At 60.4% G+C, this 131,375-nt stretch overlaps 15 protein-coding genes across 20 annotated transcripts in view; 10 read left to right on the top strand and 5 right to left on the bottom strand.

Annotated features, from left to right (window-relative positions):
* Nucleotides 1-8,483, top strand: part of TMEM132A (transmembrane protein 132A) — a 12,068-nt gene extending 3,585 nt beyond the window's left edge. The window contains 4 exon segments of the mRNA XM_061479237.1: nucleotides 945-1,147; nucleotides 4,884-5,178; nucleotides 6,806-6,997; nucleotides 7,380-8,483. Of these exon segments, the coding sequence (XP_061335221.1) occupies nucleotides 945-1,147; nucleotides 4,884-5,178; nucleotides 6,806-6,997; nucleotides 7,380-8,450 (1,761 nt within the window). The 3' untranslated portion in view covers nucleotides 8,451-8,483.
* Nucleotides 8,484-11,689: 3,206 nt separating this feature from the next.
* On the top strand, nucleotides 11,690-18,810 carry CD6 (CD6 molecule). The gene is made up of 10 exons (XM_061479269.1): nucleotides 11,690-12,053; nucleotides 12,334-12,393; nucleotides 12,487-12,795; nucleotides 12,992-13,291; nucleotides 13,418-13,483; nucleotides 13,580-13,720; nucleotides 13,832-14,125; nucleotides 14,454-14,534; nucleotides 17,629-17,796; nucleotides 18,511-18,810. Exons 1-10 carry the CDS (start codon nucleotides 11,690-11,692, stop codon nucleotides 18,771-18,773), a joined length of 2,046 nt encoding a protein of 681 aa, XP_061335253.1. The 3' UTR covers nucleotides 18,774-18,810.
* A 4,015-nt stretch (nucleotides 18,811-22,825) lies between these two features.
* CD5 (CD5 molecule) lies at nucleotides 22,826-31,536 on the top strand. The gene is made up of 10 exons (XM_061479249.1): nucleotides 22,826-22,884; nucleotides 23,517-23,555; nucleotides 25,132-25,425; nucleotides 25,713-25,766; nucleotides 25,936-26,244; nucleotides 26,955-27,236; nucleotides 27,377-27,508; nucleotides 27,849-27,902; nucleotides 31,184-31,306; nucleotides 31,408-31,536. Exons 1-10 carry the CDS (start codon nucleotides 22,845-22,847, stop codon nucleotides 31,491-31,493), a joined length of 1,413 nt encoding a protein of 470 aa, XP_061335233.1. The 5' UTR covers nucleotides 22,826-22,844; the 3' UTR covers nucleotides 31,494-31,536.
* A 2,661-nt stretch (nucleotides 31,537-34,197) lies between these two features.
* Nucleotides 34,198-36,713, bottom strand: VPS37C (VPS37C subunit of ESCRT-I). Its single transcript, XM_061479248.1, has 4 exons — nucleotides 36,578-36,713; nucleotides 35,859-36,030; nucleotides 35,411-35,493; nucleotides 34,198-34,901 (listed from the first exon to the last, which is right to left on the bottom strand). Exons 1-4 carry the CDS (start codon nucleotides 36,668-36,670, stop codon nucleotides 34,212-34,214), a joined length of 1,038 nt encoding a protein of 345 aa, XP_061335232.1. The 5' UTR covers nucleotides 36,671-36,713; the 3' UTR covers nucleotides 34,198-34,211.
* A 12,354-nt stretch (nucleotides 36,714-49,067) lies between these two features.
* LOC133282890 (pepsin A-like) lies at nucleotides 49,068-52,784 on the top strand. The gene is made up of 9 exons (XM_061479251.1): nucleotides 49,068-49,691; nucleotides 49,904-50,051; nucleotides 50,965-51,082; nucleotides 51,284-51,402; nucleotides 51,495-51,694; nucleotides 51,881-51,997; nucleotides 52,108-52,246; nucleotides 52,369-52,461; nucleotides 52,551-52,784. Exons 1-9 carry the CDS (start codon nucleotides 49,636-49,638, stop codon nucleotides 52,698-52,700), a joined length of 1,140 nt encoding a protein of 379 aa, XP_061335235.1. The 5' UTR covers nucleotides 49,068-49,635; the 3' UTR covers nucleotides 52,701-52,784.
* A 572-nt stretch (nucleotides 52,785-53,356) lies between these two features.
* VWCE (von Willebrand factor C and EGF domains) lies at nucleotides 53,357-65,064 on the bottom strand. Of its 2 annotated transcripts, XM_061479241.1 has the most exons (20): nucleotides 64,928-65,064; nucleotides 63,316-63,410; nucleotides 62,478-62,567; nucleotides 62,201-62,329; nucleotides 61,992-62,108; nucleotides 61,372-61,488; nucleotides 61,049-61,177; nucleotides 60,643-60,959; nucleotides 60,461-60,557; nucleotides 60,304-60,386; nucleotides 59,223-59,310; nucleotides 58,999-59,084; nucleotides 57,370-57,487; nucleotides 56,022-56,107; nucleotides 55,769-55,865; nucleotides 55,368-55,450; nucleotides 55,149-55,239; nucleotides 54,949-55,031; nucleotides 54,779-54,854; nucleotides 53,357-54,648 (listed from the first exon to the last, which is right to left on the bottom strand). In XM_061479241.1, the coding sequence occupies exons 1-20, from the start codon at nucleotides 65,035-65,037 to the stop codon at nucleotides 54,245-54,247; spliced, it is 2,496 nt and encodes an 831-aa protein (XP_061335225.1). In that variant the 5' UTR covers nucleotides 65,038-65,064; the 3' UTR covers nucleotides 53,357-54,244. The 2 variants fall into 2 exon arrangements, with proteins under 2 accessions (XP_061335225.1, XP_061335224.1); XM_061479240.1 differs by having other exon boundaries at nucleotides 55,769-56,107; nucleotides 64,928-65,041.
* Nucleotides 65,065-67,117: 2,053 nt separating this feature from the next.
* DDB1 (damage specific DNA binding protein 1) lies at nucleotides 67,118-85,294 on the bottom strand. The gene is made up of 27 exons (XM_061479297.1): nucleotides 85,203-85,294; nucleotides 83,517-83,665; nucleotides 83,288-83,404; nucleotides 81,044-81,265; nucleotides 78,457-78,571; nucleotides 78,248-78,345; nucleotides 76,591-76,749; nucleotides 76,170-76,253; nucleotides 75,911-76,027; nucleotides 75,460-75,562; nucleotides 75,229-75,304; nucleotides 74,498-74,606; nucleotides 74,138-74,316; nucleotides 73,888-74,051; nucleotides 73,703-73,810; nucleotides 72,831-73,038; nucleotides 71,982-72,077; nucleotides 71,666-71,777; nucleotides 71,019-71,142; nucleotides 70,207-70,371; nucleotides 69,746-69,840; nucleotides 69,439-69,609; nucleotides 68,580-68,689; nucleotides 68,258-68,427; nucleotides 67,890-67,992; nucleotides 67,453-67,576; nucleotides 67,118-67,286 (listed from the first exon to the last, which is right to left on the bottom strand). Exons 1-27 carry the CDS (start codon nucleotides 85,261-85,263, stop codon nucleotides 67,203-67,205), a joined length of 3,423 nt encoding a protein of 1,140 aa, XP_061335281.1. The 5' UTR covers nucleotides 85,264-85,294; the 3' UTR covers nucleotides 67,118-67,202.
* Nucleotides 81,279-91,919, top strand: TKFC (triokinase and FMN cyclase). 2 transcript variants are annotated; one of them, XM_061479300.1, is made up of 18 exons: nucleotides 81,279-81,282; nucleotides 87,537-87,565; nucleotides 87,645-87,834; nucleotides 87,903-88,013; nucleotides 88,346-88,527; nucleotides 88,603-88,681; nucleotides 88,771-88,860; nucleotides 88,963-88,997; nucleotides 89,094-89,178; nucleotides 89,265-89,354; nucleotides 89,440-89,556; nucleotides 89,673-89,792; nucleotides 89,903-90,040; nucleotides 90,569-90,675; nucleotides 90,755-90,858; nucleotides 90,941-90,974; nucleotides 91,522-91,611; nucleotides 91,713-91,919. In XM_061479300.1, the coding sequence occupies exons 2-18, from the start codon at nucleotides 87,560-87,562 to the stop codon at nucleotides 91,863-91,865; spliced, it is 1,731 nt and encodes a 576-aa protein (XP_061335284.1). In that variant the 5' UTR covers nucleotides 81,279-81,282; nucleotides 87,537-87,559; the 3' UTR covers nucleotides 91,866-91,919. The 2 variants fall into 2 exon arrangements, with proteins under 2 accessions (XP_061335284.1, XP_061335283.1); XM_061479299.1 differs by lacking the exon at nucleotides 81,279-81,282 and having other exon boundaries at nucleotides 87,242-87,565.
* Nucleotides 91,920-92,091: 172 nt separating this feature from the next.
* On the bottom strand, nucleotides 92,092-97,467 carry LOC133282909 (uncharacterized). Its single transcript, XM_061479268.1, has 7 exons — nucleotides 97,413-97,467; nucleotides 95,614-95,819; nucleotides 95,340-95,548; nucleotides 93,447-93,601; nucleotides 93,103-93,255; nucleotides 92,201-93,002; nucleotides 92,092-92,124 (listed from the first exon to the last, which is right to left on the bottom strand). Exons 1-7 carry the CDS (start codon nucleotides 97,442-97,444, stop codon nucleotides 92,092-92,094), a joined length of 1,590 nt encoding a protein of 529 aa, XP_061335252.1. The 5' UTR covers nucleotides 97,445-97,467.
* A 60-nt stretch (nucleotides 97,468-97,527) lies between these two features.
* Nucleotides 97,528-100,774, top strand: TMEM138 (transmembrane protein 138). Its single transcript, XM_061479211.1, has 5 exons — nucleotides 97,528-97,629; nucleotides 98,824-99,059; nucleotides 99,139-99,310; nucleotides 100,435-100,510; nucleotides 100,610-100,774. Exons 2-5 carry the CDS (start codon nucleotides 98,932-98,934, stop codon nucleotides 100,720-100,722), a joined length of 489 nt encoding a protein of 162 aa, XP_061335195.1. The 5' UTR covers nucleotides 97,528-97,629; nucleotides 98,824-98,931; the 3' UTR covers nucleotides 100,723-100,774.
* Nucleotides 100,775-101,203: 429 nt separating this feature from the next.
* On the top strand, nucleotides 101,204-102,628 carry TMEM216 (transmembrane protein 216). 3 transcript variants are annotated; one of them, XM_061479229.1, is made up of 5 exons: nucleotides 101,204-101,331; nucleotides 101,442-101,543; nucleotides 101,652-101,744; nucleotides 102,103-102,304; nucleotides 102,395-102,628. In XM_061479229.1, exons 1-5 carry the CDS (start codon nucleotides 101,319-101,321, stop codon nucleotides 102,408-102,410), a joined length of 426 nt encoding a protein of 141 aa, XP_061335213.1. In that variant the 5' UTR covers nucleotides 101,204-101,318; the 3' UTR covers nucleotides 102,411-102,628. The 3 variants fall into 3 exon arrangements, with proteins under 3 accessions (XP_061335213.1, XP_061335214.1, XP_061335212.1); XM_061479228.1 differs by having other exon boundaries at nucleotides 101,268-101,331; nucleotides 101,425-101,543; XM_061479230.1 differs by lacking the exon at nucleotides 101,652-101,744 and having other exon boundaries at nucleotides 101,217-101,331; nucleotides 101,425-101,543.
* A 1,965-nt stretch (nucleotides 102,629-104,593) lies between these two features.
* Nucleotides 104,594-115,428, bottom strand: CPSF7 (cleavage and polyadenylation specific factor 7). 2 transcript variants are annotated; one of them, XM_061479245.1, is made up of 10 exons: nucleotides 115,378-115,428; nucleotides 114,496-114,609; nucleotides 109,278-109,499; nucleotides 108,731-108,834; nucleotides 108,403-108,548; nucleotides 106,626-107,034; nucleotides 106,429-106,547; nucleotides 106,146-106,314; nucleotides 105,438-105,611; nucleotides 104,594-104,722 (listed from the first exon to the last, which is right to left on the bottom strand). In XM_061479245.1, the coding sequence occupies exons 2-9, from the start codon at nucleotides 114,547-114,549 to the stop codon at nucleotides 105,443-105,445; spliced, it is 1,392 nt and encodes a 463-aa protein (XP_061335229.1). In that variant the 5' UTR covers nucleotides 114,550-114,609; nucleotides 115,378-115,428; the 3' UTR covers nucleotides 104,594-104,722; nucleotides 105,438-105,442. The 2 variants fall into 2 exon arrangements, with proteins under 2 accessions (XP_061335229.1, XP_061335230.1); XM_061479246.1 differs by lacking the exon at nucleotides 115,378-115,428 and adding an exon at nucleotides 115,146-115,177.
* Nucleotides 115,429-115,519: 91 nt separating this feature from the next.
* Nucleotides 115,520-119,406, top strand: SDHAF2 (succinate dehydrogenase complex assembly factor 2). Its single transcript, XM_061479219.1, has 4 exons — nucleotides 115,520-115,534; nucleotides 117,593-117,816; nucleotides 118,939-119,048; nucleotides 119,167-119,406. The coding sequence occupies exons 1-4, from the start codon at nucleotides 115,520-115,522 to the stop codon at nucleotides 119,304-119,306; spliced, it is 489 nt and encodes a 162-aa protein (XP_061335203.1). The 3' UTR covers nucleotides 119,307-119,406.
* A 334-nt stretch (nucleotides 119,407-119,740) lies between these two features.
* Nucleotides 119,741-123,980, top strand: SAXO4 (stabilizer of axonemal microtubules 4). Its single transcript, XM_061479232.1, has 8 exons — nucleotides 119,741-119,885; nucleotides 119,966-120,074; nucleotides 120,171-120,397; nucleotides 122,902-123,011; nucleotides 123,098-123,148; nucleotides 123,233-123,319; nucleotides 123,396-123,660; nucleotides 123,751-123,980. The coding sequence occupies exons 1-8, from the start codon at nucleotides 119,741-119,743 to the stop codon at nucleotides 123,870-123,872; spliced, it is 1,116 nt and encodes a 371-aa protein (XP_061335216.1). The 3' UTR covers nucleotides 123,873-123,980.
* Nucleotides 123,981-125,558: 1,578 nt separating this feature from the next.
* On the top strand, nucleotides 125,559-126,571 carry LRRC10B (leucine rich repeat containing 10B). Its single transcript, XM_061479276.1, has one exon. The coding sequence runs from the start codon at nucleotides 125,559-125,561 to the stop codon at nucleotides 126,417-126,419; it is 861 nt and encodes a 286-aa protein (XP_061335260.1). The 3' UTR covers nucleotides 126,420-126,571.
* Nucleotides 126,572-131,375: the final 4,804 nt, after the last annotated feature.

Raw genomic sequence — 131,375 nt, 5'->3', positions numbered from 1 at the left:
CCCCTATACTCCCTATACCATCTATACCTCCCTATACACCCCTATATCCCCCTATACCCCCCTGTACCTCCTACACTGCCTAAAGCCCCTATACCCCCCAATACTCCCTATACCCCCTATACGCCCCTATACCCTCTATACCTCCTATATCCCCCTATACCCCTATACCTCCTATACCCCCTATACCCCCTACACCCCCTATACACACCTATACCCCCTTATACCCCCTATACCGCCCTATACCCCTTATACCCCTATGCCCCATATACCCCGTATAACCCCCTATACACCCTATAACCCCTATACCTCCTATACCCCCCATGCCCCCTATACCCCCTATACCCCCATACCACCTATACCACCTATAACCCCCTATCCCCCCTATACCCCTATATCCCCCACACCCCCCATACTCCCTATAACCCATCCCCCCTATACCCCCTATCCACCCATCCCCTCTATACCCTGTATACCCCCCATAACCCCCTATAACCCCCTATCTCCCCTATACCCCCTATCCCCCCCATCCCCCCTATCACCCTATACCCCCCTATAACCCCCTATCTCCCCTATAACCCCTATCCCCCCATCCCCCTATCCCCCCTATCACCCCATACCCCCCTATAACCCCCTATCACCCCTATACCCCCTATCCCCCCTATCACCCTATACCCCCCTATAATCCCCTATCCCCCCTATACCCCCTATCCCCCCCATCCCCCTATACCCCCTATACCCCCTATAACCCCGTATCCCCCCTATACCCCCTACCCCCCCATCCCCCCTATAACCCCCTATCCCCGCTATACCCCCTATAACCCCCTATCCTCCCCTATCCTCCCCTAAACCCCCTATATCCCCTATACCCCTATCCCCCTATACCCCCCATACCCCCCATACCCCCTATCCCCCCTATCCCCCCCTATCTCCCCTCCACGGCCCAGGTCTCCGCCGGCTGCTCTGCGGTGTTCGTGGGGGGCCAGGAGAGCCGTGGGGCGCAGGGGGCGCGGGTGGATTTCTGGTGCCGGCGCCTGCACGCGGCGCTGAGCTTCACCGTGTGGGCCCCACTGCTGCCGCTGCGCCTGCACCTGGGGGACACGGCCCTGGAGCAGCTGCGGGGCTGGCGCCTGCCCCCCGGCACCGAGAGGTGAGCGATGGGGATGGGGATGGGGGGTGCGGAGCCCCCGGGGGGGTCAGAGAGTGAGGGGCTGCCCCACTGAGAGCGGTGGGGTGAGTGCGTGAGGGGCTGCCCCACTGAGAGCGGTGGGGTCAGAGCGTGAGGGGCTGCCCCACTGAGAGCGGTGGGGTCAGAGCGTGAGGGGCTGCCCCACTGAGAGCGGTGGGGTGAGTGCGTGAGGGGCTGCCCCACTGAGAGCGGTGGGGTCAGAGCGTGAGGGGCTGCCCCACTGAGAGCGGTGGGGTGAGTGCGTGAGGGGCTGCCCCACTGAGAGCGGTGGGGTCAGTGCATGAGGGGCTGCCCCACTGAGAGCGGTGGGGTGAGTGCGTGAGGGGCTGCCCCACTGAGAGCGGTGGGGTCAGTGCGTGAGGGGCTGCCCCACTGAGAGCGGTGGGGTGAGTGTGTGAGGGGCTGCCCCACTGAGAGCGGTGGGGTCAGAGCATGAGGGCCGCTCTGCTGAGCCCTGTGTGCTTGTGACCCGTGTCTGCCCCACTGAGCCCCCATAGCCCTGTGCAGCCCTGCCCTCCTGAGCCCTAACCACACTCATGACACGTGTCCCTGCCCCATTAAACCCCATGGGGCTGGGCACCCCTGCCCCACTGAGCCCTCACGCACTCACTACACATCCCCCATGGCCGCCCCTTCCCATCCCCACGTGCCGGTACCACCTGTGTCCCCCCATCCCCATCCCCTGCTCCCCCCATGTCCCATCCCCATATCCCAGTACCCCCCATCCCCACCCCTGTCCCTGTGTCCCATCTCCATGTCCCCGTATCTGCCATGTCCCATCCCCATGCCCTGGTACCACCCAATCCCATCCCCATCCCCGTGTCCTGGTGCCCCCATGTCCCATCCCCATACCCGTGTCCCAGTGTTCCTGCATCCCATCCCCATCCCCATCCCTATCCCAATCCCCATCCCCATCCCCATGTCCTGTCCCCATCCCCATGCCCATAACTCATCCCCATATCCTGGTACCACCCAATCCCATCCCCATCCCCGTGTCCCAGTGTCCTGGTGCCCCCATGTCCCATCCCCATCCCCATGTCCCAGTGTCCCTGCGTCCCATCCCTATCCCCATCCCCATCCCTATCCCCATCCCCTCCCCATCCCCATGTCCCGTCCCCATCCCCATGCCCATAACTCATCCCCATATCCTGGTACCACCCAATCCCATCCCCATCCCCGTGTCCCAGTGTCCTGGTGCCCCCATGTCCCATCCCCATCCCCGTGTCCCAGTGTTCCTGCATCCCATCCCCATCCCCATCCCTATCCCAATCCCCATCCCCATGTCCCGTCCCCATCCCCATGCCCATAACTCATCCCCATATCCTGGTACCACCCAATCCCATCCCCATCCCCGTGTCCCAGTGTCCTGGTGCCCCAATGTCCCATCCCCATCCCCGTGTCCTGGTGCCCCCATGTCCCATCCCCATACCCGTGTCCCAGTGTTCCTGCATCCCGTCCCCATCCCCATCCCCATCCCTATCCCCATCCCCATCCCTATCCCCATCCCCTCCCCATCCCCATGTCCCGTCCCCATCCCCATGCCCATAACTCATCCCCATATCCTGGTACCACCCAATCCCATCCCCATCCCCGTGTCCCAGTGTCCTGGTGCCCCCATGTCCCATCCCCATTCCCGTGTCCCAGTGTCCCTGCGTCCCATCCCTATCCCCATCCCTGTGTCCCATCCCCATGTCCCATCCCCATAACTCATCCCCATACCCTGCTACCACCCAATCCCATCCCCACCCCCGTATCCCTGTGCCCCCATATCCCATCCCCATGTCCTGGTGCCCCCATGTCCCATCCCCATCCCTATGTCCCAGTGTCCCCATGTCCCATCCCTATCCCCATCGCCCTCCCCATCCCCATGTCCCATCCCCATCCCCGTGTCCCGGTGTCCCCATATCCCCATCCCCGTGTCCCATCCCCATCCCCATCCCTATCCCCATCCCCATCCCCATCCCCATGTCCTGTCCCCATCCCCATGCCCATAACTCATCCCCATAACCTGGTACCACCCAATCCCATCCCTATCCCCGTGTCCCAGTGTCCCATCCCCATTCCCGTGTCCCAGTGTCCCTTCGTCCCATCCCTATCCCCATCTCCATCCCTGTGTCCCATCCCCATGTCCCAATGTCCCATCCCCATCCCCATGTTCCCTGATATCACCCAATCCCATCCCCGTGTCCCAATGTCCCATCCCCATTCCCGTGTCCCAGTGTCCCTTCGTCCCATCCCTATCCCCATCTCCATCCCTGTGTCCCATCCCCATGTCCCATCCCCATAACTCATCCCCATACCCTGCTACCACCCAATCCCATCCCCACCCCCGTATCCCTGTGCCCCCATATCCCATCCCCATGTCCTGGTGCCCCCATGTCCCATCCCCATCCCTATGTCCCAGTGTCCCCATGTCCCCTCCCTATCCCCATCGCCCTCCCCATCCCCATGTCCCATCCCCATCCCCGTGTCCCGGTGTCCCCATATCCCCATCCCCACCCTCATGTCCCATCCCCATCCCCATCCCCCTGTCCCGGTGCCCCCATATCCCCATCCCCATCCCCATGTCCCATCCCCATCCCCGTGTCCCATCCCCACGCCCTGGTACCACCCAATCCCCCCCCCCCCCCCCCCTTCCCCCGTGTCCCGGTGTCCCCATGTCCCATCACTATCCCCATCCCCATCCCCGTGTCCCAGTGCCCCCATATCCCCATCCCCATGTCCCATCCCCATCCCCGTGACTCATCCCCATGCTCTGGTACCACCCATCCCCATCCCTGTGTCCTGGTGTCCCCATGTCCCATCCCCATGTCCCATCCCCATCCCCACTCCCTGGTACCACCCAATCCTATCCCCGTCCCCGTGTCCCGGTGTCCCCATATCCCCATCCCCATCCCCATGTCCCATCCCCATCCCCACCCCCATGTCCCATCCCCATCCTTATCCCCATCCCCATCCCCATGTCCCATCCCCATCCCCATCCCCACTCCCTGGTACCACCCAATCCCATCCCCATCCCCGTGTCCCCATGTCCCATCCCCATCTCCACTCCCTGGTACCACCCATCCCCATCCCCGTGTCCCATCCCATCCCCATCCCCACTCCCTGGTACCACCCAATCCCATCCCCATCCCCATGTCCCATCCCCATCCCCACCCCCATGTCCCATCCCCATCCTTATCCCCATCCCCATCCCCATGTCCCATCCCCATCCCCACTCCCTGGTACCACCCAATCCCATCCCCATCCCCGTGTCCCGGTGTCCCCATGTCCCATCCCCATCCCCACTCCCTGGTACCACCCAATCCCATCCCCATCCCCGTGTCCCGGTGTCCCCATGTCCCATCCCCATCCCCACTCCCTGGTACCACCCAATCCCATCCCCATCCCCGTGTCCCGGTGTCCCATCCCCATCCCCATCCCCACTCCCTGGTACCCCCCAATCCCATCCCCATCCCCGTGTCCCATCCCCATCCCCACTCCCTGGTACCCCCCAATCCCATCCCCATCCCCGTGTCCCATCCCCATCCCCACTCCCTGGTACCCCCCAATCCCATCCCCATCCCCGTGTCCCATCCCCATCCCCACTCCCTGGTACCCCCCAATCCCATCCCCATCCCCATGTCCCATCCCCATCCCCACTCCCTGGTACCCCCCAATCCCCCCGCCCCGTTCCCACCTCCCGGTGCCCCCGCAGCGCTCCGGAGGAGGCCTGGCCCGGGCCCGGTGCCGGTGCCGGTGCCCGGGATGGGGTCGGCCGGGGCCGCGGCTGCCGCCCTCAGTTCCAGCGCACGGCGCTGCGGGTCCTGGCTCGCTTCGCGGCGCGGCCGCTGGCCGGGGGCCGGCCCCTCGCCTTCCTGCCCGGCCCCGCCTGGCTCCTCGATGTCACCCCCTTGGTGGCCGCACGCACCCGCGTCCAGGACCCCCGAGTGGCCGCGCTGGAGCCGGGACCCGTCGTGGTGGGGCTGGAGCCAGGGGTCACCTCGGTGGAGGTAGGGATGGGGATGGGGGGGGGACAGGGATGGAGCTGAGGGGCCTGGAGGGAGCTGGGGGGGAGCAGTGGGGTCCTGGAGGGAGATAGGGGGGGCCTAGGGAGAGATTGGGGGGTCCTAGGGAGAGATAGGGGGGGCCTAGGGAGAGATAGGGGGGTTCTGGAGGGTCCTGGAGGGAGATAGGGGGGTTCTTAGGGGTGCAGTGGGGTCCTGGAAGGAGATAGGGGAGTCCTAGGGAGAGATTGGAGGGTTCTGAGGGGTCCTGGAGGGAGATAGGGGGGGCCTAGGGAGACATAGGGGGGTCCTAGGGAGCCCTGGAGGGAGATAGGGGGGTCCTGGGGGATCCTGGAGGGAGATAGGGGGGTCCTAGGGAGAGATAGGAGGGTTCTGGAGGGTCCTGGAGGGAGATGGGGGCGTCCTAGGGAGAGATAGGGGGGTCCTAAGGAGAGATTGGAGGGTCCTGGGGGGGTCCTGGAGGGAGATAAGGGGGTTCTTAGGGGTGCAGTGTGGTCCTGGAGGGAGATAGGGGGGTCCTAGGGAGAGATAGGGGGGTTCTGGGGGGTCCTGGAGGGAGATAGGGGGGTCCTGGAGGGAGCCCTGGAGGGAGATAGGGGGTTCCTGGGGGATCCGGGAGGGAGATAGGGGGGTCCTAGGGAGAAATAGGAGGGTTCTGGAGGGTCCTGGAGGGAGATGAGGGGGTCCTAGGGAGAGATAGGGGGGTCCTAGGGAGAGATAGTGGGGTTCTGGGGGGTCCTGGAGGGAGATAGGGGGGTTCTTAGGGGTGCAGTGGGGTCCTGGAGGGAGATAGGGGGGTCCTAGGGAGAGATTGGAGGGTCCTGGGGGGTCCTGGAGGGAGATAGGTGGGGCCTAGGGAGAGATTGGAGGGTTCTGGGGGGTCCTGGAGGGAGATAGGGGGGTCTTAGGGAGAGATAGGGGGGTCCTAGGGGGTCCTGGAGGGAGATAGGGGGGTTCTGGGGGGAAATAGGGGGTGCTGAGAAGTGCTGGGGGAAGCTGTGAGGGTGCAGGGGTGTCCTTGGGGAAGCTGACATCGCGTAAAGGGTCCTGGAGGGAGATAAAGGGGTTCCAGGAGGGGTTGGAGGGGAGGGAGGAATGGATGGAGGGGATGGAGGGAGGGATGGAGGAAGGGATGGAGGGAGGGATGGAGGGGACGGAGGGAGGGATGGAGGGGACGGAGGGAGGGATGGAGGAAGGGATGGAGGGAGGGATGGAGGAAGGGATGGAGGGAGGGATGGAGGGGATGGAGGGAGGGATGGAGGGGACGGAGGGAGGGATGGAGGGGATGGAGGGAGGGATGGAGGGAGGGATGCAGAGGTTGGAGGGAGGGATGCAGAGGATGGAGGGAGGGATGGAGGAAGGGATGGAGGGAGGGATGGAGGGAGGAATGGAGGGGATGGAGGGAGGGATGGAGGGGATGGAGGGAGGGATGGAGGGGATGGAGGGAGGGATGGAGGGAGGAATGGAGGGGATGGAGGGAGGGATGGAGGGGATGGAGGGAGGGGCTGGGCAGAGGGAACTGGAGGGGCTGAGGACCAGGCCATGGGTGTCAGAGGCTGGAGGTGTGATCTGGGGGCTCACAGTGTCCCATTCCCCCCCTCCCACGGCCCAGGTCCGCTCCCCGCTGTCGGACTCCATCCTGGGGGAGCAGACGCTGGTGGTGTCGGAGGAGAAGGTGACGGTGACGGAGCTCCGGGCCCAGCTCGTGTCGGGGCTGTCCCTGGCGGTGCGGGCAGAGCCGGGGCACCGCGGGCTGGTGACCGCCAGTGCCATGGGCACAGGGACCCTGCGGGTGCCCAAGCAGGTGAGAGCTGGGCTGGGGGTGAACCGGGGCTGTGCAGCTCCGGGGGGGGGGACCTGAGAGCAGCTCCAGTGCCTAAAGGGGAAAGGTGGAGAGGGGCTTGGGGCAAGGGATGTAGGGACAGGCCAAGGGGAATGGCTTGAACCTGCCCGAGGGGAGACTGAGATGAGCTCTGAGGCAGAAGCTCTTCCCTGGGAGGGTGCTGAGGCGCTGGCACAGGGTGCCCAGAGAAGCTGTGGCTGCCCCATCCCTGGCAGCGCTCAAGGACCATGGGGCTTGGAGCCCCCTGCTCCGATGGAAGGGGTTGGGGTTGGGGCTGGATGAGCTTTAAGCTCCCTTCATCCCAACCCCTCCCACTCCTCCCGGTGCCATCCCACCCTTGCAGGAGGCGACGCTCTCGGTCTGGTTGTCCTTCTCCGACCACACTCTGGCCCCGCTGGAGCTCTATGGGTGGCAGGACACGGCTTTGACCGTAACCTCGCTCGACCCCACCGTGGCCACCGTCGGGGGCTCCCCGGGTGTCCCCACCGCGCACCCATGGGTGGTGGCCGAGGGCCCGGGGCGCGGGGCGCTGCTGCAGCTCAGCCTGCACCCTCCGGACGCCTGCCGCCGGGGCCGGCACCGAGCCGCCGCGCTGGCCACCGGCACCGCCTGGCTCGAGGTGCTGGGGGGCCACCCCGCTGCCACCCCCGCTCCCCACCATGGGCCCAGCTCCCCCTTCCAAAGGGCGGAAGGGGCCATGTCGGGAGAGGCGGTGACGGCGGCCGGCGAGCCCCGGAGGAGGGATGCAGTGGGAGCGGGACCGGCCGACACCAAGCTCCAAGGGGGGGGGTCTTCCTCGGAGGAAGAGGAGGATGGGTACGGCCGTGACCGCGCTGGGGAGGAGGAGGAGGAGGAGATGGTGAAGGCTCCCGAGCGCGTAACCGACCTGGAGATCGGCATGTACGTCCTGCTGGGGGTCTTCTGCTTGGCCATCTTCATCTTCCTCATCAACTGCATCTTCTTCGTGCTGCGCTACCAGCAGAAGGAGCTCCCCGACGCCGCCGCCCCCTCGGCCCCGCAGCCCCACAACTGGGTCTGGTTGGGCACCGACCAGGAGGAGCTGAGCCGGCAGCTGGACCGGCGGCAGCCCGAGCCCCCGGTCCCCGACGAGGCCACCGATGGGCGCTGCTGCTGCGGCTCCGAAGCGGGGGGTACCCCCAGCCCCCCAACCCCGACGGGTGCTCCCCAGCCCCATAGGGAAGGTGGAGCCCCAAGGGGTGGCCGGAGGAAGAGGGTGGAATTTGTCACCTTCTCCCCGGCGCGGGCCCCCGAGGAACCCCCCGAGCCCGTCCCCAACGTCCAGTCCATCCTGGTGGCCAGCGAGGACGACATCCGCTGGGTGTGCGAGGACATGGGGCTGCGGGACCCCGAGGAGCTCCGCAGCTACATGGAGAGGATCCGGGGCAGCTCCTGACCACGGCGGGGGGCAGCTCCCAGTGTTCCCCCCCACCCCTCCTCCTCTTCCTCCCCAGCCCCGGGCAAGGCAGTAAGGGACCGACCTCCTCCTTGTGCCGCTATAGGGACACACACGCATGGGCTCGGGGTCCGCTCCGTGGTGCTGGTGCTGGGGTCTTCACCCAGGTCCTTGGGGTCTGTGGCCATCACGCCGGTGAAGGGGGGTGTCCTTACTGCTTAGGGTCTCATTGTGCCCTTGTGTTCATAGTGATGCCGATGATGCTGGGTCCTGTGGTGGGTCCCACGCCGCCGGGTTTGTACGAGTGATGTTTTGTACCTGTCCCATGTGCTGGGGGGGGGGAAAGGGGGGGGTGTTATTTATGGAGGGGGGTTCACCCCGACCTTGCGACAGGCAATAAAGTGTTGGAGAGGACACGAGCAGCTCCCGGGCTCCGCGGCGCCAGCCGCATCCTGACCGCAGGGATGCAGGTCGTGGCATGGCTCCAAAGCCTCGTGCTGCCTGCGGTCCAGGAGGGTGACCTTGGCGAATGGGGGTCTCCTGCCTTCCTCCCCCTCCTCTTCCTCCCATCCAGCTTATCCCTGCCTGCTCCTGGGGTTGTCCCGAGCTCCAGCAAAGCACCCCCCCCCCCCTCCAATGACAATGGGTTCCAGCCCATTCCCAGCCCCAAGACACCCCCAGATCACCCTTGGAGTCACCCTGCTCCTGCTAGGATCCCCATCCTTCCCCTTCCCGCTGCCCCACATGGGGCTCAAACCATCCCCCCCGCTCCCCATGGGGACCACAGGGATGCGGCTCCCAGCCAGCACCGTGGTGATGGGCAGCAGAGCCCAGACCCATAGGAGGCACAGGCTGGGGCCCACAGACCCATAGGAGCCCAGGCAGGCATCGGCCTCCGATGGGTGAGCAGGAGGCCCCTGGGAGGAAGAGGCAGGCATGGGGTGCACAGGTACCCCGCAAAGGGGAAGGGGCTGCCCAAGGTTGGATGTGATGCTGCCTGCTCCAAGGCCTCCATCACCAGCACGGCCTTGCAAGGGGCCTGCCCCCCATCAGCCCTATTAAGAACCAAAGGGCTTGGTGCTGGCTCCTCACCCCACCAAGTGTCCAAATCAGAGCCCTGTGCTCCGGTCCCTCCCCACCTCCCGGTTCCTCATGCCTGCTCCATGCATGGCCCAGGACTGCAGGTCCCCATCAGCCAACGTGGCTTCTCCTTGCTGGGGGCTTTCCTTCTGCTTCCTCCATGCCTGGGGGCTCTGCTCACCCTCACTGTGGTCCTCAGCACCAAAGCTGGGGGCTCTGCTGCTGTCGGGGCGTCTGAGCCCCACGTGCACCCATCAGCACCCATCGGGGTCAGCACAAAGCCCAAACAACCCTCCCCTGGGGTTCCCTAGGGTTGGAAGGGAGCTTCAGGCTCATCCAGTGCCATTGCAGGGACCCCTTCCACTGGAGCCCCTGTGTCCAACCTGGCCTTGAGCACTGATGGGGCAGCCACAGCTTCTCTGGGCACCCCGTGCTAGGGAAGAGCCCTTCAGGATGGGACCCAGTCTGGTCACAGCACCCAGCTCCCTGCTGCCGACCCCCTTCCTCCAGTGCTAACTGGTGGCACGTCCTCATGGTCACCATGGGCTGTCCCCTGCGGGTCCTCCATGCCGTGGGATGGATCTGGATGCATCCCACCTCACAAGCATCCTCCTGCCCACATCCCGCCCCAGAGGAGGAGGAAGGAGCCCCGCGCTCTGCTCCATCACCCCATAGAGGTCCTGGCACCTGGGGGAGCCTGAGCCCCACCGTGTGATGCTGTCCCAGCCCCGTGATGGCAAAGATCCACATCCTGCAGGGGCTGAGCATGGTCCTGGTGCCTCCCGTCGCCCCGAGGGATGCTGCAGGTGCGTGGCATGGACCTCGCCTCCCCCAGACCCCCCATTTCCTCCCTCTGAACGTGCAGGATGGAGCCACCCCATCGAGCTCCTCCGCCCCACGGCGCTGAGCTGGCTTCCTGCACCCCCAACCACAGGCAGGGAGCAGAGAGCAGTGGGTACCGCGCTGGGGCACATCCACACCATGGCCCTGAGCTGCTAGAAAGGGACAGGACCACGCGCCCCACAGCCCCCCCCCCCCCCCCCCCGACCGCTATGGGGCTGCCCCACATTGCCTGAGGAGGATGGAGAGGATCTGCCTCGTCGTGGCAGCTCTTTCTGCTGCGGCGTCTGGACAAGGTACATCAGCATCCTCATCCCTTCCCTTCCCATCCCTTGCTGCGTGCCAGGGCAAGGCGTGCTGGTCACCTCCTTGGCTGGGTGCTGCTGGGGCAGCGGGTGCTGTGGTGTGGACAGGGAGGGTGCTCTCTAAAGGCCAGGTTTTCTCCTTCCCGAGGCGCTTGCCGTGCTCATCCCACCCTCACTGGGTGGGAGTAAGGAATATGGGGCTGGGAAGCCCTCGGCTCCATCCCCCCTGCAGCCCCGCAGGGACAAGGCGATGCTCTCCTGCTGCCGGCAGCACCAAAAGCCCTTCTGGGGTCAGCAGCATCACCCAGGGATGGCTTTGGGGGTGATGCCGCTTGCTCCCCACTGTCCCCAGTGGGGCTTTAGGGTGGTTTCACATCCACGAGGGTGCCAGGAGCAGCCTCAGATCCACGGGGAACGGTCACCATCGCCCCCGCTTCCGCTAACGGCTCCTTCCCATGCCTTCAACACGATGCTCTGGGCTGGAGCACGGCGCCAGCAGCACCAGGAGCCCATGGAGCAGCTCATCCCAAGCTCCTACGTTCATCCCTATCCTTCTCCTTTAACATTAAGCCAAAGCCTAAAAGGGGGGGGTTCCCATGGAGACACCCACCCAACGCATCCCCCTAAACACCTATGGGTGCCTCTCGCAGTGATGGATGAGCACAGGTGGGAACGGGCTCCAGCAGTGACCCATGGCCAAGGACTGGGCTCCATCAGCACGCCGGGAGGACACAGCAGTGGCAAAAAGTGCCCTTTTTTGGTCAAAACTCGTTGGGGCACCGAGCAAGCCATGGTTTTGGCGGTGGTGAGGCTGAAAGCACCTCAGCTTCAACCATGGGGGTGCATCCTTCATCCCAAAGGAGCAACGGCTGGGGTTTTCCAGGGATAACCATGGAAAAGCGGCTTGGCTGCAGGCGTGCGCTGAGGGGAAGGGATGGGAAAGCGGGGACAAGGAGGATGGGATCGAGCCTAAAGTGGCACCGTGGTGGCAGCAGCATCCACGCACCTGCAGTGATGGCTCAGAGGGGCTGGGTTGGGGATACAGGGGGATACAGGCGGATACAGGTGGATACAGGTGGATACAGGGGGATACAGGCGGATACAGGCGGATACAGGCGGATACAGGGGGATACAGGTGGATACAGGCGGATACAGGCGGATACAGGCGGATACAGGTGGATACAGGCGGATACAGGCGGATACAGGCGGATACAGGTGGATACAGGGGGATACAGGCGGATACAGGCGGATACAGGCGGATACAGGCAGATACAGGCAGATACAGGCAGCAAGAACCCCTCTCCATCAGCAGGAGCAGCGAGCTGGGCAGCGGCAGCATCCCGGGATCGTGGTACCCAACGCTTCGGCTTCTCCACCCGTGAGTCCTGCCCCCAAACCACCGCCTTTAGGGCCAGATCCTGCCTCCCCCATCCTGTGAGCGGATCCCGCACCAGGATTGGGCCCTGGGGGGGCCGTTCCCATCCCAAGGCTGATGTAAGGCCCATTGGGATCGAGGTTGAGGGGTGCAAGAAGGGGCCGTCCATTTTGTGAGGCTGGGGAAGCCATTTTGAGCATCCTTCCCCATCAGAGCATCACTTCACGGGCGCTCATTCCTACCCCCCTTCTGACCCCCATCCTCTTTGCCTTCCTCCTCGCAGCCCCCACGGATCCAACAGCACCTCCCAGCACCCCAGCGGGCACCGCCTCGGTGGCGCCAGGTGAGCAGGGCAGGACCAGCGTCCCATTGGGATGCCGGCCCTGCTGCTCCCTATGGGGACCACCGTGGCCGCCCTCATCCCGTGCCTCCGCAGGTGCCGGTGCGTTGCGGCTGGTGGGGGGCCGGAGCCGGTGCGAGGGCCGGGTTGAGCTGGAAGAGGAAGGAGCGTGGGGCACGGTGTGCGACGACGGCTGGGACCTGGCCGACGCCGACGTCGTGTGCCGGCAGCTGCGGTGCGGCCGTGCCGTGAGCGCCCACGGCGGTGCCGCCTACGGCCGCGGCAACGGCTCCATCCTCCGGGATGAGATGGGCTGCGAGGGCCACGAGGAGCACCTCTGGCAATGCCCGGCGGAGCGGGAGCACGACTGCAGCCATAAGGAGGATGCCGCCGTGGTGTGCTCAGGTGGGACGGGCTGCGCCGGGGACACCGCGGTAACGGGTGCGTTGGAAGGGCCCTTAAAGCTCCCCCGGGTCAAGCAGCGAAACCTTCTTCCCCCGGAGCATCTCCCATCCATCCCAACCCCTTCCCCGCTCCGCGATTGCTGCCCCCGAAGCCGCAGGGACGCATCGGCGCGTCCCAGCTCCCCGTATCCCTGCAGAGCATCACCGGTGGCGGCTGTCGGGGGGCCGGGACGGCTGCGCTGGCCGGCTGGAGGTGCTCTTCCAGGGTACGTGGAGCACGGTGTGCGACAGCGCCTGGTACGAGCTGGAGAGCAGGGTGCTGTGCCGCTCGCTGGGCTGCGGGGCCCCGCTCCGGACCCTCTCCTATGGGCACACGCTGCCGGCGAGGATGTTCTACAAGTGCGAGAGCCTCCAGCCCTCGCTGGCCTATTGCCACTGGGTGTTCAATAAATCATCCCCTTGCTACCAGTCCCGGGCGGCCGGCGTGGTCTGCAACGGTACGGCTCCCCATCCGTCTGCCCTTGGTGCCTCGGTGGGTATCGGGGCAGCTGAGCCGCTGGGACCCCCAGGGATGAGCTTCTTTGTGTGTGTGTGTCCCCCACATCCTTCTCCCCTCCTTCCAGGCTCTTTGGGTTTGCAGACCCCGACCCCGATGGCAACGGGGACCCCGAACACCACGGTCCTGAGAGGTGGGTGCCCTGCAGAGGAAAAAGGGGGGGGGGATCCGGGTGTCCCCCATCCCCGCGGGAAGGGGCATCCCGAGCTGTGCCCGTTCTCTATCCCAGCCGATGGAGGTCCCTCGGATGCAGGATCGGGGTCCCCCCTGCCCGCGCCCCTCCTCATCCCCTGCTTGGTGCTGGCAGCGCTGCTCCTGCTCACCGTGCTGGCCTTCACCGCCGCCCTGCTGAGGGTGAGGAAGAGGAGCGGTAAGGACCCCCCCCAGGGGCAGGGCAGGCTCTGCCCATGGATGGGGCCACACTTCCAGCCCATCCACGGCCCGTGGAGCCGCTGAGCATCACATCCCCCTTGTCCCACAGCCCACACCGTGGCCTCCCTCGGGCTCTCTGGACCAGTCCTGGTGACCCACAGCGCCCAGCACCCCACTGTGTCCTCCGGGACCTCCAATGACTACAGGGAGATGCCCCCGAGCGTTCCCAAAGGCCCGGGTACGTCTCTGCCCCCCTTTGCCCTATGGGCAGTGCCTGCCCCAGCCCCATCTCAGCCCTGCATCCCGCTGCTCACAGCCCTGCCCGAGGACTCCGACTCTGATTCCGACTACGAGCACTACGACTTCAGCAGCAAACCCCCCGTGGCCCTGTCCACCTTCCACAGTGAGCATCGCACCCGCCACGGGACCCCCATCCATGGGGCGGCCCCATTGATGGCCCCTCCATCCCCCCCCATCCATGGGGCGGCCCCATTGATGGCCCCTCCATCCCCCCCCATCCATGGGGCGGCCCCATTGATGGCCCCTCCATCCCCCCCCATCCATGGGGTGGCCCCATTGATGGCCCCTCCATCCCCCCCCATCCATGGGGTGGCCCCATTGATGGCCCCTCCATCCCCCCCCATCCATGGGGTGGCCCCATTGATGGCCCCTCCATCCCCCCCCATCCATGGGGTGGCCCCATTGATGGCCCCTCCATCCCTTCCCCACAGATTCCCTGCGGCGGCAGCCCCGGGAGCAGCTCCTCCTGCTGATGCCCAACAGGGATGGGATGGAGCCGTTCCCTGAGGAGGGTACGAGGTGATGGGGGTTGATCCTATATGAGGTGATGGGGGTTGATCCTATATGAGGTGATGGGGTTCATCCTATATGAGGTGATGGGGGTTCATCCCATATGAGGTGATGGGGGTTCATCCTATATGAGGTGATGGGGGTTCATCCTATATGAGGTGATGGGGGTTCATCCTGTATGAGGTGATGGGGGTTCATCCTATATGAGGTGATGGGGGTTCATCCTATATGAGGTGATGGGGGTTGATCCTATATGAGGTGATGGGGTTCATCCTATATGAGGTGATGGGGGTTGATCCTATATGAGGTGATGGGGGTTCATCCCATATGAGGTGATGGGAGTTCATCCTATATGAGGTGATGGGGGTTCATCCTATATGAGGTGATGGGGTTCATCCCATATGAGGTGATGGGGGTTCATCCTATATGAGGTGATGGGGGTTCATCCTATATGAGGTGATGGGGTTCATCCCATATGAGGTGATGGGGTTCATCCTATATGAGGTGATGGGGGTTCATCCTATATGAGGTGATGGGGGTTCATCCCATATGAGGTGATGGGGGTTGATCCTATATGAGGTGATGGGGGTTCATCCTATATGAGGTGATGGGGGTTGATCCTATATGAGGTGATGGGGGTTCATCCCATATCAGGTGATGGGGGTTCATCCTATATGAGGTGATGGGGGTTCATCCTATATGAGGTGATGGGGGTTCATCCCATATGAGGTGATGGGGTTCATCCCATATGAGGTGATGGGGGTTCATCCTATATGAGGTGATGGGGTTCATCCCATATGAGGTGATGGGGGTTCATCCCATATGAGGTGATGGGGGTTGATCCTATATGAGGTGATGGGGGTTCATCCCATATGAGGTGATGGGGGTTCATCCTATATGAGGTGATGGGGGTTCATCCTATATGAGGTGATGGGGGTTGATCCTATATGAGGTGATGGGGGTTCATCCCATATCAGGTGATGGGGGTTCATCCTATATGAGGTGATGGGGGTTCATCCTATATGAGGTGATGGGGGTTCATCCTATATGAGGTGATGGGGGCTCATCCCATATGAGGTGGTGGGGGTTCATCCCATATGAGGTGATGGGTGCTCACCCCATATGACATGATGGGTGCTCACCCCATATGACATGATGGGTGCTCACCCCGTATAACGTGATGGGTGCTCGCCCCATATAACGTGATGGGTGCTCACCCCTATAACGTGATGGGTGCTCACCCCATATAACGTGATGGGTGCTCACCCCATATGACGTGATGGGTGCTCACCCCATATGACGTGATGGGTGCTCACCACATATAACATGATGGGTGCTCACCCCATATGACGTGATGGGTGCTCACCCCATAGAACGTGATGGGACTCACCCCATATAACGTGATGGGTGCTCACCACATATAACGTGATGGGTGCTCACCCCATATGACATGATGGGTGCTCACCCCATATAATGTGATGGGTGCTCACCCCATATAACATGATGGGTGCTCACCCCATAGAACATGATGGGTGCTCACCCCATAGAACGTGATGGGTGCTCACCCCATATAACGTGATGGGTGCTCACCCCATATAACGTGATGGGTGCTCACCCCATATAACGTGATGGGTGCTCACCCCATATAACATGATGGGTGCTCACCCCATATAACGTGATGGGTGCTCACCACATATAACGTGATGGGTGCTCACCACATATAACGTGATGGGTGCTCACCACATATAACGTGATGGGTGCTCACCCCATATAACATGATGGGTGCTCGCCCCATATAACGTGATGGGTGCTCACCACATATAACGTGATGGGTGCTCACCCCATATAACATGATGGGTGCTCACCCCATATAACGTGATGGGTGCTCACCCCATATAACATGATGGGTGCTCACCCCATATAACGTGATGGGTGCTCACCACATATAACGTGATGGGTGCTCACCCCTATAACGTGATGGGTGCTCACCACATATAACGTGATGGGTGCTCACCACATATAACGTGATGGGTGCTCACCCCATATAACATGATGGGTGCTCGCCCCATATGACGTGATGGGTGCTCACCCCATATAACATGATGGGTGCTCACCCCATATGACGTGATGGGTGCTCACCACATATAACGTGATGGGTGCTCACCCCATATGACGTGATGGGTGCTCACCCCATATAACATGATGGGTGCTCACCCCATATGACGTGATGGGTGCTCACCACATATAACGTGATGGGTGCTCGCCCCATATGACGTGATGGGTGCTCACCACATATGACGTGATGGGTGCTCACCCCATATAACGTGATGGGTGCTCACCCCATATAACGTGATGGGTGCTCACCCCATATAACGTGATGGGTGCTCACCACATATAACGTGATGGGTGCTCACCACATATAACGTGATGGGTGCTCACCCCATATAACATGATGGGTGCTCGCCCCATATGACGTGATGGGTGCTCGCCCCATATGACGTGATGGGTGCTCACCACATATAACGTGATGGGTGCTCACCCCATATGACGTGATGGGTGCTCACCCCATAGAACGTGATGGGACTCACCCCATATAACGTGATGGGTGCTCACCCCATATGACGTGATGGGTGCTCACCCCATAGAACGTGATGGGTGCTCACCCCATATAACGTGATGGGTGCTCACCCCATATGACGTGATGGGTGCTCACCCCATAGAACGTGATGGGACTCACCCCATATAACGTGATGGGTGCTCACCCCATATAACGTGATGGGTGCTCACCCCATATGACATGATGGGTGCTCACCCCATATAATGTGATGGGTGCTCACCCCATATAACATGATGGGTGCTCACCCCGTATAACGTGATGGGTGCTCGCCCCATATAACGTGATGGGTGCTCACCACATATAACGTGATGGGTGCTCACCCCATATGACGTGATGGGTGCTCACCCCATATAACATGATGGGTGCTCACCCCATATGACGTGATGGGTGCTCACCACATATAACATGATGGGTGCTCGCCCCATATGACGTGATGGGTGCCACCCGCAGTGCGGGGCTGATATCCCTGTGTCCCACAGCACCGGCCAGGCCGGGATCCACATCCCATGGCAGCACCTCCACCTCTTCATCCGCCTCCATGGCGCCCTATTGCAACGCCACCGTGTCCCCATCGCTCTGCACGGGGCACCCTGACAGCGGCACCCACCAGCACGTGGCACCCACTGCCCATGGCTGCACCGGCTCCGGTGGGTGCTGCCGGAGGGATGCGTGGCCATGGGGACCCCAAGGGATTGGGATGGGAGCAGAGATGGGAACGGCCCCGGGGAGGGGAATTGGAGTGAGGGGCCCATAAGGATGGAAGGAGATGGAAGCAGGGATGGAGAGGCCTCAGGAGATGGGAGTAGGAATAGGAATAGGGATGGAGATAGGCCTTGGAATGGAGTAGGGGACTCCAAGGATGGGAGCAGGGATGGGGATGGAAGCAGGGATGGAGGGACCCTATAGGATGGAAGCAGGGATGGAGGGACCCCAGGGGACGGGAGCAGGGATGGAGGGACCCCAGGGGACGGGAGCAGGGATGAAGAGAGCCCAAAGATGGAAGCAGGGATGGAGAGACCCTATAGGATGGGAGCAGGGATGGGGACAGCCATGGAGAGGGGAATTGGGGTGAAGGGGCCCCAAGGATGGGAGCAGCGATGGGGGCGGGAGCAGAGATGGAGAGATCCCAGGGGATGGGAATAGGGATGGGGACAGCTCTGGGGAGAGGAATTGGGGTCGGGGGTCCCCAGGGATGGGGATGGAAGCGGAGATGGGAGTAGGGATGGGGACAGCCCTGGGGAGGGGAAATTGGTGTGGGGGCACCCGAAGGATGGGAGAGGGATGGGGATGGGCGCAGGGATGAAGAGACCCCATGGGATGGAGCAGGGGTGGCGGGTACCAATCTGACCCCATCTCCACAGCGCCCCATGTGCCCCCCCCAGCACTGCCCCATAGGGGATGTGAGGGGGTCCCCGTGTCCACAGCAGCCCCCGAGCCCAACGACAGCTCCAGCACCTCCTCGGGGGAGTGGTCCGAGAGCCAGGGCATGGAGACACCGGGGGGCCCGGCCCCATGGATGGGGGGGGACCCAGCCCCATGGTACGGGGGGGACCCAGCCCCATGGATGGAGGGGGACCCCTCCGAGGGCAGTGACTATGATGACATCCAGGGCTCCTTGTACTGAGGGGCCCAATGGGGGCCCTGGCACTGCTGGGTCTCCTCCATCCCTGTCCCCCATGCTGGGGTCAGGATGCGCTGTGATGGGCTGTGTGCTCCCATTAAAAGCTTTTCCCACTGGATCACCGCGTCCCTTGGTCATGGAGGTCACCGGCCCCATAGGGAGGCTGGGCCCCCAATGGTTCCCAGTTGGGGGTAAGTGACCCAAAGTCTCTCCATCTCTTCCTGTGGTCGCAGCCATGGTGAGGAGCATCACCCGTGGGTCTGGAGCCAGACCAGATCCATGGCATGATCCAGCCCCATAGCGTTGGGGTGGCCACCAGCGCAAGGGGAACGTGAAGTGGTGGTGTCCCACAGTGTTCCCAGCACTCCAAGGTGACACAGTGATGGATATGGAGGTTACTGGTCCATGGTCCTCCCCATCCATTTCCATCACCTCCATCACCTCCATCTCCATCATTTCCCACTGGGCCCATAAATGTGGCTGGGGGACTCAAAGGATGCTGGCACCAGGGTCCAAACCCGAGCACACCGGATGGTGCTGGAGGTAAGGTGGTGCTGGGGGGCCTGGACCCTTCTGACCCCCGTATGGGGCTGGGAGAGAGACACCGAGGTGAGACAGAGCCCACATCCAGCCCAGGGTGGGTTTACCCCCCTCACCCAGGGCTCAGGAGGTGGGATATGGGTCCCAAGGCATGGGTCCTCGCATCCAGCATCCCCCGTGCTGGGGTGAAAGCTGCAGCATCCCCTGGTCCAGCCAAGCCCTGGTGGGATGCAGAGCAAGGGAACACCACCCGGAGCCAGGCACGGCCTGGGGACAGGGACACTGTGCTCTGGGGGCTGCACGAGCCACAGTCACTGTGGTGGGGGCCCCATGGGCCATGCAGCCCACAGGGATGCTCCCCACCGCTCCATCACCTCCGTCTCCATAATCTCTATTGCCATCACCTCCACGTCCATTGTTTCCATCATTTCCACCGTCGCCATCATTTCCATTCCCGTCATCTCCATCCCCTCCATCTCCACCATTTCCATCTACCCTCTCCATCTCCATCATCTCCACCATTTCCATCTCTATTATTTCCATGTCCACCATTTCTACCTCCATCACCTCCATCTCCACCACCTCCATCTACCACCTCCATCACCTCCATCTCCATCACCTCCATCTCCACCATTCCCATCTATCACCTCCATCCCCTCCATCTCCACCATTCCCATCTATCACCTCCATCACCTCCATCTCCATCTCCATCACCTCCATCTCCACCATTTCCATCTATCACCTCCATCACCTCCATCTCCACCATCTCCGTCTACCACCTCCATCACCTCCATCTCCATCACCTCCATCTCCACCACCTCCATCTCCACCATTTCCATCTATCACCTCCATCTCCATCATTTCCACCCCCATCACCTCCACCTCCACCATTCCCATCTATCACCTCCATCACCTCCATCACCTCCACCTTCATCACCTCCATCTCCACCATTTCCATCTATCACCTCCATCACCTCCATCTCCATCTCCATCATTTCCACCCCCATCACCTCCATCTCCACCATTTCCATCTATCACCTCCATCACCTCCATCACCTCCAACACCTCCATCTCCATCATTTCCATCTATCACCTCCATCACCTCCACCTCCACCCCCTCCATCTCCACCATTCCCATCTATCACCTCCATCCCCTCCACCTCCACCATTCCCATCTCTCCCCTCCACCACCTCCTCCCCAGGACGAGGTGGAGCTGCAGCAGAGCTCACCCTCTCAGCCCTGCCCCATGGAAACTGCCACCCCACCACATCCTCCAGCTCCTCACCGAGGCGAGAGGCTCCCGACAAAGGGGCTGCACCGCAACAACGGCGCCGGAAGCACCAGAATAGCACCAGAACCCCACACAAAGGGATAGGAGCGAGGAGATGGGGGCCGGCAGCCAGCGGGGACAGGGGGTGCCCCACTCCCTCACTGCTGTGCCCTGGTGATGCCACCTTCGCGCTCGGTGCTCCCCATCCCGCCCTGGGGGATGCTGATGCTCCCATGTAGGGTACCAGCGCCCTTGGGGGTACCGATGCGCAAGGAGGGGGCACCCCGATTCCCACGGGGAACGTGCCCCCTCCAGGTACATGGGGACCACGGGGAAGCCGCTGCTCCTGCATCGGGCTCTTCCCACCGCAGCAGCGTGCTGGAGCCCGCAAGCCCCTTCCTGCCCCCCCCAAGGGCACCTCCTGCCTCTGCAAAGGGAGCGAGCGAGCGCATCCCATCGCTCCCCCTTCCACCAGCACCTCCGGGACATGCTGCAAGCACCCTTAGGTGTCCCAGCACCCGGATGGTGCTGAGCTGCCTCGCACCGCCGGCAGCGGGGAGGGATGCTCTAACCCTGGCGGCAGCATCCCGCCGGCTCCAGAGGTGCTGGAGGGGGGGGTCAGGGAGCCTTGGATAACACACGGGAGGTGGAGCTTCCTCATCCTGCCTCGCCCAGGGTGGATCACGGACCCCAGGTCGGTTTGGGGTGATGGGGCTCAGCTCCTGCCCGTAGGACGGAGCCCTATGGAAAGGGTTAACCCAGGAGCAAGCCTTGCATCCCTATCCCGAAGCGTTGCCCAAGCCATGGAGGCTGCAAGGGGGCGGGATCCAGTGGGGTTATCCCCGGGGCTGCTGGAGATGGGATGCTCGTGGCGCTGGCATCACCCCGCACGCATCGCTGCCTGCACCCAGCACCCGCAGGCACTGCAGCACCCAATGAGCTTCCTCTTGTGTCATGGAAAACCTTCAGCCCAAAGGGCAGGAAACTCCCAGGGGAACCAGAGCATCCGGATGGCCACGGAGGGGATGGGAGCTCTCATAACCCCACTGCGCCGCTTGGGAAGCTCATTGCCCCCCCCCCCCCCCAGGGCCCAATCCTGTCGCTGTGTCGATGGGAGCAGCGCGCGTGACCTGGCTTCACCGGGATTCAATAGCACTGGATCAATGCCCTGACCCTTCCTGCTGTGCCCCACATGTGCCCTTGCGGGGAGACAGCAATGGGGAGAAGAGGGGATGTGCCCTGGGGAAAGCCTTCCCCATCCACAGCACGGGGTTAGGGTGCTTTGGGTGCTGCTGGGGTCTGCTGTGGCTTGGAGGGGTGCGGGATGGGATCAGAGAACCATGGGATGGGTTGGGATGGAGGGAGCTTAAAGCGCATCCGGTTCCAAGCCCAAGCCCTTCCACTGGAGCAGCTTGCTCCAAGCCCCCCCTGTGTCCAGCCTGGCCTTGGGATGGGGCAGCCACAGCTTCTCAGCACCCTCATAGTGAAGAATTCCTTCCTTACATCCAATCTGGATCCCCTCTGGTTCAGCTGGAACCCATCACCCCTCGTCCCATCACTCCCATCCCTGATGGAGCCCATCCCCAGCATCCCTGCATCCCCTTCAGACACTGGAAGCTGCTCTGAGCTCCCCACACAGCCCCAGTGGTGTCAGCCTGGCTCCGGTCGGGGGAGCTGCCCCATGGTGCCGTGCTGTGCCATGGGTGCCCTGCAGCACCCCATCTGCAGCACCCCCCAACCAGGGCACGTTTCCTGTCCTGCTGCCTCTCACCTCCCTTGGTGACTGCAGACGGTGGTGATGGGGATGCTGCAGCCAGCAGGAGGAGGAGGAGGAGGAGGAGGAAGCACCAACAGAGCCTGCTTTGGCCTCAGGTCTCCCATCGGAGCCGGTGCTCGGGGTCATGGTTACACTGGTTTCCCCACACAATCCAGTGCGTTTGCTCCCCAAACACCTTACTGGGAGCTCCTCCTCCCATCTCTGCCCCCCCCCAATCCCCCCAATCCCCTTTGGACGCCCCACGCTGCCCCCATCCCTGCCTCCATCCCTGCCCCATGTGCTCTGCAGAGATTGCGGGAGCCCAGGAAGGGGACGAGCACCGAGCCCCCCATCTCCCCCCCCCTCCTTTATAGGATGTGGGGAGGCAGCTGCCAGGTTGAGGCTTCAAACAAGGCCAGAAGTGACGCAGAAAACCACAGAGGGAGGAAAACAGCCTCTGCCTGCCCGCCCCGGCCCCACTGCAGCACCCCGGGGCCGGCCGTGCCGATGGCATCCCGGAGCCTGCTGCTCCTCCTGGGAATGTGGGGTGAGTGCCGGGGCGATGGGGCTCGGCGGGATGGGGGGTGCCCAGTGAGCACCCAGCCCTTGGGGTGATTTAAAGCACATGGGGACCCCCCGACCCCCTCGGTTTTCCTGCTGTTGGGAATAATCTGGGGGGCTCAGGCTTGTGGGCTCTTATGGGGGTCGCTGGTGATCATTTGGGGGTAAACCCAAAGCATGGGGGGCTCTGGACAGGCAAGGGTCCTAGGGGGGGGGGGCAGGGTGCACCAGTGGGTGCTGGGGGCATCCATCCATCCTTCCGTCCTCATTCCCAGCTCATTCCATCCCCGGCTGAGCCAGGAGATGCTCTCCTATGGCCAAGGACTAACCCAGCATGATCCGAGCTCCCCACTCACTCCCATACACTAGGGTATGGGGACAGGAGGGTCCCCCCAGCTGGGTATGAACAGGGAGCTCCTGGCCACCATCACCAGCTTCTACCCACCAGCAGCAACCTTACATGGGCACAAGGCTGATCTGAGCCCCCAGAACGGCCTTTTCTCCCCCAAAACAACCACTGAGAGGCCGAAAGCTGGGAGCTGCTGCCCCAGGTGGGTAGATCCCACGTGCCCTGGGGCAAGGAGCTGGACTGATGCTCTATCCCCATCTTCCTTGCAGCCATCACCAGCCATGGAGGAGCTGTGCCGAGCACTGGAGGTAAGAGCAGGGATGGGGACCACGCTATGGCTCCGTTAGCATCCCTTTGGGCATGGCTCCATCAGCATCCCTTCAACCATGGCTCTGTTAGCATCCCTTTGTCCATGGCTCCATCAGCATCCCTTTGTCCATGGCTCCGTTAGCATCCCTTTGGGCATGGCTCCATCAGCATCCCTTTGTCCATGGCTCTGTTAGCATCCCTTTGGGCATGGCTCCATCAGCATCCCTTTGTCCATGGCTCCGTTAGCATCCCTTTGGGCATGGCTCCATCAGCATCCCTTTGTCCATGGCTCCGTTAGCATCCCTTTGGGCATGGCTCCATCAGCATCCCTTTGTCCATGGCTCCGTTAGCATCCCTTTGGGCATGGCTCCATCAGCATCCCTTTGTCCATGGCTCCGTTAGCATCCCTTTGGGCATGGCTCCATCAGCATCCCTTTGTCCATGGATCCGTTAGCATCCCTTTGGGCATGGCTCCATCAGCATCCCTTTTGCCATGGATCCGTTAACATCCCTTTGACCACAGCTCCATCAGCATCCCTTCGACCGTGGGTCCATTAGCATCCCTATGACCATGGCTCCATCAGCATCCCTTTGGCCATGGATCCGTTAACATCCCTTTGACCACAGCTCCATCAGCATCCCTTTGACCACAGCTCCATCAGCATCCCTTTGGCCATGGCTCCGTTAGCATCCCTTTGACCATGGCTCCATCAGCATCCCTTTGTCCATGGCTCCATCAGCATCCCTTTAACCATAGCTCCATCAGCATCCCTTTGACCATGGGTCCATCAGGATCCCTTTGACCATGACTCCGTTAGCATCCCTTTGACCACAGCTTTATCAGCATCCCTTTGTCCATGGCTCCATCAGCATCCCTTTGGCCATAGCTCCATCAGCATCCCTTTGACCACAGCTCCATCAGCATCCCTTTGACCATAGCTCCATCAGCATTCCTTTGACCATGGCTCCATCAGCATCCCTTCGACCATGATTCCGTTAGCATCCCTTTGACCACAGCTCCATCAGCATCCCTTTGGCCATGGCTCCATCAGCATCCCTTTGGCCATGGCTCCATCAGCATCCCTTTGACCATGGCTCCATCAGCATCCCTTTGGCCATGGCTCCATCAGCATCCCTTTGACCATGGCTCCATCAGCATCCCTTTGGCCATGGCTCCTTCAGCATCCCTTTGTCCATGGCTCCATCAGCATCCCTTTGACCATGACTCCGTTAGCATCCCTTTGACCACAGCTTCATCAGCATCCCTTCGACCACAGGTCCGTTAGCATCCCTTTGTTCATGGCTCCCTTAGCATCCCTTTGTCCATGGCTCCATCAGCATCCCTTTGTCCATGGCTCCATCAGCATCCCTTTGACCATAGCTCCATCAGCATTCCTTTGACCATAGCTCCATCAGCATCCCTTTGGCCATGGCTCTGTTAGCATCCCTTTGGCCATGGCTCCGTTAGCATCCCTTTGGCCATGGCCTTCCGCAAGAAGCCCTGGTGGGGACATGCCCACGGAAAACACGCTGTGGACGGAAGGAAATCCCCTTCCACCCTTGGCTTCCCCACAGAACCCAGGCTGCGGCTCACGGGCGGCGGGTGCCGCTGCTCCGGGATGCTGGAAGTCAATTGGGACGGCAAATGGAGCCGCGTGTGCCAGGACGTTGTGATTGGAGCCAGTGCTGATGGCATGTGCCGGAGCCTGGGCTGTGGTCCCCCCATCACCGGGCCCCTCCGGCTTGCGCCCAGCACCGGGAAGGAGCCACCCTTGGGTCCGCTGCGGTGCCCGGTGCTGGTGGATGCTCCAATGGGATGCGTTTGGGAGCCGGCAAACTGCACGGAGCACGCGGTCCTCACCTGCAGCGGTGAGTACGGATCCCAGCCCTGCTCACCAACATCCCCATGGGCCTGGCCCCTCTCTTCACCATACAATCATGGGATGGGTTGGGATGAAGGGAGCTTAAAGCTGATCCAGTTCCAACCCCAACCCCTTCCACTGGAGCAGGGTGCTCCGAGCCCCTGTGTCCATCCTGGCCTCGGGATGGGGCAGCCACAGCTTCCTTCCTTACATCCAGTCTGGATCCGCCCTGTTTCAATCCGAACCCATCACCCCTGCTCCTACCCCTCCGTAACCACCTTGTTCTTGCTTCAGAGCCAGCAAAAACCACCCCGGCGCCTCCTCCAGCCACCACACCGGAGCCCACCGGTAAGGCCCCAGCCTTGCTATGATGGAATGGGTTGAAAGAAGCAATGCCCAACCCGGACCCCCTTTGTTGATTGCTTCTCCCCATTAACAGCGTTTGGGGCCAAAAAGTGATGTTTTGGGGGACTTCCTGCTCTATAACACAATGACCCCCCCCCCCCATTCCTCCCAGGGCCCCCCCGGCTGCGCCTGGTGGATGGTGATACCGGTTGCTCGGGCTTCCTGGAGCTGCACAAGGCAGGGATGTGGGGCTCGGTGGCCACGGACCGGAGCATCCCGGTGGCGTTGGCGGCCCGCGTGTGCGGGGCCCTGGGCTGCGGGAGCGCCTTGGAGGGCTCCGTTCCCCCACGGCCGCGGTGGGGCAGCCCCCTACCGGTGCGCTGGGAGGTGATGGAGCCCTGCGGGAGCCTCCGCCTCCTCGAGTGCTTCAACGGGAGCAGCGGCCGGAGGGGAGCGGAGCCCGCGTTCATCCGGTGCTCAGGTGAGGACCATCGGGGCTTGGCTACGGGGGTGCTGGGGTGGGTGCTGGGGTGCTGGGGGCAGCTCCCACCGCGTTCACCCCACACATCGCGTTCCTCTCCTGCATGCGAGGGTAAAACAGGGGTGCCCCCAGGGCAGCTCGAAGTAGGGGGGGTGGCCGCCTAGAAGGGAATGATCCCAAGGTCCTTGCCGACCCGAAGCGTTCCGGGATATCCCTGTGGAGCTGCTTGGGGCTGGCGCCCTGGGAAGGAGAGCCGTGAGGAGGGGGCTGGCTCCCCATCGTGGATTCATGGAATGGGTCGGGATGAAGGGAGCTTCAAGCTCATCCAGCTCCAACCCCAAGCCCTTCCCACTGGGGCAGCTTGCTCCAAGCGCCTGTGGCCTTGAGCACTGCCAGGGATGGGGCAGCCACGGCTTCTCTGGGGCCGCAGCCCCCTCCCAGAGCAGGATTCCTTCCCAAAGCGTTCCCACCATCTGCCCGTGCTCGGAATCCCTCCCGTGGGATTCAGGGATGAGCCGCAGCAGCCGGCAGAGCCACGGGCACAGCTCCCAGCTCCTTCTCCCTGCAGCACAAAGGGGAAGCGGTGATGCCAGGAGCCCATCCCAGGGGATGGAGGCTCACACGCGGGCGGGATTCCAAGCCCTGGCAGCCGGTTCCAACGCCTCCCCATGGATCTGATCCCTCTTCCCCCCCCCCCCCCCCCCTTTCAGACTCCCAACCCAAGGCCCTGCGGAGGCTGGCATCCGGCCCCACACCATGCGAAGGGGACATCGAGGTCTTCCATAGGGACCAGTGGCGGGTGCTGTGCGACAGCAGGACCCTGCGGGCACAGTGGGGCAGGGAGCTGTGCCAGGAGCTGCGCTGTGGGAACCTCTCGTCCAGCACCGAAACGCGGGACCCCCCTCCTTCCACGGGGGTCACTTGTGGGGTCCCCAACCTGCACCTCTGCCCCCTCAGGGACACCCCGAGCTGCTCCAGGATCCGAGTCGTGTGTAAGCCGCTGGGGGATGCTGAGCTCTATGGGGGTTACACTGGGGAGTGGGGGGCAAAGGGGATGGGTCCAACGGGGGCTCAAGCTCCCAGCATCAGCGGCAAGGGTCTCATTCGGTGAACGCTGGTCCTCTCTCCCCAGGCCAGGACTCGAAGCCGCATCCCAGAGGCACGGCCCCGGGTACCATCGTGAGCATCTGCCTGGCCCTGCTGCTCTTCGGCATCCTCTTGGTCCTCTGCGGGCCTCCCGCTTACAGGAGGCTGATGAAGAGAAGTAGGGCACAAGCCCTGGATCCCCTCTTCCTATGCCCTTTGCCGTGCATCCATCCCTGCCTTGCTCCTCCACTGAGGGCCTTCGGGAGATGCTCCGCGCTGATGCCCATTGTCCCTGAGCCTGCCCCACTATGGGGTGGGCACAGAGAAAGGGGATTAAGCACTGAGCACACACAATAGAGCAGACAGGGGGGTTCGGGAAGGGGATTACCAGGAGGAGGAGGTGATTGGGGATGACATATGGGGCCGGCGGGGTAGCGGGGGGGACAGCAGCCGGAGGAGGAAGCGGCATCAGGTCCATGGGGAGCTGCCCATCACATCGCCTGTCCTCTGCCTTCCAGGGTCCAGGAAGAAGCAGCGCCAATGGATCGGCCCCACGGGACTCAACCAGACGGGTGAGGGGGTTGGGGGTGGGTTGGGGCTGATTTGGGGCTGGTTTGGGCTGGTTTGGGGCTGGTTTGGGGCTGATTTGGGCTGATTTGGGGCTGGTTTGGGCTGGTTTGGTGCTGGTCTGGGGCTGATTTGGGGCTGGTTTGGGCTGGTTTGGGGCTGGTCTGGGGCTGATTTGGGGCTGTTTTGGGGCTGGTTTGGTGCTGATTTGGGGCTGGTTTGGGCTGGTCTGGTGCTGGTCTGGGGCTGATTTGGGGCTGGTTTGGGGCTGATTTGGGGCTGGTTTGGGCTGGTTTGGGGCTGATTTGGGGCTGGTTTGGGGCTGATTTGGGGCTGGTTTGGGCTGGTTTGGGCTGATTTGGGGCTGTTTTGGTGCTGATTTGGGGCTGGTTTGGTGCTGATTTGGGCTGGTTTGGGGCTGGTTTGGGGCTGGTTTGGGCTGGTTTGGGCTGGTTTGGGGCTGGTTTGGGCTGGTTTGGGGCTGATTTGGGGCTGGTTTGGGGCTGATTTGGGGCTGGTTTGGGATGGTTTGGGGCTGATTTGGGGATGGTTTGGGGCTGATTTGAGGCTGGTTTGGGCTGATTTGGGCTGATTTGGAGCTGATTTGGAGCTGGTCTGGGGCTGATTTAGGGCTGGTTTGGGCTGATTTGGGGCTGGTTTGGTGCTGGTTTGGGGCTGGTTTGGGGCTGGTCTGGGGCTGATTTGGGGATGGTTTGGGATGGTCTGAGGCTGATTTGGGGCTGGTTTGGAGCTGGCTTGGGGCTGATTTGGGCTGATTTGGGGCTGGTTTGGGGCTGGTTTGGTGCTGGTCTGGGGCTGATTTGGGGCTGGTTTGGGCTGGTTTGGGGCTGATTTGGGGCTGTTTTGGGGCTGGTTTGGTGCTGATTTGGGGCTGGTTTGGGCTGGTCTGGTGCTGGTCTGGGGCTGATTTGGGGCTGGTTTGGGGCTGATTTGGGGCTGGTTTGGGCTGGTTTGGGCTGGTTTGGGGCTGATTTGGGCTGATTTGGGGCTGGTTTGGGCTGGTTTGGTGCTGGTCTGGGGCTGATTTGGGGCTGGTTTGGGCTGGTTTGGGGCTGGTCTGGGGCTGATTTGGGGCTGTTTTGGGGCTGGTTTGGTGCTGATTTGGGGCTGGTTTGGGCTGGTCTGGTGCTGGTCTGGGGCTGTTTTGGGGCTGGTTTGGTGCTGATTTAGGGCTGGTTTGGGGCTGATTTGGGGCTGGTTTGGGCTGGTTTGGGGCTGATTTGGGGCTGGTTTGGGGCTGATTTGGGGCTGGTTTGGGCTGGTTTGGGCTGATTTGGGGCTGGTTTGGGGCTGATTTGGGGCTGGTTTGGGGCTGATTTGGGGCTGGTTTGGGGCTGATTTGGGGCTGGTTTGGGCTGGTTTGGGCTGATTTGGGGCTGGTTTGGGGCTGATTTGGGGCTGGTTTGGGCTGGTTTGGGGCTGATTTGGGGCTGGTCTGGGGCTGATTTGGGGCTGGTTTGGGCTGGTTTGGGCTGATTTGGGGCTGGTTTGGGCTGGTTTGGTGCTGGTCTGGGGCTGATTTGGGGCTGGTTTGGGCTGGTTTGGGGCTGGTCTGGGGCTGATTTGGGGCTGTTTTGGGGCTGGTTTGGTGCTGATTTGGGGCTGGTTTGGGCTGGTCTGGTGCTGGTCTGGGGCTGATTTGGGGCTGGTTTGGGGCTGATTTGGGGCTGGTTTGGGCTGGTTTGGGGCTGATTTGGGGCTGGTTTGGGGCTGATTTGGGGCTGGTTTGGGCTGGTTTGGGCTGATTTGGGGCTGGTTTGGGGCTGATTTGGGGCTGGTTTGGGGCTGATTTGGGCTGGTTTGGGGCTGATTTGGGGCTGGTTTGGGCTGGTTTGGGCTGATTTGGGGCTGGTTTGGGCTGGTTTGGGGCTGATTTGGGGCTGGTCTGGGGCTGATTTGGGGCTGGTTTGGGCTGGTTTGGGCTGATTTGGGGCTGGTTTGGTGCTGATTTGGGGCTGGTTTGGGGCTGGTTTGGGCTGGTTTGGGCTGGTTTGGGGCTGATTTGGGGCTGGTTTGGGGCTGATTTGGGGCTGGTTTGGGGCTGATTTGGGGCTGGTTTGGGATGGTTTGGGGCTGATTTGGGGCTGGTTTGGGGCTGATTTGAGGCTGGTTTGGGCTGATTTGGGCTGATTTGGAGCTGATTTGGAGCTGGTCTGGGGCTGATTTAGGGCTGGTTTGGGCTGATTTGGGGCTGGTTTGGTGCTGGTTTGGGGCTGGTTTGGGGCTGGTCTGGGGCTGATTTGGGGATGGTTTGGGATGGTCTGAGGCTGATTTGGGGCTGGTTTGGAGCTGGCTTGGGGCTGATTTGGGGCTGATTTGGGGCTGGTTTGGGCTGATTTGAGGCTGGTTTGGGATGGTTTGGGGCTGGTTTGGGGCTGGTTTGGGGCTGGTTTGGTGCTGGCTTGGGGCTGATTTGGGGCTGGTTTGGGCTGATTTGAGGCTGGTTTGGGCTGGTTTGGGGCTGGTTTGGGGCTGATTTGGGGCTGGTTGATGGCTGTTTTGGGGCTGGTTTGGTGCTGATTTGGGCTGGTTTGGGGCTGATTTGGGGCTGGTTTGGGCTGATTTGGAGCTGGTTTGGGGCTGGTTTGGGGCTGGTTTGGGCTGGTTTGGGCTGGTTTGGGGCTGGTTTGGGCTGGTTTGGGGCTGATTTGGGGCTGGTTTGGGCTGATTGGGGCTGGTCTGAGGCTGAGTTGGGGCTGGTTTGGGGCTGGCTTGGGCTGATTTAGGGCTGGTTTGAGCTGATTTGGAGCTGGTTTGGTGCTGATTTGTGGCTGGTTTGGGGCCGGTTTGGTGCTGATTTGGGGCCGGTTTGGGGCCGGTTTGGTGCTGATTTGGGGCCGGTTTGGGGCCGGTTTGGTGCTGATTTGGGGCTGGTTTGGACTGATTTCGAGCTGATTTCGGCCTGATTTGGGGCCGGTTTGGTGCTGATTTGGGGCTGATTTGGGGCCAGTGTGGTGCTGATTTGGAGCTGATTTCGGCCTGATTTGGGGCTGGTTTGGGGCCGGTTTGGTGCTGATTTGGGGCCGGTTTGGTGCTGATTTCGGCCTGATTTGGTGCTGATCTGGGGCTGGTTTGGGGCCCGCAGCAGGCAGAGCGCTCCCGTTTCCTGCCTCCACATTGACTCATAGCACGATGCGAACCCGGCCCCGCTCGTGGGTCCTGCTTTGACTCAGCCCCTTCCCCTCCGAGCAGCATCACCTCCCAGGGGCTGCTTCAGCCCCAAATCCCCCCCCCTATTCCCCACTGTTCCCATCTTCTCCTCCAGTTTCCTTCCACCGCAACAGCACCATCACGCAGAGGCCACGGGCAGAGGGGCAGCGGGTGCAGGGGGGGGACAACGACTACGCTCAGCCCCCCAAGAAGAGCCCTCACACCCCGGAGTACCCAGGTGAGGGCAGGAGGATGCTGGCAACGGCTCCTCCGGGCTCCATTCCCAATGGGAACGACCCACCCATGATAGAACCCCTGCATCCATCCATCACCCCACAGCCCTGGAAGGAGCGTTGCGACCTCCCAACCCTTCGGAGAACGCCTCGGACAGTGACTACGACCTGCACTCTGCGTGCAGAGTGTGACCCCAAAGGGTGCTGGGCCCCAGGCCAGCCCTCCCCCTGCTCATGACACTCTGCAAGTGCTCTTTTAGTGGCTTTCCCTGCATTCTTTGGGGGTGGGAGGAGAAAATGAACTTGGATTCCTTCATCAATCCCCCTTTTCCATGGGGGGAAAAGGGGGGATGAAGCACCAGGAGCAACCGGATCAAGCAAGAAGATGGCCCTGCCTGTGGTAGGGGTGGAAGGAGATGATCCTGGAAGGTCTTGCCCAACCCAAACCCCTTCTGTGTGCCCATGCAAGGATGAACGGATGGGAGGTGATGGAGGATGCTGGCACAGGGCGGCCGGAGGAGCTGTGGCTGCCCCATCCCTGGCAGTGCTCAAGGATGCAGGGGCTTGGAGCAAGCTGCTCCAGTGGAAGGGCTTGGGGTTGGAACCGAATGGGCTTTAAGCTCCCTTCATCCCAACCCATTCCATGGCTCCAAGAGATGTCAATGCCCTGCGCTGCTCCCCTCGGAAGGAAGCCTGCGTCCCCAAAGGGATGGGATGAGCTCTGCTCAGCCCAGAGCCAAACCCGCCCCTGCTCCTACCAGCACACGAAGCCATCCTAAACCCAGCTGGGGCTGCTCCCCGGGGCTCAAGCCCCATCTAAGGAGGCTTCCTCTTGCTCTTGAGCTTCTCCCACTGGAGAGTGCGAGGAGAAGGGGGTTTAAGCTCTTTGCATGGGTTCAAGAGGCACATTCATCCCTGCATGAATGGGGCAGCCATGCTTTGCTCCCTGCTGAGCGGCACCACCATCTCCTCCGTGCCTCCAATCCCGGATCCACCACACTCCTCCTCTCAGCCAGGCCAGGCTAAAAGCAGCTTGAGCTGCCCTGTGCCAGGCAGCTTCAGGACAAAGGCCGCGAGCCCCCCATCTGCCTGATCCCGTTGGAGCTGTGAAACAGGGGTGTGAGGAGCAGGGGAATTACTGGCAACAGGTCAGGTGTTTAATAAGCACCAACCACGGCAACAAAATCGGGAATTCTTCTAGGAATTACGTCTTGTTTCCTTCCTTCCAACCCTACCTGTGCTATTCCCAGGCTAGAGAGCTCCTAGTGATGGAGGACAGGTCCAAGGGGAGGCTGCTCCTCTGCTCCGTGATCCCACCTGGATGCTGCATCCAGCCCCGGTGTCCTCAGCATCAGGACATGGAGCTGCTGGAGCGAGTCCAGAGGAGGCCACGAGGATGCTCAGGGGCTGGAGCAGCTCCCATAGGGAGCCAGGTTGGGAACATTGGGGCTGCGTGGAGAGCAGCCTGAAGGGGATGCAGGGATGCTGGGGATGGACTCTTCATCAGGGACTGGAGTGATGGGATGAGGGGCGATGGGTTCAAGCTGAAACAGGTCCCTTAGGAAAGATGGGAGCAAGGAAGAGGAGTTTGAAGCTGATCCTGAACGAGCCTGAAAGGTTTCAGTGATGAAAGCGAGAGGAAGCTGCTCTGAGGATGCCCATGGGAACCAGGATCAGGATCAATGCAAGCGTGAGGCTGGTGCTGGCGCCGGAAGCAAGCACCCCACACACAGTTCATCGAGTTTTATTACTGCCATTAACCAGAGCTATGGAATGGCTTCCATCAAACCTCGTCCTAGGCCATTAGTAACAATTCCTGATAAATAACTTACAGGGAGACAGGCAGGAGCTGGAGGATAAAGTGCTGAGCAAAGCAATCCCATTCCCATTCCCATCCCGCATCGGTGCTCCTTCCGTTAGTGTTACCTGAGAAGGGGGATGTAAGGAAGGCTGGAGCCTGGGGCACCTCAGTAACAACTCTGCTCTCCCCATGGGAGAGGTTGGGATATGGGAAGCACCAATTCCCGACTCCCAGATGCAAAGCAGCGATGCCCCAGGTCACTGTGCCAGCCTGGTTTACATCAAAACCATGGAGAAGATCCATGCAGTGAGCCCTGGGAAGGGACTGGAGGCTCCAAACCCTTGGTGGGACAGGGAACAGTGGCAGAGCGAAGAGGTTTGTGCTTCCCAGTGAGCTGGGATCACTGGGGCCCATCCAAACTGGGAATTGCCTCTGCTTTGGAGCACACCAGGACTCACCACACAGGCAGAGGCGGAGCGGAAGTTATCCCAATCCAAGGATAACACCTGGATAGATCCCAAGGCCTGGCTCATCCAGGGAGCTGTTTCTCCCTGCTGCAACCTGTTGGGAATGCCCTGCAAGCCAGGCTGGCTCTGCCTCTCGCTTCCAGGCGCATCCCAGGACTGCTTTGGGGCCCCAAAGCGGTGGATGTGGGGCAAGCAGCGGGTGGTTTTGTGCCAGGAATACTGTCCAAGATTCCCAAAGTGTCCTTTGAGCACTCGTGGAAAGGTTTAGGATTAGGATATGACATCTGAGACCCATAGAGCACACAACTCTTGCACACTCATGCTCTCTTGCACACACGGAGGGGGTCTGGCTCTTGGAGCTGCCATCACCTCCCATCGAGTACCTCAGGGTCTACCTGGATTTCACATCAAAACCTGGATGAATCCACCTGGGATTGGCCACTCCAGCCCCTCAGATGAGCACAAACCTCAGGAGATGTGGCCCATGGGGACAGCATCAAAATGCCTGACCCCCGGTGCTGCTGCCCGTGTAATGCTTCTGCCCCAATGGGTTGAAGAGCATCACTCTTCCTCCTCACTCCCCAAAACAGAGGAGGGGACTGCAGCAGATGTCCCACATTCCAGGAGCCAGGAGTCCCACGTTTAGTAGCCAGGCCAAGCAGGGCGCTGGGGATTGGGAGGTGGGGGGAATCCAAAGGGTGGAGGTGCTCCAGGAGGATAAGGAGGTTGGGGGGGGATTGGGAAGTTCGGGAGAGGAGGCTGGGTTGGGTACGGACACTGGGGCCTCGCTGCTCCAGGCGGGAAGAAGGGAGGGTATCCGGGTCTGGGGGGGGGTGGAAGAGGAGGGGGATGAGAGCCAGGAAAAGGGGGGGGCTGAGGTGGGCCCCTGGATGGAGACCAGGAATAACCCGGGGCTGGAGCAGAGCCTCCTGAGGGGGGTTTGGGATAGCCGGCTTCAGCAGCTGGGGCTGGAGGAGGTTTATAGGGAAAGGTGGGCTGGGCTGGAGCAGCGTTCCCCATGGCGACTGGGGAGCCAGAGAAGGGAGCAGGGGGCAGAGCTCCATGCGCTGTGGGCCCAGCTGGCACACTTGGGGCTGGGCTGTAGGGCAGGGGGAAGGAAGGAGCTGCTGAAGGCTTTGGGGTTTCTGTGGGCACAGGTCCATGAGGAGCTGGTTGCTCCTGAGGCTCCTGCGGCGTTCCCGACTTCCTCAGGATCTCCTGGAGCTTGTCCACCCTCACCCGGCGCAAGTGGGACAGCTTCCTCATGCTGGAAAACTGCTCCAGGAAGGTGTCCAGGGGCACGGCGCCCTCCAGGAACTTCTCAGCCATTTGCTGGAAGAGAAGCCAGGATCAGTGCTTCAGCCCCAGACCCAGCTCAGGATTTAGGGGGACACACAGGAGACACCAAGGACTGTAGGGACAGGCCAAGGGGTGAGGGGTTTGAAGTGAAACAGGGCAGATTTAGGCTGGATTTAAGGAAGTTCTTCCCTGGGAGGGTGCTGAGGCGCTGGCACAGGGTGCCCAGAGAAGCTGTGGCTGCCCCATCCCTGGCAGTGCTCAAGATGGGGCTTGGAGCAAGCTGCTCCAGTGGAAGGGGTCCCAGCCCATGGCAGGGGGTCGGGACTGGATGAGCTTTAAGGTCCCTTCCAACCCAAGCCATTCCATGCTAAGACCATCACCCCCCACACCACCAAACAGAGGGCAATCCAGTTCCTTTAGGAGCACGAACACCAAAGCACAAAGAGATAATCCTCGATTCAAGGCCTTAAGCTTGGGATTGTAACTACAACTGGGAGGACTTCATCGCTTGCCTTGCTCAAGGATTTAAACCTTAAGCTCACCTCAGACTCCTCTTCAATCTTCTGGCTTTCCACCTGCAGGAGATCCAGCAAGGTCTGGGGATGCAGTGCTGCAGAGAACTTCTCTGGGGGGAGAAGGAACAAGGAGAGCAGCAGAGCACATCAGACACAAAAGGAAAGGAAACCAGCAGCACCCAACCCTGCTGCGCTCCGCCAGGAGCCAATTCCTGCCTTGGGAAGTGGTGGTGCAAGGAGAAAAGGAGAGGAAAAGGTTCTGGGCACTGCTGCACCAGGAGGGGGGTTTGCTGGGTGATCTGCTCAACTGGATCTGACTGGGAAATGGGAGAAAAGAGATCTTATAGGCAGCCCAATGTGCCACCACCCCCAACAGCTCAGCATGGCCAAGGGAGGGAGAAGCAGACGGGAAGGCTCTTGCTCTAAGTGCAGCCCTTGTGCCTCTATCGGCCAGCAGAGGTTGGCAACCACTCACCCAGCTTTGCCTTTTGCTCCTGGCACCTCTGAGCCAGCTTCTGCAGCTCCTCGTACTTGCTGCCCAGCTCCGTGCGCCCCGTCTCCAGCGGCGCCTGGAACTTGAGGTTCTGCTCAGCCAAGCTCCTGTTGGCAGCCAGGGACATTTCCCTTTCCAGCTGCAGCTCCTGGACCTGGGCAAGGAGATGGGGAACTCATGGAAGCAGGGAACCAACCAGGCTGGAAGAGACCTTGAAGAGCATCACGTTGCCCCAGCACTACCAAGGCCACCATAACCCATGGCAATGAAGCCTTCTCTATGGGGTTTGTGAACACGTGCAGGGACGGTGCCCTGGGCAGCCTGTTCCAATGCCTGAGCACCCTCTGGGGCAGGAATTGTTCCTCTGCTCCATCTAAACCTGCCCTGGGGCAGCTTGAGGCCGTTTCCTCTTGTCCCATCCCTTGTTCCTTGGGAGCAGAGCCCAGCCCCTCCTGGCTCCATCCTCCTCTCAGGCACTTGGAGGCAGCCATCAGGTCCCCCCTGAGCCTTCTCTTCTCCACACTGAACCGCCCAGCTCCCTCAGCCCTTCCCCATCACACTTGGGCTCCAGGCCCTGCTCCAGCTCCGTTCCCTTCTCTGGCCCCGCTCCAGCACCTCAAGGTCTCTCTTGCAGTGAGGGCCCCAGAGCTGAGCACAGGATTCAGGGTGCAGCCTCACCCCCCCCCTCCATCCACACGCACCTCCTGGGACTCCAGCGCCAGGCGCTCGATCTCCTCCGTGTTCTCCTGCAGCTCCTGGAGCTCCTGCACCGTCCGGGTCCTCAGGGTCTCCATCCTGCCCGCAGGAGCTGCACCCTCCCCTGCCACAGGGAGGAAGCCCAATAACACCGAGGTTTCCTAAAGCCACCTGCAAACAGGCACTAATCCTATCAGGGATTGAAGCAGCTTTGTTAAACTGCTTCAAGCGGCCGCATCCTCCTGCACCAATCCTGGGCCTCAGCTCCCATCTCATTTGCCTGCTGTTGCCCTTTCCGGATAGAGGGTGCCATTGCTCCCCTCGGAAAAGGCATTATTCATCCATGGGGAACGGGATCCAACACTTGGGACTTGAAAAATGGGTGAAACGTTACTAAAATCAGGGAATAAAACCGGTTTCCTGCACTATCCATGACTTATTCCTCCACTCTCCATCAAGTAATCGGGGCTGCCCAACACTATTAAGCAAATAGCAATGTTCAAAGCACAGTTTAGAAGAGGTGGGATGGGATAATGTGGGAATACACGAAAACCAAGGGAGAGACACAACAGTGAGAGGGGAAAGGGAGCTACAATGGGAATCCCAGTGCTGTCCTCATCACCTGAGGTTCTGCCTTCCCGTGGGTGAAGCAGCCCAATGCTGAGCCAGCCTCTGCGCCTACCATGGAACGACAAGGGAAGGCTCAGGGTTACCAAACGTCCTCACCCAAGATCCAGCCAAACTTGTCTGTGGAATTACCACGTGGAAGAGAGGGAAGCTGCTGCTACGGACACAAGGGGGTGACTTCATCCCTCTGCCAACAGAAATCGACTTATGGGGTGGCTTTTGTTATTAATGAGGCTCAAGGAGGGAAAAGGGAGAAACAGGGGTGAAGGGAACGTTCAGCCCCTGCTGCTGTGCAGGTGTAGAGGGCATGGATCATAGAATCATTGAGTGGTTTGGGTTGGAAGGGAGCTTAAAGCTCATCCAGCTCCAACCACAACCCCTTCCACTGGAGCAGCTTGCTCCAAGCCCCTGTATCCTTGAGCACTGCCAGGGATGGGGCAGCCACAGCTTCTCTGGGCACCCTGTGCCAGCGCCTCAGCACCCTCCCAGGGAAGAGCTTCTGCCTAAGAGCTCATCTCAGTCTCCCCTCGGGCAGGTTCAAGCCATTCCCCTTGGCCTGTCCCTACATCCCTTGTCCCAAGCCCCTCTCCAGGTTTCCTGCAGCCCCTTCAGGCACTGGAGCTGCTCTCAGGTCTCCCCTTCAGGAGCCTTCTCTTGTCCAGGCTGCCCCAGCCCAGCTCTCTCAGCCTGGCTCCAGAGCAGAGCTGCTCCAGCCCTATCTCCATGCCCTCCTCTGGCTCCCTCCATCAGCTCCACGTCCCTCTGGTGCTGTTCCCGCAGCGCTGGATCAGGGCCGCAGTGGGGGGGTTCCCCCCCCGGAGCACACCAGCAGGGCTCAGCCCCCTCCCTGCGCGGTCAATGGGCAGCAGCCGAGCGAGGCTCCCCCGTCACGGATCTCACCGGTTTCCGCAGCGAGCCGGTGCCACCACCGGGACACAGCGGGGCCCGCTCCGCATAGGCCGCGCCCGGCCCGGCCCAGGCTGTGCGCCTACGGCACCGGGAAGGCCTCGGCCTAGGGGACGGCGCTTCCGCCGCTCCCGGTGCAAGGCGCGGTCGGAACCGACTGCAGTGCCCCACCGGAACGGCTGCGAGCGTTGGACCGGGTGGAGGGAGCCCCGTTACCGGCACTCACCGCAGCCTCACCGGACACCCCCCCCCCCTCTGTCCTCACAGCGCTTCCGGGTTCCGGTGCCGGGGTGGGCGGTACCACTGTGAGGGGGGGACGGGGGGGAGGAGGCGGGTGGTACAGCCCGGCGCCGCCATCTTGGAGCGCTCCCGGAGGGGAGGGATGGGGGGGGTTGTGGCCTTGTGGAGGGGTTTATTAATGGTAATTAAGACAGTAGTGATTAATTAATGATGTTTTAGGTGATGAATACTCTGTATGGGCCTGCTGGAGGGGCTTTCCTGAAGGGGAGACCTGAGAGCAGCTCCAGTGCCTGAAGGGCCTGCAGGAAACCTGGAGAGGGGCTTGGGACAAGGGATGTAGGGACAGGCCAAGGGGAATGGCTTGAACCTGTCAGAGGGGAGACTGAGATGAGCTCTTAGGCAGAAGCTCTTCCCTGGGAGGGTGCTGAGGCACTGGCACAGGGTGCCCAGAGAAGCTGTGGCTGCCCCATCCCTGGCAGTGCTCAAGGGCAGGTTGGACACAGGGGCTTGGAGCAAGCTGCTCCAGTGGAAGGGGTTGGGGTTGGACAGTGGGATTGAGTGCGCCCTCAGCAAGTTTGCCGATGACACCAAGCTGTGTGGTTCGGTTGATACCCTGGAGGGAAGGAATGCCATCCAGAGGGACCTCGACACGCTTGTGAGCTGGGCTGATGCCAACCTCATGGAGTTTAACCATGACAAGTGCAAGGTCCTACAACTGGGTCGGAGCAATCCCAGGCACAGCTACAGGTTGGGCAGAGAAGAGATTCAGAGCAGCCCAAGGAGAAGGACTTGGGGGTGTTGGTTGATGAGAAAATGAACATGAGCCGGCTTCAGTGTGCGCTCACAGCCCAGAAACCAACCGTGTCCTGGGCTGCATCCAAAGCAGCGTGACCAGCAGGTCCAAGGAGGTGATCCTGCCCCTCTGCTCTGCTCTCGTGAGACCTCACCTGGAGCATTGTGTGCAGTTCTGGGGTCCTCAACATAAAAAGGACATGGAACTGTTGGAACAAGTCCAGAGGAGGCCACGAGGATGCTCAGGGGCTGGAGCAGCTCCCGTGTGAAGACAGGCTGAGAAAGTTGGGGCTGTTCAGCCTGGAGAAGAGAAGGCTGCGGGGAGACCTCAGAGCAGCTTCCAGTGTCTGAAGGGGGCCTATAGGGATGCTGGGGAGGGACTCTTCATTAGGGACTGCAGTGACAGGACAAGGGGTAACGGGTTCAAACTTAAACAGGGGAAGTTTAGATTGGATCTAAGGAAGAAATTCTTTCCTATGAGGGTGCTGAGGCACTGGAATGGGTTGCCCAGGGAGGTTGTGACTGCTCCGCCCCTGGCAGTGCTCAAGGCCAGGTTGGACAGAGCCTTGGGTGAGATGGTTTAGTGTGAGGTGTCCCTGCCCATGGCAGGGGGTTGGAACTGGATGAGCTTAAGGTCCTTTCCAACCCTGTTCTATGATTCTATGTATCTTAAAGCAGAAAGTTGTCAAGCTTGCAGATGTTGTTACTCTGGCTGTCTTCTGTTCCTTTTCTTTCTATGGATCCCGTTTAACCAAGAACGTCTTCAATGTTAAGTTATGACTCTTACCTACTACAATTCTGCTTCACCAAGCACAACGGCTGCTTAAGCAAGCAGGCACCGCGTTAACCCCTTATTCCCAGGTACCAGGAGCTCTTCCTCGTGTGAAACAGGAACATCCCCGAGCAGATGAGACCCAGGAAGCTCCAATCCCTTCACCCTCTTCTGTCCCAGCGGTGCTTCTGCATCCCCACAGACATTCCCTCTATTCCAATGGAGCAGGTTGGAAAAGACCTTTCGGATCCTCCCTGAGCAGGCCTGGGAGTTGCCTTAGGAGGAAGGGAAGCTCGGTGCTGAGGTGAGGAACACGAAGGGCACTGCTGAGGGCTGGGCAAGGTCCTCCAGCAGAGCTGCGATCCAGGTGCGTATCCGCTCGTCCCGGCTGGAGACAGACCCTGTGTTGAGGGAGTTATGTGGATCCCGATAGGAAACCTGGCCTTTAATCACTGGGGCTGATAACCAGGTCAAAGCCCGGTGTTAGTGCGCCAAGGGACGTGGCTTTCCAAAGGGAGATGGAGATTTCCATGTGGAATTGTTGCCGTGGCCCTAGAAGGACATTGAGTTAACAGCTTCCGCTCAGCTCTAAGGGCTGAGTAGAGGATGCACTACGTTCTGCTCCGATTTACTCCTTGCAAAGAAGGAAGCCTTGGGTGAAATGATGCAGTGTGACCCAGTGGGCACATCCCAAGTGCCAAGTGGGTGCTTTCTGGTTAACTCTGGAGCCCTCTGTGCCTTACATCTGTTAGGCAGCATCTTTGATGACGTTACCGCCGCTCCTCAGGACACATCCCACGCTTACTGTGAGGCTGAAAGGTGCAGAAGTCAATATCCAATACACACCAAGAGCAAGAGTGACTGAGAATGGGTAAATACCCAGCTTACAGCAAGCAGGAGCTGAGCTGAGGATCCACAGAGCACTCGCCTGGGGGTAAAGACACCAGAAAGGAGCAAAATGCTTGCAGAAGGGAGCAAAATGATGCAGAAAGGAGTAAAATGCTTGCAGAAAGGAGTAAAAGGCCTGCAGAAAGGAGTAAAATGCTTGCAGAAAGGAGTAAAATGCTTGCAGAAAGGAGCAAAATGATGCAGAAAGGAGCAAAATGCTTGTAGAATGGAGCAAAATGATGCAGAAAGGAGCAAAATGCTTGCAGAATGGAGCAAAATGCTTGCAGAAAGGAGCAAAATGATGCAGAAAGGAGCAAAATGCTTGCAGAAGGGAGCAAAATGATGCAGAAAGGAGCAAAATGATGCAGAAAGGAGTAAAACGCTTGCAGAAGGGAGCAAAATGATGCAGAAAGGAGTAAAACGCTTGCAGAAGGGAGCAAAAGGCCTGCAGAAAGGAGCAAAATGATGCAGAAAGGAGTAGAATGCTTGCAGAAAGGAGCAAAATGCTTGCAGAAAGGAGCAAAATGCTTGCAGAAAGGAGCAAAATGCTTGCAGAAAGGAGCAAAATGATGCAGAAAGGAGCAAAATGCTTGTAGAATGGACCCAAATGATGCAGAAAGGAGCAAAATGCTTGCAGAATGGAGCAAAATGCTTGCAGAAAGGAGCAAAATGATGCAGAAAGGAGCAAAATGCTTGCAGAAAGGAGCAAAATGCTTGCAGAAAGAAGCAAAATGCTTGCAGAAAGGAGCAAAATGCTTGCAGAATGGAGCAAAATGCTTGCAGAAAGGAGCAAAATGCTTGCAGAAAGGAGCAAAATGATGCAGAAAGGAGCAAAATGCTTGCAGAATGGAGCAAAATGATGCAGAAAGGAGCAAAATGCTTGCAGAATGGAGCAAAATGCTTGCAGAAAGGAGCAAAATGATGCAGAAAGGAGTAAAATGCTTGCAGAAAGGAGCAAAATGATGCAGAAAGGAGCAAAATGCTTGCAGAAAGGAGCAAAATGATGCAGAAAGGAGTAAAATGATTGCAGAAAGGAGCAAAATGCTTGCAGAAAGAAGCAAAATGCTTGCAGAAAGGTGCATTTGGCTCCAGAACTGGCTTCTGAAGCAGCTCAGGGCAGTCGGGAGCCTTCCTATGCCAAGGAAAGGAAGCTGGAAGCTGGCAAGTGAGTGCAATGGAAACTTTGTGGGGTTATCAGTGCAGGAGCTCGTTGGCACTGGTGTTTGCAGGTGATGTTTGCAGCTCCTTGGGGTCCCAAGAGGAGGGTGGCAGCGTCGAGAGTGGGAAGCGAGTGAGCACACAGGCAGGGAAAGGTTAAACCAACAAAGCCTCACGTGCGGAGCTGATGGCAGCTTTCCCCCCTGGCGTTGTTATCAAAGGCCAAGTTCATTTGTGGCTTTGGTGGAACGTTCCTTCGGAGCCCAGGGGTCAAATGGAACTTGGAGAGTTTCCCAACTGAAGGAAGAACGCGTTGATGGGGATGGTCTGGTTTCTCTCTTAATGTGATGCTGGTTGGTTTCAAGCCGATGTTGTGGGTGTTCCTCAACGGGATTCAGAGGTGGAAGAGCCTGTGGCAGAATCCCACCCTTCTGGAGCTGGTCTGAGAGCACCATGTCCACAGGAGGCCATGGAGATGCGGCGAGGGCTGGAGCAGCTCTGCTCTGGAGCCAGGCTGAGAGAGCTGGGCTGGGGCAGCCTGGACAAGAGAAGGCTCCTGAAGGGGAGACCTGAGAGCAGCTCCAGTGCCTGAAGGGGCTGCAGGAAACCTGGAGAGGGGCTTGGGACAAGGGATGTAGGGACAGGCCAAGGGGAATGGCTTGAACCTGCCCGAGGGGAGACTGAGCTGAGCTCTTAGGCAGAAGCTCTTCCCTGGGAGGGTGCTGAGGTGCTGGCACAGGGTGCCCAGAGAAGCTGTGGCCGCCCCATCCCTGGCAGTGCTCAAGGACACAGGGGCTTGGAGCACCCTGCTCCAGTGGAAGGGGTTGGGGTTGGAGCTGGATGAGCTTTAAGCTCCCTTCCAACCCAACCCACTCTGATGCTCTGGTGTCTGCCAGCTCTTCTCAGCACCACGTTCCCCAGCAGCCTGGCTGCTCACCTCAAAGCAGTTCCCCTCTGCTCTTGCTCTTGCACACTGGAAGCTTTGTGGTCCGCGTGGTCCAGCCCTAACTGATTTAACAACCACAGACCGAGCCACTAATGGTTTTTAGTCACCCACAGCAGGGAGGAAGAGCTGGGCCACCCTGAGCTCCTAGCCCAGCAGAAGCCCTCCCACCACCCGCTCAGCCTATATCTCAGGAGGCTTCCTTGATAACTCCATCAAACACTCGTAAATCAAAGGGGTTTTGACACTCTCAAGACTCAAACTTGGCCTCCCTCCTCTCGGCCTTTGTGCCTTTCATCTGATAAAGCCACAGCGTGATAACGCCTTTACGGGAAGGACAGGGAAAACCAGGAGCAGGGGCTGGAAAACAAGTTTGCTTCCTTAATCTGCAGTTCCTAAGATAAGGAATATCTCCATGAGGTGACTGTTTTTCCAGCTCCACAGATAACGTTCAGGCTGTTGTGGGCTTAGTCAGCCAAGTCTTTGCCATGGAGAAAATCCATATATGGTCCCATTTGGCCCAAGGGGTGAGTCCTGTGGCACTTAAACCCATCCTGAGCGTTGTTACCCGGTCCTGTGCAGTTCCCATTGACAATCCCAGGCAGGTGGCTGTCAGGATGGAGTGTGGAAGCAGGCTCCTGGCCTTGTGTTCCACATGAACGTGATGGGTTGGTTTGATCAGGAGCCAAGCAAGATTCTATTCCGTAGAATCATGGAATGGTTTGTGTTGGAAGGGGCTTCTGCCTCAGAGCTCATCTCAGTCTCTCCTCGGGCAGGTTCAAGCCATTCCCCTTGGCCTGTCCCTACAGGCCCTTGGCCAAGGACCCTCTCCCCATTTCCCCTTTAGGCACTGGAGCTGCTCTAAGGTCTCCCCTTAAGGAGCCTTCTCCAGGCTGCCCCAGCCCAGCTCTCTCAGCCTGGCTCCATTGAAGTTCTCCAGCCCCTTCTCCTGTTGTCCATGGCCTGGATTGCTGAGGGTACCCTACAAGTGACCTCCAGTCCATCCCATGTACCCTTTAGCGTTCCTGTCTCCTCACACACCGATTGCTGCCCATCAGGGACAGCAGCAAAGCATCAACCATTCCTAGAAGCAATCCCGCAGGAATGGGGGGGTCAAAGTCACCTCTCAGCTCTTCTGCCTTTGCAGGCACCCCCAACCACTTCAACCACCAGTTATCCTGCACCCATCAGCGCTGTTGGGTGCTTTAGTTTAGAGCTCCTTACTTACTTAATGCATCTACAATAGCCCAAACTCGTCGTGAGGCCAGGCTGAGCCTCCAGATGCTGGGCTCTCACTTGGAGATGGACACAACAGGCATTAAATCCTACATTTCTCTGGATAGAAACATCTGTCTTTGTGGATTTGATCCAACAGGAATCCTCACCCTGCCACCAATGCGTCAGGCCCTGAAAGCTTCCAGATCCATCCCTCCGGCTGGATTTGGGGATCTCAGCATCCTTTGGTGCCCTCTGCCGCCAAGTAGAGCTACAGCAGAGCACCCAAACTGGGCGCCCAGCCTCCTTCCTCCCTCTTTGCCGCGGTGGGCGTGCAGCAGAGTTGTGTTTCACGCTCTTCACAGCTTGGTTTCGAGTTTCCTCAGGGATTCCTTCACCTTCTGGGAGCAAATGGAAGATTATTCCAGAAGCTGGCATGTCTCATTCCCTCCATTTCTCTACCAAATGCTGATTTCCCTCTCCCATCCCATGCCATGAGGCTGGAAGGGGGTTACTTGGGTCACACCACATCTGCTTCCAAAGTTCCCCAAAGGACTTTGAAAGCCATAAAGACTTGAAGGGAGCCTGGGTGGGAAGAGGTTGGGAAAGAGGCAGAGCCTTGGAGTTACACTGCCACCAGTCCACAAGGAAAGGGCTGGAATTCATCTTGTCCTGCCAATGGAACTGCCCTGGGGCTTCAGGAACAAGAGCCAGGTCCTGGAGGAACAGGACCCTTATCTCTGGGGCCATCAACATGAACCTCGACCACTTCCAACGCAGGACAAACCAAGCCTGTGGGTTTCTCCAGGCAAATCCTAGGAAGGAGGGGATTGAAGGGAATCTTCTCTGGGCACCCTGTGCCAGCGCCTCAGCACCCTCACAGGGAAGAGCTTCTGCTTTATCTCCAACCTGAAACCCTGTTTCAGTTTGAACCCATCACCCCTTGTCCTATCACTCCAGTCCCTAATGAAGAGTCCCTCTCCAGCATCCTTGTAGCCCCCTTCAGACACTGGAAGCTGCTCTGAGGTCTCCACGCAGCTTCTCTTCTCCAGGCTCAACAGCCCCAGTGTTCCCAGCCTGGCTCCATACAGGACCTGCTCCAGCCCCTGAGCATCCTCGTGGCCTCCTCTGGCCTTGCTCCATCAGCTCCATGGCCTCCTGATGCTGAGGACACCAGAACTGCACCCAGTGCTGCAAGTGGGGCCTCACGAGGGCAGTGGTGATGCCAACTCCATGACCTGCTCCTAGACCTCCCCTCCAGCCACCACGTTCCCAGCAGGGTTTCCTCACCTCAGGAGCTGTCTCCACAGCCCTTACGAAGTCATCTTGCACCTAAAGGTGGTTCTTTTCCAGCCCCCCCCATCTCTTTTGCTCCTGATGGGAACAGTGCCAAATATTTGCTCTGGGATTGGTTTTGTGGGGCTGAATTCCATAACTGGAATTCTGGCTGTACTTATACATACCAAAAATCAATACCTGTCTGGGCACAGCTTCCCATTGGCTGCTGGTGATGGAATCTATTGACAGAGGAATGAGCTTATCCGAAAACTTCCCCTGCTTTAACAAGTTAGTTCTTTCCGTTGGAAGGAAAACTGAAACCTGGATCCTCCGTGATTCCAACTGTCCAATTGCCTCCAGGAGAACCTTGGAAAATGGCTACGGGTCATCATTGCATGGTAGAATCCTGAATTTGGGATGCCGTTTGGGTGTTTGGAAGAGCCCAGCTCAGCTAAAGGTCCGTGTAAGGGCTCAGAAACATGGGATGGAGATAAATGGAACTGGGGTTAAGCTGCTGTGATGGGTCCAGTCCAAACCCATCGCTGCCAGGGTGGAGAACGAAGCAAGTTGTGTTCCCTGGCATTACAGACCAGGTTATAGATCCCTAAAACACAAGGCTCTTCCAGTTTCTTTGCTAAATACAAGGAGAGGATCCATCCCAAAGAATTTAGCACTTGACCTTCCCATTTCTCCGCTCAGTACCACAGGGAATGCAGGAGGAGCCCTTTGAGGTAGCTCATCCCTCCATCACCCCACCATGAGCTCTGGATGAGCATCCCAGCTCACACCTTTCCCACTAACAGAGGAGAATCCACTTTGGCATCACCAGGACCTCCACCTCTCTGCTCCCAAACACCCAACGGTTACCTCCTGTTCCCCGCTACGGGGCTGGACCAAGGACCAGTCCCAGCAGGACCTTCCTCTCCATCACAAGTTCTCCACTGTGGGAGCAACAGCAACACATGCCCATGGCTACTTCGTGGAGCTCCAGCCACCTCCACCAGCTCCCATGGACCTCCTATGGTGTTCTCTGCCCCAGCATGGAGCACATGCACCTCCTATGGTGTTCTCTACCCCAACATGGAGCACATGCACCTCCTATGGTGTTCTCTACCCCAACATGGAGCACATGGACCTCCTATGGTGTTCTCTACCCCAACATGGAGCACATGCACCTCCTATGGTGTTCTCTACCCCAACATGGAGCACATGCACCTCCTATGGTGTTCTCTACCCCAACATGGAGCACATGCACCTCCTATGGTGTTCTCTACCCCAACATGGAGCACATGCACCTCCTATGCTGTTCTCTACCCCAATATGGAGCACATGGACCTCCTATGGTGTTCTCTACCCCAACATGGAGCACATGGACCTCTGATGGTGTGATGTACCCCAACATGGAGCACATGGACCTCCTATGGTGTTCTCTACCCCAACATGGAGCACATGGACCTCTTATGCTGTTCTCTACCCCAATATGGAGCACATGGACCTCCTATGCTGTTCTCTACCCCAATATGGAGCACATGGACCTCTGATGGTGTGATGTACCCCAACATGGAGCACATGGACCTCCTATGGTGTTCTCTACCCCAACATGGAGCACATGGACCTCCTATGCTGTTCTCTACCCCAATATGGAGCACATGGACCTCCTATGCTGTTCTCTACCCCAATATGGAGCACATGGACCTCTGATGGTGTGATGTACCCCAACATGGAGCACATGGACCTCCTATGGTGTTCTCTACCCCAACATGGAGCACATGGACCTCCTATGGTGTTCTCTACCCCAACATGGAGCACATGGACCTCCTATGGTGTTCTCTACCCCAACATGGAGCACATGGACCTCCTATGGTGTTCTCTACCCCAACATGGAGCACATGGACCTCCTATGGTGTTCTCTACCCCAACATGGAGCACATGGACCTCTGATGGTGTGATGTACCCCAACATGGAGCACATGGACCTCCTATGGTGTTCTCTACCCCAACATGGAGCACATGGACCTCCTATGGTGTTCTCTACCCCAACATGGAGCACATGGACCTCCTATGGTGTTCTCTACCCCAACATGGAGCACATGCACCTCCTATGGTGTTCTCTACCCCAACATGGAGCACATGGACCTCTGATGGTGTGATGTACCCCAACATGGAGCACATGGACCTCCTATGGTGTTCTCTACCCCAACATGGAGCACATGGACCTCTGATGGTGTGATGTACCCCAACATGGAGCACATGGACCTCCTATGGTGTTCTCTACCCCAATATGGAGCACATGGACCTCCTATGGTGTTCTCTACCCCAACATGGAGCACATGCACCTCCTATGGTGTTCTCTACCCCAACATGGAGCACATGGACCTCCTATGGTGTTCTCTACCCCAACATGGAGCACATGGACCTCTGATGGTGTGATGTACCCCAACATGGAGCACATGGACCTCCTATGGTGTTCTCTACCCCAATATGGAGCACATGGACCTCCTATGGTGTTCTCTACCCCAACATGGAGCACATGGACCTCCTATGCTGTTCTCTACCCCAACATGGAGCACATGGACCTCTGATGGTGTGATGTACCCCAACATGGAGCACATGGACCTCTGATGGTGTGATGTACCCCAACATGGAGCACATGGACCTCCTATGGTGTTCTCTACCCCAATATGGAGCACATGGACCTCCTATGGTGTTCTCTACCCCAACATGGAGCACATGCACCTCCTATGCTGTTCTCTACCCCAACATGGAGCACATACTTCCAAGCAACCTTCCTGGAGGAAAACCCAGGATCTCAGCCCTTGGGGAGTGAATGGGTGGGAACGTGGGAGCTTTGTCATCTCCAAACCACCCCCCAAAAGGACCATCTCGGCAGGGTCCAGCCTCTGCCTTCTACCAGCACCAAGGTGGCAGGAAGCTTGCAACGCATGGGATAACGGGGGAAGAGCCAGGCCAAGGAGCAAGCCCCGGCTATGGATCTCCCTGTATCCCAAGGGAATTTGAAGCAGCTCTTCCCAGTACCTGCAGGAAGTCACCCAGAGCCTTGTGGAGACGTGAATCCCCCTGTGGAGCGCGGAGGAAGGAGTGGGAACGGCCTCATCCCTGGGTGCCGGCACGCAGCGCCTTGGGGAGAAGAAGTGCTGCCTTCACAGTGGGGATTCTCCGAGCACATCCTCAAGCCCCCTTCTCCAGTGCCTTCTCCAGCTCTGTGTTTTCCCTGTGGAAACACACGGATGTGGGTGCAGGGAGCCAGCCCCTTGGCTGGGGCTGCTCCGTATCCGAGCTCCTGCGCATCACCCACGCTGCTTCCCTTGTGCAGGGCAGGGATAGGCTGGAGTGAAGTGGGAATTAGATGCTCTCTGGTTCTCTTGGCAGTTCACAGCTACCTGCAGGCCCAGACTTGGCTCCTGAAGCTGCCAAGGCTCCATAGGGGGGTTGGTTTTGAGGCTTCCATCCAGCTCCAGACTTTCCATCCTGGGGGTCAGCCAAGACCTTCTCCTCAGCAGAGCCTGCTTACCCCAACAACGCATCCCGTGTTCCTTTGGATGAGGTGCTTTATCCCTTTCCTCCCATCACCAGCCACCAAACCCTCCCAGGATCTCCTTGATCTCATTTCCTTGGTGCCATTCAACATCTCCCCTCAATTCTGTGTTACCCAGAGCTGGAGTGAAGCTGGTGCTGAGGGATGAAAGCCAGTTCCAGCCCCTATGGTGCCTGTGGTCCTCAGCGCAGGGTCTGCCTTTGTTTTCCTGCAGGCCAAGGTGACCGTGCCAGCACGGGGTGCTGTGATGGAGGCCAAGGAGCCTGGTCCAGCACCGCTGACGTAGCCCAGCACCAGTGACCTTGGCTTTGCTCAACCAGCAGCATCCTGAGCTGGGTTTTCCCCTGTGAGGTCCCGCTTTGACCCTTCCCCATCCCACTTCCCCCCACGCAGCCATGGGACGGACGAAGGACCAGCAGTGCCTCGCTGTTGGGACACCTGAGGATGCTGCTCTCCCCGCTCCAGCCTTCCCCAAGCATCCCCCACGGCCCAGCTTTGGACTGGGGTGAAGATGGGGAGCCCTCCGCTTGACATTGCCCCGGTGCCTCCGTTAAGGACGTCGTGATAAGTGCCCCACAGAGCTGTTTGCCTTCCTTATCGTGAGCGCTGCCCAAACAACGCGCTTGGGGATATAAGGAACCTGCTTGGGACGCCCTCGCTGGGTCTGCACCTCAGCTGCTAGAACCAGCATGAAGCTGCTCCTGCTCTTCAGCTTGGTGGCCCTGGCTCAATGCCTCCTCCACAGGTAAGCATGGGGACAGGGGTGGGATGGGATTTAGGGTGCTGAGGACCCTGCAGAACCCGTGCAGGGGACAACGTGCAGCCCCCCCAAGCCATTGCGTGGCCAAGGCTCCCCACAGCAAGGAGATGGCTGGGTCCCACATGTGGAGAGGGACCTGCAGGTCCCCTGAGCACATCCCTGAGCAGAGGGTGAGGGATCCCTCTGCTGTGTCCCAGGATCCCTCTGAGGAAGGGCAAGACCCTGCGGCAGTCCCTGCAGGAGCATGGCTTGCTGGAGCGCTACCTCAAGCAGCACCCCTACAACCCGGCTGCCAAGTACTTCAGGACCCTCGTCTCTTCTGAGCCTATGCAGAACTACATGGATGTGAGCATGGCAGGGAGAGGGCTGGTCCCTTCCCATCCCACTGCCCCCTTTCCCATCCCTCTAGCTCCTTACCTGACCCACTAGCTCCTTACCCGTTCCCCTAACCCATTCCCTACCCTGCTAGCCCTTTACTCATCCCAATAGTTCCATACCTTTCCCTCTAACCCTTTACCCATTCCCCTAACCCATTCCCTACCCCGCTAGCCCTTTACTCATCCCAATAGTTCCTTACCTTTCCCTCTAACCCTTTACCCATTCCCCTAACCTGTTAACTTATCCCACTGGCCCATTACTTGTTCCACTAGCCCCTTACCCATTCCCCTAACCCGTTACCCATCCCACTAGCCCCTTACTTGACCCACTAGCCTCTTACTTAATATGCTAGCTCCTTACCTGTCCCTCTCATCCTTTTCCAGTTTCCCTAACCTATTGAGTCATCCCACTAGCCCCCTACCTGTTCCATTAGCCCTTTACCCTTTCCCCTAGCCCCTTACCTGACTTGCTAGCCCCTTATCCATTCCCTTAACCGGTTAACTCATCCCTCTGGCCCCTTACCTGGGCCACTAGCCCTTCAACCATTCCCCTAACCCGTTACCCATCCCTCTAGCCCCTTACCTCACCCACTGGCCACTTACCTGACCCACTAACCTCTTACTTGATAGGCTGGCTCCTTACCTGTCCCTCTCATCCTTTACCAATTCTCCTAACCCATTAAGTCACCCCACTAGCCCCTCACCTGAACCACTAGCCCCATACCTGACCCTCTAACCCTTCACCTGGTGTTAGTTCCTTACCCTAATCCTTTACCAATGGCACTCATCCCACTAGCCCCTTCTGCATCCCAGTAGCCCATTACCCACCTTGCTAGCCCCGTCTCCATCCCACTAACCCCCCACCCACCCTCCTTTGGCAGAGCTCCTACTATGGCACCATCTCCATCGGGACCCCCCCCCAGGAGTTCACCGTCATCTTCGACACCGGCTCCTCCAACCTGTGGGTGCCCTCCGTGTACTGCACCAGCCTGTCCTGCAGTAGGTGTCTGCTAGCCCTGTGGCCACTGGGCGAGGGGAGAAGCCCCCAGGATTCCCTGGGAGCCCTTGAAGGGATCAGGAGACGAGGATGGCTCTGCCCTGTCTCTCCCAAGGGATTTAGGGCCATGGGGAGGCACTGGAGATGCATCCTCAGCCCTTGGGGTCAGGCTGGACCGTGACCATCTCCCTGCATCCCCACAGGCAACCACAAGCGTTTCAACCCAGCAGAATCCTCCACCTTCATCAGCACCAACGAGAGCCTCTACATTGCCTATGGCACTGGCAGCATGTCTGGTATCCTGGGCTATGACACCGTCCAAGTAAGGCACCGTGCCCCAGCTCCCCCCGTCCCATGGGACTGAGGCCATTGGGACACCCACACCGAGCCTTTCTCCCCCGTTTCTTTGCCCAGGTTGCAGACATCGAGGTCTACAACCAGATCTTTGGGCTCTCTGAGACCGAGCCTGGGGACTTCTTCTACTACAACCCCTTCGATGGCATCCTGGGGCTGGCTTACCCCAGCATCGCCTCTGCTGGAGCCACCCCTGTCTTTGACAACATGATGAGCGAAGGTCTTGTGGCCAGGGACCTCTTCTCTGTCTACCTGAGCAAGTAAGTCCTGGCCAGAGCCACCCAAGCCCACGGCGAGGATCTTCTCCCATTGTCTCCCTGCCGAGGCTGACTCCAGGACCATTCCTTGGTGCTGTGACACCCTATGGCTCCCGGGGACATGCTGGTGCTGGCATTGCCATGGTGGTGATGGGACAGGGCCCTCATCTGATGGATTCCCCCTTCCAGGGATGAGGAGAGCGGCAGCTTTGTCCTCTTTGGTGCCATCGACCCCTATTATGTCACCAACGGCATCGTCTGGATCCCCCTCTCTGCTGAGACCTACTGGCAGATCACCATGCGCAGGTAGCCCTGGGGTAGCTGCAGCGGGGGGGGGGGGCTCCCCTCGCCCTGCAGACGCTGGCTTTTGGGGGTACAGCACCCAGGAGCCTCACCCTGTGTCCCTTTGTCCCCAGTGTCTCCATCAAGGGCAAGGCTGTGGTCTGCCAGCACAGCTGCCAGGCCATCGTGGACACGGGCACCTCGCTGCTGGCCATGCCCAACCAGGACCTCACTAAGGTCCTCCGTGCCCTTGGTGCCACCTCCAGCGGCGAGGTGAGACCCAGGGGAGCACACAGAGCTTTGGGGCTCCCATGGGGTGCGTGGTCCTTCTTGGGGTGACCACAGACACCCCCCCCCCCGTCCCCTTTACCACCGTGTGTCCATCCCCACCCCAGATCGACTGCAATGACCGGCACAGCCTGCCCGACGTTGTGTTCCACATCAACGGTGCAGAGTTCCCTGTGACACCCAGTGCCTACGTGATGGAGGTGAGCATCCTGCTGGGCTGGGGACCGGGAGGGCTCAGGGAGGAGATCCAGGAGCTGGGAATCACCCTCCACCGTGTCCTTGCCTGCAGAGCGATGGGGTCTGCAGCCTGGGCTTTGAAGGCATGGATGTCCCCACTGAATCCGGCGAGCTGTGGATCCTGGGTGATGTCTTCATCCGTGAGTACTACGTGGTCTTCAACAGAGGCAGGAACATGGTGGGCTTGGCCCGCCTGCCCTGAAGGACGAGGCAGGGCTGCCCCACTGCCCTGCAGCCCTAGCATGGCAGCTCCCCGCCACCTCCTGCCGTGACCACCAATAAAGCTGTATAGAAGCATCCTTGGGTTGTGTCTCTGGGTTCAGGTGCCACCACGGCCCTGGGCATGGAGCGTGGGCACCTTGGTGCCACCTTCACCCCCCTGATGATGCTCTTGACCATGCAAACATGGCCAGGGCTCCCAGACCCCTTCCTCAGCACCCTTTCCTTAGGATCAACCTGCAAAGGTCCTGTCTGGGTGCTCTGCTGATGCTCTTGACCATGCAAACATGGCCAGGGCTCCCCAGACCCCTTCCTCAGCACCATTCCCTTAGGATCAACCTGCAAAGGTCCTGTCTGGATGCTCTGCTGATGCTCTTGACCATGCAAACATGGCCAGGGCTCCCCAGACCCCTTCCTCAGCACCATTCCCTTAGGATCAACCTGCAAAGGTCCTGTCTGGACACAATGAACTCCCCACTGGACAAGGCACATCCCTCCTGTCCCCAAACCCAACTTGGGGGGGGGGGATGAACAGCACCATCCAGGGGGGGTGGGGGGGGCTGCACACCCCAAATCCCCCTCCAAGGACACCTAGAGCAGCCCTATAGTAGGTACAAGCAGGAGTAAGGGGAGAGGGCATAAATATCAGGGTGACTTTATTGGTGGCAGGGAGGGCAGGTCCCCTGTCCCCAGGCCAGGAGCTGGGGCAGCAGCACCCCAGGGGTGCATGGGGCACTTGGGGGGCTGGTTTGGGGCTGGGGGTCCCCAGGGATGCTCCAGGGCTTCCCTGCGCCATCCTGCTGGGAGGATCCAGCCTATGGGGCTGGGGGTCCTTAAGGATGCTCCAGGGAGATGGAGGGGGTGCTCCTGGGGGACCCCAGCACCTCAGGGTGGATGAGGACCACGCAGCCTCTGCCTGAGAGAGAAGCAGTGCCTATGCACCCATGGGAGGTGGGATGCACCCATGGGAGGGGGGATGCACCCATGGGAAGGGGGATGCACCCATGGGAGGGGGGATGCACCCATGGGAGGGGGGATGCACCCATGGGAGGTGGGATGCACCCATGGGACATGGGATGTACCCATGGGAGCCAGGATGTACCTGCGAGAGCTGGGGTACACCCTTGGAGCTGGGATGCACTCATAGAGCTGGGATGCACTTATGGGAGCTGGGATGCACCCATGGGAGGTGGGATGCACCCATGGGACATGGGATGTACCCACTGGAGCCAGGATGCACCCATAGAGCTAGGATTCATCTATGGGGCCTGGGATGCACCCATGGCAGATGGGATGTACCCACTGGAGCCAGGATGCACCCATAGAGCTAGGATTCATCTATGGGGCCTGGGATGCACCCATGGGATCCGGGATGCTATTGCCCACCCCATCTACTTGGCACCCCCTCCCCAGCCACCCATCACCCCAGGGGCCTGGTGGGCCAGACCTGCTGGTCCTGCAGACCCCTTCTCCTCCTCTTCCTCTTCCTCCTCCTCCTCTCCATCCTTACCAAGTGCCACTTGGTCCCTATGGGGCCATGGCCCCGGGGCTCTCCCCTCTGGCCGGGGTCACAGCAGAGGGCTCCGTGTCCCTGGGGGGTTCCTGAGCTCTGGGGCTGCCTGTGGGAGCCGGGGGTGCTCCGGCCTCAGAGGGGGCGTTGGGGGGCAGAGATGGGTGCCCAGAGGGGCTCAGTGCGGCCTCGGGGGGCTCCCCAGCCCCTGCACCCCCCAAAGAGGGGCCAGGGGGGGCTGTGTTGGGGAGCAGGAGCTGGGCCAGGCGAGGCCGGGGGGGGCGGGATGGTTGGGGGGGCGTTGGGGTTGCAGTGGGGGTGTCCTCATGGCTTGGGGATGGGGATGAGGATGAGGAAGATGAGGATGGGGATGGGGATGGGGCCAGGTCACTGCTCTGCAGCGGGAGCCGGACGTCTGTGGCTATGGAGAGATGCTTTGCGTTAGCACCCACCTCCCCCTTGGGGACCCCCATGGGCTGCATGGGTGCACCCCAGGGTGCTCCAGAGGGGGGGGGGGGTCCCCATTTGAACCCCATCACCCCGAGCATCACCTTGAGCCTGGCAGGGCGCAGCGAGCTCCGCGCAGGACCGGGGGCACAGCCTCTGCTCGCAGCTCACCTCCCCGAGCTGGTACCGAGGGGAAGGTTGGGGGTCAGCCCCCCCCCCATTGCCCCCCCCCACCCCATTGCCACCACCACCCCATCCATGCCCCCCCATTCACCTGGCAGGTACAGCGGGTGCAGGGCTGGCCCTCGGGGGTGAAGGTTTGGCCATTCCCCACCTTCCGACCTTGGTAGTTGCAGTCTATGGGGCAGGGGGGGGAGGCAGCGATGGGGAGGGGGGTGATGGGGGGGGGAACCACACACACACACTCAAGGTGGGGCCAGGACACCCCCCCCGGTTGTCCCCTTTGGTCCCTACCGTTACAGACGGGGCAGCACTCGCCCTCGGGGTGGAAGGGGTACGTGCAGAAGATGGCACAGTCCATGGGGGAGCAGGCCACTGATCCCAGCTGCGAGAGATGGGAATGGGATGGGGGGGTGGAAAAGGGGGAATTCCCCAAGGCTTTTTCCTTCAAAGGAGGAAGAAACCTGGGCTGAGGAGCCAAGAGCATCTCGTGGTACCCGGCCCAGCCCTCACCAGGCAGATGCAGCTGAGGCACGGGTCCAGCACGGAGGGGAAGGTCTCGTTGTTGTAGAAGATCCTCCCCATGTAGGTGCAGCCTGGAGGGAGAGGGGGGGATTTGGGGGGGGGGGGGGGGGGCAGAGATGGGTTTGGGACCCCCAGAGTGTCAATGGGGTTGGGAAAGGGCTTTAAGAGCATCGAGTCCAACCCCAAGGCCACCATAACCCATAGCACCCTGGCTCCATCCTCCTGTCAGGCAGCTGTGGGGAGCGATCAGGTCCCCCCTGAACCTTCTCTTCTCCACACTGAACCCCCCAGGTCCCTCAGCCCTTCCCCATCACTCCTGTGCTCCAGGCCCTGCTCCCACCCCCCTGTATCCCTATGGATACAGCGGCTACCCCCAGCAGCATCCTCACCTGCGGAGCAGTCGGGGCAGCACTGCCCAGGGATGCGGATGGGATAGGGACACGTCTCCACGCAGTCTGTCCTCTTGCAGCTCACGGAGCCATCAGCCTGCAGGGGAGAAGCACTTGACCGAGACCTCAGGCTGCCCAAATCCATGGGGATCAACACCCCCCCCCTCCCCTCCATGGGGAGTGCCAGGGATCGTGGCCATGAGGAGCCCGGCGTTCCCAGGGGAGGAGTGGAGCAGAGCAGGTTCTCATTCACCTGGCAGATGCATAACTCACAGGGATCGCCCGGAGACCAGATCTGTCCGACGGGGAGCTCCACGCCGTTGTCATCCAGGAAGCAGCCTTGGGATGGGGGTGGCATGGAGGGGACGTGGGTACCCGCCAGGGATGGACGTGTGTGTGTGGTACCCATCGCCCCGCAGGGACTGCAGCCTCCCGATCCCTGTGCGCCCACATCCAGCTCCCCTGCCCTTCATGTCCACATGTTCCCTACATCCCAGCGTCCTCTACATCCCGTCCTTCTGGTCCCCGTATCCCCTACATCCCATCCTCACTATTGCCCCAAGCCCATTTTCCTTGTCCCCAAGCATCTCCACCCGTCTCACCCCACCCCATCCCATCCCACCCCATCACGTCCCATCCCACACCCTCCCATCCCACCCATCCTTTCCCACCCACACCCATCCCCTTCCATCCCACACCATCCCACCCCACCCATCCCACCCCACCCCATTCCCTTCCACCCCATCCTACCCCATCCCATCGCTTTCCATCCCATCCCATCCCACCCCATCTCCTCCCATCCTACCTCATCTCACCCCATCCCATCCTCCCCCATCCCACCAATCCCATCCCCTCCCACCCCATCTCCTCCCACCCCATCCCACCCATCCCATCCCACCCCATTCCATCCTCCCCTATCCTACCCCATTCCATCCTCCCCCGTCCCACCTACCCCATCCCACCCCATTCCATCCTCCCCTATCCCACCCCATTCCATCCTCCCCCATTCCATCCTCCCCCATCCCACCTATCCCATCCCACCCCATTCCATCCTCCCCTATCCCACCCCATTCCAACCTCCCCCATTCCATCCTCCCCCATTCCAGCCTCCCCCATCCCACCTATCCCATCCCACCCCATCCCATCCTACCCCATTCCATCCTCCCCTATCCCACCCCATTCCATCCTCCCCTATCCCACCCCATTCCATCCTCCCCTATCCCACCCCATTCCATCCTCCCCCATCCCACCTATCCCATCCCACCCCATCCCATCCTACCCCATTCCATCCTCCCCTATCCCACCCCATTCCATCCTCCCCCATCCCACCTATCCCATCCCATCCCATCCCATCCTACCCCATTCCATTCTCCCCCATCCCACCCCATTCCATCCTCCCCCATCCCACCTATCCCATCCCATCCTACCCCATTCCATCCTCCCCCATCCCACCCCATTCCATCCTCCCCCATCCCACCTATCCCATCCTACCCCATCCCACCCCATCCCATCCCACCCACCCCACCCCACCCCATCCCCTTCCATCCCATCCCACCCCACCGATCCCCTTCCATCCCACCCCATCCCACCCCTGCTCTCACCGGTGGGGGCCGGGGGTTCCCTGCAGCTGAAGCAGCACTGCCCGGGGCTCAGCTGCTGCTGGTGCTGGGGACAATCCAGGGCAGGGCAGGGGGCAAAGGAGCACTCGACCTCGCCAGCCTGGGGGCAAGGGACCGGTGACCCCCGGGCATGGACCCCCCTGTGCCCCCTGTCCTGCTCCAGCGCCAGGCAAGGACCCCTGGATGGTGCAGGGGAGCCCTGGAGCATCCCTGGTTCCCATCCATCAGGATAATACAGGGAAGCCCTGCAGCATCCCTGGTTCCCATCCATCAGGATAATACAGGGGAGCCCTGGAGCATCCCTGGTTCCCATCCATCAGGATAACCCAGGGAAGCCCTGGAGCATCCCTGGTTCCCATCCATCAGGATAATACAGGGGAGCCCTGGAACATCCCTGGTTCCCATCCATCAGGATAACCCAGGGAAGCCCTGGAGCATCCCTGGTTCCCATCCATCAGGATAACCCAGGGAAGCCCTGGAGCATCCCTGGTTCCCATCCAGCAGGATAATACAGGGGAGCCCTGGAACATCCCTGGTTCCCATCCATCAGGATAATACAGGGGAGCCCTGCAGCATCCCTGGTTCCCATCCATCAGGATAATACAGGGGAGCCCTGCAGCATCCCTGGTTCCCATCCATCAGGATAACCCAGGGAAGCCCTGGAGCATCCCTGGTTCCCATCCATCAGGATAACCCAGGGAAGCCCTGGAGCATCCCTGGTTCCCATCCAGCAGGATAATACAGGGGAGCCCTGCAGCATCCCTGGTTCCCATCCATCAGGATAACACAGGGGAGCCCTGGAGCATCCCTGGTTCCCATCCATCAGGATAATACAGGGGAGCCCTGGAGCATCCCTGGTTCCCATCCATCAGGATAATACAGGGGAGCCCTGGAGCATCCCTGGTTCCCATCCATCAGGATAACACAGGGGAGCCCTGCAGCATCCCTGGTTCCCATCCATCAGGATAACCCAGGGAAGCCCTGCAGCATCCCTGGTTCCCATCCATCAGGATAACCCAGGGAAGCCCTGCAGCATCCCTGGTTCCCATCCATCAGGATAACCCAGGGAAGCCCTGGAGCATCCCTGGTTCCCATCCATCAGGATAACCCAGGGAAGCCCTGGAGCATCCCTGGTTCCCATCCATCAGGATAATACAGGGGATCCCTGCAGCATCCCTGGTTCCCATCCATCAGGATAATACAGGGGAGCCCTGCAGCATCCCTGGTTCATATCCATTAGGATAATACAGAGGGGTCCTGCAGCATCCCTGGTTCCCATTGAGCAAGATGATGTAGGAAAACCCTGGAGCATCCCTGCTTCCCATCCATCAGGATAATACAGGGGGGTCCTGCAGCACCCCTGGTTCCCATCCGTTAGGATAATGCAGGGAAGCCCTGCAGCATCCCTGGTTCCCAATCCATCAGGATAACCCAGGGAAGCCCTGGAGCATCCCTGGTTCCCATCCATCAGGATAACCCAGGGAAGCCCCGGAGCATCCCTGGTTCCCATCCATCAGGATAACCCAGGGAAGCCCTGCAGCATCCCTGGTTCCCATCCATCAGGATAACCCAGGGAAGCCCCGGAGCATCCCTTGGGACCACAGGACCTACCCTGCAGACGCAGGTCGTGCACTCATCCCCATCCAGGCTGAAGCGGGCACCGTGCGCGTACGTCCGACCTCGAAAGCTGCACTTGGCTGGGAGGAGGGAGGCAGCAGGCCCAGGAATGGGATCATGGAGCAAAGCACAGCTCCTCCGGAGCCCCATCCCCATCCCAGCAGGGCCTGGGGTCCCCCTGCCCCACACACCCCACAGGATGGGGGTCTCGGACCCACCGGGCTGGCAGGAGCAGCAGTCGGATGAGGAGGAGCTGGGGCAGGAGCCGGGGGGGCACTCGGGGGAGATGCAGGAGATGTTCCCAGCCTGTGGAGGGGAACACGGAGCTGCCACAAGGTCCCACATTCCTCAGGCATGGAGGAACCGTGGCAGGGCAGCATCTGCAATAGCGCATCCCAAGCCATGAGCCCGAATGGGGATGCAGGGGGATGCTCCCTGTGCTTGGGGACAAGGAGGATGGGATGCAGGGATCGGGGGACAAGGAGGATGGGATGCAGGGGATATGGGAACAAGGAAGATGGGATACAGGAGACACACGGGGACGATGAGGATGGGATGCAGTGATCATGGGGACAAGGAGGATGGGATGCAGGTGACATGGGGACAAGGAGGATGGGATGCAGGGGGACAAGGAGGATGGGATGCAGGGATCAGGGGGACAAGGAGGATGGGATACAGGAGACACGGGGACGATGAGGATGGGATGCAGTGATCATGGGGACAAGGAGGATGGGATGCGGGTGACATGGGGACAAGGAGGATGGGATGTAGGAGACACATGGGCACAAGGAGGATGGGATTCAGGGGACATGGACACAGAGGGAATGGGATGCAGGGATCATGGGGACAAGGAGGATGGGATGCAGGAGACATGGACACGAGGATGGGATGCAGGGATCATGGGGACAAGGAGGATGGGATGCAGGAGACATGGACACAGAGGGGATGGGATGCAGGGACACAGGGACAAGGAGGATGGGATGCAGGAGACATGGGCACAAGGAGGATGGGATGCAGGGATCATGGACACAAGGAGGATGGGATGCAGGGATCATGGACACAAGGAGGATGGGATGCAGGAGACATGGGCACAAGGAGGATGGGATGCAGGGATCATGGACACAAGGAGGATGGGATGCAGGGATCATGGACACAAGGAGGATGGGATGCAGGGATCATGGACACAAGGAGGATGGGATGCAGGAGACATGGGCACAAGGAGGATGGGATGCAGGAGACACGGACACAGAGGGGACGGGATGCAGGGACACAGGGACAAGGGGGATGCCGGGTGCTCACCAGGCAGACACAGACGGTGCAATTCCCATCGGACAAGGAGAAGACGTCGCCCTCAGCCCGGGCCACCCCTTCGTGCAGGCAGCCTGCGGGAACAGGGGGGGTCAGGGGGGGGCTGCCCCATGCAATGGGGCTGGGATGGGGGGGGTTTGGGGCTCACCTGCACAAGTGGGGCAGCAGCTCCCGCTCGGAGCAGGCAATGGATGGGAGCAGGACACCGTGGGGCAGGTCACGGCCTCACAGAGCACTTGTCCCCCCTGCATGGGCACGGGGATGGGGGGGGCTCAGCAGGGCCATGGTGGCATGGGGGTGGTGACACAATGGGGGGGACACGGTGCTCACCAGGCAGGAGCAGCTCCGGCATCCCGGCTCCATCCAGCGGGCACCGGGATCCCGCGGGATGCCCCGGTCCCAGCAGCGCGGGGCTGATGGGGTGGAGGATCCAGGAGCTCCGTGTTGGGATGGCTCCGTGGCCGGGAACGCCGGAGAGGAAGGAGGGAATTGGGTCCCGGGAGCCGCAGCGGGGAGCTGGGATGAAGGGGAGCCCCTGGGCACCAATAGGGATGCTCCGGAGCCGGGAGGAGGGAGCAGGACCAGGGTGGGAGGATGCTGCAGGGATTGCAGGATGGGCGATGGAGCCAGGATGGATTTGGGGTAACCTGGGAACAGAGGGAGCGGGCATCACTTGGGGCAGGGAACGGGAGCATCCCGCTCCGCTTCCCAGCGCCAGCGCAGGGGGGATGGATACCTTCACAGGACACCCTGTCCCCGCTGAGGCGGTACCCGGGCCGGCAGGAGCATTGGAAGCTGCCCGGGGTGTTATGGCAGGAATGCTGGCACGCCCGGCCCTCCCCGGGCCTCCGGCACTCGTTGACATCTGGGAACAAGGGGATGCGGCGGGGCCATCCCGGGAATGTCGCTGCCATCCCAGGGATGGGCCCGGGAGCCTCGAGCCCGTGGAAGGATGAGGATAAGGCGGTAACAGCCCATCAATGGGGTCAGTGGTCGCCTCCATCCCATTGGGATTGGTGGCGTGGGGAGGGAAGCGGGGGTTCGGATGTCGGCGCTCACCCACGCAGGAGTGCCTGTTCCCATGGAGGTGGTAGCCGGGCCGGCAGGAGCAGCGGTAGCTGCCGATGCTGTTCTTGCAGCGGTGCTGGCACGGGGTGGCCAAGCACTCGTCTGTGTCTGCAGGGAGAGGATCGTGGAGTGATGGAAGGGGTCGGGATGAAGGGGGCTGAAAGCTCCTCCAGCTCCAACCCCTTCCACTGGAGCAGCTTGCTATGGCCTTGAACACTGCCAGGGATGGGGCAGCCACAGCTTCTCTGGGCACCCTGTGCCAGCGCCTCAGCACCCTCATGGTGAAGGATTCCTCCCTTACATCCAAGCTGGATCCCCCCTGTTCCATTCTGACCCCATCACCCCTTGTCCCATCACTCCCATCCATCCCCAGCATCCTTCTATCCCTCCCCTTCAGGCACTGGAAGCTGCTCGGAGCTCCCCACACAGCCCCCATGTTCCCAGCCTGGCTCCACGCAGGAGCTGCTCCATCCTCACGTCCCGATGCTGAGCACACCGGGGCCGGATGCAGCACCCGGGCTGGATCTCACGGAGCAGAGGGGCAGGACCCCCCCACACCCCCCCCCCCTTTCCCCCCAGCCCCCCAAGTCCTTGCTTCCCCCCCCCCGCACCCCGGCAGCGGTGGCGGTCGGCAGCGAGCTGCATCCCGGGGCCGCACTCGCAGACGAAGCCGCCCTCGGTGTTCACGCAGCGCCCCTCGCAAGCCGCGCTCAGGCACTCATCGATGTCTGCGGGGTGGGAAGGGAGCGCTGGAGATTGCGGGGACCCCCCCCAAACCCCCGGCACCCCGCATCCCCCCCCCCCCCCGAGCGCCTCTCACCGGTGCAGCGGATCCCGTTGGAGGTCTCCACCATGGCGAAGCCGAGGGGGCAGACGCGGGCCACCTCCTGGCAGCCGCCCTGGTTACAGGCCAGGTCGCAGCCGTACTCCCCGCACGTCCCCGGGGGCTCTGGGACACGGACATTGGGGACCACGGGGCGCCGGGGCCAGCGCGGAACCCGTCCCCGTGCCCATTGGAGCCCATGGGGATGAGCGGGGGGAGCGTCCCTGCCCCTGCCGGGGATGGGGATGAAGGGGACGAGGTCTGGGAGCGGTACCTGGGCAGGTGATGCCCTGCTCTCCATCGGGGCAGGAGCACAGGTTGGGGGCGATGCAGAGCCCACGGCCGCAGCCGAAGGGGCAAAGGGCTGCGGGCAGAGGGGACAGGCGGCCATGAGGAGGGCAGGGACCCCAGAGACGGTCCCGTGAGCCCATTCCTCATGCAGGGACCCCCACATCCCCCCTGTGAGCTCATTCCTCATGCAGGGACCCCCATATCCCCCCTATGAGCCCATTCCTCACATAGGGACCCCCATATCCCCCCTATGATCCCATTCCTCACGCAGGGACCCCCATATCCCTGCTATAATCCAATTCCTCACACAGGGACCCCCATATCCCCCCTATGAGCCCATTTCTCATACAGGGACCCCCAAATCCCCCATTCCTCATACAGAGACCCCCATATCCCCCCTATGAGCCCATTCCTCACACAGGGACCCCCATATCCCCCCATTACTCACATAGGGACCCCCATATCCCCCATTCCTCAGGCAGGGACCCCCATATCCCCCCTATGATCCCATTCCTCAGGCAGGGACACCCATATCCCCCCTATGATCCCATTCCTCACACAGGGACCCCCATATCCCCCCTATGATCCCATCCCTCATACAGAGACCCCCATATCCACCCATTACTCACATAGGGACCCCCATATCCCCCATTCCTCATGCAGAGACCCCCATATCCCCCCTATGAGCCCATTCCTCACACAGGGACCCCCATATCCCCCCTATGATCCCATCCCTCATACAGGGACCCCCATATCCCCCCATTACTCACATAGGGACCCCCATATCCCCCATTCCTCATGCAGAGACCCCCATGACTCACGCAGGGTGCACTGCCCGCTGCCCGGGGACAGCATCCACCCGGGACAACATCCGCTGCCGAAGGCGGAGAAGCAGACGTGGGGCCCCAGGCGGCGCCTGAGCGAGGGATGCGGGGATGAGGCCGGGCCCATCCCAACCCCCTGGGGCAGAGCAAAGGTCCCGGCCTTGCTCCTTGAGCCAGTGGGGAACCCTCGGCCATGGGGATGGGGGATAAGGGGGTGCCCGCGGCCACGCTGTGCCGGGCAGCGCATGGATGCAGGGGGAAGAGTGACCCCCGAAACGAGTGGGATGGAGGGAGAGCTGTGCCCCTAAGTAACCTGAAAGCAGGGATAAGGAAGCACTATGAGGATGCAGAGGGAAGAGTGACCCCAGAAACGAGTGGGATGGAGGGAGAGCTGTGCCCCTAAGTAACCTGAACACAGGGATAAAGGAGCAGGATGAGGATGCAACAGGGAGAGTGACCCCTGAAACAAGTGGGATGGAGGGAATGCCGTGCCCCAAAGCAACTGGAATGCAGGGATAAGGGAGCAGGATGCGGATGCAGGGGGAAGAGTGACCCCCGAAACGAGTGGGATGGAGGGAGAGCTGTGCCCCTAAGTAACCTGAACGCAGGGATAAGGGAGCAGGACATGGATGCAGGGGGAAGAGCGACCCCCGAAACGAGTGGGATGGAGGGAGAGCTGTGCCCCAAAGCAACCCGAACTTAGGGATAAGGGAGCAGGACATGGATGCAGGGGGAAGAGTGACCCCTGAAACAAGTGGGATGGAGGGAGAGCCGTGCCCCTAAGTAACCTGAACGCAGGGATAAAGGAGCAGGATGAGGATGCAACAGGGAGACTGACCCCTGAAACAAGTGGGATGGAGGGAGAGCCGTGCCCCAAAGTAACCAGAACACAGGGATAAAGGAGCAGGACATGGATGCAGAGGGAAGTGACCCCCGAAACGAGTGGGATGGAGGGAGAGCTGTGCCCCAAAGTGACCAGAACACAGGGATAAGGGAGCAGGATGTGGATGCAGGGGGGAGAGTGACCCCAGAAACAAGTGGGATGGAGGGAGAGCCATGCCCCAAAGTAACCCGAACACAGGGATAAAGGAGCAGGACATGGATGCAGGGAGAAGAGCGACCCCCGAAACGAGTGGGATGGAGGGAAAGCTGTGCCCCTAAGTAACCTGAAAGCAGGGATAAGGGAGCAGGATGTGGATGCAGGGGAAATTGACCCCAGAAACAAGTGGGATGGAGGGAAAGCCATGCCCCAAAGCAACCCAAACTTAGGGATAAGGGAGCAGGACATGGATGCAGAGGGAAGAGTGACCCCTGAAACAAGTGGGATGGAGGGAGAGCCGTGCCCCTAAGTAACCTGAACGCAGGGATAAGGGAGCAGGACATGGATGCAGCGAGAAGAGCGACCCCCGAAACGAGTGGGATGGAGGGCGAGCCGTGCCCCCAAGGCAACCCGAAGGCAAGGGATAAGGGAGCAGGACGCGGCTGCAGCGGGCAGGACGCGCGGGGATGGGCGGCACGGAGCGGGGCCGGTTTGGCTCGGCTGGAGCCAGGTGTAGCCGGGATCAGAGCAAGGAGGAAGGGAAGGGAAGGGGGGAAACCCCCCGGGTACCTCTCGACGGCAAAGCCGGGCGGGTTCTTCCTGCCGGGGTGCGCCGTGCCCTGGCCGGGGGGGCCGAGCAGGGAGACGCAGGCAGCGTGGAGGAGCAGCGCCCGCAGCATGACCGGGGCTTGCGGCTCGCTCCTGCCTCGCTCCGGCAGCCTGGCCCCTTGGCCCCGCTCCTCCTCCCGGCTTCCACGCCGGGAACAATGCGGGGGGTGGAGGGAGGGCGAGAGAGGGGAGCGAACCCATCGGCACCCGGGAGGCGTTGCACGGGGATGCTCGCACCGAGCCCGGCTCCTATGGACGGAGCGAGCGGCTCCCATCCCAGCCATAGGGCACGTTGGGGGGCTCGGGGATGCAGGGAATGGGAGCCGCCCCCCCCCCCTTCCCTTTTTCTCTCCCCCTTTCCCACATCTGGCAAAGCTCCGGCCTGGCCTCTCCCTACCGCTCCTCCTCCTCCTCCTCCTCCTCCTCCTCGAGGCACTGGGCCGCCTGCCCGGCCCTGCACAGGGACCCACCAGAGAGGAGCACGCAGCAGCCAAAGGGGCCAAAGTGGTGCTGGGAGTGGGGGGGGGGGGGGAACCCACATGGGGTGGTTTTGGGGTGCAATGGGGTCACCCCCAACCAAGCAATTCCTTCCTCCCCCATCCCAACCAAAGGCCAGGGGCTGGAGCGAAGGTCGGAGGCAGGTAAATGATTGATAGGAGGGAGCAAAGGGCGGGTGCTGCTCCAGGGTCAAGCCCTGCAGGCTCCAGGTCCCCATTCCATAAGGATTTCCTTCCCCCCCCCCCCCCCGCCATATACAGCCCTGTCCGAGGTTGGATCCAGCATCAGGCACCCCCTGCATGCGTAGAAGTGAGGGTTAAAGGGTGTTCAGTGGGGGAATAGGGTGGGTTTGGAGGGGGGAGCAGGACCCCTAGGGTGGTCACGGACATGATCCCAATGCTGGGATAGGGATGGAGCAGGGGCAGTGCATGGGATAAGCACCCACCACAGAGGCACAGTAAAGGGGGGGATGCTGCCAGCATCCCCGGTGTTGGGGATAGGAGCCATGTGGAGCTGATGTGGTCCTCCAGTTGTAGGGGGGAGGGATGTCCAAGGAAGAAGGATGCAGGATGCTGTCCACCTCCTGCTGCTGGAGGGAAGAGTTTAGGGAAAACCTGCCCAGGATGGGACACGGGGATCTTAACATGAGGGGTTATGGATGGGGATCGTGCACGGGGTGAGATCAATGGGCAGAGAGACAGGGGAAGAGCTTCTTCCCTATCTCCACCCTGACCTTCCCCTGGTTCAGTTTGAAACCATCACCCCTTGTCCTATCCAGTCCCTGATGAAGGGTCCCTCTCTGAGGAAGAGGAGGGCAGGAGCAGCAGAGCAGGGGGGCTGGTTCCCCTCTTCCCTATGGAGAAGGGGATGCTCCACAAGAGCCAGGCTCAGCTCAGAGCCCCAAGGAACAAGAACACAGGTAAGGAGCAGTCAGACAAGGCTGAAATCGCATCCTAATCCCCCCCCCCCCAGATCCATAGGGATAGGGGCTGAGCGCAAGGAAAAGGCTGCTGGAGAAGGAGCCCTGACTGCAATCCCCTCCACTACCGGTGCCTGCTGCCAGGGTGGGTGCTTCCATGGTCCAACAAGCTTCCAAGTGCTGCTGCTCCAGGGCCAGGAATGCATGGAATAGTGTCTAAAATGCAGGGGAAAAACGCCTTGCAGCGGGAAGGGGGAATCCCTCCGGGTGCCAGCAGCCAAACCTTTTCCTTGGACTACTTTATTTGGTAAAACTCAGAAACCACCAACTGCTCCCAGAACTTCCCTCCTGGAGCGAGCCAGTGCAGAGAGGAGCATCCCTATTCAGCTTCAGCACTTGGGATGCAGAGGAATCCTCCTCCTCCTGCTCCGTGTCTCACCACCACCCCCCCCTACCCCAGCCCTCACCCCTGGGGCAGCTTCGCTTCCTCTTCCAAAGAAATCCCAACGAATCCATTAAGAATCCAAAGCAAAACTGAAAGAAGGAACAAGATGCTAAAGACAGCGATGAAGAGGGAATCCAGGCCAGGGAATCCCATCAGCCCCAGCACAGCGACCAGTTCCGGGGCAGCAGAGTCCATAGGAGCCCTAAATCCAAGCAGGAGATGAGGCAGTGGCTGAGGAACAACCCCCCAGAGAAGCTGGATCCCCTCCAGAGCCTCCACGGCCCCCATGGTTGGTGTTTGGTGCAGGGGTTGTGGGGGGGAAGATTCCTTTGCTCCCCATGGAGGAAGGTGGTTGGGAATGAACCTGAATCCTGCTAATGGATCCGGGTCAGCTCCTCCACGATCTTTATGAGGTCGTCTACGGTGGCTTCCCTCTTCATGCCACTGCCATCATCGATCTGCAAGGAGAGGAGGGCTCAGAGCTTGGAGGCAGCAGGAAGAGCTCAAGAACAGTCCCAGTTCATGGCCGTGGAGGAAGGGAACAACTGGGATCTATTCCTTTAGCAGAGCCTGGATTCCAGAGTGGGATTGTGAAGGATCTAAGAGGGAGGAACCCCAGCTCACCTGCAAGTTTGCCACCACCTCCTGCATCTTGGGCCTGCTGATGTCCAGGAAGCTCTCGATCAGGTCGCCATCGATGAACCCCGTGGCTGGTTCCGTCTTGCGCTCGGTGTGAAACGATCTCCAGGTACCACAGTCAAGGAGCCAAATCCATAGGGAATAAGCCCAATCCATAAGGAATAATAAACCCAGCCCTGGTGGGGAGCACAGAAGATGCCCCAGGCTGCCAGTGCCACTACCAAGCCAGATTGAACCTCAAACTCCCCCCAAAAGAGACCCATCCCTACCTCCTCTATGAGCACAAAGCCCTGTGCTGGCACCTAAAGACCTCACAACCACCCTCTCCAGCTGATGTCCACCCCAACCAGAGCATCCCAACAGGAAGAAACCCCCCCAGCACCCCACAGGCACAGGCTCCAGAGGGAATGGTGGAAGGATATAAGGAATGCTCAATCTTGCCCACACTCTTGATGACTTTATTCAGCCTGTTCTGCATGTCCAAGAGGAGGTTGTACCAGCTCTCTGACAGCGAGGTCACCAGGCCTGTTAAGGGGAAAGCAGAGGTAAAGAATCAGGGCTCATCCCAGCAGCCTCCTGGGACTGGAACTGCGCTGGGAGAGATGGGATAAGGAAGTGCTCAAGGAGACCCAGAGGACTTCCCTCTTCTGGAAGCAATCCAGAGGGAAAAGCAGGTTTCTGAAGGGATTACGGGTGAGGAATGGAGAAGAACAGAGGCGTGAGGGAACCCAGCCCAGGATCAGCAGCAGGGACGGCACCTCCTGCCCTCCGTTCAGGATGAGGCCCTTACCAATCATGCCATTGACTGTGCCGAAGAGAACCGAGCCCTGGGTCGGTGTGGAGGTCTCACCCAGGTTCTGCATGACCAGAGATCCGTGGCAGAAGACATTGACAAACTCTCCCAGGTGGGACAAGCCCACCTCCTGCAAGTGCTGACGTTCCTCATCGGTCGTGGCCGCGCTGCAAGGCAAAGCACCCTGCGTTGGGGGGACCCGAGACCTTGCCCTGCTCTCCCCACCTCGCTCCTCAGAGCTGGATACGCTCCTCTCCCAGCTTCCCTGCCCCTAGGTGGGATGTGGAGGAGACCAGAAGGTCCTGTCCCTGCAGCTCACCTGTCCTTCTGGCACACAAACAAGTTGAAAGCATTCTCTGCTCCCAAGAAGTTGTCATCGTCCAGGATCTCCACAGCACTCATCCAGTTTGGATTGAAGTCCCGGGCAATCTGGAAGGGCACAAGAGGAGACCCAGTGAGCCCAGATGGCTTTAACTGTCATCCAGCATCATCATTCCACCCAGCACCACCACTCGGAGCGAGGATCCAGCCTGGCCTCTCTGCTGGCTGAAGCAGCTGAGTGGGAAAGGCACCAAGTGCCTTCTGGACATGGCCCATGTGGTGCTCAGGTGATGCCACAGCATTCCCATTTCAAACCCAGAGAGCCCAAAGCCTAACAGAGGAAGTGCCTGCTCCATCCTCCCACTGCCAGAGCTGCAGCTATGGTCACGCTGAGCTCTTCCAACTGGACAACGGGCACTCCAGATGGCAGCTCCCAACCCTGGCAGGCAGCAAGCATGTACCCAGAGCATGCTCTTCTCCAGGCTGCTGGTACATTGCCCAGGTCCACATTGCTCCACAAAGCACAGGCATCCATGTGGAAGCATGCCTGGGTGATGCTGCCCTCATTGCACAGCCCTAGATCATAGAAGGGTTTGGGTTGGAAAGGTCCTTAAAGCTCCTCCAGTTCCAACCCCCTGGCACGGGCAGGGACACGTTCCACGAGAGCAGGTTACATCCAACCTGAACTTGCCCTCTTTCACTCTGAACCCATCACCCCTCATCCTATCACTCCAGTCCCTGATGAAGAATCCCTCTGCAGCATCCTTGCAGCCCCCTTCACACATGGGAGCTGCTCTGAGCTCTGCGCCTTCAAGGTGGGCTGAGCCAGACTCCTTCTTCCATCACCTCCAACGCACCTCCTCGAAGTTCCCTTCCATGGGCTTGTATGCGAGGAGGAGCACGGACCTCATGAGGTCTCCCACCAGGATGAAGTCCCCTTTGGTCTTCAGGTAGAGAGCCATGATGTTGTTGTAGTGGTTGCACTCCGTGCGCAGCTCCTTCTCGGCTGTCCACTCATAGAGGCGCACCTGAAGGCAGGGACGGTGCTCTGAGCCACCATGGACACCCCACAGCAGCCAGGACAGGCTCCTCCATAGGGATCAGGGACCTGACTGACAGCCAAAGGTGTTCCCAAAACCAGGTAGGGTCTTGCAAGAGCCTTACCGTGCTGTTGATGCTGGCTAAGAGCTTCCCATTGAATTCCACCATGGAATACACAGCTCCCTTGACCTCCTTCTCAGCCAGGCTCTGCAGCTTCCCTGGAATAAAGCCATGCACCCCATGGTTATTCCCCTTGCATTCCCAAGGGTGGCAAGGCAAAGGGAGCTGCTCTAAACATCGTTCTCTTAGAGGATCTGTGGGCAAGTAACACAAGAAGTGAGATGACAGCAGGGGCAGCCACTGAGAAAGGAATCCCAGGATCCTGGCAAAGGATTCCTGGGCTTCTCTAAGAGATGGGAGCAGTGGCAGCCCCTACAGATCCTGTCTATGGGCAGCTTAGAGCAGGACCCTCTGGTAGAGCTCTACCTGCTCCTGGCACACGAGACCTTTTGGGTGTGAGGAGCTCATCTCTGCACCCATCTCAAGCAGCTGAGCTCGGCCCCAGGAGAAGACCTCGCTCTTACCGTCGGAGTAGTGGAAGACCACGATGCGGCCCTGCTTGGGCTCTGCCTCCTCGGGATACACCATGGCAGTGCCCACGATGAAGTAGGTGTTGGGGTCCTTGCCAAGCTTGCAGGAGACCAGGCTGAGGGCGTACTCGTTCTGTAGGAACTGGTGAGCGTGAAGCACTGTGCACAGAGGGAGAGGCAGGAGACAACTGAGTCCTCCCAGCTCCTTCCTGCTAGGCAGCACCTCCAAGTAGAGCAGGCTGAAAACTTAACACGTGTCCCAAGTAGATCCCATCTCCTGTCTCCCACCACCACCTTGTGCTATCAAACCCCACTATGCCTTAAACATGTGCCCTGGGGCTGATACTCCACCAGGAAACACACTCTGTCCAAAGGAATATAGAAACATAGAATAGTTAGGGTTGGAAAGGAGCTTAAGATCATCCAGTTCCAACCCCCTGCCATGGGCAGGGACACCTCACACTAAACCATGGCACCCAAGGCTCTGTCCAACCTGGCCTTGAGCACTGCCAGGGATGGAGCATTCACAACCTCCCTGGGCAACCCATTCCAGTGCCTCAGCACCCTTACAGTAAAGAACTTCTTCCTTAGATCCAATCTAAACTTCCCCTGTTTCAGTTTGAACCCGTTACCCCTTGTCCTGTCACTGCAGTCCCTCATGAAGAGTCCCTCCCCAGCATCCCTACAGGCCCCCCTTCAGATGCGAGATCACAGATCTCCCCATCACCAAACTCAGCCCCACGCTCATGGGCTTGTCCTGGAGGAGAAAACAGGAGTCTGGCAGAGGCAACATTTGGGGTTGGTACCTTCAAAGGTGTGCTGATCTATGATGAGCAGGTTGTGCACCTCCACCTCCTCTCCAAAGGATGTCTCGTGGGGGGCTGTGCTGCTGGAGAACAGCTTGCTGGTGCTCACACTGCTAGAGAGGGCCTAGGACACAGAGAGTCAGTCACATCCTTGGGCTATCACCATGTCCTCACGTTGCTCCACATGGGCTGAGGCAGCCAGAGACCAGGAAAAGGAATGGGACAGAAGGTGACCCAAGGAGCTCCCTGGGCCCAAGTAAAGGGACACACTCCCTGCAGGAGAGCTGAGCAACAGCATCCACAGCATTATTTACACACTGTTGTAGCTTCCACCAGTGCTCCTGGCCTTGAAGACCACTTATGCTGCATCCCTGCCAGAAGGAAACCACTGGAGACCAAATGGAAGCCTGTAGGAAGCCTGAAGGAGCAGCACCCAAAGGTGACCGCACACAACAGGGATGCTGAGGCTGCCAGAGGGCCCTGGGAGGTCTCTCACCACCCCATCTCCTCTCAGGCTGCCAAAGGGAGAGCTTGCACTCAGAGCTTTGCAAGAGCACACTGTCAAGGGTGATCTGCATCGTGTGTTGGCCTGAGGAGCTAGGAAACCCCCAGCCCAGAGCTCAGGATGATCTGCAGCTCCCCCTCACCTGGGTGCTGGCGCTGGGTCTGAGTGCAGTGGTGCCTCCACTGGCATCCTGCACCTCGATACGACTCGAGAGCACCCCAAAGCATTGGGACACCTCCTGGTAGCAGATCTTCCTGCGGGACAAATTGAGCTGGGTGAGAGGCAGGACAGGCCACTGCAAGGAGAGCACGGAGGCTCTGGAGACAGAGCTGTTTGCTTGTCCAGAGCGCTCTCAGCACAAGGCCACCACCACAACAGTGACCGTGAAGTCTTGCCCCCAAAGCTCCCCCCATGCAGCAGAGCATGGAGCTTCGAGCCAGGCTCCTTCTCCAGCTCACCTGGGTGATTCATAGAGGGGAACGGTGCGGATGTGCAGCTTCTGGATCTCATCAATGGTGCCAATTGTCAGGGTGCTGTTGTTGGCCAATGCCAAGCTGTAAGGAAACAAAAACACACGAGCACTGGTGCTTGTAGCATAGAATCACAGGATCACCTGGGCTGGAAAAGACCTTTAAGGTCATCAAGTCCGACTGTCAAAGGCAGGTGGCATGTCAAGAACCTCCCTTTCCTCCACACCCCTCAAAACTGCTGATCCCAGGACAGAATCCCAGCCTGGGTTGGGCTGGAAGGGAGCTTCAAGCTCCTCCAGCTCCAACCCCAACCCCTTCCACTGGAGCAGCTTGCTCCAAGCCCCTGTGTCCAACCTGGCCTTGAGCACTGCCAGGGATGGGGCAGCCACAGCTTCTCTGGGCACCCTGTGCCAGCGCCTCAGCACCCTCCCAGGGAAGAGCTTCTGCCTAAGAGCTCATCTCAGTCTCCCCTCGGGCAGGTTCAAGCCATTCCCCTTGGCCTGTCCCTACAGGCCCTTGTCCCAAGCCCCTCTCCAGGTTTCCTGCAGCCCCTTTAGGCACGGGAGCAGCTCCAAGGTCTCCCCAGGGGGCAGCAGAGAGGCAGAATCACCTCCCGGAGCTCACGCTCTGGGCGTGCAGCCCAGCACATGGAGGGTTTCCGGGCTCAAGCACACACTGCAGCCAGGTCATGGGGAGCTTCTCCTCACCCCAAACCCTCAAGTCCTTCTCCTCAGGCTGCTCCATGCCGTCTCCCCCAGGCTGTGCTTGCGTTTTGGATCCCTTTCCACAAGCCAACCCTCCCCAGCCCACGCCCCACAAGGCAAGGAGCAGACTCACCTGTCAGGATAGCCATCCGAGTTGAGGGGACACATGTAGTTCACCTCCTTCAGGTTGACGTTGGAGAAGACCAGCTTGTGGTTACTGCTGTAGATGACGGTGGGACGGTCGGAGCAGGCAAACACGTTGGTGGTGGACAGAGAGCGGAAGGTCCTCAGGACAGTGGGCTGGGTGCCAAGGGTCACCTTCTTCCTGTCACTCAGCAAACCTGTGGGAGAGGAGCTTGGTGCTGGGTGCCACAGGAGGAGCATGGCAGAGGGCAATGGGGCAAATGCATCCTGCTGTCAGCACAGGGCAGCTAAGGAATGGGTGTAAGCATCCATGCATCTCCTTTCTCCACAGTTCATTCCCACTGCCCACAGCCTGAGCACAACCCAGTCACAGCGAGAACACAAGGCAAAATTGGGCTTTTTCAGCCCAGAGAAGAGAAGGCTCCTGAAGGGGAGACCTGAGAGCAGCTCCAGTGCCTCAAGAAACCTGGAGAGGGGCTTGGGACAAGGGCCTGTAGGGACAGAACAAGGGGAATGGCTTGAACCTGCCCGAGGGGAGACTGAGCTGAGCTCTGAGGCAGAAGCTCTTCCCTGGGAGGGTGCTGAGGCGCTGGCACAGGGTGCCCAGAGAAGCTGTGGCTGCCCCATCCCTGGCAGTGCTCAAGGCCAGGTTGGACACAGGGGCTTGGAGCAAGCTGCTCCAGTGGAAGGGGTTGGGGTTGGAGCTGGAGGAGCTTTAAGCTCCCTTCATCCCAACCCCTTCCATGATTCTACGAAAGAGAGCTCTCGAGAAGGATGACAGAAAACACATGAAGCACATGAGAGGGCACGAGTCCAGCCTCCCTCCCCAGCACCCCTCTCAGTGCTGGGCCCTGTACTCACCTGTCTCAAGGCTGAGCCCGAAGTAGAAGAGCGCTCCATCCCCCAGGGCACACAGGAGGTAGTGGCTGCTCTCAAAGGTCGTCATCAGGATGGAGCGAGGGATGATTTCTGCAGGGAGCACAAGGGAAGGCTGATGTCAGCCAGGACTCCCCCAGCACCACCCAGCACCGCCAGGAGATTCCTACCTCCTCCCAGCATCTCTTTGTGCAGCAGCTCAAAGGAAGGCAGCTTGAGGATGCGGGCAGAGATGTCAGTCCAGAGCCCGATTGCACACAGCGGGGACATCCCATTGCTGTCCCCCAGAGGGGTGATGTCCAGGCAGGCAACTTCATGCTCCATTTCTGTGCAGCTGGAAGCAGAAGTGTCCATCCTGAGCCCAAAGGCAGACAGGAGAGGCTGAGAGCCCTCAGGTTGGGATGGGAGACCTGCACCCACCTGATCTGCCTGAGCTCCTGGGGTCGGATCTCCAGGTAATACAGGGCTCGTCCCACAGCCACCACGACCTGGTTACTGTTGCAGGAAGCCACGCTGATGTTCTTGCCATTGGGCTCTTTCCATTCACTCACCAGGGCTTTGGGCTCCTGACTAACCAGTCTCACAGAGGCAGAGGTGATCTGGGGAGAGAGAACCCCTTTGCTCAGAGCTAGAACATCACCTTCCTTCCCACACCGGCCCAAGGAAGGACACCAAACCCTGCCCCAGGGAAGCAATGCAGGTCTAGGTTAGCCCAACATCAATAAGGGATGTGGGATCACCACAAGAGACATATCTGCAGTGCCTTAGAACTGGATTTACCTGGATCAATTGCTGGTGTGCCACATTGCCACAGAAGAAGGTCTGCTGATCATCCACAAACCCTGTGAGCTCTGTCTCTTCTACCTCCTCTCCATTTAACATAAGAACCCTAAGCAAGAAAGAGAACTCCTGTTGTATCATTAGATATGGGTGCAGGAAGTGATTCTGCCCCTCTCCTCTGCTCTGCTGAGACCCCTTTTGCAGCACTGTGTGCAGTGCTGGTGTCCCCAACATCAGGAGGACACGGAGCTGCTGGAGCAAGTCCAGAGGAGGCCACGAGGATGCTCAGGGGCTGGAGCAGCTCCCATATGGAGCCAGGCTGGGAACACTGGGGCTGTTGAGCCTGGAGAAGAGAAGCTGCAGGAGACCTCAGAGCAGCTTCCAGTGTCTGAAGGGGGCTACAAGGATGCTGCAGAGGGACTGTAACAACAGGACAAGGGGTGATGGGTTCAAACTGAAAAGGGTTGGAGATAAGGAAGCTCTTCACTGTGAGGGTGGTGTTGGCACAGGTTGCCCAAAGAAGTGGTATTTGCACTCCCATCCCTGGCAGTGTTCAAGGCCAGGTTGGACACAGGGGCTTGGAGCAAGCTGCTCTAGTGGAAGGTGTCCCTGCCCACGTTAGGGGTTGGAACTGAATGATCTTAAAGTCTTTTCCAACCCTACCTTAACTATCCTATGATCCTGCTCCAATATGCAGCTGAGAGCCCAGCTCAGCCTTAACCCCAGCTCACCTGGTCTGGCCAACGAAGGACAGCACCAACGTATTGTCTGTCTCCCGATGAGAATCCGACCTCAGGGGCCACAATCCTGCAACAAAGAGCCCACAGGTTGGCTCCCAGGGAGTATTCCAAGAGCTGGTGGGTGCCAAGCACCTGCCCCCCATCCCAGCCTCAGCCCCTGCACATGATGTGTCCCCTCTGAGGCTGCGGGTTGTACGTGCCAGCACTGAGGAGCTCACACACCTTTAATCCCTGGCAGGTCAATGCTGGCGTGTTCATGGATCCCAATGCCATTCCGGATGATCCGCAGGGAGCCCTCTTTAAATGCACCTGAGCATGTGACCAGCTGCAGGAAAAGGAGGTGATCTTTACCCACCATTCCAGGGAAGCTGCCCCGCTCCTCCCTGTAGCAATGGGTTCAGAGGGAGATGGGGAACCCCTCTTCACTTCCCAAAGGAAGGCTTTTGGCAGCTGCTCTTCCCCTGGTGCACAAAGACAACCCTTGCCTCATGAACAGGGTTGCCCAAGAATTAGCCTTCCCACTCATATCACTCTTCAATACCATCCCTGCAGCTGGAGAAGACTTTGAGATCCTCCAGGAAACCATCTGTGGTCTTTTCCTCCCATGGACAACCCACGTGCATCCATGAGCCTGGCCCAGACACCAAGCAAAGCAAAGCAGAAGCAGCATTACCTGCCCTTGGCCTTGTCTTTCCAGGTCTACCACACACATATCAACAATGGGCCCAAGGTTGGTGAAGGTCTCCATGGCCACCACGTAGGAGCCCTGCTCGTTGCTGTCCACGTTGAGCTGTGAATTGACCCAATGGTCAGCTCACGACACGCAAGACCATGTGGAAAGGGTTTAGAGCAGACAAGGGGAAGGAAAACTGATCCACATACACCCCAGATGAAAAGACACGGGTGCAAACCCCTGTCTGAGCACACTGTACCTTCACAAGCTGGGAATCCCCAAGGCGAGAGCCAACGAACACAACTCCGTTGTCCAGGTAGGTCAAACACTCTGCTATGGATGTCTGGGAAGGGAGAAGATGCAGCTGAAGCATCACGGGCGTGAGAAGGACCCTGTCACACCCCACAAGCAGCACATCTGAGGTGCAGCCCCATAGGAAGACCCTGGGCACAGGATGGAGAGGCCAAGCTTCTCCCAGGGATAGCACATAAGCACCAGGGAAAACCTTGGGAAGATGGTGCAGACTTTGAGGTGCTCACAAAGGGAATTGTCCAGGACAACTGTGACACAGCACCCGTGTCAGGCTCCAAACCAGCCCTCTGTGGAGCACTTCTATCCTATGGAGCCTCCCAGCCCCATGGTGAGAAGTGACAGGGCCACACGATGCGGCCAGGTCCTACCTCGCCGAGCAGCTCCACGCGCAGGTCCTTCAAGGTGACAGTGCCATCCATCTGCTCCTCCTTCTCCAGGAGCAGCATGAAGAGGCGTCCTTCCATGTCCCCCAGCAAGTAACGGGATCCATTGGGATCCACCCGGTTGTGGCACACGATTGTGCTTTGCTGCATGGAAAGGAAGAGGGAAGTTTTAGGATACCCAAAGGGGCATCTTGGACCATCTCTGCCCATGCCTGAAGGGAACGAGCACATCCACCTTGTGCTGGCTGTAACCATGGCAAAGACCCACTTCTCCTGTGGATCCACCCTTCAGCCATCTGTCTCAGCGACCACAACCACAACCTGTGCTCAAACAGTCTCATTTCAGGCACTAGGAACCATCTCATGTTCCTAAATTAAACACAGGATCACGGGATGGGTTGGGTTGGAAGGGAGCTTAAAGCTCATCCAGTTCCTAGGTCCATCACTCAGGGACCCCTTCCACTGGAGCAGCTTGCTCCAAGCCCCTCTGTCCAACCTGCCCTTGAACACTGCCAGGGATGGGGCAGCCACAGCTTCTCTGGGCACCCTCCCAGGGAAGAGCTTCTGCCTAAGAGCTCATCTCAGTCTCCCCTCTGGGAGGTTCAAGCCATTCCCCTTGGCCTGTCCCTACAGGCCCTTGTAAAGCCCCTCTCATGTCACTGGCTTCTTCACAGCCCAGGCAAGATGCCCTCAGAGAGCCTGTTCTCCAAACGCTGCCCCTTCTGTGGACTCAGGGATGCTACCTGGGACCTGCAGAGCTCCAAGCTCTGCTGCATCTCCAGCCCCAAGCTCTGCAGATGGATGCAGCCTGGCCTCCTGCCAACAGATTTGGTTCTGGTTTAAGAAATTCCTCATCTTGCAGATCTTTATTGGATGCAAACATCCCACTGGCCTCAGCACAGACGTGCCTGCAGGTCAAAGCTCTGCCTGCTCCAGTATCTCCATCACAGAGCTCCAGTAGCAGTTTGAGAGCCTGTAGCATTCAGGCAGCAGCATTAGGACTTCTTTACTCCAGATTTATTCCTCTTTCCTAGCCCATTGTTATTCCCAGCTTAAAAGGAGCTTCTGATCCCAGCTCCAGCCTCTTTCAGCCCCAAGTGGCACCTCAGCTGTGCCATTTGTGTTTCCTGCACCGTTTCAGTGTGAGAACTGGTCCATCCCTCTGACAAAAGCCACAAGCTCAGCCTCTGTCACAAGCTCTGTCTCCCTTTAAACAAGTGCCCCAGTCACACACTGGTGGACTCAGGTCTCCAAGGGGCTCTTTCAGATCTTTTCCTGCTTGAAATGAAAGCAGGCTCTGGCCTGGACCCATGCCCAAAACATGCTCTGCATCCTGATTAAGCCCTTTCTCTGGGGCCCAGGCATGATTTCAGCCTTACTGCACCATTTCTATGCACTCCACAGAGGCAGAGCCACCAATACAAGGATCACACGTCCCTCGGCCCCCAGAACCACAGACAGGTGTGAAACACACACACCAAACCCAGTCTGGGAGTGAGTGGCCCTATTAGACTAAACCTGGAGACAACAGCAGTTGAATTCATGACTCCAAGCAGCCCAATACCCTGGCAGGACTCTTAAGAGATGCCTGGGAAAGGAGGAATTGCAAGGGATGCATTTCTGGATCTCAGCAGGCACTCACCTTGATGATAGGTGGAGCTATAGCCAGGTATTTGTCTCCGTTGTGGTAGGTGATGGACTCCTGCCCAATGATGATCGCGCCTCCGAAAGGCTCTGGCACTGCGCAGGGGAGAAGATAAAGGGCTCATTGGAGAAGCTCTGCAGCAGGGCTGAGGTGCTCAGCCTGGAGGAAGGAGCAGGAGGGAAGATCTCTGACAGAGAGGAACCAACCTGCAATGACCATGGAGGCTTCAGCTTCCACGTTCTCCTGTTTCCAGGGCCCTTTGTTGAACTCCTTCTCGCGCAGGGACACCTCGTACGTCTTCACGTGGCGACCCTGAGGGTCCTGAAAGAGAAGCCACGGGGCATGATGCACAATGGCCATAGGCTTGGGTGCACTGAGACTCCAACCTGCGAGGCAAGGAGGCTCCACCTCATCTGCAAGAGCCCCATCCCGAGGCTTCCCACCTCGTCCACCCCCTCCTCTTCATCCTCCCACAAACCACCCAACGTGTCCGAACACCCCCTGATGTTCTCCTTCGCCTTATCCTGGTGTAGGACAAGCTCTGAATAAATCCCTGGGCCAAAAAGAGGCTGAAACCTGCTTTTTGTGGGTTCAGACAAGTGATTTTGCTAGGACTTGTATTCATCTGGGCACAAGTGGCATTACACTATCACCATCACCCCCAGCTTCAGCTGAGGAATCCAGCTGCTGCTGCAGCAATGCAGGTGCCACTGAGCTCCCATCTGATGCTCCTCAGGCCTTTCAGCCTCATTTCCTGAGGAAGCATCACCTGCTTGGGGAATAATCCCCCTGAAGGCTCTGCCATTCCAGTATTCCAAGCCCAGTGGGTGATTCCAACCTTACCTGATGTGTGGAAAGGTCGGCATGGGAGCAATTCCATGTGGGCTTCACTGTGTGGTGGGTGGAGAAGAGGCCCCCCAAATCAACACCCCACTATGGGGAAGGTGGGTCTGTGCTAACAGGCACTTGGGAACCCGTATGAAGAGAAGATATATGAGCACCCAAAGCACACAGAGGGCTTTGAACATAATCCTCTGACCTATTTCATGTCTAAGATGCTAAGACAAAGCTCTAAATCAGAGGGAACCACATTTCTTTAGTGATGCTGGCCACAAAAGAGGCTATAAAGAGGTGTTCACCCCTTCATTTGTTATGCCACCACCTTCCAGATCTGAGATCCTGGCAAATGCCCCATCCCTGGCAGTGTTCAAGGCCAGGTTGGACACAGGGGCTTGGAGCAAGCTGCTCTAGTGGAAGGCGTCCCTGCCCGTGGCAGGGGTTGGAGCTGGATGAGCTTTAAGCTCCCTTCCAACCCAAACCAGGCTGGGATTCTATGAAACATCCTCACTGATGATGCTCCAGAGCCCGAGGGATGCAAAGAGCAGCACAGGCTGATAGAGAAGGGGAAGCTGAAGGAGAAACAGCTCCGTGGGGAGGAGAAAGCTGAAGTGGGGCTGTGAAAAGGGCAGAGGAGGCATTGAGGAAACCACTGCCGTTTCTGCACCTTTTCGCTCCACCCCACAGCAGCTCTGGAGCCTTTTTCTGCATCTGTTTTTACCAACTTCCCCCTTTTTTTTTTGTGGCACCTTCCTCCTGTTTCCCAACGGCACAAACATCCTCTCCCGGTAATTCTCTTCGGTCCAAATCCTATGGTAATGATTGATAAACTGAGAAGGAAGCCAAGCAGCAGCTTGGAAACATCCCCCTCTCCACACACACGATTCAGACACCCTAGGGCCTAAAACAGAGCCAGAGCTTTATGTAAGGCTCAATGAGTCAGGCAGAGCTTCCACCTCGCTCCTGCTGCGAGGAGAAAACCTGGATTAAGGGTTAGACATGGAGCAAGCTATTAATTTACTCTTCCTTTGTGTTCTACACGCTTAGAATGAGTGATCTATTAACAGCTCTGCTGCTTTATCCAGAGATCTGGCATCTTCACAGGTTAAGACTTCACTGGCTCACTACATGGGGTCACCAAGCTCTCCTTTTCAATGCTCTTGAGAGCTACCACAGGGCACAGGAGAACTGCCCTGCCCTGGAGCTGCATTCCCAGGCCCATGGTGACAAAGGGGTTTCTTCCCCATGCTTTTACTCAGTAACTGTTTGGGGGGGGGTGCATCCCACAGCACCCAGATAGGGAATAACCAAGTCTCTGTTGTTGCACAGAAGCTCTCATGGTAGGAGTTTGCCACCGTGAAGCAGAACTAAGCTCACAGCAGATCCCATGTGCTGCTGCACCAGGAACTTCCAGCTAAGCCCAGCCTGGGCTGGAATTTGACACAGCAAAGATAATCCCTTGCTCAGTCAGCACAGCAAAGGCTCTTTAGGTCAAAGTAAGCAGGAGAAGGGCCTACAAACACTGCCTCTGTGAGGACCCAGGCAAGAGGAGAGGGGATGGCCTCTCTTTACACTCCTGAGTGGCCACACAAGACATTCCCTTCTTTTTTAAGGGGAAGGCTCAGGTCTCACTGCAATGCCTGCAGGAAACAGGACCCTGGTTCTAACTGTGCTCAGCACTTGCTGGGAAGATCCATGCACCCCATGTTTAACAAGGAAATGGTCCCATCTGAGGCATCAGCTCCTCAGTTTTCCTATGGGAGTCTTGTTTCCTCAAGCCCAGGAAGGGAAAAAAGCAGCCCAGAGGAAAATGGACTTTCCTCAGCTACACAACGAGCCTGCAGGAGGGCAGAACCACCTCTTGTTCCATCCCAAGCACTGCCTGCTGGTAGCCCCAGGACACTTCTACTGCTCCAAGCCCTTGCCTGGTGCCTCTGCCCATTGAAATCAAGGTACCTGGTAGACAAAGCAGATGGTGGGAGCCTGACAGCCATAGAGGAACTTCACATCGATGACTTGGAGCTCTTCCAGGCGGATGTTAAAAGCCTTTAATTCCTTGTTCTCCCTGTCCAAGGGGATGACCTTGAAGAGGCCATCATAGAGCCTCAGGCCGATCATGCGGCACTCGGGGTCAATGATGCCGATGATGCCGGTCTCCGAGGGGCGGCCGATGCGATCCTGAGCCAGGGATCCATGGAGAGGGGAGAGAGAAAGAGAGGTTAGATAAGAGATCCCAGTCTGGGGCTGGAGAAGAGCAGGTACAAGAGTTACCACCCCCTGGCTTGAGGAACAACTCCCTGCACACCTCCCAGTGGGTGTTTAAATAGGTGGTACCAAAGGCAATTGAGGCATCTCCTGCCTTAAGCAGCAAGTCATGGAATCATGGAATGGTTTGGGTTGGAAAGGACCTTCAGATCATCCAGGTCCAACCCCTGCCACGGGCAGGGACACCTTCCACTGGAGCAGCTTGCTCCAAGCCCCTGTGTCCAACCTGGCCTTGAACACTGCCAGGGATGGGGCAGCCACAGCTTCTCTGGGCACCCTGTGCCAGCGCCTCAGCACCCTCACAGGGAAGAACTTCTGCCTTATCTCCAACCTGAACCTCCCCTGTTTCAGTCTGAACCCATCACCCCTTGTCCTATCACTCCCATCCCTGATGAAGAGTCTCTCTGCAGCATCCTTGTAGCTCCCTTCAGACACTGGAAGCTGCTCTGAGGTCTCCACACCTTCCCATCACAGCTCCTGTAGCAGGAACTTGCTCTTTCCTGGGAGCGAGGCATTCCAGGAGCAGAACCTGACTGGTTTCCTAACCCCAGCTCTCTCCTGAGTGACCTCAGAGCCCCATTGCTTTCCTAGAGCCGATGGAAAGTGATGCCCCCCACTGCTGTGAAGCACTTTGATACCCACAACCAAAAATCACCCTCCTGATAACCAGGACACCCCGTTATCAGCCTCCACAGGCCCCTCACCGTTACTCACTGGGGGCTGGTATCAGCATCTCCATATGCCACGAAGCAGAACTGTGCCATAAGAAGATTAAAGGCTTCTCCCCAAACACACTGACATGCTACTGATGGGACATGTCCACCTACATCTCCTGCCCATAACCCCCTGCTCAGCTTCAGCAACAGGCAATCAGCAGAGGCTCAGTGCTTGGAAACAGATGGAAGATATTTTGGCTTGACAAGTGATGGAAAGCATTTAGCTAGTGACTAATGGAAAGCCAAGGACCATATGGAATTGGGACCTGCTCAGAAAGGCCATTTTCATCTACATAAAACAGAATAATGGAAAATATAGACAATTCTTAATGATGCTGTATGGGTGGGGTGGGAGGATTAACTCCAGCAGCCATGGTTCTGGTGTGCAGGGTGTACCAACCCAGTCACGAAATACCAAAGAAGCCATTTCCCAGGGAGAATTCCACCTTATGTTGAGTTTTGAGCATTAATTCTCTTTGTGAGAGGAGTATCTCAAATGAACCTTATTATTCTGGTGCTGAGGCACTGGTACAGCCTGCCCACAGAGGTGATAGGTGCCTCATCTCTTAAAACATTCAAGGTCATGAGAAACAGGGCTCTGAGCAACCTCATCCAGTTGAAGATGGATGTTCCTAAATAAAACACAGGATCATGGGATGGGTTGGGTTGGAAGGGCTCATCCAGCTCCAACCCAAACCCCTTCCACCGGAGCAGCTTGCTCCAAGCCCCTGGGTCCAACCTGCCCTTGAGCACTGCCAGGGATGGGGCAGCCACAGCTTCTCTGGGCACCCTGTGCCAGCGCCTCAGCACCCTCCCAGGGAAGAGCTTCTGCCTCAGAGCTCATCTCAGTCTCCCCTCGGGCAGGTTCAAGCCATTCCCCTTGGCCTGTCCCTACAGGCCCTTGTCCCAAGCCCCTCTCCAGGTTTCCTGCAGCCCCTTCAGGCACTGGAGCTGCTCTCAGGTCTCCCCTTCAGGAACCTTCTCTTCTCCAGGCTGCCCCAGCCCAGCTCTCTCAGCCTGGCTCCAGAGCAGAGCTGCTCCAGCCCTCGCAGCAGCCCCACGGCCTCCTCTGGCCTCGCTCCAGGTCCCTCTTGTGCTGCTGCCCCCAGAGCTGGACCCCCATAACTCCATAATCAGGCGTTAAGAAGGTCAAACCCCATCACCAGCCCACCCCAAAGGACGGGAACTGCTGCCTCCCAGGTTCTGCAGCTCCGCTCACCTGCACGTTGCCATGCGCTCGGGTTATGATATCAATGTTGTCTCCGTTCTGCTTGTACTCCAGGATGCAGGCGTTGTACTTGGCTGTCAGGATGAACAACAAGTCCTTGCTCTCCCCCTGCCAAAGCAGAGCAGCGACGAGCCTTGAGGAGGGTGTCAGAGCCAAGGGCACCAATGTCCCCGGCCCCTTCCTCCCCACGGCAAGGTCCCTGGCCCCACAGCACACCCACCTTGGGGCGGAAGAGCTCCATCACCGCTGTCTTGCCGTACATCCCCACCTCCTTGACGGGCCTCAGCCCCTCTGCTGTCACCACGTAGATCTCCAGCCGCGTGTTCTTGGCAATGAGCAGGTTCAAATCCTCTGCCGAGGTGAAGTGTCCTGGAGAGCAGGGAGGAGAAACCACGGCTGAGGCACAGGGATGGGACAAGGGGACAACGTGGGGCGGTGACACTGAACAACCGGGGCAGTCCGGTCCATAACCCCCAGCCACAGCATCCCAAAAGCGCAGCTTCTTCCTCCCACAAGTGCCAGCTCCCTCAGGACCCATCCCCTGGGCTCTGAGTTCTCATTGTCCCCCTGGAGCTTCATTCCCGGGGCTCTTTCCAGTGGACCCCCTCTCCAGAGTACACCCCCCTTGGCCCCTGTCCCAAGTCCCCATCTCCCCAGTGCCCCACAGAACCCCAACAAACTCAGTCCCCTCCCCTGCTCCCCCCAGTGCCCCCTAACACACCTACAGACCCCCGGGCACCCCACAGCCCCCCCACCTCTGCACCCCCCAGGGTACCACTGTGAACTCACACCCCCCCATGGACCTCAAGGAACCCCCTGACTCCCCCATCCAGCACCCCACAGCTCCCCAATGCCCCCCCCGCCCAATTTCCCCCCACCCCACGCCTCACAACCCCCCCAAAGCCCCACAGAATACCCCAATGCCCTCCCAGTGCCCCATTTCCCCCCACCCCACAGGTCCCCCCCATGCCTCACAACCCCCAATGCCCCACAGACCCCCCCAATGCCCCACAGACCCCACCATGCAATACCCCACAGACCCCCAGTGCCCCACAGACCTCCCCAGTGCCCCATTTCCCCCCACCCCACAGCTCCCCCCCATGCCTCACAACCGCAATGCCCCACAGACCCCCTAATGCCACCCCAGTGCCCCACTTCCCCCACCACACAATGCCCCACACACCTCCCCAATGCCCCACAGACACCCCAGACCCCCCCAATACCCCACTTCCCCCACCACACAGTGCCCCACAGACCCCCCCAATACCCCACTTCCCCAACCACACAATGCCCCACAGACCCCCGCAGTGCCCCAGAGCCTCCCAATACCCCACTTCCCCCACCACACACTGCCCCACAGACCCCCCCAATACCCCACTTCCCCCACCACACAATGCCCCACAGACCCCCCCAATGCCCCACAGACCCCCGCAGTGCCCCACAGACCCCCCCAATGCCCCACAGACGCCCCCAATACCCCACTTCCCCCACCACACAATGCCCCACACACACCCCAATGCCCCACAGACGTCCCCAATACCCCACTTCCCCCACCACACAATGCCCCACAGACCCCCCCAATGCCCCACAGACCCCCCCAATACCCCACTTCCCCCACCACACAGTGCCCCACAGACCCCCGCAGTGCCCCACAGACCCCCCCAATGCCCCACAGACCCCCCCCAATACCCCACTTCCCCCACCACACAATGCCCCACAGACCCCCGCAGTGCCCCACAGACCCCCGCAGTGCCCCACAGACGCCCCCAATACCCCCACAAGGCCTCAGCCCCCTCCACCCCCCCGGTGCCCCATTGACCCCCATGAACCCCAATACCCCCCCCCCCCCCCATAGGCCACACAGGCCCCGGCTCCGCAGCCGTTAGGCCGGGCCCCCCGGCGGTACCGGTGACGCAGCCGTTGACGGCCGTGGGCTTCTGCGCCGTCACCACGTAGTTGTAGGACATGGTGGCGGCGGGGGGGGGGGGGTTCGGGAGGGCCGGGAAGGGGAAGGGGGGGGGTTCGGGAACCGGGGAGCAGGAACGGAGCCGCGCACCGGGAGCGCGGCCTAGCGCGGCCTGTCCGCCGCTTCCGCCCGCCGCCCTGACGTCAGCCGGAAGTGAGGCGCGCGGGGCCGCTCTAGGCTGCTTGGAGGACCCCGAGGAGCAGAGGAGACGGGAGGAGGAGGGGGCTGAGCTGCGGTGGGGATGGAGCCGGAGGGGATGGATCCGTACGGGATAAATCCCTTTGGGATGGATCCCTATGGGATGGATCCGTACGGGATAGATCCCTTTGGGATGGATCCTTATGGGATGGATCCAGAGGGGATGGATCCGTACGGGATAGATCCCTTTGGGATGGGTCCGTGCGGGATGGACCCGGAGGGGATGGATCCGTGCTGGATGGATCCCTATGGGATGGATCCCAATGAGATGGATCCCTATGGGATGGATCCGTACGGGATAGATCCCTTTGGGATGGACCCGGAGGGGATGGATCCGTGCGGGATGGATCCGTACGGGATGGATCCCTTTGGGATGAATCCCTATGGGATGGATCCGTGCGGGATGGATCCCTATGGGATGGATCCCAATGAGATGGATCCCTATGGGATGGATTTGTATGGGATAGATCCCTAAGGGATGGATCTGTAAGGGATGGATCCCTTTGGGATGAATCCCTATGGGATGGATCCGTACGGGATGGATCCCTATGGGATGGATCCCAATGAGATGGATCCCTATGGGATGGATTTGTACGGGATAGATCCCTAAGGGATGGATCCGTACGGGATGGATCCGTATGGGTTTGATCCGTATGGGATGGATCCCTATGGTATGGATCCGTATAGGATGGATCCCTACGGGATGGATCCGTAGGGGATGGATCCCTATGATATGGATCTCTATGGGATGGATCCATATGAGATGGATTGCTATGGGATGGATCCCTATGGGATGGATCCGTATGAGATGGATCCCCTTGGAATGGATCCCCCCAACACACACACTCCGGGAGGGGTCCCCGCTGAGGAGGGGGTCCCTGATGGGCGGAGCATCCACCCCGGTCCTTCCACACCCCATAAAGGGGATCCCTGCTTGGGGGTGCATCCCCGCTGGACCGCTCTTCCCAATGGATAGTGCCCCCCCCCTTCCTTTTTCCCCCAGGAGGGGGATCCAGCTTGGGGGTGCTCCCCTCTAACACAGGAGTGGTCACTTTGGGGGGGGGGGGGGGTGTCCATCATGGTCCTCCCCTACCCCATGATGGGGTCCCTGCTTTAGGGGTGCTCTCATCCTGGTCCCCCCAACCCCATTCATGGGTCCCTATTTTTTGGGGGGGGGGGGGGGAGGGCTCACTCCTACCTTGGTCCCCAAGCCAGGATGGGATCCCTGCTTTGGGGATGCTTTCATCCCGGGCCCCAGGTCCCCATCTCCAGGATGGGGTCCCCGCTTTGGGGATGCTTTCATCCCGGTCCCCACGTTCCCATCCCCATGAGGGGGTCCCCACTTTGGGGATGCTCCCATCCTGGTCCCCAGGTCCCCATCACCATGAGGGGGTCCCCACTTTGGGGATGCTTCCATCCTGGTCCCCAGGTCCCCATCCCCATGATGGGGTCCCCGCTTTGGGGGTGCTTTCATCCTGGTCCCCATCCCCATGAGGGGGTCCCCGCTTTGGGGATGCTTTCACCCTGGTCCCCAGGTCCCCATCCCCATGAGGGGGTCCCCGCTTTGGGGATGCTTTCATCCCGGTCCCCACGTTCCCATCCCCATGAGGGGGTCCCCGCTTTGGGGATGCTTTCACCCTGGTCCCCAGGCCCCCATCCCCATGAGGGGGTCCCCACTTTGGGGATGCTTTCATCCCGGTCCCCAGGTCCCCATCCCATTGAGGAGGTCCCTGCTTTGGGGATGCTCCCACCCTGGTTCCCATCCCCATGAGGGGGTCCCCGCTTTGGGGATGCTCCCACCCTGGTTCCCATCCCCATAAGAGGGTGTCTGCTGTAGGACTCGTTCCTCCCCATCCTCTCCCCATCCCCCTGGTTGAGGTCCCTGCTTTGGGGGTTATCCCCATCCTGATCCTGCCCCATCCCAGACGTTATCCCCGTGCAGGACCACACTGAACCCCTCTCCCCGATCAGGCGCTGTCCCCGTGCCACCGTATCCCGTGTCCCCGCCGGCAGCGGACCTTGCCCTGCCTCAGCCCCTTGGACTCTGAGCTGCAGCTGCGAGGGATCCATCACCACCACCACCACCACCACGCTGCCCTATGGAGGTGAGCCCCCCCCCCACCCCCTTTACACTGCTATGGGGTCCCCATGTTACCCCTTTGTGTCACCCCTTTGTGCCCCCAGGTCCCCAAGAAGTTGGTGAACTCGGTGCCGGCCTGCGCTGACGATGCTCTGGCCGGGCTGGTGGCCTCCAACCCGGGGCTGCAGCTGCTGCAGGGCCACCGGGTAGCCCTAAGAGCTGACCTGGTGGCCATCCGGGGCCGGGTGGCTCTGCTTTCCGGGGGGGGCTCTGGCCACGAGCCCGCCCATGCAGGTAAGTGCCTCACCACCACGAGCCGGCATTCCCTGGCGCAGCTCTGAGCTCCCTATCCCCTTCCATAGGGTACATCGGGAAGGGGATGCTCACTGGTGTGGTGGCTGGAGCCGTCTTCACCTCTCCGGCTGTGGGCAGCATCCTGGCTGCCATCCGGGCCGTGACACAGGCTGGGGCAGGTAGGGATGAGCTTCCAACCCAAAGCAGTCCTTGATTCCAGGGTTCCTTGATTCCAGGGTTCCCTAATCCCATGGTTCCGTGACTGAGGGCTGTGGAGACCCTGTCCCCTAGGAAGCAACAACTGAGCTCATGGTTCCCCTCTTCCCCAAGAAGGAGAGGTCCCAATGAAGACCCCACTCCCTGGGCTACCCCCTCCCCACAACCCCTGCCCCATTGCCCTCAGCACCCACCTCAGCCGCCCGCATGGCCACAATCCCCATCTCCAGCATCCTGAGCCCATCCTGCACATCTGGGCTTCGCTCCCCCCAACCCATCCCATGTCCCACCGCAGCCGGGACCCTCCTCATCGTCAAGAACTACACCGGGGACCGGCTCAACTTCGGGCTGGCGCTGGAGCGGGCGCGGGCAGAGGGGGCCGACGTGCGCATGGTGGTGGTGGGCGACGACAGCGCCTTCGCCACGCTGAAGAAAGCCGGGCGCCGCGGGCTCTGCGGCACCGTCCTCATCCATAAGGTGGCCAGGATCCAATGGGAATGTGGGATCCGGGGTGCCGGGGGTGATGGTCCTTACCCGTGGTGCTCTTGGCAGGTCGCAGGAGCTCTGGCTGAGGCAGGAGCGAGCTTGGATGAGATCGTGGAGAAGGTGTCAGCGGCTGCCAAAGGCTTGGGTAGGTGGGGGGCACCCTTAGGGGGATGCTGAGCCTCACCCCTGGCAAAGCAGAGCCCCCCATCAGCCCCACGTAACCTCCCCACGCAGGTACCCTGGGGCTCAGCCTGTCCCCATGCAGCGTTCCCGGCTCCAAACCCACTTTCCAGCTGGCTGCTGATGAGATGGAGCTGGGCCTGGGTGAGGAGCTGCCCCCCGTGTGCCCCCCATTCCGCATGGGACAGGCATCCCTTGGTGCTGGAGGGGGCCACGACATGGGCTGATGCTGCCCTATCTCCGCAGGGATCCACGGTGAGGCAGGAGTGCGCAGGATGAAGGTGAGCGGGGTCCTGCTGGGTCCCCCCCAATGCTCTCCAGATCCCCCCCAACTCTTCCCTCAATGTCCCCCCGTTGTCCCCCTACTATCCCCCTAGATGCTGACAGCGGATGAGGCGGTGGAGATGATGCTGGCCCACATGACAGACCCCTCCAATGCCTCCCACCTCCCCCTGAGCCCTGGTGAGCCCCCTTTCACCCTCCTCCAACCCCCCCCCCCCCCCCCAGACCCCATAGGCAAAGGGTCTCATTCTGCTCCTCCCCTGCAGGAGCCTCCGTGGTGCTGGTGGTGAACAACCTGGGTGGTTTGTCCTGCCTGGAGCTGGGCATCGTGGCCGGGGTTGCTGTGCGCTGCCTGGGTGAGTGCCGGGGGCTCCACTCCATCCCCCTGCTCTGCTCCTGCTGCTGCTGCTGCTGCTCATGGACCTCCCTCCATGGCCGCAGAGAGACGAGGGCTCAGCATCGCCAGGGCACTGGTGGGCTCCTTCATGACGGCGCTGGAGATGGCCGGGGTGTCCCTCACCCTCATGCTGGTGGACGAGGAGCTGGTGGGGCTCATTGGTGAGCGCCTGCTGCTGGGGCTGTCCCCAGGTGATGGGGATGCTCAGGACCGCACGCATCCGGTGTGGTCCTTGGGGGGGGGGGGGGGTGGCAGCACTCACCTCCTGCCTCTCCAGATGCCAAGACCACGGCCATGGCATGGCCCAACCTGGCTGCGGCGCCTGCCACGAGCCACAGACAGGAGCTGCCAGCACCAAAGGAGGGAGCGGGGACCACACAGCATGAGGCCAGCTCAGGTAGGAGGCAGCAGCAGGGAGCTTGGATCCCTTTGGAACCATCACCTCCCCATGCCTTGGTTTCCCCATATCCAGCCCGGGATGAGCAGGGCGATGCCTCCTCCTCGCAGGGCCCGGTGCGGCGCGGGTGCAGCGGGTGCTGGAGCTGGTGTGCAGCACCCTGCTCGCCATGCAGGACAGGCTCAACGAGCTGGACCGTCAGGCAGGGGATGGGGACTGCGGCCACACGCACGCTCGAGCTGCTCGAGGTGGGTGCTGGGGGATGTGGGGCAGGGAGTTATGGGGAGAGGGCACCCCAGGGATCAGCTCCTGCGAGCGGGGGCTTCCGTTTTCTTGGGGGGAGCAGGGAACGCTGAGCTGTTGAGTTCTCCCTTCAGGGTACCTGAATCATGGAGTCATGGAATGGGTTGGGATGAAGGGAGCTTCAAGCTCATCCAGTGCCACGGGCAGGGACCCCTTCCACCGGAGCAGGGTGCTCCAAGCCCCTGTGGCCTTGAGCACTGCCAGGGATGGGGCAGCCACAGCTTCTCTGGGCACCCTGTGCCAGCGCCTCAGCACCCTCCCAGGGAAGAGCTTCTGCCTCAGAGCTCAGCTCAGTCTCAGGTTCAAGCCATTCCCCTTGGTGAAAGCCCCTTTAGGAACCCAGTCTCAGCTGCCCCAAGGCATTGGGGGGGTCTCCCTGCTTGTCCCCATGGCCCAGGGGGGTCACTTCCCCCCCCCCCCCCCAGATCCAAGGGCTCCCTCCCTCCCAGCCTGTTCCCATCTCCTCCCTGCAGCCATCCAGGAGTGGATCCGTGCCCGGCCCCCCCCAGCAGCCCCAGCCCAGCTCCTCTCGGCCCTGGCTGACCTCCTGCTGGAGAAGATGGGGGGCTCCTCCGGCGTGGTGAGTGCAGGGGGGGCAGGAGGGGACCTCACCCCCCAGCGGTGACACCGGCCGGGCCCTCACCCCCAGTGCCCCACAGCTCTATGGGCTCTTCCTGACGGCGGCCGCCCGGCCCCTGCTCCGCAGCACCGAGCTCCCAGCGTGGGCTGATGCCATGGATGCGGGCATTGAAGCCATGCAGAGGTGAGTGAGCATGGCCATGGCACCCCCGGGATCCCCACACCTTCTGCAGGGTCCCGCTGACCCTCTCCTGCATCCCACACAGGTACGGAGGTGCTGCTCCGGGGGACAGGACAATGGTGAGTGCTGGTGTCCTGGGGGATGCACTTGGGATTTGGGTCCGCAGTGCAAGAGGGATGTGGAGCTGTTGGAGCAAGGCTGTGGGGCTGCTGCGAGGGCTGGAGCAGCTCTGCTCTGGAGCCAGGCTGAGAGAGCTGGGCTGGGGCAGCCTGGACAAGAGAAGGCTCCTGAAGGGGAGACCTGAGAGCAGCTCCAGTGCCTGAAGGGGCTGCAGGAAACCTGGAGAGGGGCTTGGGACAAGGGATGTAGGGACAGGCCAAGGGGAATGGCTTGAACCTGCCCGAGGGGAGACTGAGATGAGCTCTTAGGCAGAAGCTCTTCCCTGGGAAGGTGCTGAGGCGCTGGCACAGGGTGCCCAGAGAAGCTGTGGCTGCCCCATCCCTGGCAGTGCTCAAGGCCAGGTTGGACACACAGGTGGGAGGTGTTGGGGTTGGAGCTGGATGAACTTTAAGCTCCCTTCCCAACCCATCCCATGCCTCCACGTGGGGTAGAGCCACAATCCAGGCTGCCCCCAGCCAGCTCTCAGCCCCTTCCCCATCTCTGCAGTTGGACTCTCTGTGTGCTGCAGCCCAGGCTCTGCACCCCCTGCGCAGCCCCGGTGCCAAGCTGCTGCCCGTGCTGACCAACGCTGTGCAGGTACCGTGTGTGTGGAGGGGGGATCCCAGCGCCGGGCTGGCTTGGGAATGGGATGTGGGAACCCCTTTGGTGTCCTGACCCCATCCCCTTTATCCCTGCAGAGCGCGGAGGCTGCAGCAGAGGCCACCAAGCACATGGAGGCCGGGGCGGGCAGAGCCAGTTACATCAGCTCAGCGCGGCTGCTGCAGCCCGACCCGGGGGCTGTGGCCGTGGCTGCAGTGCTCAAGGCGGTGCTGGAGGGGCTGCAGAGCTGAGGGGGGGGGGGCTGCATCTCACTTCTGACCCCCCCCCTTCTCCCAGTACCCTCAATAAACCTTTGTGGTCCTCCTAAAGCTGCTCCAGAGCTTCCATCCCCTGGGCGAGGGCTGGGGCGGTGGGGATGCAGCAGGGGAAGGGGAGCAGGGATCCTGTGCTTCCTCGTCACTGAGGAAGGAAGCTTCTGGGCTGGGCACGAGCTCAGCACCAGGGTAACCACAGGGCTCACATGGCCCCAGGCACGGGGCTTGGAGGACACTCGGGGGGGGGGAAAGGCAGAAAGAAGAAGCAGGGGATGGGGGCCAGCACCGGGATCTGCTCCTCTGGCCCCCACTGCTCCCATCCCGGCTCCTGCGGCCCCACTTTGTCCCCAGGGATGCGGATGCAGGAGCACTGCAGAAGCCAGTGCTTTATTAGGTGGCCAGGAGGGCCCTGTGAGGCTCCTGGGCTGGTCCCACCACCGTGGGGTGGAGGGAGAGGCACCCTGGTGAAGGGCAAGGCACGGGGTGAGGGTCCCCCACATCACCAGCAGGGACATGGGTGCTCCTCCAGCAGCTTCTGCCAGCTCCGGGGGCTGCTTTGAGCTGGTGTGGAGCACAGCAAAATCCAGGCAGGAGATGCCAGCCGCATGGAAGCAGGAGGATGCAGGCAGGAGCATCCCCCTGTGGCTGCCCTCATCCTGCCCCAGGCCACAAAGGAGGCAAAGAGATGTCCTCACAGCAGCAGCATCTCCTGCGGGGCAGCTGAGCGTGTTCCTCCCATGGATTTGGGAGCGTTGGGTGCAGGCTCCTGGGTGAGGACAAGGTGATGGCCACGAGCAGGGCCAGCAGGGAAGAGCTGGGATCCAAATCTCAGTGCTGGGATCCCGGGAATGGCAGGGAGAGACCTCAGCTGCTCCAGCAGAGTAAGCAGGGAAGCGATGGATCCAAAGCTCGGGAAGGGCAGGGATAGACCTCGGCTGCTCCAGCAGTGCAGGCAGGGAAGTGATGGGCTTCCACAGCTCGGGAATGGCAGAGAAGAGACCTCGGTTGCTCCAGCACAGCAGGCAGGGAAGTGATGGGATCCAAAGAGCCCAGGAACGGCAGGGAGAGACCTTGGCTGCTCCATTGGCATCAACGCTCAGCGGCGAGCAGTGGCTGTGGGGAGGACACGGCTGAGCCCCACATCCCTCCCCACACAGGGACAGCTTGGGGGGGAAGCAGGACCCCCAAAGCCACCCCACAGCAGAGCCGGTACCTGACGGGAGTCCGGGCAGTCAGCATCAGGGCGCTTCCAGCTCGGCCGGGCCAGGGCACCCAGCACCAGCACCCCAAAGAGCAGGATGAGGAGCCCCAGGGTGTTGGCAAAGACGGCCTCAGCAGGCAGGAGCTTGTACTGCGCTGTCCCGTTCTTCCTTGGGGGGGAGAAAGGAGCCCAGAGCTGTCCTGGATGTGCCCAACCTCCCCCTCTAAGCCCACACAACCCCTGCAGCAGGGAGCGGAGGGGGCATCACCCCTTTCCCTTTGCCCCCAGGGCTTGGGTTCACTCTGGGCTACTCGGAGCCCAAAGCCTGCTTGCTCCCCACCGCACGCGATGCTCACAGGCTGAAGAAGAGCTTCTCGTTGATGCCCGACACGCAGGAGGCCACGGCCAGCAGCAGGATGGTGGAGCCAAAGAAGACGTGGACGGGCTTGTAGAGCCCCCGGAGCCAGGAGGGAGCCCAGGGCAGCAGGAAGGTGCTGAACCCAGCCAGCCACTGCAGGGAGGGAAGTGAGGATGGGGAGTGCATGGAGCAGGACCAGCACTCACTGAGAGGAGAAGAGCAGGATGGTGCTGAACCCAGCCAGGCACTGTGGGGAGGGAAGTGAGGATGGGGAGTGCATGGAGCAGGACCAGCACTCACTGAGAGGAGAAGAGCAGGATGGTGCTGAACCCAGCCAGGCACTGCGGGGAGGGAAGTGAGGATGGGGAGTGCATGGAGCTGGGATGCAGGGAGCAGGACCAGCACTCACTGAGAGGAGAAGAGCAGGATGGTGCTGAACCCAGCCAGGCACTGCGGGGAGGGAAGTGAGGATGAGGAGTGCATGGAGCAGGACCAGCACTCACTGACAGGAGAGCAGGATGGTGCTGAACCCAGCCAGCCACTGCAGGGAGGGAGGTGAGGATGGGGAGTGCATGGAGCAGGACCAGCACTCACTGACAGGAGAGCAGGATGGTGCTGAACCCAGCCAGGCACTGCAGCGAGGGAAGTGAGGATGAGGAGTGCATGGAGCTGGGATGCAGGGAGCAGGACCAGCACTCACTGAGAGGAGAAGAGCAGGATGGTGCTGAACCCAGCCAGGCACTGCGGGGAGGGAAGTGAGGATGAGGAGTGCATGGAGCAGGACCAGCACTCACTGACAGGAGAGCAGGATGGTGCTGAACCCAGCCAGGCACTGCAGGGAGGGAAGTGAGGATGGGGAGCGCATGGAGCTGGGATGCAGGGAGCAGGACCAGCACTCACTGAGAGGAGAAGAGCAGGATGGTGCTGAACCCAGCCAGGCACTGCAGGGAGGGAAGTGAGGATGGGGAGCGCATGGAGCTGGGATGCAGGGAGCAGGACCAGCACTCACTGACAGGAGAGCAGGATGGTGCTGAACCCAGCCAGGCACTGCGGGGAGGGAAGTGAGGATGGGGAGTGCATGGAGCAGGACCAGCACTCACTGAGAGGAGAAGAGCAGGATGGTGCTGAACCCAGCCAGGCACTGCAGGGAGGGAAGTGAGGATGGGGAGCGCAGGGAGCAGGACCAGCACTCACTGAGAGAAGAGAAGAGCAGGATGGTGCTGAACCCAGCCAGGCACTGTGGGGAGGGAAGTGAGGATGGGGAGTGCATGGAGCAGGACCAGCACTCACTGACAGGAGAGCAGGATGGTGCTGAACCCAGCCAGGCACTGCAGGGAGGGAAGTGAGGATGGGGAGCGCATGGAGCTGGGATGCAGGGAGCAGGACCAGCACTCACTGAGAGGAGAAGAGCAGGATGGTGCTGAACCCAGCCAGGCACTGCGGGGAGGGAAGTGAGGATGGGGAGTGCATGGAGCAGGACCAGCACTCACTGAGAGGAGAAGAGCAGGATGGTGCTGAACCCAGCCAGGCACTGTGGGGAGGGAAGTGAGGATGGGGAGTGCATGGAGCAGGACCAGCACTCACTGAGAGGAGAAGAGCAGGATGGTGCTGAACCCAGCCAGGCACTGTGGGGAGGGAAGTGAGGATGGGGAGTGCATGGAGCTGGGATGCAGGGAGCAGGACCAGCACTCACTGACAGGAGAGCAGGATGGTGCTGAACCCAGCCAGGCACTGTGGGGAGGGAAGTGAGGATGGGGAGTGCATGGAGCTGGGATGCAGGGAGCAGGACCAGCACTCACTGACAGGAGAGCAGGATGGTGGCCATGCCCAGCCAGGCACTGCAGGGAGGGAAGTGAGGATGGGGAGCGCAGGGAGCAGGACCAGCACCCACCTGACAGGAGAAGAGCAGGATGGTGGCCATGCCCAGCCAGCTGTGCAGTGAGTACATGTTGGGGGTGCCGTGCTCGTTGTGGAAGCGGAAGACGGCCACCAAGCCCAGCGCTGCCAAGGCGAGGGCTGCCAGGGCCAGGGAGCTGTGCAGCACCTTCCAGGGCAGCTTGGGACCGCTCCAGGATGCGGGCAGGCGATAAACCAGGGATGCTGCGGGACGAGGAGGTGAGGCAGGCGCCGCGCTGGCTCCGCAGCCCCCTCCGCACCCTGCTTACCTGCCCCATAGAGCACCACCATGGCCGTCACCATGAGCACCGGGTGCCAGTTGAACATCCGGGCGCTGCCGTCCCAGGCGAAGCCCCCCCGCCAGTACTGGCACCAGGAGCTCACAAAGGCCACGCACACGAAGCCCAGGAGGCCCAGGAGGAGGCAGAAAGGCAGGAAGGGCACATCCAGCATCTCCACAATGCGATGGGGGCACCTAGGGAAGAGCAAGGCAACGGCTCAGGTCTGTGCTTGGGGTCCCCCCTCCTGCCCCATCCCAGGGAGGAGCCAGGCTCAAAGGGGAACTGAGGACCACAAGGGGGGGGGGGGTCCAGCCCAGCTGGTGCCTGCACTGGGAGGGATGGCAGGGCCCATGCAGGATGAGGGCAGCCCATTAAGGGTCTCTCCTGTACCCCCCCCACTGTCCTCAGGACCCCATTGATGTGATCCCCTCCCTCTCCACACCCCCAAACCCCTTCCAACTCTCTCCCAACACCCCCACCCCCCCCAAGCTGCACCCTAATGGGGTGAACCCCATCCCCACCATAGGGCTCACCCCAACTGGAAGCAAGGCCCCCAGCATCACCCCTCGCCCCATAGGGTTAAAGGGGGACCCACGGGCAGCACCCATCGTGGTACCTGCGCTATGGACGGCCCCGGCAGGCTCCTGCCCTCAGCCTGTGGGGCTCCAAGCGTGAGGCTGAGCTCATTTGCCTGCGGATTTGCATCTGCCTCCAGCAATGGCTATTTCTGGCCCGGCCCGGGGCGGGGACGGCCCCGTCCTGCCCCACAGCGGCCGCCCCACGAGGGTGGGACACGGCCCCAGAGCCGGGGTTGTGTGGGGGGATCCGGAGCTCGGACACTCATTGCTTGAGGTACTGCAGTGGGCACCGCGGTGCTGAGCTGCCCCATGGCACCCACAGAGCATGGGGGTCGGGGCTGGCCCCATGGAACCCACAGAGTATGAGGATCGGGATTGGCCCCATGGCACCCATAGAGCATGGGGATCGGGCGCTGCCCCATGGCACCCAAAGAGCATGGGGACTGGGCCTGGCCCCATGGCTGCCCCATGGCACCCACAGAGCATGGGGACTGGGCCTGGCCCCATGGCTGCCCCATGGCACCCACAGAGCATGGGGACTGGGCCTGGCCCCATGGCTGCCCCATGGCACCCACAGAGCATGGGGATCGGGCCTGGCCCCATGGCACCCACAGAGCGTGGGGATCGGGATTGGCCCCATGGCACCCATAGAGCATGGGGATCGGGCACTGCCCCATGGCACCCAAAGAGCATGGGGACTGGGCCTGGCCCCGGCCCCATGGCTGCCCCATGGCACCCACAGAGCATGGGGATTGGGCGCTGCCCCATGGCACCCAAAGAGCATGGGGACTGGGCCTGGCCCCATGGCTGCCCCATGGCACCCACAGAGCATGGGGACTGGGCCTGGCCCCATGGCTGCCCCATGGCACCCACAGAGCATGGGGATCGGGCCTGGCCCCATGGCACCCATAGAGCATGGAGATCGGGCCTGGCCCCATGGCACCCACAGAGCGTGGGGATCGGGCCTGGCCTCATGGCTGCCCCATGGCACCCACAGAGCATGGGGATCGGGATTGGCCCCATGGCACCCACAGAGCATGGGGATCGGGATTGGCCCCATGGCACCCACAGAGCATGGGGATCAGGCCTGGCCCCATGGCTGCCCCATGGCACCCCCAGAGCATGGGGCTCAGCGCCGGCCCCATGGCTCCTATCACACCGGGCACACAGGGCCCTGCCCCACGGCTCCCCCCGGTACCGGGGCCGTACCTCGCCCCCTCGGCCCCTCCGGCCGCCTCCATCGTGGCCGGCGCCGCTCGCCCCGGTGGTGGCGCCGAGCCCAAGCCTCCAATGCCCCCGGTGATCAGCGAGAGCGGCGGCCAGAGCGGCCCCAGCGCGGCCCCAGCGCGGCCCTTCTAGCCACGCACTTCCGCCTCCCTCTCGGTGGCCGCGCCGTTGCCGTGGAGACGGAAGATGGCGGCTGCAGGTCAGCGCCGGGCCGCGGTGCGATGCGGGGACATAGAGGGGGTATGAGGGGACAGGAAGGGACAAGGGGGGAACACAGCGGCACCCACAGCCCCGGCACTACCGGTGTCTGCGCTCCGTTGAGCGGGGAGCCCGCTCTCGGTGGAGAACGGGGGGTTCGGGGGGTGTCCGGTGGGGCTGAGGCCTCCTTAGGACCTGGTAAAGGAGGTCCGCCGGGTGGGGGGGGGGGTGAGGGGAGAAGAGGGGGGCACATCGGTGTTGGGGCTGTGTAAAGGGGTGGTTGTCCCCTTCCCCCCCCCCCATCCCAGCCCTATGGGTGCCAGGACAAGGGGCGCTGCACCCCACATTGCCCCCAGCGCCCCCGTTACCTGCCCGTGCTCCACGTCCCTCCTTTGTCAGCGGTGCGCAGGGAGGGTTGGGCCCCGTGCGGCCTCGGAGCCGCCCCAGGGCTGGGTGCGGGTTCCAGGAGGCACCGCTTGTCCAAGCCTGTCCCCACAGCGTGGCCTGCTCAGCGCTGGCCCCGGGGGCCTGAACCCCGGCATGGGTCTGCTCCCTGGGACTCACCCATGGGCCTTGGGGCTGGAAGGGCCGGGGGGGAATGGGACTGGGGAGGCTGCACCTCGAATCCTGTGCTCAGCTCCGGGCCCCTCACTGCAAGAGAGACCTTGAGGTGCTGGAATGGGGACAGAGAAGGGCAACGGAGCTGGTGCAGGGCCTGGAGCCCAAGTGTGATGGGGAAGGGCTGAGGGACCTGGGGGGTTCAGTGTGGAGAAGAGAAGGCTCAGGGGGGACCTGATGGCTGCCTCCAAGTGCCTGAGAGGAGGATGGAGCCAGGAGGGGCTGGGCTCTGCTCCCAAGGAACAAGGGATGGGACAAGAGGAAACGGCCTCAAGCTGCCCCAGGGCAGGTTTAGATGGAGCTGCGGAACAATTCCTGCCCCAGAGGGTGCTCAGGCATTGGAACAGGCTGCCCAGGGCACCGGCCCTGCAAGTGCTCCCAGACCCTATAGACAAGGCCCTCAGTGCCATGGGTTATGGTGGCCTTGGCAGGGCTGGGGCTGCTGATCTTTAAGGCCTTTTCCAGCCTGGTTGATTGTAGGGGTGAATCTGAACCTGCTGCATGGGGAGAAAGGAGGGGGGACACAGCCCAGGGCTTCATCCCATGCTGCCAAATCAAACCTCTGCTCCCCCTCCAGGTCCTGGCAATGGAAACGAGCAACACTGAACCCCTCAGCTCCACGCCATGAGCTGCCTTTGCCTCTGGGGACGCTGGAGCTGAGAGCCCCAACACCAAGGGAAGGAAGATGCTCCAGACCAGCAACTACACCCTGGTGCTGTTCCTGCAGTTCCTGCTCCTCTTCTACGACCTCTTTGTCAACTCCTTCTCGGAGCTGCTCCGCACGGCTCCTGCTGTCCAGCTCGTCCTGTTCATGTGAGTGCCCCCAGGGGGCTGTGACCACCATGGTGGGAGAGGAAGGGTGGGATCTCACCCCGTTTCTCTCCTCCTGCAGCATCCAGGACATTGCTATTCTCTTCAACGTCATCATCATCTTCCTCATGTTCTTCAACACCTTCGTCTTCCAGGCTGGGCTGGTCAATCTCCTCTTCCACAAGTTCAAGGGCACCATCCTGCTGTCTGCAGCCTACCTGGGGCTCAGCATCTCCTTCCACGTGTGGGTTATGGTAGGTTGGGGCCGCTGATTCCTCCTGAGGGTGGCCAGCACAACCCTTTGCTCCCTCCTTCAGCCCCTCTTCCATGAGAGGAAGACCATCGTCCACCCAGCAGGGACAGTTTGGTGGCCCCCCATTGGCATCAGGCTGGAAGGAAGGAGCTGCCCCATCCCAACCCCTTTCCTAAAGGCTGGAAAATCCTCTTTCCCCCAGGGAAAGCAGCTCCAGCTCCGTGCTGGCACGGGATAATCCCTGCTGAGGGCTGGGACAGCAGCTCCTGCTTTACCTGGGATTAATCCCCAGCAAACACCAGCGCTCAGAGCCTGGGCACAGCCACGTCACTGCTGGCACTGGACAGCCCTGAGGGCTCTCAGGGGGTCCTGGCTCTGTTGAGGCAGCATCTTCACCTTTTCGTCCCCAATAAACTCCCTCTTATCCCCATCCCCTGAAGAAGCAGCCCCACACCCTGCCCAGCCCCTGGGCATCCTCCTCCATGGGGTCTCATCCCCCTCCATCCTCAGGGTGAGGGTCTCTCCTCACCCCATTCCCCTGGGGGCCGGAGCGGTTATGTTGGTGCTGCCCACACCCCCCAGGCAGGGGATTGACAGGGGATTTGCAGGGATCTGAAGCAGGAATAGGTCCTGGCTTGTTGGCTAAATCCCCTGAGCTGCTTAACCTTTGGGGTGGGAGTGCCCCCAAAGTGATGGAGCTGCTGCGAGGGCTGGAGCAGCTCTGCTCTGGAGCCAGGCTGAGAGAGCTGGGCTGGGGCAGCCTGGACAAGAGAAGGCTCCTGAAGGGGAGACCTGAGAGCAGCTCCAGTGCCTGAAGGGGCTGCAGGAAACCTGGAGAGGGGCTTGGGACAAGGGATGTAGGGACAGGACAAGGGGAATGGCTTGAACCTGCCCGAGGGGAGACTGAGATGAGCTCTTAGGCAGAAGCTCTTCCCTGGGAGGGTGCTGAGGCGCTGGCACAGGGTGCCCAGAGAAGCTGTGGCTGCCCCATCCCTGGCAGTGCTCAAGGCCACAGGGACTTGGAGCAAGCTGCTCCGGTGGAAGGGGTTGGGGTTGGAGCTGGATGAACTTTAAGCTCCCTTCATCCCAACCCATCCCATGCCTCTGACTCCTGTCTGTGCTCAGAACCTGCGCTGGCGCGACTCCAGCCGCTTCGTGTGGACCGAAGGCCTGCAGACCCTCTTCGTGTTCCAGCGCCTGGGTAAGGGCTGGGGCTCACAGGAGCCCTGCTGGGGCCCTGCTGCTTTTGGGGTGCCCCTGGGGCTGCCCACCTTCACATCCCTCTCCCTCCCTCCCGCAGCGGCCGTGCTCTACTGCTACTTCTACAAGAGGACCGCGGTGCACCTGGGGGACCCCCTCTTCTACCAGGACTCCCTGTGGCTGCGCAAGGAGTTTGAGCAGTTCCGTGGCTGACGGTTCCCCTCCAGCTCTTCATCACCTCCTGGCCCCCACTGCGGACAGCTCCACCTCAGCCTCTTCTTCCTCACTGCTACCAGCACCTCAGGTGGATGCTAGGAGCCAGCGGGAGGCTCATCTCCATCCCACTGTGCGTCAGGATGGAGCCGCATCCCTCGGTTTGGGACTCCAGTGCTTTTGTAACCAGTAAAGAAATAAATGAGCTGTGTTTTCCAACGCTGACCCCCCCCCCACCCCCCGGGCTCTTCAGGGGGGTTGGAACTAGATGATCTTAAGGTCCTTTCCAACCCTAATTATTCCATGATTCCCTCCCATTCACTCTCTGCACCCCAACATCCTTCCCCCAGCTCCTCGCTGCGTTTCCAGCCCGCTCACGGGGCAGTGCCCACGGTGCAGCGGAGAGAACCGCGGCTCAACCCGTGTGTGTGTGTTTGGGGGGGAACACCGGGCTCCCCCCCCGCCCCATACCTTTCACCGTGCCCCATTGCCGGCTGCGGGTCTCGAACCCGTGTCCTCCCGGCTCAGTCCTCCGGGACCATAGAGAGGGCGGAAGGAGCGGGCGAGGCCGGCGGCGGTTCCCATGGAGACGGAAGATGGCGCCCAGGAGTGAGTGAGGGACCGCGGCCGGCGGCGATGGCGGGGAGGGGGGGCCGGGAGGGACCGGGGCTCGGTGCCTCCCCCCCCGGAGCCCGCCCACAGCCGCGTTGTCCCCGCAGGCCGCCAGCGCTCCTCGGCCCCGCTGCAGGTCCTGCTCTTCCTCAACGGCTGGTACAGCGCGACCTACTTCCTGCTGGAGGCCTTCATCTTCGTGTACAAGGGTGAGCACCCCTCCCCATCACCCCCGGTACCCCTTGAGCGCACCGCGGGTACCGGGTACCGGCCCCTGCGGGGGGTGAGCTCTGAGGCAGCCGTGGCTGTGCCCGCAGTGCTGCTGCTGCCCTATCCCTTCACCAACCTGGCGCTGGACGTGGTGCTGCTCTTCCTCTACCTCGGCACTGAGGCGACGCGCATCTTCTTCGGTGAGTGCTTAGGGCAAGGGCCTGGAGGGAGAGGACAAAGGGAATGGCTTGAACCTGCCCGAGGGGAGACTGAGCTGAGCTCTGAGGCAGAAGCTCTTCCCTGGGAGGGTGCTGAGGCGCTGGCACAGGGTGCCCAGAGAAGCTGTGGCTGCCCCATCCCTGGCAGTGCTCAAGGCCACAGGGGCTTGGAGCACCCTGCTCCAGTGGAAGGGGTTGGGGTTGGAGCTGGATGAGCTTTAAGCTCCCTTCATCCCAACCCATCCCATGCGTCTAAGTCCTGGTGACACCAAGCTCCAGGAACCGATGGGACCCACAAGCACCCCCCCCCCCCCCATCCCACTTCCCATCCCCACCCCAGGCTCCAAGGGCAACCTGTGCCAGCGGAAGGTTCCCCTCTGCATCAGCCTGGCACTGACGGTGCCGGCAGCTGTGATGGCCACCTATTACCTGCTGCTGCAGACCTATGCCCTGCGCCTGGAAGCCATCCTCAACGCCATCCTCCTCCTCTTCTATGCCCTGGAGCTGCTGCTGGCTGTCCTGGCGCTCCTCTCCTTCTCCAGGTATCTTTCCCAGGCCGTTCCCTATGGAATGCCGGACTTCCAAGCTGCTTTGGCACTCCTCCATCCCTCTTTCTTCCCCTTCTCTTACAGCGCGGATTCATACTGAGGCCCTGTGCCACGCCAAAGGACCAGGTACAGGAGGCACTGGGTGCTCAGCACCCCCCCGGTTGGGTGTCTCCCCATCGGCCAGGAGTGACCTGCGAGGCAGCCCCCTCCCTGCTGCCCCCCAGGACGTGCACGGCAGCTCCAGGTACAGAGAATTCCTATTTTTTTTTGCTACCTTCTCACAAGAATTCCCTCTTTTCCAATAAATATTTATTTTTACCTGGTGCCTGAGCACTTGGGGTTCCCCCCCCCCCCAACCCCGGGCACCCCCCACTGCTGCTTTGAGGGGCAGAAAAGCCCCTCAGCAGTGGCCCATCAGTCCCCAACCACCCCTAAACCACTCCAACCCCCTCTTTATCACTTCCAACACCTCATAGGCAATGCAAGGTCCTACACCTGGGTCAGGGCAACCCCAGGCACAGAGGCAGGATGAACAGAGAAGAGATGGAGTGCAGCCTGAGGAGGACTTGGGGGTGTTGGGTGATGAGAAACTGAACATGAGTGGGGTTTAGTGTGCACTTGCAGCCCAGAAACCAACCATGTCCTGGGCTGCATCAATGGCAGCGTGACCAGCAGGTCCAAGGAGGTGATCCTGCCCCTCTGCTCTGCTCTCGTGAGACCTCACCTGGAGCATTGTGTGCAGTTCTGGGGTCCTCAACATAAAAAGGACATGGAACTGTTGGAACAAGGCCAGAGAAGGCCACGAGGATGCTCAGGGACTGGAGCAGCTCCCATATGGAGCCAGGCTGGGAACACTGGGGCTGTTCAGCCTGGAGAAGAGAAGCTGCGTGGAGACCTCAGAGCAGCTTCCAGTGTCTGAAGGGGGCTACAAGGATGCTGGAAAGGGACTGTTCATTAGGGACTGCAGTGACAGTACAAGGGGTGATGGGGTTCCAACTGAAACAGGGGGGATCCAGCTTGGATGTAAGGAATTCATTCTTCACTATGAGGGTGCTGAGGCGCTGGCACAGGGTGCCCAGAGAAGCTGTGGCTGCCCCATCCCCAGCAGTGTTCAAGTCCACAGGGGCTTGGAGCAAGCTGCTCCAGTGGAAGGCATCCCTGCCCACGTGCAGGGGGTTAGACCTGGATGAGCTTTAAGGTCCCTTCCAACCCAACCCATTCCCCGCTTCCACACCGGACACCAAGGGAAGAGCCCTCCAGCACCATCTAAAAGATTGACAACGTCAGCCAAGTTTTATTACACAACGTCCAACCTATCAGAAAGACAAACCAAATCTCTCTACTCACTGCGGGCAGGAGGGGCACTGCCTCCGGGGGGGGTCTTGCTCTGCACTCGTCTTCTTTGTGTCCCCCCCCCCCCCTCCCTCCACTATTTGCAAAGAAACCTAAAAATGTGGCATTAAGTAGAAAAGAAAATCCATCCGGAAGCCTCCTGGCACCTCCCCGGGGGGGGGTTCAGGCTCTTTGGGGCTCATTTCAACTTAAAAAGCCCTCCAGAGGCAGGTTTGCTCCTTGGCCAGCGACAGTTTGGAGGTGAGGGGGGGGGGGGGAGCCACCAGCTCTGGAAGTTGCCCCTTGTCTCCTCAGCTCAACCCGACCCTTTGTGGGTGCTTCCCTTGGGATCCCACCCGGCCTGGAGAGGTGCAGCCCCCTTGAGCATGGGGAACACCCCCCTGCCATTGTGCCCCCTGGAAGGGTGGTTGGGGAGAGCATCCCCAGGGATAAGCATATGGGGGGGGGGGGTTGCATCCTGCCCTGCTGCCTCCTCTTCCTCTAAAACAAGGAAGGTGCTGCAGGAGAGCCCTGGAATGTGGGGCAGAGGGAAGGGGTGAGCCCCAGCTCTGCTCCAGCCCTCCTGGGCTGAGCAGGGAGGATAAAGGGGAAAAGGAGCAGCATGGGGGCCTGTGCTGGCACTGCGGGGCAATGGGGACACGAGCATCCCCACAGGAGGGGGGCAGGAGGCTGGGGAGCCCCTGGTACCGCTTCCAGCAACCCCAAGCACGGAGCGGGATCCGTGCAGCCTTGGGAAGGATCCATCCCCTTCCCAGCACGGCCTCACCGCCCTCCCTCCGTGGAAGGAAAAGCACCATTTCTCTTTGGGTCCGAGTATCCGTGGAGCAGAGCGGGCTGAGCCGGGTGCTGGCATTCCCTCTGGGAAGCAGCAGGGAGCAGGGGCTCCGGCTCCAAGGCCACGAGGTGTCCGGTGGGAGGCCCGGCTGCTGGCGTGCTCCACGGCTTTCCTGGGATGTCCGGAGGGAGCTAGGGGGGGGCCTGGGATGGGGTGAGAGGGTGGAGCAGCCTCGTCGAGGGGAGGAGATACGAGTCCATTAAAAACCACTTCCTGCCAAATTCCTGTGGGGAAGAGGAGCAGAGGGGTCAGGGCAACCCTTGGGGGGCCAACAAGGACCAGGGGGATGGCTTTACCCTGCCAGAGGGGAGATGGGAGAGTGCTCAAGGCCAGGTTGGACACAGGGGCTTGGAGCAAGCTGCTCCAGTGGAAGGGGTTGGAGCTGGATGAGCTTTAAGGTCCCTTCATCCCAACCCATTCTACGATGCTGTGGGATCCCCAGTGTAAGGGGGATGTGGATGGAGGTGTTGGAGGGAGTCTGAAGGAGGCCGTGGAGATATAAGGGAGCTGGAGCAGCTCTGCTCTGGAGCCAGGCTGAGAGAGCTGGGCTGGGGCAGCCTGGGGAAGAGAAGGCTCCTGAAGGGGAGACCTGAGAGCAGCTCCAGTGCCTGAAGGGGCTGCAGGAAACCTGGAGAGGGGCTTGGGACAAGGGATGTAGGGACAGGCCAAGGGGAATGGCTTGAACCTGCCCGAGGGGAGACTGAGATGAGCTCTGAGGCAGAAGCTCTTCCCTGGGAGGGTGCTGAGGCACTGGCACAGGGTGCCCAGAGAAGCTGTGGCTGCCCCATCCCTGGCAGTGTTCAAGGCCAGGTTGGACACAGGGGCTTGGAGCAAGCTGGTCCGGTGGAAGGGGTTGGGGTTGGAGCTGGAGGAGCTTTAAGCTCCCTTCATCCCAACCCATCCCATGATGATTCCCAGCACCTCGGGGATACCCCTCACCTGTCTCAGTGGTGCCGGTCCCTCTCTCTGTCCCTGTCCCGATGCCGCTCGTGCTCCCGGTTCCGCTCCTGGAAGTAGTCCTCGTGCCGGTCCTCGCTGTGGAGCACGTCCCGGTGCCGCCGGCTGCTTTCACGGGACCGGCTGGGGGAGCGCTCCCGGGATCGGTGCCTTTTCCTGGGAAAAGAGGAAGGAAAAGGACTTCTGGTGTGCGCAGTTGTGGTGTCCTCAGCAACCGGAGGACACGGAGCTGTTGGAGCAACGCCAGAGGAGGCCACGAGGATGCTCAGGGGCTGGAGCAGCTCCCATATGGAGCCAGGTTGGGAACATTGGGGCTGTTGAGCCTGGAGAAGAGAAGCTGCGTGGAGACCTCAGAGCAGCTTCCAGTGTCTGAAGGGGGCTATAAGGATGCTGGAGAGGGACTCTTCATTAGGGACTGGAGTGATGGGACAAGGGGTGATGGGTTCAGACTGGATGTAAGGAATTCATTCTTCACTCTGAGGGTGCTGAGGCGCTGGCACAGGGTGCCCAGAGAAGCTGTGGCTGCCCCATCCCTGGCAGTGTTCAAGGACACAGGGGCTTGGAGCAAGCTGCTCCGGTGGAAGGTGTCGGGGTTGGAGCTGGATGAGCTTGAAGCTCCCTTCATCCCGACCCATTCCACAACGGGATGCAACGAAGCCAACCCCACGGCAGCTCCCAGCCTGGGGTTACCTGGAGGAGCTGCTGCTGGCGCCGGTGCTGTAGGACTTGGCCTCGATGCCGTGCAGGCAGTCCTTGAGGGACGAGAGGAGGACGCGGCACCGCTCGTCGCTGGCCACGCGGGACTGTTTGATGACGGCGATGGCCGTGAGCAGGGTCTCGATGGCGTCGCTGTAGTCACCTGGGGGGGGGGGGGGGAATGACACGACACAGAGCAGGGTTGAGGGGGGGCAAACCCAACATGGGACAAGGGGGGGGCAATCCCACAGGGACATGGGGACACGGTCACCGGTACCTGCGCTGGCACCGGACACCGCCTTGGAGATGGCGCTGCTGGAGATGGCCCGGTTCCTGTTCATGATCTCCTCAAACTCCCCTTCAGTCACTGGGGCCGGGGGAGGGCCCAGCTCCCGGCTGCACAAGAGACAAGTGGGGGTTCAGCAAATCCCCCCCCCCAAGCCCATTTGTACCCCACTGAGACCCCCCCCTCACCTGCTGTGGTTGTAGGGAGCCATGGCCTTGCCGTAGGTGTCCGGTGGAGGACCCAGCGCCGCGTTGGGTGGGGGGAAGAAGGCAGGGTTGAGGTGCAGGGCAGGGGGGACAGCCCCCGGGGGGGGCACAGCGAGGTGTGGGGGCAGTCGAGGCGGGGGGGGCATGAGATGCTGGTAGTGGATACCGGGGGGTGGCGGGGGGACACCGAAGCCGGAGGACAAGGGGGGAGGCGGTGGCATGGGTGGAGGGGGCAGCCCCATAAGGGGCAAAGCAGTGGGGGGGCGGTTGAAGAAGGGAAGGACCGAGGGGGGTTTGTCCGGGCGGGCTGCAGGCAAAGCATTCTCTGTCGGTGTGGCACGGCCATCCACGGAGTCCACGGAATCCCGGGAATGGGCCCTCGGAGGCACACCTGGAAGCGGGATGGGAAAGAGCCATGAGCTACAGGCAGAGCACCTGCAGGTCTTGGGAGCGCTCCTCCTCTTCCTCCCCACCCGCAGTGACCAGTGCAAGGAGCATCCTCTCCCTCAGCCCCGGGAGAGCTCAAGGTGCCCAGAGCAAGATCCAGCCACAACCACACGTAGCCTCCGCTTCCACGTGCCTCCAAGAGGGGAGCAGCTCCCGGTGCCGAAGCCACCGAGCGAAGTGGGTTCCAAAGAGAGAAGCCAAAAAAAGCCACAAGAGAGGGTGAGAGGGTGCCCAGCAGAGAGCTCGCTGGGGCCCCGAAGAGATGCAACAGCCCCGAGAGAGATCCGGAAAGGCCTGAACGTGGAGGAACACAAGGGGTCAGAACCCAAGTGCTGAGAGCAACGGAGCTGCTGGACGAAGGAGAACTTGGGAGCCTTGGTAGCCCTCAATGAGGACCAGGAACGGCTGCTGTGTCCCAAGAGGCTCTGAGGATGAGACTGATGTTCAATGAGGGCACGGAGCCCCTGTGGGGGAGCCACAGCTCCCCACCAGGCTCTGTTGGCCATCAAGCCAAGCACTGTTCAGGCTTCATGCGAGCTCATGACGAGGCCCCTGGGGCCAGGCTGAAGCGCTGGTGCCTGGGCAGGGTGAGGGCAACACCCCTGTGCTCCACCAGAACACAAGGGCAGGTCCAGCCAGGGTCTAACAGCGCCCAGTGCTGCCAAGCAGCCGATGGAGCTGAAGGAAGGAAGCTGTGACTCTGCCAGGGTGCTTAGGAAGAAATGGTTTTCCCCTTGGCTGAAACAGGCCACGGGATGTCCAATGGCCAAGACCTCCTCTTGCCAAACACGCTCCTGCCCAAAGAGTGCCTGTGGGTCCAGCAGAGCCCCCCCCAAGCACCAGGGCTGGGCACGTCACATCGCTGCGGAGTGAGGCGAGGACCACCGACTGCCATCGTAGAAAGCCCCACGGCCAGGCCCCAGCTGGAATACTGCGTCCAGTGATGGGCACCTTACCTCCGCAGGGATGGACAAGTTCTGGAGGAGATCCAGAGAAGAGCTACTACTAGATATGGAGGGTCTTAGCTATGTTGATAGGCTGAAGAGCTTAAGCCCATTCAGTTTGGAGAGGAGGAGGAGGAGGCTACGAGGGATCTTCGCAGTGTGTGAGCACCTAAAAAGGGGATCATAAAGACTCGGGTCAGGATCTAAGCAGACTCAGCAGCAATAGGAAACAACCCCCAGAGGCTCCTGGCAGCATTCCCCCCCACCCTGAAGGTGCCGGCGGGCTCAGGCTGACAGCGCTGCGGGGGCCCTGCAGTGTGGAGAGCCCCCCCCGACCCCGTGCCGCGCCGTGCCCGCGCCCCACTCACGTTTGCGAGCCTGGGCCTCGAACTGGGAGAGGTTCTGCCGGGTGGCCAGCCTCACCTCCACCTTGTCCCCGTTGAGCATCTTGCCAGGCAGGAGCTCCAGGAGCTTGTGCACCGAGTTCTCGGAGGCAACCACCACCTCTGCGTACCTGTGGGGAAGCCCAGGGCTTGGGCTGAGCGCACCTTGGTGTCCTGCATCCCTTCCTCCTCATCCCGTGCTGCCTGCGAGTCCCTGCTTTACCACCGGCAGCCAGGAAAAGCATTGCCTGTCCCCTCACCACAACGGATGTGGGGCTCATGACCCCCCGCCCCGTTCTGCCCCAGCTCTCACCCTTTGGACTGGCCGTTGGCTCGGTTCTCTGCGAACTTCAGCTCCACCACGTCGTAGACACCGACGGAGCGGATGGTTTGGATCAGCTGCTGGTCAGTCGTCCACTGAGGGGAGGAGAGAGATGCAGGGGTCACCTCTTGTCAGCCCTTGGTGTTCCCAAACACCCCCCCCCCCAGCTAACACGTTGAGTACTTGCACCCTCAGAGCCCCTGCCATGGGGTTTACAACCAACCAACAGGCTCTGGGCAGAGCCACCAGAGGTCTGGATGAGACAGAGCATTCCCAAGCTGTCCATCAAGGAGAAGGGGACGCATCCACGCAGCCCCAAGAAGGAAGAGCCACGCAGGGCCAGCAGCCGGCGCGCTGCAGTCACCGGCCCCCCTGCTTCAGGCTCCATCTGAAGCCCCTCAGCGCTGACCCCAAAGTCAAGCCACAACCTCCAAAGAGCCCCTCGGTGGGGATGGGGTCTGAACCTCCCCATCCCCATTCCCACTACAGGAGACCCAAACCGGACCCCCCAGAGGGGGCCAGGCGAGACCCCACTCACCCAGGAGAAGCTGCCCACGTAGACGGCAGCCCTCTTGTTGCGCAGCCCGCTGTAGGTGTACAGGATGGCGGGGGCCTTGCTGTTGGCCTTGGGGGAGGGCTCCTGGCGGATCTCGGGGGGGGGCTCGGAGCTGCTGCTGCTGCGGCTCTCGGGGGGCTGGGAGCTGACGGCCAGCACATCGTCGTACAGGTCCATCTGGTCGGCGCTGCTGAACTCTGAGTCCTAAGGGGACACCCCCGGGGTGGGGGGGGGGGAAGCAATTGCATGTGTGCCCCCCACCCAACCGCAGCCCTGCTCAGCACCTTCCATCAGAGCAGGGGGCTCCAAGCCCCTGGGGCCTTGAGCGCTGCCAGGGATGGGGCAGCCACAGCTTCTCTGGGCACCCTGTGCCAGCGCCTCAGCACCCTCCCAGGGAAGAGCTTCTGCCTAAGAGCTCATCTCAGTCTCCCCTCAGGCAGGTTCAAGCCATTCCCCTTGGCCTGTCCCTACAGGCCCTTGTCCCAAGCCCCTCTCCAGGTTTCCTGCAGCCCCTTCAGGCACTGGAGCTGCTCTCAGGTCTCCCCTTCAGGAGCCTTCTCTTCCCCAGGCTGCCCCAGCCCAGCTCTCTCAGCCTGGCTCCAGAGCAGAGCTGCTCCAGCCCTTGCAGCAGCTCCGGTCCAGCCCAGCCAAAGATTAACACAAGCCCCACAACAAAGCGCTCAACACCTCCCGGCCCCAGCTATGGGGTTACTGGTACCCCAAAGATGGGGTGATGGGCTCTGCTGACATAACCCTGGAGCACTTTTAACACGAAAGGAGGTGAAGAAGGGAGGAAAACCCCAGGAAGCAGAACCATGAGGCTCTGGGTTGCTTTTCCTCCCCCAGACCACAACCCTTTTGCTTCTGACCCACTGAGCCCCAGCAGAGAGCTCATTCAAGCAGAGAACCCCATCAGGCTGTCCCGAGCAACGAGACAAGACTCAACTTGTTCCTTGGGGAGCTACCAGGAAGGAATTCACCTTTGCTAAGGGAGAGCAAGAGTTCAGTGGTGCAAACCCTCAATGAACGAGCCTCTGGCTCCTTGGCAGGCGCATCCATCACCACCAGTCCACCCTCAAACCCTGTTTGCTCCACAGAGCCCCACGGGGAGCGCTCTGAGGGCCGGCAGAGCCAGATGCAGGAGCATCTGTGCACTCCAACATGCTGGCTCTGCCTCCCCGTTCCCACATTCCCACCCTGATCCAGGCTATATTTAATGTGGAGCGCGGAGCGGGAGCTGTGTTTACTATGCAGCCCCAGGCTCTGGGAGCCTGAGTGTCCTGTTGTGCCACACGTTACTACGGTAGGCTCTGTCCCATGGGTCCCGTATGGCAGAGAAACACGGAGGCTCTGCTCCCAGATCCCTAATTCCAGGGATTCAAAGGCGGTTTGGGCAATGCTAGCTCTAGAAATGGCATGAGGTGGTGAAATTCCCTACGCGGTGATGGTCAGGGGATGGGACAGCTAAAACAGGGGGTGAAGGGAGGGAGGGAGAAAGGTGCTCAGCCAAAAGCAGTCAGGTCATGGAAATATAAAGATAGAACCATTTTCATGGAAGCATGGAGTTCCGGCCTGGTTGGGATGAAGGGAGCTTAAAGCTCCTCCAGCTCCAACCCCAACCCCTTCCACTGCAGCAGCTTGCTCCAAGCCCCTGTGTCCAACCTGGCCTTGAGCACTGCCAGGGATGGGGCAGCCACAGCTTCTCTGGGCACCCTGTGCCAGCGCCTCAGCACCCTCCCAGGGAAGAGCTTCTGCCTCAGAGCTCATCTCAGTCTCCCCTCGGGCAGGTTCAAGCCATTCCCCTTGGCCTGTCCCTACAGGCCCTTGTCCCAAGCCCCTCTCCAGGTTTCCTGCAGCCCCTTCAGGCACTGGAGCTGCTCTAAGATCTCCCCTTCAGGAGCCTTCTCTTCTCCAGGCTGACCAAGCAACACTCTCATCCTGTCCATCTTCCCCACAAGCACCTTCTCAGCACCAACACCACTTGTAACGTTTCCAGCCAGCCCTTTCAGCTGGGGAGCTGATAAACAGGTCACAAGAGCTCCAACAGGGAGCCGTGTTTTCCTGCTCCTCAACCCAGCTCAGCTCTTTGTTTAATCCACCTCACACACTCCTACCCCTGCTCTAAGTGCTTTGGACACGGCCCAAGGCTGGAAGATTCCTGCCTGGAAGTTGCAGAAAGTCGAGACCAAAACCAGAGGCGGGCAGAGAATTCCTCGCTTGTGCTGCTATGGGGATGCTGCAGCTTGGGAGATTTTAGAGCTCTTCTGGGATCTCTGTAAGTGCTCCCCTTTACTCATGGAATCAACTGGGTTGGAAAAAAACCTTTAGGATCATCCAGTCCAACCGTTCCCCACCACTAACCCATGGCACTGAGGCCTCGTCTCCATGGTGTGTGAACACCCGCAGGGCCAGTGCCCTGGGCAGCCTGTTCCAATGCCTGAGCACCCTCTGGGGCAGGAATTGTTCCTCAGCTCCATCTAAACCTGCCCTGGTGCAGCTTGAGGCCGTTTCCTCTTGTCCCATCCCTTGTTCCTTGGGAGCAGAGCCCAGCCCCTCCTGGCTCCATCCTCCTCTCAGGCACTTGGAGGCAGCCATCAGGTCCCCCCTGAGCCTTCTCTTCTCCACACTGAACCCCCCAGCTCCCTCAGCCCTTCCCCATCACACTTGGGCTCCAGGCCCTGCTCCAGCTCCGTTCCCTTCTCTGGCCCCGCTCCAGCACCTCAAGGTCTCTCTTGCAGTGAGGGGCCCAGAGCTGAGCACAGGATTCGAGGTGCAGCCTCCCCAGTGCCCAGCACAGGGGCCCAATCCCTGCCCTGCTCCTGCTGCTGCACTGGTGCTGGTGCAGCACCAGGATGCTGGGGGCTTCTTGGCTGCCTGGGCACAAGCTGCTCCTGCTCAGCTCCAGCAGCTCCTTTTCCACGAGCAGCTTCCCAAGCCTGCAGCGTTCCATGGTGGCTCAAGCGCAGGACCCAGCACTGAGCCCTGTTGGAGCTCAGGCAATGGGTCCAGCCTGGCCACATCCCTCTGCAGAACCTCCAGCAGAGCAACTCCCCCTCCACCTGCTGTCATCTACAAAGTGACTGGGGGTGGCCTCAATGCCCCCATCCAGACCATCAATGAAGATACCAAACACCATCCCTGGGGGCCACCACCAGTGAGCAAGCTGATGGGACCCCCTTCAGCACTGCTCTCCGGGCTCTGCCATGCAGCCAGGCCTTTCCCCAGCAAGGAAGCCAGCCAGCCAGGCCAGGAGCAGCCAGTTCCTCCAGGAGAGCACTGCAGGACACAGCATCCATGCTCTACTGAGGGCCACCCGATGGGGTGATGGTGCAGAAGAACCCAAAGCCCCGCTCTGCTGCTCTCTGCCCTTGCCATCACACCATGCTTGCAGAGCATCGGTGGTGAGAAGCTTCCTCCATCCCCAACGCCTTCACTCCTGCCACCCAAACCCCAGCTCAGTGAACACACCACAACTTGTGAGGTCCGTGAGGCTGAATCCGGGCACCACCAGCGGCATTCCCATGTTGTTCCATGGGCTCTGGGACCGCACCAGCATCCCCGGTGTGCCCTGGGGCAACCACGGCACCTTCCCCCTGCACTTTGATCCCATGGATTAACTCCAGTTCCTTCCTGCTGCAGCACAGCCTGAGGTGCTCAATGAGCACTTCCAGCTCCAAGAAGCCACCATCTACTATCAAAGAGCTTGGGTCTCCTGTGCACCAGCCCCTCCAGGTAAAGCTTTCCCTGCTGTGCAGCCAGGATTGCTCCATCCTCCTCCCAACGCTGCTCCACTTCACTCCTAAAGATCCCCAAGACTGGAGCAGCACCGGACCAGATCCATCAGAGCCCTCTCAGCATTCCAGTCACCATTCCCATGTCAACTCCCCAATCCTGGGAGCCAAGCCTTCATGGGAAAGCCTACCTGTAGGCATAGGCAGGACCTGCCCACCTCCACAGAGCACCCATGAAGCAGCAGCACAGCTCTCCCATTAAATCTTTCCACCTGTATTCCCGCAGCTAGCCAGCAATTCCCTCTGCTCCCAAACCCAGATGGGATTGGGTATCCCCAGGCATACCCATTTCCTAATGCTTTTCAAAGCAAACTGCATGAAAGCATCCAAACTGAGGTTATTCCTAAGCCAGAGCAGTTCCATTTGGTCCCAGCACCATCACTAGACAGTTTCATGCACGGAGAAGTGGGATTATTCCAGGGTTTTTCAAGGAAGGATGCAATATGTGGGAGTCAGAGGGCATCCAGGCAGGAATTCACTTTACAACCCACCTTCCTAGTGAGGATCCCATTGCTTTGGCAGCGTCACAGCCAGCTCAGAGCAGAGCCCCCTCTGCTCCGAGGGCCTCAACACCGCTCCCACCATCCTGCTTCTCCCAACACGGCAGGAATAATTCCTTGGAACAGAAGATTCCTCCCCCTCCGCTCCTCTCCAGCCCTCCAGGAGCTCACGGGGATTCCCTTCCTCCATGTGCTTTGCTCCCAGTTCACGTCTTCCCTCTTAGTTCATTCCAGCTTCCCTCCTTGGCTGCTCCACAGCAGTTTCTAACCTCCAAGCATCCACGTCCATGGCTGCTCTCCCGCATCCCTGAATCCTCCAAAACCTCCTTTCCCAACAGCCACGCACTCTCCTTCTCCATCACTTCTTCCTGAGGTTCCCAGGCAACCCCAAGGTGGGAGAAGGTGGCACCTTGGGCATGACCCTGACCACAGCTTTGGTGCTCTGGGTCCCTTCCCTGTGCCGTTCCCTCGCAGAGCCTCTTCCTGCTGGGATTTCTCACTTCTCCAACCAGGATGATGCTCTCCCTCCTTCCATCCTCACTCATCACTTCCCTAGCAAAGGCTCTGCTCCAGACCCTGCCTCCCCTTCCCAAACACTGGGTGCCAGGGGAAGGTGTCCCTACCCATGGCAGGGGATTGGAACTGGAGGAGCTTTAAGCTCCCTTCCAACCCAAGCCACTTCTATATGGAAATCCACCAGGATTTAGGACCATTCCTGGTGGATTCTCCCCATAGAAACTCCTCCATGCTGGCCCACACCTTCCCGGGCGCATCTTCTCCTTCAACTCAACGCGTTCACACCCCTCCATGGGTCCCTCCATAGTAACGGGTCCAGGTCCCGTTAAGGAGCTGGCTGCTGCTGCTTCCAGTGCTTTTCCCACCGGGAAGCGGGGACGTGCAGCCTCTCACCTGGTTGAACTCCTCATCGGCGTAGATATCGATCAGATCCACCCCCTCCGACATCCTTCCAGAGGCGGGAGCAGAGCAGGAGCCCGGGCTGGGACCGGGAGGTCGGGATGAGCACTGCAGCGACGAGCAGGAGAGGGGGGGAAGCCCATCAGCGACCCCCTCTGTGCCCCACACTTCTCCCTATGGGATTGGGGTCCCCCCTATTCCCTGCAGCACCCCTTTAACGGGACAGACCCCACCTCGACCCCCGGGGGGGGGGGCAATTCGGGTCCCCCCTATTCCCTGCAGCACCCCTTTAACGGGACAACCCCACCTCGACTACGGGGGGGGGAATTCGGGTCCCCCCTATTCTTTGCAGCACCCCTTTAACGGGACAGACCCCACCTCGACCCCCGGGGGGGGGGGTCCCCCTATTCCCTGCAGCACCCCTTTAACGGGGCAAACCCCACCTCGACTATGGGGGGGGGCGACTGGGGTCCCCCCTATTCCATGCAGCACCCCTTTAACGGGACAAACCCCACCTCGACCCCCGGTGTGGGGGGGGAAGGCAACGTGGTCCCGTTACACCCCAACCTCCCCCACACCAGGGGGCGACCACCACCACCGCCGCCCCCCTCCCATCCTCTCCCCACACCCCCTCTCTATGGTACCCCACACCCCCTCCTCACACACTGAGGCCTCCCCCCCCACAACAACCGGGGCCGAGACCGCCATAACGGGCCGGGCGGGGGGAGAGGAAGAGGTGGAACCGGAGGGGGGGGTAACGAAAAGGGGGGAGGGTCGGGTCGGTTCCGTTCCCCCTCCCCCATCCCGGTTCCCTCCCCCCCCCCCCCCCCCGTTTCCGCCCGCAGGCCCCGAGCGCGCGCGCTCAACCGCGCTCACCGCCACCGCCAGCGCCGCCGCGCCACGCCACGCCCCTTCCGGCTCTGGACACGCCCCCTTCCGCCCCGCCCCTGTTTGAGGGATCATAGAGTTGGTCCTCCCGGTCGTATAGAGCGGCGACAGCGGGAGGGTGGAGGGAGACATGGCGGCCGCCGGGGTGAGCGGGGACGTGGGGGTGAAGGGAGGCCTGTAGGGGCAGGAAGGGGGATAGGGGGGGATCAAGGGGTCGGGGTCATAGAGGGGCCGGGGGTAGGAAGGGCAAGGGGGTTATAAATGGGGCTGAGCGTTTGGAGGGGGGTGTATGGAGGGATATATGGGTGGTTGGGGGGTGTATGGAGGGATATATGGGTGGTTGGGGGGTGTATGGAGGGATACATGGGTGGTTGGGGGTGTATGGAGGGATATATGGGTGGTTGGGGGTGTATGGAGGGATATATGGGTGGTTGGGGGTGTATGGAGGGATATATGGGTGGTTGGGGGTGTATGGAGGGATATATGGGTGATTGGGGGTGTATGGAGGGATATATGGGTGATAGGGGGTGTATGGAGGGATATATGGGTGATTGGGGGTGTATGGAGGGATATATGGGTGGTTGGGGATGTATGGAGGGATATATGGGTGGTTGGGGGGTGTATGGAGGGATACATGGGTGGTTGGGGGTGTGTGGAGGGATATATGGGTGGTTGGGGGTGTATGGAGGGATATATGGGTGGTTGGGGGTGTATGGAGGGATATATGGGTGGTTGGGGGGTGTATGGAGGGATATATGGATGGTTGGGGGTGTATGGAGGGATATACGGGTGGTTGGGGATGTATGGAGGGATATATGGGTGATTGGGGGTGTATGGAGGGATATATGGGTGGTTGGGGGGTGTATGGAGAGATATATGGGTGGTTGGGGGTGTATGGAGGGATATATGGGTGGTTGGGGGTGTATGGAGGGATACATGGGTGGTTGGGGGTGTATGGAGAGATATATGGGTGGTTGGGGGTGTATGGAGAGATATATGGGTGGTTGGGGGTGTATGGAGGGATATATGGGTGGTTGGGGGTGTAAGAGAGTCTGGGGAGGTTCTGTAGGGGAGTGAGGTGGGGGGGAGGTGGGTCTGAGGGGGTTATATGGGGGGGTTATATGGAGGGTTACATGTGGGGTTATATGGAGGGATACATGTGGGGTTATATGGAGGGATACATGTGGGATTATATGGAGGGATACATGTGGGGTTATACAGAGGGTTACGTGTGAGGTTATACGGAGGGTTACATGTGGGGTTATATGGAGGGTTATGTGTGGGGTTATATGTGGAGTTATAAGGGGGGTTATATGGAGAGTTATATGTGGGGTTATACGGAGGGTTATATGGGGGGTTATATGGAGGGTTATGTGTGGGGTTATACACAGGGTCTGGGGCATATATGTGGGGTTATATAGGTGGTCGGGGGGGGACACAAAAGTATTTGGGGGCTTATATGTGGGATCGGGGACTGTAGGATCTGGGGGGGATTTTATAGGAGTTTGGGGGGGCAGGAGGGTCTGGGGGGTTATATTGGGGTTTAGGGGGGCAGGAGGGTCTAAGGGGTTCTAGATGGGGGTCAGGGGCAGTATATAGGGGGATTATATGGGGGACCAGGAGGGTGTTAGGTAGGGGTTCAGGGACAGCAAGGTATGGGGGGGGGTGGGACCAGCAGGGTTGAGGAGACTGGAAGCAGCATCTGGGGAGTTTCTATGGGAGATCAGGGGGGCAAGAGGGTCTGTGGGGTTCTAGATGGAGGCTTGGAGGTCAGGTGTCTGGGGGGCTTCTGTGGAGGTTGGGGGGGGGCAGCAGGGGCTGGGGCTTTATAAGGTGGGGTGGAGCAGGAGGGGTTATATGAGGGTGTTGAGGGCAGCATTTAGGGGGTTATATGGGGGTTTAGGGGGGCAGGAGGGTCTGGGGGTTACAGATGGGGGGTCAGGGGTGGCATTTAGGGGGTTATATGGAGGGTTGGGGGGTCTGAGGGAAAGCATGTAGGATGGGGGGGATTAGATGGGAGATGGGGAGGGCAAGAGGTTCTGGAGGGTTATAGATGGGGGATTGATGAGGGATTATATGGGAGGCCATGGGAGCAGCAGGGCTTTATGGGATGGGGGTCACGGCCAGCAGGGTTTGGGGGGGTCTGTGTGTGCGGGGACAACCAGGCCTGACGTCCCCTGCACCATCCCTGTCCCTCTCACAGCTCTGCTCCCTGCCCGGGAGGGCTCTGTGCCGGCGGTGCCTGGGCCCGGCGCTGCTGCAGCGCGGCTACCGAGGGGACTCCCCGTCGGAATCCGGGAAGGATTTGCTGGAGATCCCATTGCCCCCATGGCAGGAGCGTCCGGACGAGCCCCTGGAGACCAAGAGAGCCCGGCTGCTCTATGAGAGCCGCAAGAGGGGGATGCTGGAGAACTGCATCCTGCTCAGGTGGGCTGCGGGCTGCTCGTCCTCCAGCCCTGCTCCTTGGGTCTGCCCTGTCCCCAGGGTGCCCTGACACTTTGTGCCCTGCAGATAGGGCCAGGGATGAGAGAATCGGCCCTGGAGAGCTGAGGGGGAAAAGCTGCTTGAGGTGAGCTCTAGTTCAGCTCCCTGAAGGTGTCTCTGAAGGTTTTTAGGTAACATTGGCACTGGGGAGGCTGCACCTCGAATCCTGTGCTCAGCTCTGGGCCCCTCACTGCAAGAGAGACCTTGAGGTGCTGGAGTGGGGCCAGAGAAGGGAACGGAGCTGGAGCAGGTCCTGGAGCCCAAGTGTGATGGGGAAGGGTTGAGGGAGCTGGGGGGTTCAGTGTGGAGAAGAGAAGGCTCAGGGGGGCTGCCTCCAAGTGCCTGAGAGGAGGATGGAGCCAGGAGGGGCTGGGCTCTGCTCCCAAGGAACAAGGGATGGGACAAGAGGAAACAGCCTCAAGCTGCCCCAGGGCAGGTTTAGATGGAGCTGAGGAACAATTCCTGCCCCAGAGGGTGCTCAGGCATTGGAACAGGCTGCCCAGGGCACCAGTCCTGCGGGTGTTCACACACCGTGGAGACGAGGCCTCAGTGCCATGGGTTAGTGGTGGGGAACGGTTGGACTGGATGATCCTAAAGGTCTTTTCCAACCCAGTTGATTCCAGGATTCCATGAAGAGCCCTGAGCGTTGTAGCAAAGTGTTTGGTGGGGTGCTCAGTGCACAGCTGGAATCCAGACCTCGGGAGATGGGATGTTGCTTGGAGGATGGCCGCTGACCTGTTGGACCGATCACTGCAAGAGCTTTGCTCTGGTCCATGCTGGATGCAGTGGTCAGTGCTGCAGGACAGGGTGAGGCAGAGCCAGAGGCATGTGAGGAAGCTCCTGGCTGATGTTTGAGCCAAAATCCTTCAGGAAGGATGCATGCAATCCTTTGGGATGTACAGACCAGGCACGGCCGGTTGTGTTTTGGGACTTGAGGAGTGTTTAATGGAGAGGAAGTCCTTTGGCCCAGCTCCTTCATGTCTTCCAGCACCGTGCTGGGTGCTGGGTGCCAGCCTGGCTCTTCTTCCCGTCATCCCAATGCATCCTCCCCCATCCTCTCTGCAGCCTCTTTGCAAAGGAGAACCTGCACCACATGAGTGAGCACCAGCTGAACCTCTACGACCGCCTCATCAATGAGCCCAGTAACGACTGGGACATCTACTACTGGGCCACAGGTACGGAGCAACTCCCTCCCGCCCTGCCCTGCCCGTCCCATCGCTGGTGGGATGAGTGTGGGTGCCTCGGGAGAGGACACAGCCCTTCCTTTACTGCCCTTTCCTCTTGGTACCCCAGAAGCAAAGCCCACCCCGGTGGAGTTTGAGAGCGAGGTGATGGCCAAGCTGCGGGACTTCGCCAAGAACAAGAACAGGGAGCAGAGGCTGCGGCAGCCGGACCTGGAATACCTCTTTGAGCCCCCCCGCTCACAACAGTGATGCTGCTGCCCTCCCTGGGGCCTTCCTCCTCCTCCTTTTCCTCCTCCAGCAGCTCCTTTGAACTCTCAGGTTGTGCTGAATAAAGCTGTGGCTGCTCCTGGCTGCACTGTGAGCTCAGGGCTCTGCTCTTTGGCAGCGTTCAGGAGGGAGGTGGTGGAATTCCACGTGCCAGCTCATTGCTGTCCCTTTGAAACCCCTTTTGGGGGGGACCTGGGGGAGGTTGGAGTGGGGCATCCTGCTCCTCGGTGCCCTCAGTGGGGTGGCACAGCGACAGTGGAACCCAAGCAGCGGTGGCATTGTGTGGCCGAGCCGTTACTAGGAGACACTGTCCCCAGGAGACGCTGTCCCCATCATAACGTCCCCTTCCACGAGAGCATTCCGTAGCCTCCAGACCTTCTGCTCAGCAGGGAGCTGCTCTCCAGAAGAGCTGCACCATGGAGGATGCTTGTCCCTTTGCCTGTCACTGCATCGAGCTGCAGTCCACGGGGATGGACACTCTGTCCCCTTCAGAGAAGGCACTCACCGGGGGGAGCTCCGACCTCATGGACTTCTATGCCACAAACTACCCCGTGGCTCATGGTAGGGGGGCCCAAAACCTTCCCTAAAAGTGGAGTGGGCTCATTCCCAAAGCTCATCCCTCTTTCCCTGCTGTCACCCAGGCCAGCCAGGCTTCTGTCCCCAGCTTGGCCACCACACAGGCACTGGCTACGTGACCGACAACCACTCAGCCATGTCCTGCCTGCTGCGCCCACACAGTGAAGCAGAGGGGTAGGTACCTTTGCCTATGGGTTGTGGGGGGGGGGGACGACAAAGAGGACAAGTTTCGGGGCCGCTCCATCACATCCATGTGGCTTCCCACTGCAGCCACTGCCAGGATGCCATGGCCACCACTGCTGAGCACTTCAAGCCCCTCTGGCTTCCCAATGGCAGGAGCATCCTGCCCTGCCACATCCACGAGCCACAGAGTGGGTACCTGCAGGAGTGCCCCCCTTCCCGCCTCCGTGCGGGGATGGTGAGTCCCCAGCACATGAGGCTCCAGCAGAGACGGCCCAGACTAAGGGAGAACCGCTGCACCGATCCTCTCCAGCCAGGTATGGATTTGGGGTGCTGGTGGTCCCTGGACAAGCTCCATCCCCAGGGCGGTTTAGGGGTGTTGATGATTCCGGGGCCAGCTCCATCCCCAAGAGGGTTTTGGGGTGCTGGTCATCTTGGGGTCAGCTCCATCCACATGGGGGTTTGGGGTGTTGGTGGCCCAGGGATCAGCTCCATCCCCATGGGGATTTAGGGTGTTGGTGGTCCTGGGATCAGCTCCATCCCCATGGGGATTTAGGGTGTTGGTGGTCCTGGGATCAGCTCCATCCCCATGGGGACTTAGGGTGTTGGTGGTCCTGGGATCAGCTCCATCCCCATGGGGATTTGGGGTGTTGGTGGCCCAGGGATCAGCTCCATCCCCATGGGGATTTGGGGTGTTGGTGGTCCTGGGAACAGCTCCATCCCCACGGGGATTTGGGGTGTTGATGGTTCCAGGACCAGCTCCATCCCCATGGGGATTTAGGGTGTTGGTGGCCCAGGGATCAGCTCCATCCCCATGTGGATTTAGGGTGTTGGTGGTTCCAGGACCAGCTCCATCCCCACGGGGATTTAGGGTGTTGGTGGTCCTGGGATCAGCTCCATCCCCACGGGGATTTGGGGTGTTGATGGTTCCAGGACCAGCTCCATCCCCATGGGGATTTAGGGTGTTGGTGGCCCAGGGATCAGCTCCATCCCCATGTGGATTTGGGGTGTTGGTGGATCCAGGACCAGCTCCATCCCCACGGGGATTTAGGGTGTTGGTGGCCCAGGGATCAGCTCCATCCCCATGGGGATTTAGGGTGTTGGTGGTCCTGGGGTCAGGTCCATCCCCATGGGGATTTAGGGTGTTGGTGGTCCTGGGATCAGCTCCATCCCCATGCGGATTTGGGGTGTTGGTGGATCCAGGACCAGCTCCATCCCCACGGGGATTTAGGGTGTTGGTGGTCCTGGGATCAGCTCCATCCCCATTTGGGATTTAGGGTGTTGGTGGCCCAGGGATCAGCTCCATCCCCACGGGGATTTAGGGTGTTGGTGGCCCAGGGATCAGCTCCATTCCCATGGGGATTTAGGGTGTTGGTGGTCCTGGGGTCAGGTCTATCCCCATGGGGTTTTAGGGTGTTGGTGGCCGTGGGATCAGCTCCATCCCCATGGGGATTTAAGGGTGTTGGTGGCCCAGGGATCAGCTCCATCCCCATGGGGATATAGGGTGTTGGTGGTCCTGGGGTCAGGTCCATCCCCATGGGGTTTTAGGGTGTTGGTGGTCCTGGGATCAGCTCCATCCCCATGGGGATTTGGGGTATTGGTGGTCCTGGGATCAGCTCCATCCCCATGCGGATTTGGGGTGTTGGTGGATCCAGGACCAGCTCCATCCCCACGGGGATTTAGGGTGTTGGTGGTCCTGGGATCAGCTCCATCCCCATTTGGGATTTAGGGTGTTGGTGGCCCAGGGATCAGCTCCATCCCCACGGGGATTTAGGGTGTTGGTGGCCCAGGGATCAGCTCCATTCCCATGGGGATTTAGGGTGTTGGTGGTCCTGGGGTCAGGTCTATCCCCATGGGGTTTTAGGGTGTTGGTGGCCGTGGGATCAGCTCCATCCCCATGGGGATTTAAGGGTGTTGGTGGCCCAGGGATCAGCTCCATCCCCATGGGGATATAGGGTGTTGGTGGTCCTGGGGTCAGGTCCATCCCCATGGGGTTTTAGGGTGTTGGTGGTCCTGGGATCAGCTCCATCCCCATGGGGATTTGGGGTATTGGTGGTCCTGGGATCAGCTCCATCCCCATGCGGATTTGGGGTGTTGGTGGATCCAGGACCAGCTCCATCCCCACGGGGATTTAGGGTGTTGGTGGTCCTGGGATCAGCTCCATCCCCATTTGGGATTTAGGGTGTTGGTGGCCCAGGGATCAGCTCCATCCCCACGGGGATTTAGGGTGTTGGTGGCCCAGGGATCAGCTCCATTCCCATGGAGATTTAGGGTGTTGGTGGTCCTGGGGTCAGGTCTATCCCCATGGGGTTTTAGGGTGTTGGTGGCCCAGGGATCAGCTCCATCCCCATGGGGATTTAGGGTGTTGGTGGTTCCAGGACCAGCTCCATCCCCATGGGGATTTAGGGTGTTGGTGGTCCTGGGGTCAGGTCCATCCCCATGGGGTTTTAGGGTGTTGGTGGTCCCGGGATCAGCTCCATCCCCATGGGGATTTAGGGTGTTGGTGGTCCTGGGGTCAGCTCCATCCCCATGGGGATTTGGGGTGTTGATGGTTGCAGGACTAGCTCCATCACCAAGAGGGTTTTGGAGTGCCAGTGGTCCCAAGACCAGCTCCAACTTGAGGGTGTTTTGGGGCATTGGTGGATCTTTGACCCCAAGGAGGGTTTGGGGACCCCCTGACCTGTATCACCCATCCCTGTGCATCCCCAAACACAAGGGTTCCCCCAGGCCCTGTGACACCAGTTAATGCCATGGCATGGACACTCTTGGGGACAGGACTGGAGACAATGGGACTCCCTCCCTGCCCTCCTGCTCCCCACAGATACCCTGCAGAAGGTCACCCTTGGCACCAAGGAGCCATCAGGCTTCACCAAAGGCACCAAGAGGACCGACTCCTTCCTGCCACCTCTGCCAATCCAGCAGGGCCAGCCCGTGAGCACCCTATGGGACACTTCTCTCCCTCCCAGTCCCCTCCACCCCCATTTGCACCCCATGGGACACTTCTTCTCTCCCCACAGCTCGGCGTCAGCCTCACCACAAGGGATTGCCTGCCCTCTGTGCGCAGCCATGTAAGTGGGGCGAGGGGATGGGGTGACGAGGGTACCCCCCACGGAGGTGTCATCACCCCCTTATCCCCTTCCATCCTCCTGCAGGGCAATGAGACGCTCCCAACACTGCCACCAGGCTCCAAGCGAGGCAGCGGCTTCACCCGGGAGGGACGGAGCTGCCTGGGCAGGGTGGTGAGCAGGATCCCATCCCGTTGTCCATCCCCATCCCTCTGTGTCCTCCTCATCCTCACCCGCTGTCCCTACACAGGTCTTGCCCACGCTGGGACACTCAGCATCCCTCGTCTCCCGAGGGCTGGAGGCAACCCGAGAGACCCAGGCCAGGCTGCTGGGCCGGCAGGCTGCTGGCAGGATGATGGGTGCGTGGTCCCATCCCTATCCCCATCCTCATCCCCATCCTCATCCCATGGGAACACGTTCCCAACTTGCCTCCATCCCACAGGAACCATCAGGGTACACCACTAACTATGGCCAATACGTGACCAGCTGCCTAACCCCATCCCCTGCAGCTCCAGGTGAATTTGGGGTGGCCATGGGGGGTGGTGGTGGTTTGCAGCCCCCAAAGAGGGGGTTCCAGCTTTACCACCCCATCCATGATATTCCAGCCTGGGATGCAACCTGGATAGCGAGACCCATTGGTGGAATCCAGCCCCAGCATCCCAGCGGCTTCAGCACCAACAACCACCCCACAGGGCTGGGGGACGTCATTGACCACCTCCTGGTGTGATGCCCCCCGTTGCCCCATCTTTAGGAGTAACCCCAGCTTCATTGTTGATCCCCAAATCCCTGGAAGTTCCCTTTCTTCCCACGTGGAGGAATAAAGACTGCAAAGCAACCTTCTTGGGCGTAACTCCATTGGCATTGTCACTCCCATAGAGGGGTGGTGGCATCGTTTGGGGGGGCTGCCTGCACCCCAAAGGTGAGCAGGAGGATCTGGGCCGGGGGGGGGGGGGAACTGGAGGTGCTGTGTGGCCGACAGCCACTGGAGGGCTGTATGAGCCCGGCTTATCCGAGCTGCCTTTGGGATGACACAGCTGATTTCAGGCAGGGAAAAGCAGGCAAGGCTGGCTGGGGTGGGCAGCGAGAGGAGGAGGAAGGTGGCAGCTGTGCCATGGGGTTGTCACTTGCGGGCTTCATCCGTGCCCTCCATGGCCTTGGGGCACTAACAAGGCTTCGTGGGGTGGGAAATGGCACCGAGGGGGTGCAGCAGCACCCAGGGGTGCCAGGGGGTGTGGGTGATAACAGAAGGATGCCCCCCACCCACCCATAGCCTGGTACCCAGGGAGGTGCTGAGCCTGATGGAGGGACCCAGCAAGGGAAGGGGCAACGTGGGCACAGGCAGATGATGGACAGGGAGCTAGGAGAGGGGAGCAAGGTGCTGCTGCTGCCTGGGGTGGGGACAGGCAGGAGTGAGGCAGAGCAGAGGCAGGGCAGAGCAATGGTGGGGCAGGGTGAGGTACAGGCAGGGGGTGACAGAGCAATGGTGGTGCAGAATGGGGTACAAGAAGGGCACAGGCAGGGCAGAGCAATGGTGGGGCAGAGTGAGGTACAGGCAGGGGGTGACAGAGCAATGGTGGTGCAGAATGGGTACAAGAAGGCCACAGGCAGGGCAGAGCGATGGGGCAGGGTGAGGTACAGGTAGGGAGGGGCAGGGTACATGCAGGGCATGACAGAGCAATGGTGGCACAGAATGGGGTACAAGAAGGGCACAGGCAGGGAGGGGCAGCGTAGAGGAAGGGCATGAGAGAGCAATGGTGGCCCAGGGTGAGGTACAGGCAGGGCATGACAGCAATGGTGGTGCAGGATGGGGTACAAGAAGGGCAGAGGCAGGGCAGAGCAATGGTGGGGCAGGGTGAGGTACAGGCAGGGGGTGACAGAGCAATGGTGGTGCAGAATGGGGTACGAGAAGGGCACAGGCAGGGCAGAGGAATGGTGGGGCAGGGTGAGGTACAGGCAGGGGGTGACAGAGCAATGGTGGTGCAGAATGGGGTACAAGAAGGGCACAGGCAGGGTGAGGTACAGGCAGGGAGGGGCAGTGTAGAGGCAGGGCAGAGCAATGGTGGGGCAGGGTGAGGTACAGGCAGGGCATGACAGCAATGGTGGCACAGAATGGGGTACAAGAAGGGCACAGGCAGGGTGAGGTACAGGCAGGGCATGACAGCAATGGTGGCACAGAATGGGGTACAAGAAGGGCACAGGCAGGGCAGAGCAATGGTGGGGCAGGGTAGAGGCAGGGCAAAGCAACGGTGGCCCAGGGTGAGGTACAGGCAGGGCGATGATGGCCCCGAGAGGTACAGGCAGGGCCCTCGGGGGGGGGGGGGCGTGGCATCCCGGGGGTGGGGGCGTGGCCTCGGCGCAGGTATCCCCGCCTTCCCATTGGCGTTGCCGTGGCGACGGCGTTGCCCTCGTTGCGATGGGCAGCGGCGGCTCCGCGGGCCGCGGGGCTCGGGCGGCCGTGGCCGAGGGCCCGGACGGGGCTGAGCAGCGGGTGCCGGTGCGGGCAGGCCGGGTCCCGGCCGGGCTTTGGGCGCAGCGGGAGCTGCGGAAGCTTTACCTGAGCGGGGCCGGGCTGCGGGACGTGCCCGCCGAGCTGGCGGCGCTCCGGCACCTCCGCACGCTGGCGCTGGACGGCAACGAGCTGATGGAGGTGCCCGAGGCTCTGTGCCGCTTGCCCTGCTTAGCGCATCTCTACCTGGGCCGCAACGGGCTGCAGGGGCTGCCGCCAGCCTTCGCCCGCCTGCAGAGCCTGCGCTGCCTGTGGCTGGAGGGCAACTTCCTGGCCCGCTTCCCCACGGCCCTCCTACGCCTCCCCGAGCTCCGCAGCCTGCAGCTGGGGGACAACCGCTTGTCCCGGCTGCCCGCGGCGCTGCCCCGCATGGCCGGGCTGCGGGGGCTCTGGCTCTACGGGAACCGCTTCGAGGAGTTCCCCCCGGCGCTGCTGCGCATGGGGCAGCTCCGCGTCCTCGACCTGGATCGCAACCGCATCGCCCGCTTCCCCGACCTCAGCGGCCTCGCCGCCCTGCGCCTCTTCTCCTACGACCACAACCCCGTGCAGCGGCCGCCCCACGTCGGGGATGCCGTGAGGCTGGTGGGGAACGGGGCGCAGGAGTTCATGGAGGCGCGGCAGGAGCGCCTGGAGAGCCTCCAGCGCCAAGAGGAAGAAGAGGAGGAAGGCGCCGAGGCCCCACCGGTGGCTCCCCGCGATGGGTCGCCGCTGCTGGAGGACGGGGAGGGTGGATGCGCAGCCCTGCCGGGCTCCCCAGGGGAAACGTGAGCCGCCGCGCTGCAGCCGGACACCCGTAGGGAAGCACCGCGGAGGGATGCGCAGCCCCGGGCAGGCTCCCAAGGACCAGCATCTCCCAGCTGGGGCTGGGGAAGAAGGAAGCTCACGGCCTCCATGCAATGAAAACAGCCCCAGCATCAGCATCTCCCTTGGGACGGCAAAGAGCTGTCTCATGGTTCTACATTGGGATCCACAAACGCACCTTGGAGCATCCCGTTAACCACAGCGTGCCTTGGATGGGGGAAGCAGCCGTCTGCCCTGATGGGTGACCCCATGGACCCCACTACCTGCCTACGGGTGGGCAGCAAGGTGCTGCTGAGAGCTGGGCATCTCCACGGACATGGGGACCTTCTGCAGCCACCGCAACACCCCCATGGGCATCCTTTGCTCCCGGCTCTGTGGGGCAGGACAGGTAAAGCAGCGCTGTTTGCACCCGATCTGTGGACCCCATCGACCTGAAGAGCAGCAAGGTTGAAGAGCAAGCGCATGGACCCCTTTTCACCCCCAATCCCTCATCCTGCTGCTGGAATTGGGATGGGGAGAGAGTGAACTCCCTGCTGGGGTCCTCCTGGGCCTGTCTTAAGCCTGGAAAGGGTTTTACCTCGGTACAGGAAAAGGAGCCCCAGCTCCAGCTCTGTCTGCCCCAAAACGGGCACCAAAGCCAGGGCCTGCCTCCTCGTCCTTCCTCTTCCCTTCCCTGAGTGCTCTTTGTACTAAATTCAAGCAATAAAAAGCACAAACCCAAGGAAACCTGGTGTGAGAGGCAGGGCATGGGCCCGTTCTGTGGGATAGGGTCTGTTTAGGACCCACTTGGAATACAGCAGCCCCTCCTTGTGCAGGAGCCCCTCTTGTTGCTGGCATCGAAGGGAGCTCTGCTTCCCTCTGCCTGTCTCCAAGCCGCAGCAGGAGCTCAGCCACACCAGCACCATTGGGAGGGCTGGAGGTTCCAGACCATGCATCCGCTGGTGATCACAAGGGGGTTTGGGGTTGGTGGCTGGGAGGCAGCCAATGCTCCCACCACATCCTCTCCCATGCCGATGGGACGGATGCTGCTGGGCTCTCGCCCTCCCCGCCTGCTCTGTGGTGGAACCACAGCTATTTCGGATGTGCTGGAGCAGCCGCATCCAGGCCGGTGCCAGCCCCTCCGGCAGCAGAGGCTGATGGAGCCCCTGACTTCCCAGCAGCAAGGTGGCCCCGTTCTCAATCCCACTTCAGGATGCTGCATCTGGCAGGTCTTATCCTCCAAATCCAGGTCCAGATACAGGCTCTTGATCCCTGTTGCCATCCAAGCAGCCTTCACTGCTGTGGGTGGGAGTGGGCATGGGGCACCCCCAGCCCCATGTGTGGCACCCTGGGGTGCTGACACAGCAATGGGGGGTTCCCGGACCTCGGGGTCATGCCATAGATCCTGGGGTGCATCACCCCAAGGAGCGCTGGTGTTGGCAGAGGCTCCAAGCTCCAGCTATAAGATGGGAGTTCCTGCATTCCACATCCCTCCTGCTCCCACCACCTCCATGCAGACCCTTATCAAGCAGTCCATGCTTGCAGGGCGAGGGTAAAGACAGCCTGGGTACCACCAGCCTGCTCCTGCAGCCAGATCCAGAAGCTCTGACCCATGGGATGGAGATCCCTGCATCCCTTTCCCACTATTCCAGCCTCAGTTTTCACCTTCTGGCTTGGGAAAAGAGCAAGGTCTGGGTCCAGGCACTACAGGAGCCAGGAGCTGCTGCAGTCAGCAGGAACCTCACCCGCTCCTGCTACACACAAATACCTTGGGATGCTGGTGCACGCAGTGCATCATCCATACGTCTGTCTCTATATATATCCCTGCCCACTCCCCATCCCCGGGTACAACAGCTCACGGCCTCAGCGCAGCTGGGATCACGCTGCTATTCCCATCTGCTCCCGACAAACACAAAGGAAGAGGCTCGGGAACGGGGCTGGCTCCGTGCAACAGGAGCACCGGGATCGCGGCGCCAGGCCAAGCGTGGATGCTCTGTGCTGCATCCAAGGATGGAGCGTGCTAAAACAAGGCAAGGCTCAGTGGCACTGGTGCCGTCTATAGCTTGGTAGTGCCAAAGAGTCCTGGACTGGTGCAAACCAGAGCCCAAAGGGGGGGAAGCAGCAGGGATTTACCCTCCATCGGGATGCAGGAGCTGGCAAAGGGATGGATTTGTCCCCTTCTGTCAGCTCTAACGCTAAGGAAAGGTGGATGTAGAGGGCACAAGAGCCCGGCTCCACTCCTTTCCCTGCATCTGGAGTTTCTCTTACATATTCAAGACCAGTGTTCAGTGAATTATTTAACACAGGCACTTGAGCCTGAGTGGTGGCAGCCAGCTCCTGGCACGTCCCCTGCCTCGCCAACCAGCGTCTCTCCATACAGAGCATCATTCCCTCCCTCTATCCCTCAACCCAGAGGTGGATTCCAGTCCCTACCCTACACATCACCCCCCAGGGACCCAGCACTCACCTTTAAGCTGCTGCCTTTGGGGTACCAGCACTGCCCCCCCGCTATTTGGGGACCCCAAAGCCCACATTGGGGTTCCCAGCCTGGGCAGGAGCTGCCTCCCAGCACAGCCTCTGCTTGCAGCCACATTGCCTTGAGAAGGAGCCCCTTGCCTGAGGGCTGCTCTTAATAAACCCTCATTAATTGCCCTCATTGGCTGCTCTCATTAGCAGGCCCAGCCTTAAGTCCCTGCAGGTGGTGTTGGGCAGCCTTGCGGCTCGCAAGAGGTGTCCTGGAGCCTATGAGGATGCTCTGGGATGGGGGCTGTCATTGTCCTCTCTCTTTGGAGTGCTTCACCCCCAACACAAACCCTCTTCAACAGGGGGTCCTTGGGTATATCCTGCTTCATCCTTCCCCTGCCTTGTGCAGGGGTCCACAAGGTGCAGGGATGCAGAACATGGAGGGATGCTCAGTCATTGGGGGGATTCTTGGTGCTGGGGAAGGATATTTTAGTGCCAAGGGCACTGGGGGGAGGAATGCTCCATGTTGGGGGGATGCTTGGTGCTTGGGGGGATGCTTGAGGGGGGCATTTGGTGCTAGGAGGGATGCTCAGTGCTGAAGGAGGGATGCCTGATGTTGGGGGGATGCTTGTTGCTTAGAGGGATGCTTGAGGGGGGGATTTGGTGCTTGAAGGGATGCTCAGTGCTGAAGGGGGGATGCTTGTTGCTTGAAGGGGATGCTCAGTGCTGGGGAAGGATGCTCGATGCTGAAGGGATGCTCGGTGCTTGAGGGGGGATACCTGATATTGGGGGGATGCTCAGTGCTGGGGAAGGATGCCCCATGTTGAAGGGATGCTCAGTGCTTATGGGGGGATGCTCGATGCTAGGAGGGATGCTCAGTGCTGGGGAAGGATGCTCGATGCTGAAGGGATGCTCGGTGCTGAGGAAGGATGCTCAGTGCTTGTGGGGGGATGCTCGATGCTAGGAGGGATGCTCAGTGCTGGGGAAGGATGCTCGATGTTGAAGGGATGCTCAGTGCTTATGGGGGGATGCTCGATCCTAGGAGGGATGCTCAGTGCTGGGGAAGGATGCTTGATGTTGAAGGGATGCTCTGTGCTTGAGGGGGGATACCTGATACTGGGGGGATGCTCAGTGCTGGGGAAGGATGCTCGATGCTGAAGGGATGCTCGGTGCTGAGGAAGGATGCTCAGTGCTTGTGGGGGGATGCTCGATGCTTGGAGGGATGCTCAGTGCTGGGGAAGGATGCTCGATGTTGAAGGGATGCTCAGTGCTTATGGGGGGATGCTCGATCCTAGGAGGGATGCTCAGTGCTGGGGAAGGATGCTCGATGCTGAAGGGATGCTCGGTGCTTGAGGGGGGATACCTGATATTGGGGGGATGCTCAGTGCTGGGGAAGGATGCTCGATGCTGAAGGGATGCTTGGTGCTGAGGAAGGATGCTCAGTGCTTGTGGGGGGATGCTCGATGCTTGGAGGGATGCTCAGTGCTGGGGAAGGATGCTTGATGTTGAAGGGATGCTCAGTGCTTATGGGGGGATGCTCGATGCTAGGAGGGATGCTCAGTGCTGGGGAAGGATGCTTGATGTTGAAGGGATGCTCAGTGCTTATGGGGGGATGCTCGATGCTTGGAGGGATGCTCAGTGCTGGGGAAGGATGCTCGATGCTGAAGGGATGCTCGGTGCTTGAGGGGGGATACCTGATATTGGGGGGATGCTCAGTGCTGGGGAAGGATACTTGATGCTGAAGGGATGCTCGATGCTGAAGGGATGCTCGATGCTGAAGGGATGCTCGGTGCTGAGGAAGGACGCTCAGTGCTCGAGGGGGGATGCTCGTTGCTTGGAGGGATGCTCAGTGCTGGGTAAGAACACTTAACGCCAGGAGTCCCCCCACATCCCACCCCCCGGAGCCGAGCCACGCTGGCAGTTCCCGACTGTCCTTTATTACAGAGAACAGGGGCTGCCTCCAGAAAACGAGGGGCCCCGCTCCCCAAAAAGAGCCTTCACCCCCCAGCTCCCCCCACACCCCCCGGCTCCTGCTGCTGCCATTGGCACCGAGGGGGGGGGGTGTGTGGGGTGGGGTGGCAGCCAGCGTGGCCCCCCCTTCCCCCATCAGCAAAGCCGGCCTCGCTTGTCTTGGGTTTAATGTCTCTTTTTCGCTGTGGTTTTGCCCCGTTTTGCTGTATTTTACACACCAGTTGGATGTTACCGTCACATGAAGAAGAGAGAGACCTGGACAAGAGAACGGCTACGAGCGCTAGGGTTAAAACACACAAACCCCCTCCCCAGCCCACCAGGGAATGCTTCCTGGAGGAGCAGGGTGGAGGGGGGGGGGGGCTGAGAGGTGATGGGTGGGCACCCAGCGTGGCTCCGTCCTCAGCCCAGCCGCGTCAACCTCTTCTTTTTTTTCTTTTTTAGGGGTAAAAAGAAAAGAGAATGGGCTAAAAACACGAAGTGGCCCTAAAAGCATCGTTGTTACTGCGGAGC

This window comes from Pezoporus flaviventris, unplaced genomic scaffold (assembly GCF_033815535.1).
Source record: "Pezoporus flaviventris isolate CSIRO_AGI_PZ_B2104156 unplaced genomic scaffold, CSIRO_AGI_Pfla_v1 ptg000145l, whole genome shotgun sequence".
Lineage (NCBI taxonomy): Eukaryota > Metazoa > Chordata > Aves > Psittaciformes > Psittacidae > Pezoporus > Pezoporus flaviventris.
Note: the sequence above shows the minus strand (reverse complement) of the source record. Positions and strands in the feature narration are given on the sequence as shown.

What these genes read in the sequence shown, in the direction of transcription:
- CD6 (XM_061479269.1), top strand. Translation starts at nt 11,690, where the DNA reads ATGGCTCAGAGGGGCTGGGTTGGGGATACAGGGGGATACAGGCGGATA. An exon ending in ACGCTTCGGCTTCTCCACCC is followed by an intron (nt 12,054 to 12,333) that starts GTGAGTCCTGCC and finishes TCCTCCTCGCAG; the next exon opens with CCCCCACGGATCCAACAGCA. An exon ending in TGCCGCCGTGGTGTGCTCAG is followed by an intron (nt 12,796 to 12,991) that starts GTGGGACGGGCT and finishes GTATCCCTGCAG; the next exon opens with AGCATCACCGGTGGCGGCTG.
- CD5 (XM_061479249.1), top strand. Translation starts at nt 22,845, where the DNA reads ATGGCATCCCGGAGCCTGCTGCTCCTCCTGGGAATGTGGG. An exon ending in AGCTGTGCCGAGCACTGGAG is followed by an intron (nt 23,556 to 25,131) that starts GTAAGAGCAGGG and finishes GCTTCCCCACAG; the next exon opens with AACCCAGGCTGCGGCTCACG. An exon ending in CTCCAGGATCCGAGTCGTGT is followed by an intron (nt 27,237 to 27,376) that starts GTAAGCCGCTGG and finishes CTCTCTCCCCAG; the next exon opens with GCCAGGACTCGAAGCCGCAT.
- VPS37C (XM_061479248.1), bottom strand. Translation starts at nt 36,670, where the DNA reads ATGGAGACCCTGAGGACCCGGACGGTGCAGGAGCTCCAGGAGCTGCAG. An exon ending in TGGCGCTGGAGTCCCAGGAG is followed by an intron (nt 36,031 to 36,577) that starts GTGCGTGTGGAT and finishes CTCCTTGCCCAG; the next exon opens with GTCCAGGAGCTGCAGCTGGA. An exon ending in GGAGCAAAAGGCAAAGCTGG is followed by an intron (nt 35,494 to 35,858) that starts GTGAGTGGTTGC and finishes TTCTCCCCCCAG; the next exon opens with AGAAGTTCTCTGCAGCACTG.
- LOC133282890 (XM_061479251.1), top strand. Translation starts at nt 49,636, where the DNA reads ATGAAGCTGCTCCTGCTCTTCAGCTTGGTGGCCCTGGCTCAATGCCTC. An exon ending in TTCTCTGTCTACCTGAGCAA is followed by an intron (nt 51,695 to 51,880) that starts GTAAGTCCTGGC and finishes TCCCCCTTCCAG; the next exon opens with GGATGAGGAGAGCGGCAGCT. An exon ending in CCAGTGCCTACGTGATGGAG is followed by an intron (nt 52,462 to 52,550) that starts GTGAGCATCCTG and finishes CCTTGCCTGCAG; the next exon opens with AGCGATGGGGTCTGCAGCCT.
- VWCE (XM_061479240.1), bottom strand. Translation starts at nt 65,037, where the DNA reads ATGCTGCGGGCGCTGCTCCTCCACGCTGCCTGCGTCTCCCTGCTCGGC. An exon ending in CGACCGCCACCGCTGCCGGG is followed by an intron (nt 61,489 to 61,991) that starts GTGCGGGGGGGG and finishes CTCTCCCTGCAG; the next exon opens with ACACAGACGAGTGCTTGGCC. An exon ending in GCACGACCTGCGTCTGCAGG is followed by an intron (nt 57,488 to 58,998) that starts GTAGGTCCTGTG and finishes CCTTGCCCCCAG; the next exon opens with GCTGGCGAGGTCGAGTGCTC.
- DDB1 (XM_061479297.1), bottom strand. Translation starts at nt 85,263, where the DNA reads ATGTCCTACAACTACGTGGTGACGGCGCAGAAGCCCACGGCCGTCAAC. An exon ending in TCCTTCGTTGGCCAGACCAG is followed by an intron (nt 74,607 to 75,228) that starts GTGAGCTGGGGT and finishes TTTCTTGCTTAG; the next exon opens with GGTTCTTATGTTAAATGGAG. An exon ending in TAGCCAGCATCAACAGCACG is followed by an intron (nt 69,610 to 69,745) that starts GTAAGGCTCTTG and finishes CCCTGCCTTCAG; the next exon opens with GTGCGCCTCTATGAGTGGAC.
- TKFC (XM_061479300.1), top strand. An exon ending in CCACCTCCCCCTGAGCCCTG is followed by an intron (nt 89,179 to 89,264) that starts GTGAGCCCCCTT and finishes CCTCCCCTGCAG; the next exon opens with GAGCCTCCGTGGTGCTGGTG. An exon ending in GGAGCTGGTGGGGCTCATTG is followed by an intron (nt 89,557 to 89,672) that starts GTGAGCGCCTGC and finishes CTGCCTCTCCAG; the next exon opens with ATGCCAAGACCACGGCCATG.
- LOC133282909 (XM_061479268.1), bottom strand. Translation starts at nt 97,444, where the DNA reads ATGGAGGCGGCCGGAGGGGCCGAGGGGGCGAG. An exon ending in TCCTGCTCTTCTCCTGTCAG is followed by an intron (nt 93,602 to 95,339) that starts GTGGGTGCTGGT and finishes CCCTCCCTGCAG; the next exon opens with TGGCTGGCTGGGTTCAGCAC. An exon ending in GAGAAGCTCTTCTTCAGCCT is followed by an intron (nt 93,256 to 93,446) that starts GTGAGCATCGCG and finishes CCCCCAAGGAAG; the next exon opens with AACGGGACAGCGCAGTACAA.
- TMEM138 (XM_061479211.1), top strand. Translation starts at nt 98,932, where the DNA reads ATGCTCCAGACCAGCAACTACACCCTGGTGCTGTTCCTGCAGTTCCTG. An exon ending in GTCCAGCTCGTCCTGTTCAT is followed by an intron (nt 99,060 to 99,138) that starts GTGAGTGCCCCC and finishes CTCCTCCTGCAG; the next exon opens with CATCCAGGACATTGCTATTC. An exon ending in CTTCGTGTTCCAGCGCCTGG is followed by an intron (nt 100,511 to 100,609) that starts GTAAGGGCTGGG and finishes TCCCTCCCGCAG; the next exon opens with CGGCCGTGCTCTACTGCTAC.
- TMEM216 (XM_061479228.1), top strand. Translation starts at nt 101,306, where the DNA reads ATGGAGACGGAAGATGGCGCCCAGGA. An exon ending in CTTCATCTTCGTGTACAAGG is followed by an intron (nt 101,544 to 101,651) that starts GTGAGCACCCCT and finishes CTGTGCCCGCAG; the next exon opens with TGCTGCTGCTGCCCTATCCC. An exon ending in GGCGACGCGCATCTTCTTCG is followed by an intron (nt 101,745 to 102,102) that starts GTGAGTGCTTAG and finishes TCCCCACCCCAG; the next exon opens with GCTCCAAGGGCAACCTGTGC.
- CPSF7 (XM_061479245.1), bottom strand. Translation starts at nt 114,549, where the DNA reads ATGTCGGAGGGGGTGGATCTGATCGATATCTACGCCGATGAGGAGTTC. An exon ending in ACGTGGGCAGCTTCTCCTGG is followed by an intron (nt 108,835 to 109,277) that starts GTGAGTGGGGTC and finishes TCCTCCCCTCAG; the next exon opens with TGGACGACTGACCAGCAGCT. An exon ending in CGAGGCCCAGGCTCGCAAAC is followed by an intron (nt 107,035 to 108,402) that starts GTGAGTGGGGCG and finishes TCCCGCTTCCAG; the next exon opens with GTGTGCCTCCGAGGGCCCAT.
- SDHAF2 (XM_061479219.1), top strand. An exon ending in GAGAACTGCATCCTGCTCAG is followed by an intron (nt 117,817 to 118,938) that starts GTGGGCTGCGGG and finishes TCCTCTCTGCAG; the next exon opens with CCTCTTTGCAAAGGAGAACC. An exon ending in CATCTACTACTGGGCCACAG is followed by an intron (nt 119,049 to 119,166) that starts GTACGGAGCAAC and finishes TTGGTACCCCAG; the next exon opens with AAGCAAAGCCCACCCCGGTG.
- SAXO4 (XM_061479232.1), top strand. Translation starts at nt 119,741, where the DNA reads ATGGAGGATGCTTGTCCCTTTGCCTGTCACTGCATCGAGCTGCAGTCC. An exon ending in CACCGATCCTCTCCAGCCAG is followed by an intron (nt 120,398 to 122,901) that starts GTATGGATTTGG and finishes TGCTCCCCACAG; the next exon opens with ATACCCTGCAGAAGGTCACC. An exon ending in GGAGCTGCCTGGGCAGGGTG is followed by an intron (nt 123,320 to 123,395) that starts GTGAGCAGGATC and finishes GTCCCTACACAG; the next exon opens with GTCTTGCCCACGCTGGGACA.
- LRRC10B (XM_061479276.1), top strand. Translation starts at nt 125,559, where the DNA reads ATGGGCAGCGGCGGCTCCGCGGGCCGCGGGGCTCGGGCGGCCGTGGCC.